Genomic DNA, 142,127 nt, shown 5'->3' with positions numbered 1-142,127 from the left:
TCCAAGGCGGTTCAAGGCTCAAGGACCGAAATTCCCTTTCATGATATTCCTACTCCGGTTCAAGGGCCGTAGGAACTCACTTAGCATGAATTAGAGCCGGTTCAAGAGTCACTAATTCACATCAAGAGGCGTAGAGATCGAGGAATTAGACTACTAAGCGACCCGCCCGCGCAATCACGCAACGGGTGTAAATCACCATGCTTATAACCCCTCGAATACGAAATTGAAGGTTTCTAGCTTAGGAATTAGAGGGGGTCAAGCCTCTAACTCCGTCCTAGGCATGCTCAAAATACACACCTTAGAGTTGACTAGGCTCCTAAACATGCATTTTAACCCAACAAAAATAGATATAAGCATCCATCATATGAAAATTGCATCATTACATTAAATTAAACATCTTTTACACAAAATTTGGGCTAGGGCACACAACCCTAACCCCCAACAAGGAAATTACTCACAACCCATAAGCATAGACATCAAGATTACAAAATTCAAATAGCAAAGAGTAGAGAAGTGTGGGAGAAAACAAGGATAATCACAAATAGCTAAAAAGTTAGCATGACTAGCCTTGAATTACAACTCCCACAAAATACCCAAATATTGAATCTTGTAGAGGTTGAGCCAATTGATAGATCCTTGAAGCTTTGTGTGAGTAGTCCTTCAAATCTCAAAATAAAATAGAAAGAAAAAGAAGAAAAATGGAGGAGAAGGAGGAGAGAGAGCAGCCCAAAGGGGCTGCCTCTGTTTTGGTGGTTTCTGGTGCGGCTCTGTTCGTCTCTAGTGTTCTCCCTAGGGTTGAGAGAATGATCATATATATATGTCGCTGTTGTCGTATAAGAGAGGAAAGGAGATGGTAATTGTGATCCGGTGCGTTTCAATGGGAGGAAGAAAGAAGCAACAAGGGCACGTGGTTGTGAGAAAGAAGAATGGGAGTTGCCACTTGTATGCATGCAATTGCAGTGGCGGATCTACATACTGACTTGGGCGGGCTCCAGCCCGTCCGAAAATTTTGGGCCTAAAAAAAAAATTAGATGTATACTTGGTTTTTTTTTTTTTTATTAGGTATGGTCCAGCTCAAGCCCGTCCCGTCCTAAACCCACTCCCAACTCCAGTCGTCCAGTTCAGTCGACCTCTCCAGTTCGTATTCGATTCCTTCTCCAGTTCGTCGCCTCCTCCAGTCCTCCTCCTCTAAAATCTGGCAGAGCTCGGCTTCTCCACTTCAAGTCTCAGAGATCAAGACATCAATTTCGTTTAATTGAATGTAAGATTTTGTTTAATTGAATCAATCCAATTTGAGGCAATTTCTAGGGTTAAGGATTGATGTGAAATTCAATTTCGTAGGTTGTATTGGATTGATGATTTCATGGATTGAAGAATGAAGGTTGTCTCTTGGTCTGGAAATCTGGTATGCAGCTCTGATTTCTCTCCGTCTTCTTGGTTCTACAATTTCTGGGTTCTGCACTTCTGCACTTCTGGGTTCTGCACTTCTGCAGTTCACTCGACTTAAATCTGGTATGCAGCTCTGATTTCTCTCCGTCTTCTTGGTTCTGCAATTTCTGGGTTCTGCACTTCTGCAGTTCACTCGACTTAAATGTGATGTGGGTTTAATTGTTTAAATGCAAATATGAGTTTCTGCTGTGCAAATGTGCAATTGTTGTGGGTTTAATTGATTATTTGATTTCAATACTTAAACAGGTCAGTGCCTCAGTGGGTTTACTTAAAATTGTGCAATTGAGTTTTTGCAGCAAATATGAGTTTCTGCAGCAAATATGGCATTCTGCTGTGTAAATGTGCAATTGAGTCTACTGCTTTCTGAGGTATTTTTTTTCTTTTCTGTTCATTGTGCATCAGTGCATATAATTTATATTGTGGTTTTTTATTTTTGTTAAATTAGTTATTATGAAAAGTAGTTAATTCAAAGTTAATTTCTTAATTTATAGGTGTTCATTGCACGTTTATTTTGTTGTTGATTTTGTTTTTTATTTTTGTATAGATATGCATTTGAGGGGTAAGGCTCACTACGTCCCCCCCTGACTAGATGTACATTTTTTTAAAATTTATAAAATTCTCTCGCACCGTCGAGATTCTCCATAATATATATATAATTTTTTTTTTTTGTTTAAGAAATCCAGCCCGTCCATGGTTCCAATCCTGGATCCGCCATTGTGCAATTGGCTCAAGGCAATTATTGTGCTGCACCACGTGATTAACTGGAGGTGAGATTGATAATTAATCATTTGATTAATCACATTTGATTAATTAATCAATGATCGATTATTCAATTAGTACCACCCCCTTTTTTTTTTTATCTTTCTGCAATTTTCTTCTTCTTTTCTTCCCCACGACATTTTCACATATTCCACTCTCTCGCTCGAGTTGATCATGGTTGACAAATGTTGACCTTTCGTTATTTTGTCGTAAACTCCATTTAGCTCCAATTTCGCACAACTTCTTCCGAAATCTACAACTCCGCTTATTTACTATAAAATAAATAAAAATAGATTAATTACATATTAATTGACATGTGGATTTGCTTATTTATAGTGTTTTAGATATAATTACACGCATATAAATGCGTATAATCAGTTGGTCCCACCGGGTGTGCCAAAATGTTTGACGCGGAAACCAGTTGGCCTGCAAACTGTCTCTTTTGCTGCTGTGATTGCGCGGGCGTGCCAGCACCGTGAGGTGCAGTCGTCGGGGTAGTCCCTTGACCTGACTTCTGAATCAAACGATGTGGACGAGGAGAGCACCAACCTCGTCACAAGGTTCTTTTCTATGCCTTCCGGAAAAGGACTTCTTGCCTTACGGATAAGGGCTTTGGTTGTGGTCTCTTGCGTTCACCGAATCGATACTTAGTGTTGTAGACTAAGCAGAGCATTCACTGGGAAGTTGGGAGAAGCACGGGTTTTGCTAAAGCGTGACTTTAGCTTCGCTGGGTTGCGAGGGCGTTACCCTTGCTTCGCTGGTAGTAACGGTCGCAGTTGCGCTAGCGGTCGGCTCCTGAGGAGACTGGGACTGGAAGTACGGTCGCCGGGTTGATCTGGTGATGCTGACAGTCGGCTCCTGGGGAGACTGGGACTGGCGCACGGTCACCGGGTTTCAACGAGGTTGAAGGTTTGCTCCGGGGAGGCTTTGTAATCGCTAGGATTGATTGATTTGAGCGACCTCTTTTATTCGTCCTTGAAACCTGGTATATATACCTAGGGTTTCGACTGTTCATTGTCATAGAAGGGATATTGATTGGAGTTTCCTATTCAATCCCCGCTACCTGACTCCAATAAGGTTTCGTTTTCCTCATGGATCACGGAATGGGTGAAGCTGTAACCCAAACCCGAGTAGGCTTATTTTTGGGCCGCAGGTATCGGCCCGCTGTGCTAAATCCACTAAAGGATCTTGCCAAAATTACTTTTGGGCTCAAACAGGGACAACTTAAGTCACCGCTGTGACAATGCTCTATTTGCTAACTTAACCATCAAGAAGCAAATCAAGTCTCATCTAGACAATTAAAGAAGAATACTCTCGGAACTCTCCTTTAAACTACATACTTATGAGTCTCCAGCAACCTTTACCGTTACCCCCATAAGCTATAATGGTAGACAGACTAGAGCTCTGACTGAAATCGTCCGGCCAAGGACGTACGTGATTACCTATTTCCTGCCTTGGTCACCATCTGCGACCTGTCACCATCTGTGACATATGATTTCAGACCCCGTCTGGTCAAAAAATCAGACATCAAGGTCACCATCTGCGACCTGTCACCATCTGTGACATATGATCTTTAGACCCCGTCTGGTCTCGAAGTCAAACGTTAAGTAAGTCACACCCGACCTAGGAACGTTACAGACATGTAGTTTCGGCTTTCCCCATCCCTGCTCACCATCTGTGACCCTTGGTACAAGGACCAATACATTTAAAATGAGTCACGCTTGACTCAAAAATGTAACATCAAACTCAATACTTTTCAAACAATAGAAAACATCTTTTTCCACAATATTGTTTCCTGAAAAGTCACCTTCAACAATAATATGAACACCATCATGCATATTATTCTATCACACATCACTCACAAGAATATATATATATATTTCACGTAAATATATATATACGTAGTCATTCGCTCAGGAATGCCTACTAATATCAACTATAGTTTGTAGTTAAACAATTAACGCCAAAACAATAATGGTAATTCCGTTCATAATGAACCTTGTGAGATTACTCACCTTGAAACTCCCGCTGTGTCTTCAATATAGAACAAAGCAGCCAATCCACAAAAGAACCGTCCAAAAATACTTCGTCAAGTACCTAATTACATACGGTTCCAACTTAGTAACAATTCACAAACGATTTGAGTCCGAAACCCCTGTTTTGAACTAAAATCCCCAAAGTGGCGCCAATCGAGGTAAAAACACATCCGAGACCTCCCAAAGTCTCTGGAATACTTCCATGATCGATATGTTCAAACCACAAGTCGATCGGAAGCTCGAATCCCCACGGATTGAATAAATCCACCGGTATGAAACGGTAAAAATCATAACAAATCCATACGAACTCCAAAATTTGCATACTATATATTGAAACGCTCGTATCAACGAGTAGAACATATATAATACCAAAAACAGTTCCCTACATGGCCGGAACGCCACCAGAACGCCGTCACAGGCGGTGGCGCACCGCCGCCAGCCAAAACTCATTATTTTCCAAAACTCCGAACATCAAAAACGTTCATCTAAGCATGCTTGTGAATTTTCATAACTAGCTCGAAGTCAGAAAACAAGCATAAAGGGTCGAAAACTACCTCACAAGCTTTGAATTTTTGCTCAATCCGAGTTGAACCGATTTCCACGTAAATCGATCCAAACAAACACCATAGATCGATCAAGAAGGCTCCCACGAAGCCAAAGAAGGAAACTTGAAGCCGTGCCGTCGCCGGAGCTACGTTTTCCGGTCGGGTCCGAATACCCCAAAGTTCGCCGCCTTCTAGCGCCGCCGTGGGTGAGAATCGCCGCTAGAGGATGCCAGAGGGACGACCAGAGCAAGGAGGCAATCTGATCAGGAGAGTTTCACCACCGGAGACCGCCGGAGTTCGCCGGAAAAGCCGGGTCGGGTCAGCCGGGTTCGGGTCGGGTCAGACGTAAAACTCAGATACTGAAGGTGCAGCCAAGAGAGAAGAGAGAGAGAAGAAATGCTTTCCGGAAAAGGAAATGAAAATTATGAAGATATTTTCTGATTTTAGTTAAAACGGAAACTTCTTCCGCTAGCCATAACTTTCACATATGAACTCCGATTGACGCGTTCCGCATGTCCACGAACTCGTATCGACGCGCTCTACAACTTTCATGAAGGAAGTTTTCCAAGAATCCCAACATATAAAAATTCAAACTTCACACGACCCCCCTAAATTGTGAAATTCGCATAATTATACGTACGAAAACCATTCCACTTCACATACAACTTATGAATAAAGCACAATAACAATTATTCGTACAACTGGTCCATTATTAATTACCAAAATTAAATAACAGAAATCCAGGTCATCACAGTCTACCCTCCTTAAAGGAAGATAAAATATGTAGGCTGCATATATGGCCGAGATTACGCGAGCCATGCAAGGTAATTATCAAGGCCCCACATATATCTCAATCAAGGTCACGAACGCGAGCAAATTGGGTTGATCAATTAAGGAAGGATACAATGATCCTTCACTGGCCTTCACCACCAATAATCAAAGGTGCCCATTCAATTAAGGAATATGACATGCACGTGCAAATATGGAAGCATGCAATCATGCTTAATTGATTGTGGTCAACAAGGGAGGTATATATATATAGCCCATGCAATTAAGTCCTACGGTGGACCAATTATGCAAGGAATCAAGGTCTCCCACATCAAGGAATTAAGGAGGACGTGGAACAATTCAAGAAACATGCAATTGCAATAAACAAGGTGTGTGTGTGTGTGTGTATATATATATATATATATATATATACCTTAAAAACCATCAATTTCGTTGAAATTTTGCTGAGATGATCTATACATTAGTACCTAAAAACTGAACGGTTGAGATGTGGATATGCAACCGAAAAGTGACCCTAAACCCTAACCTCGCTCTGGATAGCATTTGTATATATATATATACACACACACACACACACACACACACACACACACACACAGATCCTATCCAGAGCGGAGCTCCGCTTTGAAATTAACGTGTGAAGTTCGAATTTTGGGTCACTTTTTGGTCGCACATCCACATCTCGACCGTTCAGTTTTTAGGTACTAGTGTATAGATCATCTCTGCAAATTTTCAGCCAAAATGATGATCGTTAAGGCATTAATTACTGCCTTAAAGCTAGTACGGTTTAGGTTGACAGATTCAGTCCGTCCATTGGTTTAAATGAGTTAGATACCTTAACGATAATCAATTTGGCTGAAAATTTGTAAAAATGATCTATACACTAGTACCTAGAAACTGAACGGTCGAGATGTGAATATGCGATCGAAAAGTGACAAAAAAACTCTAACTTCACACGTTAATTTCAAAGCGGAGCTCCGCTCTGGATAAAATTTGTATATATATATATATATATATATATATATATATATATATATATATATATTCTTATCCTTTCTTATTGCATGCCGCTAAGCTACTGGAGTCTTCGCGAAGATATATTTGCAATTAAGACGGGCATATCCAACAGATTCGCATCCAATATATTGGTTCTCAGAGGCAATTAACCTTTGCCTATATTCTAGCCACGTACAGAGGATAATAATTACTTGTTGCCTACGATAGATGTCAAAACTATTAAGAGTTTTGATTTGATTCAAGGCCAATAACTGTGGCCTAAAATATAGTATTTCATTCCTATTAGGAAAGAGAATATGCAATAGCCTATATATGGAGGCTAAAGACGACAAACAAACAGACAACTCTTCAATCAATCAATCTCAACGATTATAAAAGCCTCTCTGGAGCAAACCTACCTTCAACCTAGTTGAAATCCAGCGAAGTAAGGGTAACTCCCTCGCAACCCAGCGAAGCTAAAGTCATGCTCTAGCAAAACCCGTTCTTTCTCCTACTTCCCGGTGATTGCTCTGCTCAATCTACAATATTGAGTATCTGTTTGAGCCCAAAAGTAATTTTGGCAAGATCCTTTAGTGGATTTAGCATAGTGGGCCGATACCTGCGGCCCAAAAATAAGCCTACTTGAGTTTGGGTTACAGCTTCATCCATTCCAAGGTCCATAAGGAAAACGAGTCCTTATTGGAGTCAAGTGATTATACGCATTTATATTCGTGTAATTATATCTAAAATACTATAAATAAGCAAATCCTCATGTCAATTAATATGTAATTAATCCATTTTTATTTACTGTGTAGAAAATAAGCGGAATTGCGGAAACGAGAGAGAATTGTGCGAAATTGGAGTTTCCGACAAAAGAACGAAATTGTCAATACGGGTCAACTGTGGTCAATGCCATCAAGGGAACAAAATCTAATTGCCTCCGATAGTATTTGCGGAAATGCAATGAGAAGGGAGAAGAAAGAAAAAAAAGAAGAAGGAAGAATGAAGAAAAGAAGAAAAGAAAAGAAAAAATAATAATAATAAGTCTTGCTGACGTCATCATGACGTCAGCATCAGCATCAAACCTCACCCCCCCCCCCCCCCCTCTCCCACGTGCACTTCCTTCTTCCTTTTTCTTTTTATTTTCTACCCTTTTTCCTCTCTTCCTATCACATTCTGCCATGTGTCCCAATTCTTCTCCCTTCTCCTTCTAGCCCTACACCACCGAGCTATCAATCATTCTACATATATATACACTCTAACTCTCTCACCCGAGGAGAACCTACAGTAGCCGCACCAAAAACAGGGCAGCCCCTTTGGGCTGCTCTCCTCTCCTCCTCCCTCTTCATTTTCTTTAGTTTCTTTAGTTTTATTTTAGGGATTTGAAGGATTTACTCACCCAAAACTTCAAAGATTCATCAAAGGCATCTCCTCTACAAGATTCAAGACTTGGGTAATTGTAGGAGTTGTAATTCAAGACTAGTCATGCTAGCTTTTTAGCTAGTTGTGATTATTCTTGTTTTCTCCTACACTTCTCTTCTCTTTTCTCTTTGAATTTTGTATCTTTGATGTTCATAATTATGGGTTGTGAGTAATTTTCTTGTTGGGGTTTAGGGTTGTGTCCCTAACCCAAATTTTGTGTAAAAGATGTTTAATTTAATGTAATGATGCAATTTTCATATGATGGATGTTTATATCTATTTTTGTTGGGTTAAAATGCATGTCTAGGAGCCTAGTCAACTCTAGGGTGTGTATTTTGAGCATGTCTAGGACGGAGTTAGAGGCTTGACCCCCTTTAATTCCTAAGCTAGAAACCTTCAATTTCGTATTCGAGGGGTTATAAACATGGTGATTTACACCCGTTGCGTGATTGCGCGGGCGGGTCGCTTAGTAGTCTAATTCCTCGATCTTTACGCCTCTTGATGTGAATTAGTGACCCTTGAACCGGCTCTAATTCATGCCAAGTGAGTTCCTACGGCCCTTGAACCGGAGTATGAATATCATGAAAGGGAATTTCGGTCCTTGAGCCTTGAACCGCCTTGGATACGACTACCGCCAAAATAGGAAATATGCATCTATATTAGATTAGCTTCCGACACATGAAATTGGGTGAAGGAACCTCCCTAACACCCGACATTCCCATTTATTTGTTTACGCTTTTATTAATTTCTTTGCATTTTTATTAGTTGCTTTACATTTGATTACATTTTGTTAATCTAAAATCAACTCCCAAATATTGAATTTCTACCTCATTGTAAATAGTCATCACTAGGCTCTTAGTTTTGATTAGGTTTGGGTGAAAACCAAAGCCGAGCATTGCTAAGGCTTGGTGCCTTAGATTAACATTTTTATTTCTTTTATTTTTCTTTTCTTTGTTTGCTAAGTGTCTTTATTTCCGATTACCCAAGGATTGTGGGTTAGCCACTAATCCCCGTGGTACGATAAACTTTGGGCATAATATTTCCCTATCTTGACAATGATACGTACGCTTGCGTAAATGTGTATCCAAGTCAATGGCGCCGTTGCCGGGGATTAGGGTTCAATAGCCTTAATCCCTTGGTGAATCGGTTCTTTAGGTCACATTAGCATATTTTTGTTTCTTTATTAAAAAAAAAAAAAAAAAAAATCGGTTGTTTATTTTGTTTGCTTATTCTCCAATTTTATATTTTTAATTTTTTTTTTGGGTTACTAATCTTTCTTTTGGGAACTCATAGGTACTTATTTTCTATTAATTTGAGCTATGGATCGATGGAGTTATGCATGGGAAGACCCAATGGGATATGAGCAACCTCCTCAAGATCGAGCTTATGCACCTTCAAAGCCATCCATCGAAGAATTGTTTGCTCAATTCAAAGCTATAAGTGAGAGTGTAGATCCAATCATGGAGCAATTCAAGGCTAGCCTACTTCAAGAGCAACCTCCCACCACTTTATATTTGCAAGAGCCTTTCTTTGATCAAGTGGAGCCTATTTCAAGAGAAGAAGTACATATCAAGCATCTTGAGCAAGAGTCGTTTATGCAAATTGATGATTATAGTGATGTTGATGTACAAGAAAGTGAGCTTGGTTATGAAAGTTCCAATGCAAGTGGGGTGAAAGACTACACTTCGGAGGAATGGGTGCAATATTGGAAATCTAAGCTTCCTAATGGAGGGGAGATATTTGAAGATGATTCCGATGAAGATGATGTCTTTTCTAGTGAGGAGGATGCGGAGTTTGAAGTGATGCACCGCAATCGCTTATTCATTGAGGCCGTATTTGAAGATGATTCTGATGAAGAGGATGTCTTGTCTAGTGAGGAGGATGCGGAATTCAAAGTCATACACCATAATCCTTTGTTCATTGAGGAGGATGCGGAGCTTGAAGTCATACATCATAATCCATTATTCATTGAGGTTGATATTTCCATGGAGGAAGAGAGTCCTTCACTACCTTGTGATGAAGAAGTTGAAGAGCCAAGGACTTTCTCTCCTCCCACATCCAAAGAGTTCCATCATGAGCTTTCCAAGGTGGAGAGTAGAACATTGAGCACTTATGTTCTTAATGAGAGGATTGGGATCAAGGTACTTTTACCACTCAATCCACCATTAAGTGGCCAATGTTTCTACAATGAGGTGATGGATTGGAAAGGAAATGGAGCACTTGCACTCACCCTTTCCCATCACTCTCAAGAGCTTCTACCACCTATTGTTTCTATGGGCATCATTTCTACACCACTTGAGAAGGAGAAGGCAAGGATAGCTCCTAGAAGAAAAATTGAGAAGAAGAGGAAGATTAAGAAGCTATACTTTTGGCCATCAAATGGAGTATTCTTATGTAGCTCTTGGTCTTGTCTCTATGATACATCAAAGAGTCCCTTAGCTCCAAACAATAGGGTGGTCGTACTTGAGAAGTATCCACCTTGACAAAAATTACAATCTATGGACCGGCAATGAAGTCCTTAAACAAAGCGCTCGCTAGGGAGGCAACCCTAGCACATCATCGGTAGTATTTCTTTCTTTAGTAGTTTAGTTTTGTGGTGAATAAAGCTTTTTGGCCATTTTTGGGAGGATGGGAGGTGTTCGGAGTTGGAAGTGTGAAGAAAGAATGAATGTGATAGTGAGCAGTTTCTGTCCAGAAATTTCAGTTCATTTTGGGCGACTAAAGTTTCAGATTTACAAGTTATTTTGAGCTGAATTTTTCTGTAGACATTTCACTATGTGTATACTGTCTTGTGCCAAAATTTCAGCCTTGTTGAGTCACTGGAACTCAAGTTACTTAATGGTCAATGCAAGGAGGTCAGAACAGAGACAGCTACTGTAGAGTGACTTTGGGAAGCTACACCTTCTATATCCCAAGCAATTTGGAGCTAAAATTTTTCAGAGACGTGTCTTCACATGTCCTCTATATACAGGAGAAACAGTTTTTGATTTGAACCTTCCTAGCTTCAGATATGGTGTTCCAAGCAACAGGGGTCAGAAACAGGGCACAGCAGAAACTGCAGAACACAACAGTGAGTTTGGAGGCCAACGATTTTTGACTCAGAATTAATTTTTCAGTGAAATTTTAATCGAAGGTAGCTTCATGAGTCTAGTTTCATATCTAGTTGGCCTCACCCTCTTTGCACCTCTGGAGCTTCAGATATTGCAGTTTTGGTGACTGAGGGTCAGCAGCAGAATTCATTACTAAAAGCAACTTTGACCAGCTATAGTTTTCATCTCAATTGGAGATAGGTGGCTTCCTTTATATGGATAGAAAGCTCTCTGAGTCTACTCTCCATTTCAAGTGGTCTCACTTCTTTATCTCTTTCTGAGTATGAGATATGGGTATTTGAAGACAGAAAGGTCATTGCTGGAAGTTTTCTGCACTCACTAGTTTTTGTTCACTCGGATTGGTTGAACTTCTTGCACTTCAATTCTTCAATGGAGGCCATTATAGGGCAGTTGTGAGGTGTGTTGGAGGTGGCCAAGCCTATGATTTTAATGGAGGATCTTTGTCCTTATTCTTTGGTGAGCCTATTGTGTGTCGCATTGCTCTTTGGACATTATATCTTTCTCAATGGAGTTGATCTTTACATGAGCACTTGAGCTAGCTTGGAGCATACGTTAAGGAAGTCAAGGCCTTGTGCCTTGAGGTTGGTGTCTCTTATTGGTCTTCTCCGAAGGTCGTGAGCAATGGAGGTTCAACAAAGGGGGTTTTTCGTATCTTTTCTCCGCATTTAGATTTTCATTTTCATAGTTAGTTTTTGTGCCTTCGCCCGGACTTCACTCTCATGCCTAAATCCGACATGGATTTTAGCTTTCGAGCTCACTTGACAACATTGAGGACAATGTTGGTTTTAAGTGTGGGGGTGAGGGTTCGAGCGCCTATAAAAAAAAAATATTTATTTTTAGATTAGCTTTTTGTAATTAGAATTTAGTGGTTAATGCCTTTTCCAACCCCAATGACGAGACATGGACTTAACTTGTTATGATTGTGGATAGATTAAGCATGATCTAGGATTTTGAATTTGTTTTGTAATTGAGTGTATATGTGATCTATGCTTGATTATATGTGTGCACATAGCCTAAGGTTAGGTTGGTTCATCATAATTAGAGAAGCATATAGGTGATTTGATTAACTTGCATGCCTTATTTGTGAGCTTTTGTGCCTATATCTATAGTGTATGCATTGTTCATTCACTTTTTCTTTCATGTGTGTACAATTTCATGACATTGCGTATCTAGAACTTGCTTGAGACCTCTCGAGGCTACTTTTAGCTTGCGACGGGATAGAAAGGATGGAGGCATTAGGCGTAATACCACCATGGCCAAAGAAGCATATGCCCAAAAATATTTACCACTAGATTGCCACTTTGAGCCTATTTATTTATTTAGCCTTTTTGTTCATTTGCACCACAAATCCCTACCTAGCCTAAACACTTTTATCCTACCCTTCCGTGGTAGTTGGTGAAGCGATTCGAGAGAATGACTTTATGTTTGAGTGCTTCCAAAGAAAAGATAAGTCAAAAGTGTGAGGCTACAAAAGAATAAGTGTGAGGGTGAGTGATTTTGTTTAGAAAAGAAAGTTCTAAAAAAAAAAAAAGAAAAAAAAAAAAGAAAGAAAGAAGAAGAAGAAGTTGTGAAAATAAAAAGAAAGCTCAAGGAAAAGAAAAGTCGAAAAAAAAAAAAAAAAAAAAAAAGGGTGTTGAAAAGAAAAAAAATAATAATAATAAATATAGCTAGTATTATTTTTGCTTATAGTATAGTGTAGTGTGGGTTGTACATTGGGAATAGAGTGAGTGAGTTAGCATTTGAAAGCAAAGTCATATATCTCTACAAGAGAGAGTTGCTTCACCGATTTCCATGGACTTTGTCTTTCCTTATCCTTCATTTCTATTAGCCACTTACCCTTAGCCACATTACAACCAAATAAAAGACCTCTTGATCTTGAAAGTTGTGGGCTACCCAGCGGAGATGAGATCGAAGAGCAAGCATATGGCGGCGCATGTTGTTAAATTGCTTTTGAGTGAAACACATATAGCCCCTAAACACTTGAGCGGTAATATTTAGTGAACCTATGTGAGTTTGGTGGGTTATGTCGGGTCTTCTATATGCCTATTTGATTGTGGTGGATTGATTTGATACTTGGTCAACACATGCATATACTTGAGCATTTCTCACATGTGCATCTTAGTTGCCTTACAAATTCAAAAATCTTATGTTGTGTTTCGTCTACTTCATGGTCATATACATAATTAGTTCTCTGAGGGTTATGGTTGGAAAGGCTAATACCGCATTTTCTTTATGTTTAAGCATAAATGTTTGTGAATTATTAGATTTTTGGATTATATTTCATTTAATTTGCTTGAGGACAAGCAAAGTTCAAGTGTAGGGGTGTGATTATACGCATTTATATTCGTGTAATTATATCTAAAATACTATAAATAAGCAAATCCTCATGTCAATTAATATGTAATTAATCCATTTTTATTTACTGTGTAGAAAATAAGCGGAATTGCGGAAACGAGAGAGAATTGTGCGAAATTGGAGCAAATTGGAGTTTCCGACAAAAGGACGAAATTGTCAATACGGGTCAACTGTGGTCAATGCCATCAAGGGAACAAAATCTAATTGCCTCCGATAGTATTTGCGGAAATGCAATGAGAAGGGAGAAGAAAGAAAAAAAAGAAGAAGGAAGAATGAAGAAAAGAAGAAAAGAAAAGAAAAAATAATAATAATAAGTCTTGCTGATGTCATCATGACGTCAGCAAGACTTATTATTATTATTTTTTCTTTTCTTTTCTTCTTTTCTTCATTCTTCCTTCTTCTTTTTTTTCTTTCTTCTCCCTTCTCATTGCATTTCCGCAAATACTATCGGAGGCAATTAGATTTTGTTCCCTTGATGGCATTGACCACAGTTGACCCGTATTGACAATTTCGTTCTTTTGTCGGAAACTCCAATTTCGCACAATTCTCTCTCGTTTCCGCAATTCCGCTTATTTTCTACACAGTAAATAAAAATGGATTAATTACATATTAATTGACATGAGGATTTGCTTATTTATAGTATTTTAGATATAATTACACGAATATAAATGCGTATAATCATCAAGTAGCGGAGATTGAATAGGAAACTTCAATCAATAATCCTTCTATGGCAAGGAACAGTCGAAACACTAGGTATAAATACCAAGTTTCAAGGACGTATCAAGGACAACTCTCTCAATCAACTAATCGCACAGATTATCAAGCCTCCCCGGAGCAAACCTTCAACCTCGTTGAAACCCGGCGACCGTACTTCTAGTCCTAGTCTCCCCAAGAGCCGACTGTTAGTGCTACTGCTACTGATACTACCAGCGAAGCAAGAGTAACGCCCTCGCAACCTAGCGAAGCTAAAGTCACGCTTTAGCAAAACCCGTGCGTTCTTAGAACTTCCCAGTGATTGCTCTGCTCAACCTACAACGTTGAGTATCGATTCGGTGACGCGAAGAGATCACAACTAAAGCCCTTATCCGTAAGGGAAGAAGTCCTTTTCCGGAAGGCAGAGAAAAGAGCCTTGTGACGAGGTTGGTGCTCTCCTCGTCCGCAACGCTTGAAGAAGAAGTTAGGTCAAGGGATTCCCCCGACGACTGCACCCCACGGTGCTGGCACGCCCGTGCAATCACAGCAGCAAAAGAGACTGTTTGTACCAGACTGGTTTTGGAGCTAAACATTTTGGCACGCCCAGTGGGACCTACGTGGTGTTTCTTCGCGACCGTAACCATTGGGAAGTCAAGCGAAAACCCATACCAAAAGGTTTACGCTAACTGCCCGAAGCACAAGACCTTCAGTTACAGGCCGCATACTCGTGCAGACTGTCGTGGTCTTTCAGAAGAACAAGTAATTCAAGAATTTTCTCTCAATCTACCGTCGCGCGCGATGTCGACAGAACAGGGAGGAAATCAACCACCCGCTACTGAGGGTGAGAAATCGGCGCAAGAGTCGACGAATGAGGTGGCCAAGGCTCCTGCAGCCACCGAAACTGTGTCTATTTGTGGAACCATTGAAGTCGACGAGTTCGAGCCACTAATTATTCCACTAGATGCTAGCCTGGACGAGAGGCTTTGCATCCTTACAGTGCATAGTGAAAATTATGGGAAGCATCTGGTAGCTTCGATCGCGAAAACAGAACAACAAATTCGCGAGTTGGACCAACTTCTGGTCTTGATTGCCGAAGAGAGTAGAACGCATGCACAAAGTTTCGCCAAAACGACTATGATGCATGCAGACAAGAGCTCTTGGGTGCTGTTAACACAACTAATACCCAGTGCAAGGAGACCGCGGCCAAAATCGCGGCCATGCGGAAAGAAGGGTCAAACCTCGCGACTGAGGTCGCCATGCAGAGGGTTGAGCTAAACCAGGCTAAAGAGGTTCTGAATAAAGCTTTAGGAGATCCTAATGCTATCCTCGGGTCGCTTGGTCAACCCTGAGGCTCTGGCAAATATATACCACCGTATGCTTGGGAAAAGGGGAACAGCAGTGCAGATACACCTTCTGCAACGGTCACTGCCGCGTCAGCTAAGAGTAAGGAAAGAGCCTTGGTGATTGGTGCTAACAAGGCCACTCCACAGGCCCTGCAAAAGAATAGGACTCAAACAACCGGCGAAGGTACTCCTGCGGATCCTGCTATGTTTACTCAGTACGACAGCGACGGGGCAGAGAATGTATACGAAGAGCTGCCAGGGAATTACTATGGCATAGATCAGGCTGGCAATCCGATCAAGATAACGGCGCTGGTAAAGGATGTGACCACGCTAACTGTGACCCTTCGACAGTCTATTATTCCCCGGACCATTCGTCTTGGGGAAGGAACGGCTGCCGCTAGCCAGGTTGTGCCTCTGCAACATGTTCGCCAAACTGCGGCGACACCTCCTCCTCCTGGTCCAGAATTTGTGCGACATGAAGAAGTTGAGGAGATGATTAGGCTAGCTAACCCTAGGGCCCAAATGGATGGAGTTTATGAGGGGTCTTTCCCACCGCATATTATGCTCGCGCCTTTTCCTAGAGGCTATAAAAATATAATATTTTCTACTTTTTCAGGAGAGGACACTGAGAACGCGGCAACTCATCTGGCCAGGTTTAGGGTACAATGCGGCCAGTACCAGAATGATGACATCCTCAAATGCAGGATCTTTGGCACTTCTCTTTCTGGAGCTGCTTTTAGATGGTTTTCTAAGCTCCGACCAGGAACCTTGGCTGATTGGCCAGCAATGGAAAAGCTCTTCCGAGAGACTTTTGGGGCTATAGAGCCTGAAGTTGACTTGGCCTCTCTCACTCAGATGGCCCAGCAACTCACCGAGTCTGCCGTTGCCTATCTTCAACGCTTCCAGATTCAGAAAGCCAAACTGAGTATGATTCTGCCCGAGAAAGAATTGGTTAAGTTGGCGATCAAAGGCCTGGAGCCGCGCCAACGCAAGAAGCAGCATGGCAGCATGATCCAGTCAATGGGAGAGCTTATCACAGAGGTGGGCAGTTTTGAACATCTTCTCAGAGAGACTGACGCAAGAAAGAATGCGTCCAAAGGGACATATGTGCCGGGGAAGCACCGCACAGTAGCGGCATTGAACTACTAGCCGACTACCTATGATCCTTACTACCATCATCAAGGGGAAGAAGTGTTCCAGGATGAAGATGAGGAAGAGGAAAATGATGTTTCTGCGTTTGAACTGACAAGAAGGAAGAGCTCAACCCTCAAGCAATTAAAAATATCCAAGGAGCCTGTCAAACTCAAGTCTGTAGCCTTCACCAAGCCTGAGTTCGCGACATATACATATGATGCCAATAAGGCACATGAGATTCTAGATGAAATGATCGCCGCGAAGATGGTGAAGACAGATTTTGGACCCTTTCCTCGACCAGATCAACTGAAAGGAAAGAAGTATTGCAAATTCCACAACTTGTGGAATCATAATACAGGTGACTGTGTGAAGCTCAAGGACCAGATTCAGGTTTGGCTTAATAACGGTAGTTTGCAGGTGGAAGCTCAGGCGACTGCAGCGGCACTAGTGGACCTAAACTCTTTTCCTGATACCGGGATCAATATGGTCAATGTGAACTGGACCAAGCAAAACCAGAGGAAACCAACCCTGGACCTTGACCACTGAAGGAAAAGGAAAAGAAAAGGGGAATGACGAGGTCCCAGAAAAGAAGAAGCTTAGACCTGTCAGCGAGGCTTCACCAGTGGTCTTATGCTCGCGATGCAAAGAAGAATGTGGCATCCAAGTGTCACATGCAGAAGTCGAACAGACATTTCGTTTCGGTTCTCTCCCGCCAGTTAAGTGGGCTTCGCCATTGCGAAATTATCAGCCTTCTAGCCCCAAAGCTAAAGACAAATTGGAGTCACCATCATCCCCAAGGGACTCCAACTTATTCAAGAAGTTGAAAGCAGCCGCGACTGAACAAAGACAAGATGAGAAGACTAAGAACGACGTCTTGACCAAACCCTACATTCCACCTTCTTCAACATCTTCTATTAAGGAAGGCAAGTGGTATACCAGAGAGAAGGGGAAGGCTGTTGAAATAAGCCCTTCCAAGAAGAGGAAGCTGCAACGCAGGTTTGGGGAAGCCAAGCGGGCACTAGAGGCTTTGGATCAGGGCCTGATCAAGCCTTCGCAACTGGTTAAATCTCCTGAACAGTATCAGAAGGAGATGGAGGCACTAGCTGCTAAGCCATTGGTGGCCCCTCGCAGCTTCCAAAAGCAAGCGCGCTCGGAGTCAGGGGCTTGTAAACCTAGTGTTTTCTGCAGGATCATGATGGAATGGACACCTCCGCCAGCTAAGACAGAAAGCTCACCAAATAGGCGACCACATGTCAAGCGCAGGTTATTTCGCGAGGAGACTGAGACCAAATCCTCGGTTTTTGAGAGACTGGGGGGCAAGGACAGCACTGCATAAGCTTTACAGTGGAGACCTAAAAAAGTCCAAAGTGTAGTGGTCGCTCCCCCAAAGGAGAATACAGCAGGGAAACCAGGGTCGGACTCACCAAAGCAAGTGAGCGCGGTGACAGAAAACAAGCAGTGTGAGGTAAAAGGCCTTACAGAAGAATCACTGGTAGACCGTTTGGCCAAGCAATTCAACACCAACATCCCAGTCAACGAACCCAAGCTTAACTTCGAGGAGGACGTGGATGAGACGGACATGATTGATACTTCCTGCAACATGGTTTACGTGATTTCTGCGAAGTATGCACTGCCAGTTGCCTCGCAAGAATGTGTTGACACTGAGGAAAATAGTGAACAACCCATGCAGATTACTTCAGCAACAACGACACCTGTCGAAGAGGCTGTATTTCTGGAAACTGAGGATGCCAACAGCGAGGAGTTCTTCATGAGCTTTACAAGGCCAACGCCAGCTATGGTCCAGCACATGAGACCTCTGTATATCATAGCAGAGATTGGTGGTACCAAGGTTAGCAAAATTATGGTTGATACTGGAGCTGCGGTCAATGTCATCACAACAAGAACCATGCATTTGCTTGGAATCAAGAAAGAAAAGATCCAGTCTACCTCCCTCACGCTCAAGAACTTTGTGGGGACTGTAACGAAGACATTGGGTTTATTATTCCTGCGTATCAAGGTAGGCCCCGCACAGGGAGTTTATGCTTTCTTCGTAACAGACTGCTACGCGGCTTATAGCGCCATTCTAGGCAGAGACTGGATCCGCCGGAGTTACTGTGTTCCGTCAACCCTCTATTAGGAACTGATTATGTGGAACAGGGTAACAGACAAAGCTGAGGTGATTAAAGCGGATCCTCGTCCATTCCCAGTTTCCGCGAATTATGTAGATGCCAGGTACTACTTGGAGTCTATTACTCCATTGCAAGTTAGTGGCATCGACGACAAAGGCCGCCCCACAAGGGTAACGGCCTCTGAATTGGCACAGTGGGGGCTCACGCTGGCAAAAGAAGGCTTGGAAAGGCCTAACCCTTAAACGATTAATGGATTACGACCTTCCAGAGGAAGGGATAGAGGCCTTCCACTCATTGTACGAAAGACTATCATCGTACTTAGTGGAAAAGGAGGCCTATGACCAAATCACGACCTTAGAAATTGTCAATGAGGAGTTCTCTGATCAGGAACAAGAAGATGAAGAAGAGATTCAGCTGGCTCCGGCAGCGCTGGATGATACACCTCCTAAGGTCAGGGACCCTACCGAGAAGGTTAATCTGGGAACAGCAGAGGAGCCTATGGAAGTGGCTATTAGCGCTTATCTGGAGCCTGGCGAGAAACAGAGACTCACTGACATATTACTAGAATTCAAAAACTGCTTTGCGGAAAAATATGAAGACATGCCCGACCTATCATCAGACTTGGTATGCCATCAACTACCCACACTCCCTGATAAGAGGCCTGTGAAGCAAGAGCCGCGAAGAATGAACTCTGAGACCCAAGTTTTGGTAAAAGAGGAGGTTGAAAAGATGCACAAGTCAGGCATCATCAGGGTAGCCAAATACAATCAGTGGCTATCCAATATAGTGCCAGTCCGCAAGAAGAATGGCAAGATGAGGGTCTGCGTGGACTACAGAGACCTTAATGTCGCTACGCCTAAAGACGTATACCCCATGCCGGTCGCGGATATGTTGGTAGATGCAGTGGCAGGACATGAACTATTGTCCTTCATGGACGGTACATCAGGGTATCACCAGATTCCGGTCGCGGAAGAAGACAGGCACAAGACCCCGTTCCGTTGCCCAGGCTTCGCGGGCGTTTTTGAATATGTAGTCATGCCTTTTGGCCTGAAGAATGCTGGGGCAACGTATCAGAGAGCCATGAACCTAATCTTCCACGACATCCTTGGGAAGATTTTAGAGGTTTACATTGATGACGTGGTTGTGAAGTCTAAGAAGAAAGGTGACCATATCATAGATCTTAGAAAGGTCTTCGAGCGCATGCGACAACACAAGCTCAAAATGAATCCCGCCAAGTGCGTTTTAGGAGTTCAGGCAGGTGACTTTCTAGGATTTATAGTCCACCAGAGAGGAATTGAGGTCCCCGAGGATAAGGCCAGCGTAGTTATCAACGCATCTGCCCCGCGAACGAAGAAGGAGCTACAGCGGTTGCTGGTAAGATCAATTTTTTGAGACGGTTCATCTCTAACTCTGCAGGTAAAATCCAGCCCTTTTCCCCACTGCTGAAGTTGCAGGGACAGAACGAGTTTGTATGGGAACCTAAACATCAAGAGGCTTTTGACACAATTAAGGCCTATTTGGCGAGCCCGCCAGTACTCGTTCCCCCTCGTCTGGATTTCCATTGAAACTGTATATTTCAGCAGCTGAGGCTTCCATTGGCAGCCTGCTTGCTCAAGATGATGTGGGAGGTGTCGAACATGCCATCTTTTACCTTAGTAGGACATTGACAGATTGCGAAACAAGGTACACTTCAATGAAAAAGCTGTGCCTTACACTATACTTCTCGACATGCAAGTTGCGGCACTACATGCTATCCTTTACTACTTGCATCATTGCTCAAACCGACTTGGTCAAATATATGCTGTCACGACCTATTCTAAGAGGTCGCATTGGCAAGTGGGTCCTGGCCTTATCCGAGTTCTCGCTACAATACGTTCCACAGAAAGCAGTAAAGGGGCATGCCATCGCAGACTTCCTGGCACATCACCCTATGTTAGAGGTCCCCACAGTGAAAGAGTTAGAGATAGCGACTGCAACCATCACTCGACCAAATTTGGCGCGCATTCCCGAATATGCTGTACGGTATCAGGCCACAGTCTCCCTTCAACCCTGGATATTGTTTTTTTGATGGCTCAAGAACAAAAACACTCGCAGGGGCAGGGATTGTTCTGGAAAACCCAGCGGGCGACCGTTTTTCATACTCTTTCCAGTTGGAGTTCAAGTGCACGAATAACCAAGCCGAGTATGAGGCCCTCATTATTGGCCTAGAAGTATTACTGGAGTTAGGTGTGAGAGACGTTCAGGTACGCGGTGACTCTTTGCTCGTTGTTAATCAGCTTTAAGAGAAATACAGGTGTGTAAGTTGCTTGCTCGTGCCATATTTGAATCGCACCATTGAGCTTCTGGATCAATTTGATGACGCGGACTTGGAATAAGCGCAATTTCGTGGCCAATGAACTCGCTTAACTGGCTACAAGCATTACATTGAAATATGGAGTTCGTGAGCGCATTCTGAAGGTTGAGTGCCGCACGTTGCCTTCGTGGCTTGTGCGCCCTGACCCGCCTGACGAACCGGTCGTCGCGGTCCTAGAGCCTATTGACGTAGATTGGCACGTCCCGTTGATTGATTACCTCAAGCAGCCAGACCCCACTGCAGACAGAAAGATCCATTTCCTTGCTTTAAATTACCTCCTTAGGGGGGCAACATTCTATGCATGCACGAAGGCCTTGATTGTGGCCATATAGTTTTGCAGGAATTTTTCAGTATTTCAGTTCTTTTGTAACTTTTCTTTCATGGTTCTTGACAATATGTGTTGGGAATATATGTAAGGGCCTATACCAGAGGCCTTATTCTTATTATATAATAAAGTGGCTTTGCGGCCAAAAGCAGTACAATGTGCTCGATAAAATTACATTTGCAGTTTACAAAGCCAAAAGTGGCTAAACAATTATAAGGATTTCAGATCTTCTAAGAGTTTCTGGATCTTGCGGCAGGAAGAGGCAGTGAGATGATCATTCTTACTCTTCCTCTCTTCACCCACATCTCTTGAGTCCGGGCTGCAGCTGCTATAGTCTGTACTGGAAGAAGAGGGAAGGAAATAATCCATCGCAACCCTTCCAGTTGTTTACCCTCCAGGATGGAGATGGAATCAGCGCGTTAGCACAGCCCAGTTGCCTCATCTACCTCCAGGGGAAAAACAGAAGTCGGCGCGTCAGACCCCGAAGTAAACCGCGGAAGAAGAACAGTCGGCCCAGAGTGGCCTTCCGCCCTTCTTCATTTTGCTCCGCCCAAGGAAATCTGAGGAGAGGGGCTCTCCAGAATATGAGATCCCGCGCTAGGAGCTCCTCGTGTTCTTCAGCCTATCCAAAACCTAGGATGTTCCATCCAGGCTTTCATAAACCAAAGACACGAGGTTGCCTGAGATTAGGCTATAAGGCCTACCCAGGCATTGAGATTAAGCCATAAAGCCTAAGATTTAGAGGCTAAGGGCGAGATCATGAGGAGAAGATTTCAGATTTAGAAGGAAAAGAAGCAGGGTTTGCAGAATTATTTCTGGGTAAATCATGTTTGCATTGGTTTTACTTCTCCAAAGTGCAACTATTTATAAGGCCAACCTCAGTGGCTTTGATCGTTCGATGGGCAGTTGAAGCAATTTCAACGCCATCAATGGGAATAGCAATAGAATTGAATGCTATGAGCTTGGAATAGGAGGGTTTCTGGGTTTTAGGAGACTAAAAGAGTTTCTGATGTGACAGGTTCGAAGTGGCTGCGGGATTTAAATAAGAGATTTTGTGAGGGAAACGATGCGACGAAAAGACGTTTTGCAAAGCGAACTGACGCAACCCTCATTAATGGCCTCGTTTCGGTCAATAGGCGTGTCGTTTTAGTCCCCTTCAATCAGTTACATTTTTCGCGGGCCTGATTTCTGGGCCTGGGGGGCAATGTTTGAGCCCAAAAGTAATTTTGGCAAGATCCTTTAGTGGATTTAGCATAGCGGGCCGATATCTGCGGCCCAAAAATAAGCCTACTTGGGTTTGGGTTACAGCTTCATCAATTCCAAGGTCCATAAGGAAAACGAGCCCTTATTGGAGTCAAGTAGCGGAGATTGAATAGGAACAGTCAAAACCCTAGGTATAAATACCAAGTTTCAAGGACGTATCAAGGACAACTCTCTCAATCAACTAATCGCACAGATTATCAAGCCTCCCCGAAGCAAACCTTCAACCTCGTTGAAACCCGGCGACCGTACTTCTAGTCCTAGTCTCCCCAGGAGCCGACTGTTAGTGCTACTAACACCGATACTACCAGCGAAGCAAGGGTAACGCCCTCGCAACCCAGCGAAGCTAAAGTCACGCTTTAGCAAAACCCGTGCTTTCTCAGAAGTTCCCAGTGATTGCTCTGCTCAACCTACAACGTTGAGCATCGATTCGGTGATGCGAAGAGATCACAACTAAAACCCTTATCCGTAAGGCAAGAAGTCCTTTTCTGGAAGGCAGAGAAAAGAGCCTTGTGACGAGGTTGGTGCTCTCCTCGTCCGCAACGCTTGAAGAAGAAGTCAGGTCAAGGGACTCCCCCGACGACTGCACCCCACGGTGCTGGCAAGCCCGCGCAATCACAGCAGCAAAAGAGACTGTTTGTACCAGACTGGTTTTGGAGCCAAACAGTATCGACTCGGTGACGCAAGAGATCACAACACAAGTCCTTACCCGTAAGGCAATTAAGAAGTCCTTTTCCGAAAGGCATAGAGAAGAACCTGGTGACGAGGTTGGTGCTCTCCTCATCCACAGCGTTTGAGAAGAAGTCAGGTCAAGGGACTCCCCGACGACTGCACCCCACGGTGCTGGCACGCTTGCGCACTTAAAAGAGACTGTTTGCAACCAGACTGGTTTTGGAGCCAAACAGAAGTCGATAACTATCAGTCTAGCATTTGTGCTCTCTCATAATATCAGTAGTTCTCAAAGTCCTTCTATAACCATGCCTTTCTTGATAACAACCTTCAAGTTATTCTTCATTTGTTTTTGTTTTTGTTTTTTTTTTTTCTAAATTTCTTTTCCTATACCTCCTTTGATATGTTGGATTTGATTATTGGGTTTTTGATTTATATTTTATGAACTGTGCTTCTCTTTTGATTTTCACATATGAAACCACAGATGATTATATATTTTCGAACAAACCTGTTGCATATAGAGAAAAGAAGAGGAAGAAGCAACACAGAGGATTCGTCTGTGTGATATAAAAGTACAGCATTTTAGCATGCGTTAGATGTGCAGTCAAGCTGCAAATTGCTACTCATGTAACTCACTCGATGATATGCCATGTCATTTTCTGTGAAAGGAAAAATCATCATTTTCATGACCAAGAAGTAACTAAGGGCAAGGAGGTTTGAATTAAAACCCTCAAACAGAATTTGATACTGTGATTAAGATAACAAGAGAACTATGAAAAGAATATTTTCATTCCAGAAATAGATCATTTTAGATTTGGTATAAAAGTTCATTTCGATGAGATATTAGAAAAAACTAAATGATCATATTTTACATTACTATGGTGTAATCAATACTTGAGTTGAGTTATAATCAACATAATCACTTCAGTTGAGTTATAATCAACATAGTCAATTTGTTCTAATACAATCTATAGTAGGAAATGGATATAATTTCCTTGTATAGCTCTACACATTTGCTTGTACGATAGATGTCGATCTCATGTACTCCTTTTTCATTATGTGAGAATAACTGCAATTCTATTAATATACTTTTGTTTAATTACTAATTAGTGAATCAAAAGTAGTTATATATATGGTTACAGAAATTAACAGGCATATTCTATAATAGGGTTCGTCTCATGCATAGGTTACCACAGATGAATTGTATGTAGAAATTTCTTAGTGTATTTGTTTTTTTTTTTTTTTGTAATTAATGTATTATTATTATTATTATTATTTTTTGGAAATGAGACCAATACGGCTGCTGTCAAGCCTTGATCATTAATGAAACCGCAGAATACATTTTTTGGTTGTGGGAGGGGAGGGGGGATTTTGCCGCTAGGAAAATTGGCCCGAGTTGGACCATTTTCTTTCATTTCTCAAGTTCAAGTCCAAGTCCGTTGATGTACTCAACTCCCTCGCCCACAAGGCATTTTTCCCGGGTGGTGTATCGTGTTTGAATTTCATTAACGGTCTTTGGGTCGACTAGTCACACCCACTAGAGTAATTCTACACACAGTGTGAGTTTTACATGGCCGCTCTGAATGAAGTGGATTTCAAAACCAATAATCTGGGACATCTGATAATTGAAGCGAATTCATGGGTCCAAAAAGAGACAAACGGCTTCATCCGTGAGATTCTTCCTCCAAGCTCGGTCAACAGCTTGACCATTCATCGTTTTGCAAATGACTGTACTTGTACTTCAAGGCATCTTGGTATGATAAGTACTTTGACGCGTCAAGAACACGAAAGGGAGAATTTCACCAACTAAATGGGGACTCGGTTGATGGAGTAGCATTTATGACCAGCGCTGGTTGCCACTCAATAGCTGCCTTTGAAGGCTTCAAGGTCTTGAAACTTCCTTACAAGAATAACTGCAATGATTTCCGAAGTTTCTATATGTGCTTGCTTCTTCCAAAGGCAGGAGCTGGGGTGCCAGCTCTGGCCGAGAGGGTTTAGTTGATCATCTCAATTGTAGTAACACGGGGGGACATTCTTGTTCCCGAAGTTCAAGATTTCTTTGCGGTTTGAAGCCTCTGATGTGGTGGAGAAACTAGGAGGGCTGCCAGCAGCTAGCTGTGGCTGGTTCCATGGCGATATTTCATCTAGCCTCGATTGAAGTCAATGAAAATGGCACAAAAGCTGCAGCTGCTACTGTTGGAATTGCATACGGTGCTGCTGTCTGCAAGGAATGGCATGGTCTTACAAAACACTATAATCAATTAATCATACAACTCAACGCTGGCGTAATGGTGTACCACCTATGCTCATGCTTCCTACTGAATCTCAAGGAAAACGAACACTGTACAGCGCTTTTGAAGAAATGATCTACAATAACATTGAATTACTAGCTAGTGCCTTCCAATAGTTTGAGGTGCTGTGCCTCTAGCCAAAGCACCAATGGTTGGTTTGGTCGGCCACATTAGATCTACTAAGCACAACACAATTAGTGTGTATATATAACTCTCGTAAATGTTTTTAAGAAAGCGGTGGCGCCCATTTATCTTCCTCCCTTGCATCTCAAGTTCCCAATACATGGGGAAGACTCCCTCCCCAAGGTTATCTTATCATCAGATCCCACATTGAATCCAAGCAGTTGTGTGGTTATCGCAGTTTTCAGTGACCTTCCAATCTTTTCTTTAAAGGAGTACAAACACCCTGGACTAGCTTGCATTGAGAATTAACATTGCTCCTTTACTGATGCTATATTCTATAAAAGCCAAGTTTATGCGGTTGGAAATTGTGGGTGGTACGTTATGTCTTTCGATGTTAATAGCGACCCAGTAAAATCAAGAGTTCTTGTCTTGGTTCCCAAGACACAATAAAGTGATAAACCACATTATCATCCCTCCACAATTAAGCAGAGCTAATAAGGGATATTTTGTGGAATCAACCAATGGAGAACTATTACACGTTCGAAGATTTTTGAAATGAAAGTTTTTAGAGAAAGCTCAGGAAGGTGAAGGTTCAGAAAGCACTGATGTAAATCAGATTCGCTTTTTTCATCAGCCAAAGAAGTTTGGGACTAGAGTTTCATGGTTTACAAGGTGGTGTTCAATGAAACAGTCAAACAGACGGATCCATTATGGAGCAGATTGAGGTAAACAGCATTGGAGATGAGGCTTTGTTTGTGGGTGACAATTATTCATTCGTTGTTTTGGCTTCAAAGATTCCTAGGTGCCAACCGAATTGCATATACTACAGTACTACACTGATGATTGGATTGAATTTGGAGGAGTGCGATTACCGGATGATGGTCCAAATGCTATAAATTGAAGATACCCACATCACTTGAAGATAACCAATAGAATGCTTTGTATTGTGTGTCTATGAAAATGTTAAGGAATTTATGTTGACGCAGGAGAAGAAAGCCGTCAAGCAAGAGGACTTGAAACAACAGCTGAAGTATACGTGGGCTCTCGTTGATGGTATCAGAACAGAGGTTATCTTTAGCTTTTGATATTTTTCACTTCTACTTAGCGTAATCTGGCATGGATATCCCATCTGCAATATATGTTCCAAAGTTACGGTGTTTTTTTCTCATAGTTTGAATATGAAATGCCTGTAGGAATATATTTTTATCCAATTTTAATTATATAAATTAGAGAAAATTAGATATAACCCCAAAAATTCAACATTCTATTAGAAAAAAACTCATACATACTTTTCCTTTAATTTACACCCAAATCACATTAATAAACCTTCTATATAGAGTGATTCATAAAAAATAAAATAAAACCTTCCATATAGACTATAATCAATATTTTTCCTTATTTTCATGTATATCTAATTTGCCCTTTTACATCATCTCAAATTATTATGTCTAATGTACCTACTAAATATGTATATGTAGGTAGGGCTTAAATAATAGAAACGTTCAAGCTTAATAGAGATCGACACGCAATGATATATACCACAATCATAGGTGTAACATTTTTCAACCTAATCAACAGATTTGGGTGTAAATTAAAAAAAAATCATGGATGGGTTTAATCTAATAGGTGTAATCAAATTTGGGTGTAAAATGAAATGCCCCTATAAATTATTTTCCGATTATAATATGATCGATGTAGATGGCAATAGTTCTTTTTTGGGTTATTATCACAAATGGTACCTGAACTATACCTCAATTTTATTGATGGTACCTGAACTTCAATTTTGATCACAACCAGTACCCGAACTTTTCGATTTCATTTTAAATGGTACCTAGAGCCACCTCCGGTCACTATTCCAACTAAAAACGGCATGGGAGGCGATCATAGTGATGATTTTTGTTGATTTCAAGGGTTGCGATCATATATAGTGATGATTTTTTGGTAATAGACTTGCCTTGAACTTGTTTTTTTGTTTTTTATTTTTTTAGATTTGGGTTTTTTGGCCGGAATAGTAACCGAAGGTGGCCTTAAGTACGATTTAAAATGAAATCGAAAAGTTCGGGTACTGGTTGTGATCAAAATTGAAGTTCAGGTACCATCGATAAAATAGAGGAAAAGTTCAGGTACCATTTGTGATAATAACCCTTCTTTTTTATTTGGAGTACTTAACCATTACCTTCAAGATGTCATGTGGTTTCTGATTAGTTTGGTCATGGTTGGAGCAGCAAACTCGGGTTAGACCACTTGGGTTATTCCGAGGACGTGGGGATCGAGCACCCGAAGGTTGTTTGATTTTCTTTTGTTTTATGTGATACACAATTACACATTCTGGAGTCGTACTTCTGCTCAAGTGTAAAACTTTTTGTTTACTTGTTCTTGCTTCTGATAATTGCTATCTATGGTTTCAGTCAGGAAAGCTTGTAAGGCTGATTTCTCCAAAAGATGTTACAATAAATACAGGAAAGGATGCCCTAATTCCAGAATGTCCAATCCCTGGTGAAAGGTTTTAACTTTTGATTTTCATCTTTTCCAACTGTAAAACAAAGTTGACTGATTTACTGTCTAAGATTTAAAGGATGGTGCTTTTTCTGATATGTCAAATTAACTAGAACATGTGATCTATGCAGCTGGAAAGAAATAAGGCATGACAATACTGTGACATGGTTAGCTTTCTACCAACACCCAATTAATCAAAAGGAATTCACATACATGCATGTTTCTAGCAGGACCTCCAGTACTTAGAACTTCTGGAATTTCCAAATTTGGGTATCTAGCACTTAGTACTTCCTTGAAGAGGCAAAGTGTACTTCCTTCAAGAGGCAAAGTGACAAGGAGAAATTTGAGAAAGCAAGGAAGTTGAAGGTGTTTTTATTGAAATATGCTTATAATATCTTTCAATGAGAAATATCTTGTTCTACTTTTGGGTAATGTGGAGGAGATTTGTGATCGAACTTGCTGTTTGAAAACTTATTACCTGTACGTAGGACTACATAGGAGCTATCAGGGCGCTGCATACACTTGGGATATTACAAGTGAGGATGGTCAACAGGGGCAGCTAGCAGTGGCTACCTATCTCATGGATAAACTTGGTCTGAGGGCTGGAACTGAGAAGGCATAACATGTGGACATTCTGTACTGAACTATAGAAATTTCTTCAGCTGCATGCATGATTTTCTGTTCCTTGATAAGGACTATGAAAAACTATATATAAAAAGAAAAGTATAGTGATCACTCTTCTGAGTGCTTAAAAGCAATTGGCATTCAATTTTAAGAGTCTTGCTGTTTTTGAACAAGGTTCTCATGGGATCTGATGTAGGCTAAATCCACTCTCTAGTATCAACAGAATGGTGTATTAGGATCTTAATTGGTAGCTAATTTTCAATTGTGGAGACTGGAGAGAGAGGGAGATTTGACTTTCGAACCATTTATGCTAAAAAAAGTTGACAGCATCAGAGTGGTTTATGCATGCTTGACTTTCCTTGCCTGCAGGTTGATGAGGATGATGATGAAGCTGATATTGTCAGTTGCCGCAGATTAAACGTAGAGAATGTAAAAGCAATATCCCCTATCTTGTTAGAGGTAAGGCCATGCTTTACAGGAATATATTAGACTGAATTTTTTATGGTACTGTGAGTTTACACTATGACTAGTAAATAACATGTCAACTGCGTTTTTGATAAAAACCAGTTTAGCTTCCTCGGTAAAGATTTAATCAGATATAAAAATGTTGTTGAAGTTGATCTTCCTGTTTATGAGGCAATTGTAATGTTTCGGGCTGGTCAGCAGATGGTTTTCTAATTTTAGGATATTTCATTTTCTGTGGTGATTAATTGAAACCTTGATGCAAATATATGAAAACTTTTTTTTTGTTTTAGGTAAGTGTAGCAGTGACGAACTGTTTGACAAGTTGGACACCCGTAAATTGAATGCACATTTAAAGGCACTGATGTCCGGCCTTACAGCGGAAGTATTGCGTGCAGCCGTGCATACAATGTGTCTATCACATTGGATAAAATAGTAAGTCAGTGACTTAGTGCTGCCATCACTGATTTTGAACCTTGTATGTTTGGCTGTGCTTAATTAATATTAGCTGTTATATGTTGGTTAATTTTTTTTGTCACATATCTTTGCTCTTCCAATATATGGTCTTAAATCGTATGTCATCATCCCCCTGTTGTAGCGATTCTTACTTTCTTGTTTCCTTTGTCCTTTTGACAGTTGAACAAGAAAACTATCGAGGGTGATATATCAGCAACCAAGGAGGTGAAAGACAGTCAATTAAGAATTTTAAATGAGCTAGTCATACACTAAACAATGGTATCTGTTACTTGATGGCATCTATAATTGTTGGTATTCTCTTTGCAGGTTGAAATGATTTGTAGTCATCAGCTTGATATCGAAGAGCCTCATAGTGCACAAATGTCTAGGATAATGGAGAAGATTGGAGAGCGCAATGGACCTATCTGCTTGACTTCCTGAGTTCTTTATGCTTGAAACATCTCGACATAGAAAACAATATATAACCTCTTTTGTATGCTATTATATGTAAGGTAGGGGATTGCTTAGCTCTGTGACTTTTAACACCTTTCTTAATTACATTTCAGGTTGATATCATCTCTAATCATAAGCGCAATATTACAGGATCCAATAGTGCACAATTTGATAGCTTAATGGAGAAGATCGGTGAACTTCAGGAATGACCTTAATTATCTGGGACTTATTGGCATCCTTAGGATCTCATGCTTAAAAATGGCAAATTAAGGTAATGGAAGAGGGAATAAAAACAGTAACCTCTTTGAATATTTTAGCATTGGCTTTAATATGGAAGATCTTAGATAGTCCATGACTTATAACACCTTTACCGGCCAATCTGATTGTCTTCTTTAGTTTCTTGTGGCCATGCCTTTCCTTGCCATCTACCTGTTTCAGTCTCCTGTTATAGTGATTCTTAATATTCCTTTTCTCTTTGATCTTATGGCAGTTGAGCAAGGGGACTATAGAGGGAGATGTTTCAGAGAAACTTGATGTTTATGCCCGTCCAAACAAGGAGGTACAATTCATGGAGAATTTGCACTGAACTAGTTGTACTGTTCTCTCAATTTTGCAGGATCGATGTATAACTGTTGCCATTTCACTTTGCAGGTGCTATCACTTGTAATCATCTGTGCAGTATCTCAAAGACTGATAGTGAGCAAACCTCTAGGTTAATGCTGAAGATTTACAAGCTCCTGGTAATGAATGAAAATTTATCTAGTGCTCATGCGTGAACTTAATAATATTGTTGACTGAAATGCATGTCCATTTCTGTTTGGGATGTAGGACATTTTGACAGAGCTGAAAGCATACTTGGACTGGGTATAAGAAGAAGAGTCCCCAGCGAGAGATTCTTATGGAAAACGAAAGAGTGATTCGGCTCAAGAAGAGTAATTTCACTCGTTTGCTTCTTTAATTTGCACCAACTTTTCATCTTGTGTGGATGCTATGGTGGCTCATTGCAATTTTTCATTATATACAGGTTAGAGCGGAAGATAGCTCAAATGACTAATTGGATTGCAAGTATCAAAAGGGTTATTATCAGTCAGAATGAGGACATCGAAATTGTGAATAAATTGTCAACAGCCACAATGATTGATCCTAGAATCACTGTTGCATGGTGCAGGAGGCATGGAGTTCCCATTGACAGTGTGAGTCACACCTTCATTGTCTTCTTAAAGCCAATAGTATTACCAATAGATATATATATGCTTCAATTGTTCGAATGAAACATGTGGTCTATACAAAAATTATTGATGGTGATTGTTATAAGACTTAGCAATCTTCTGAATGAGCTGGTGCTAGCTAGTTAACGTACTTGACCGTTTGGTATTGACACAAGTATATCCAAAGTCCCCTCTTGAGAAAGTTTGCTTGGGCAATGGATGTCGGCCCTGACTTCAGATTCTGATCTTTGGAGATGCTCTGCGCTCATATTCCAAACTCCAAAGAGAGTTGCTTTCTTTCTATGCACTTTTCAATCATTCTAGGTTTATGGAAGTGTACTTGCTTAGTTGCTTAAGAAAAATCTGTGTTGGACTGTTGGATTAAGAAAACACTTTTCAAACATTCTATTTTGGGTGGTTATATCCTCCTAAATGAGTTGAGAAAATCTTTGAGAAGGTTGTGAATTGCCAACCAAATTGATAGTGTTTTGTTTTGTAATTTTCTTGCTGTTTTATTTCATTATTCATCAAAAAAAAATTATAATTCAAGTGTTTGAAGTACCATTTTATTAAGGATTGCGAGTTCAGGTTTAGATCATGCACCCAACAAATTTGTTGAATAGTAGCTATATTATTTTATCATTCAAATATCAATATGTAGATTGTATGACTATGAGATTAGATTTGGCTATCTCACAATGATGTGGGCTCCGCGCTGGTGGCTCACACATCCTTATATGAAACAGTGAGAGATAACGACACTACGTATAATTTTCTCTTCTATTGTAATGCACAAGTTTCTGTAGATTATATTAGGGGTTTGAAAAGTGGTGGAGAGGGTTTGGAAAATGAGTTAGGACTAGATTAGATCAAGGATTCAATTCTCATCCATTGCAAAAAAGAAGAAGATAATAATAACAACAAATATAAAATAAAAAAGCAACTTTCAAGTTTGAATATCATTTATCGTGAATCTAACACGGCAACAAACCACTTGGCCAAGCATATTCTTGATGGAGAGCTTGGTATCATGGAGCTAGCTAGCTCAATCCCTAGGCTTCATCACTCCGATTCTACTGGATGGCATTCTTGTCTACTCTTATTCTATGGATATTCCAAGCTCTATATACTAATTGTTGTTTTTTCTCCTAATTATCCACATTTTGATACATTTGCGGAAGTACTGGTTTCAGTAAAATATCAAGTTACAACACCCTTCGTGAGAAATTGGACAAATGTGTGCTTTGGTGCTGCACTGTTTAGATATGGTCTCTCATGGTGAATATGACAAGACTTGCCCCTATGACAGGACCAGCCCCAGATTTCACCCTAAAATTTGAAGTGACCCTGCGGGGTTCACCTTATGGAAAATCCTACCGAAAATTTGGTGGAATCTACCCTAAAAGTGGACTACCCAAACATGTGATAAACAACTGAACACTTCCATGTGATAACCATGGGGGCAGTAGTGAAACCCTTTGATCCTCTTTGAAAAAAAAAAAAAAAAAAAACCTCCACGAGCCTATAAGCTCACCTCAACAATTCAACTTCCACAAAGTGAAATAAAATAAACTAAACTCAAATATCTAATATCAATTTATTATGGTATTCAAAGCAATCTAAATCAAAACTGAAATAAGATACAAGTAGGTTAAACGTATAACCTACAACAAGAATGAAGGTGATGGGCACTAGCTATGCCTCAATTCCTACACACGCCTGATCCCAACTAATTTGCAGACTGGGCACAAAAAACCGAAAAGCTCGGGGAAAAGCATTTGAAAACTGAGTGAGAGGACAAAAAGTAAATGAATAATTACAAGGGAAAACGGCAAGGTTGAATGCTTTCCCAATATTAATATTTTCAAATCTGGCATGCAGTACAATTTGATAAAATATTTAAATCCATCAACAAATAAAAAATCATCATTCTCAAAGTCAAATAAAGTATCGATGACTATACTTTCAAATCATTTTTTGAATTTGGAATCTCACAATATAATTGAAAAATCAACTCATAATCCGTTTCAAATCCTCTGATAAAGATATCTCGAAATATACTACAAATTATCTTATGTTAAATCACCTTTTAAGTTCCTCATTGTGCACGACTTCTGAAGCTTCTAACCCATGTTTATCTTTCAGTCTGGGCTGGCTTCCCTGAGAGAACCCGTGATGGGAACAAGTTCATTGTGGCAGAGAAACCCCTGCAAAGCAGACAAGACGAAGTTTCTGTGCTGAAACAGCAGATTCTGAAATTGAAGAGAGAAAATCTAGAAAAGAGCAGAATTCTAATGGTTTATTTGACGAGAGTGCAAATGACAATCCATCTTCTAACCACTGGATGGATTGTTTAATGACGTAAGATAACTTCAAGCGTCTTAATTATGCATGACGTGTAACTGTGTAACAGAAGAATCCCTAGTTAAATGTATCCTCAGTGCCAAGGGTTTTGTTGCAATTTACTGTTGGAATTTGGAGTTGTCTTCGTGGAGAATTAGAATTAGAAGTTTTTGCATTGGCATAACTGCATATGTAAACTATCTCAACTTTGCTTTGGTTTGTACTTCATGCAAGATGCAAGGGCAGTTGCAAGGATTATAGTATTGTTCTTGTTATCCCTTATAATCAATGAAATTGATCACAACCACACTTCATGCCTAGGTTGCTTCTGTGTTTTTAATTTATCTATTTATTTGAGGAACCATGCTTGTGTTCTTTAACATGAAGATAGATAGTAGATTTTGATTGGGGCAAATAAGAAAATCTATAGGTCTCTGCAACATAAGCACAACTTGGCTTCAATGGTCCACCATATAATACTTGTCTCCTTAAGTACTCGACACCATACAATTCATAAAAATTCAATGCATAGGACTTATTAACTTGTTACATATTCTCAGATGGATGACAATGAATTGAACCGATCAAACTTTGGCAAACTACTAAACACACGAGGAAAGCATAAATAATGGAAAGCCAAACCGATCAAAGCATGCCTTCATTCTTAGCAATTGTCAAACTAGGAGTACTCTTGTAAGTGAATCAACTTAGGATGCAATAGGATGTACGTAGTATATGGAAATTAGGAGGAGTCCTCCGAGTCTTGTGAAGAATTAGAACTTGAATAAGGGTACCCAATTCCGTGGCGTGTATTAGGGAACACAACAAAGACAGTACCAGCAATAGTGCCAATTACAGGAGGCAACGCCTGCAGCAGAACCTTCTCAGTGGACTCAAATGCAGGATAGAAGCACCTCACAGTGTTGGAATCCAAAAGTGATAGCCCTGCAAACACGATCAAGGAAAAGAAGGCATGCACAAAGTCCCCAACCCGAAGCTTGTAAGCAGACAAGTCCACAGAGCCAGAACTGGTTGAGGGCCAAAGACCCTTTGTTGTTGCAATTCCATAGTGAGTTTGTCCATCACTGCCGGTGTAACTGTCGGTGAAGGAAGCAAAGCAACAAGAGAAGGCGGAAACGGCAATGAAAATGGCGCTTAGAATCTTGTTGACGGACATGTTGCATTGGCCATTGTTGGTTAAAACGGGGTTGAGGAACTGGAACAAGAATACCGTGCCGGTAGGGAGGAGCTTGATGAGGTTGCCTACACCTGTTAATGCAATGTCTTTGACACCCATGTTTTTGGTGGACTACTTGGATTTGGATGAAGAGCTGGATGAAGCCCCCATTTGGGGAAGTAACGACGGATCGATGATGGTTGTGAATGCTAGAGACTCAAGAGGGAGTTGTAGGGTTGTTTGATAATGCTGTGTTGTATTTTGGTTCTTGCAACAAAATTTGTTCTGATTTATAGAGAAAGAGCGAGGGGAATGAGGATTGAAATTCCTAAAAGACCAAAAAGATATGATTTTACCTAGCTTGTAGCAAATATTTGTAACTAATCAACTCAAAATAGTATATGTGCCTAGCTAATTAAATTCATCCACGGTCCACCTCATTGCTGCACAACCGAAGTTACTAGCATTTATTATATTTAGCTAGGGTCGTTTACTGAAGCGTGTGGGAGACTATAATTGAAGATTTTGCCCCTAATGACTCCTTTGTTATATATAATATATGCAGTCATCAAGAACAAAAACTATATATAACTACTCAAATTAAAGCATGTGCGTTTATCCCCTTGACAAAGTCAAAAAAAAAAAAAAAAAAGCATGTGCGTTTATCTCTTCAAAAAATAAAAGCATGCATATGCGTTTATTCTAAGGCTGTTAATTCAAACTCTCCGTTATGCTAATAAATAGTCTTGTTTAAGCTTGAAATTGTTCTTTATTGCTGTTTCTAATTGGTGTATATACCTGCAGTGGTAATCATGAACTTGGATTCAGGGAGAGAATGTTGTGTCCCAAGTTTTATATTCCTCCGGATAACGGGATTAAGTTCTAGTCTGGAAACAATGCCTATTAGATTTAGCAGTTGTTGAGGGACAACTCTTTTGATTACTTGTTTTGTTCATTCATGCATGGTTATGATCTGATGCATTAAAAGTCAGTCTTAAGAAACATTGCAAAACACTGTACCAGGTACAGCTTGCAAGTTATGCTCTATATAACTGTAATCTAGGAATTTGGTCCGAAATTAGTAAGGGAATTAAACCCAGAGAGGAAATGCCTAGAGAAAAGAATGGAAATCCTATGAATATCAGGAAAAAAGGAAAATGGAAACCAAAAGGTCCTTTGAATATCCAGCAAAGAAGTCATAGCTGCGTGTTTCCTTTTACGATTAATTCGTGGTATATATAGAAGCCAATCAATTAGACATGCAAAGGAAAGAAGGAGGAGGAAGAGAGAGCTTAGGTTTCTCCATAGCATTCAAGTAGTCCGTAATTCTTGTTATTGTCCATCAATAGGTAAAGTACCAATCTATTGTAATATTTCTTTCAAGTAAGTACAAGAAAATATGACTTCTTTGCTGGATATTCAAAGCTGCGTGTTTCCTTTGATAAAGTGGTGTTAGCTCAGTGGTTAAAGCACCCACTACATATGTACGAAGTCATGGGTTCGAGTCACCACGGGGGCATGAGTGAAACCCTTTGATATTTTTTATTAAAAAAAAAAAGTACAAGAAAATATCTGTTCTTTCTTTCGAGGTAATTTTTTTTTTTTTTTTTCGTTTTGTTTTCACATTAGGGACTGTGAAGCCTTCTTTTTATCCTTTTCCTCGAACAGTCGCACAACTCGCACACCCTCACACCCAAATCCGGTTTCTGGCGGCAAATCCGTTGAATTGTTTGCAGCTCAGTTAAGATTAAAAGCCTAGTCGGAATCTTTCTAGCGGCAAGTCCGACGCTAGAAATTATTTTTGTACCGGTGAGTTTACTTTCCTTGTGATGAAACTTATATTTGTTATTGAAGACTATAGTTTGCAAGTTATGCTCTATATAACTGTAATCTAGGAATTTGGTCCGAAATTCATAAGGGAATTAAACCCAGAGAGGAAATGCCTAGAGAAAAGAATGGAAATCCTATGAATATCAGGAAAAAAGGAAAATGGAAACCAAAAGGTCCTTTGAATATCCAGCAACTCCCACAGGGTTTAGTAATGGACATTCTGCTAAGGCTTTCCATCAAGTCCCTCTGCAATTGCAGAAATGTTTGCAAAGAGTGGCTTCATATGATTTCTGACCCTCAGTTTGCTCATCTACACCGCCTAAGGTCACCCATCAGTATCTTGATCAAGCACTCGCCCCCTAAAAGAGACCAAAGGAAACTTGATTTAATCCATGTAGAAAAAAGTGCTGGGTCTCGTATGCAAATCGAGAAAATGAGATTTGCACCCCAAAAGAACTTAACTTTTTCTCTTGCTACTAGAGTGGATTTGATAAATTCATGCAATGGTTTCGTTTGTTTGTCTGATCCTAGGCGAGATGGTTCCTTGCATGTGTGCAATCCACTCTTGGCTCGATCAGTACATTATCATTCCTTCTCTTGATAAGGATAGGATTTATCGTGGCAGTTTTACTGGAATTGGTTTTAGCGCCAAGACTAAGGAATACAAGGTCTTGCAAACAAGTTGCAGCAACTACAACTGCAATGAGCCTGAGGCTAGGATATATACCATTGGTATAGGAGTTTGGAGAAGTCTTGGAAAGCCACCTAGTATAGGTGGCATTGCCGAGATACCGTTCAATTCCTTTCTGCATGGAGCTCTTCATTGGCTTCCCATCTATTTTAACCGTCCTCAATTGATACAATCTTTTGACTTTGAAACAGAAGAATTTCGACCACTACTACCCCCAGCAAGTTTGAAGGAGTTCAAATATTATGATGATTTGAGGTTAGGAGTCTTGAAAGGTTGTATCTTTTTATGTGTATTTGGTTGTAATGATAGGACATCTGACATGTGGATTTTGAAGGATTATGGTGTTCAAGAGTCTTGGACCAAAATTCTTGTCATCGAAAACTTGTATCCAAGTGGCCACAATCCCAATTATGTTCTTCAGTGATGTGGAAATCCTAATGACATACAAGAGACGGTTTGTGGTCCGCTATAATCAAGAAACAAAATGTCTCCAAAAAACTCACATTATTCAGACTCAGTCTCAGTTTCAAGCAATTGGTTACTATCACTATACCAAAAACTGCATCACACGACGGTGAAAAAATGTCGTCTGATTTGAAGACTCACCGTCGTCTATCTCGATGTTGTCTGATGAAAAATCAGACGACGGTGAATTCACCGTTGTATGATACAAAGTCAGTCGACGTATATTTCTTAACACCGTTGTCCAATAACTCGACAGATGCCGGACGCACCCATGCGCAGCACTTGTGTGCAGCAGTTCACACAACAGAATTTGCTTTTTTGCCGTTGTGGGTTGAGATTTTCATACAACGGTTTTGTAGTTTAACTGTTGTGTGATTTAAAGTAAGACAACTATGTTCTAGTATTTTCTGTTGTATGAGCTTAAAACTAGATGATGTTACTTATTAAAATCCATTGTGTGATATCTATGAATGCGTTGTGTGGATACCCAAATTCTGAATGGATATAATAGTGATCAATTGGAAGACAAATTGAATGCAAACCATCAAATGATCAATATTTGTACCAAAAGCATTGTGATACATCAATTCATCAAATATTGAATTTAAGGAACATTGTTAAAGCATTCATACATATCATAGACTAAGAAGCTTTTAAGTTTCCTAAGTTTTGCATGATGAAAGAAAGTATAGCTTGGTAGTCCATGCTTGATCTCCCAATGACCCTTGCTTGATCTTACTGTTCTTTTTTTTGGTAGCTCTGGCTCCTCGGGTCTTTCTAGCTCCGGCTCCTTGGGTCTCTCAGGAGCATTGAAAAGAGCAGCCAAAAGTGCTTTTTGTAGATCAAATCTCTCCATTACTGCAAGAAGACAAACATAGATAAGTCAGACTTATGATTGTATAAGCCAAGTACTTTAAGTACTCACCATCTCCTCCCTTCCCCTCTTCGCATAGCAAAGACGGCGATAATAATTAGTAAGTATAACAAAAGTAAGGACAGAACAATTATCTCAAATAAGATAGAGAGGTACTAGGTACTAGAATAGCAATAACTAATTTGTGCTTGACAGATTTCTACCTCTTCTCTTAGTTTGCATTTTAATAGTATGTATATTGTATGATGACGTACATAAAAGTAAAGGCTACAGAAATGAGATCCTCTTAACAAGCAGTTTATACAAATCTATGATGTCTTATATCTCCTTAAATCTGACGTTGAGAAACTGATCAGATTTTCCATGCTCAGTAGACAAAACAAAACAAAGAAAGAAAGCCACAAGAGGTGTCAAGAAACTGCCTTTGGGGTAAATTGCTGACCACCTAATCAACTATCCGCAACAAAAAGCACTAAACTCCAGAATTCTAAATGAACTAAAACATAGCTTCAGTATCGTTTCCTCTCAACTCCATTAATCATAACACAAACTCCAAAATGAAACACACATCAATTAAAACTTGACCAAAAAGGCAGACAACATTCCTTGCTGGGTGTGAGACAAGTAACCAAAAGGTCAAGTATATATGAAAACTAATATACTGCTTTTGAAGAAACAAAATGAGGCCTCAAGATGACAAGTATAGAAATTTCCTGGAAATATGAGCAAGACTATATTGCTACCAAACAAGTAACCAAAAGGTCAAGTATCATACCAAATGTAGAATGTGTAATGGTATCACATATCCACGTCATTGCCATTGCACCACAGACCAATAACATACTTGTCAGCATCACATGCTTGACCCTACAATATCCCAGAAGTACAAACATCTTCAATACAGAAAACCCCTTCTTTGCAGGAATAAAAGATATATAAGTTGAGGATCAGATATGTTGAACACAACAAAATGTAATAAGACCATGAAATAAAAATAATAAAAATTAAAAAGATGGCAATCTTTTCTCAGTAAAAAGGATGACCAGTAAACTTAATTAGCAGAAGAAAAGCTGTAAACCTGCATAATAATCAATGCTATAATTTGAGGACTGAATCCAAGCTTGAACAAGGACAATGCTAAAATGGGCTGATTTTTGCTCAAATAACAGAAACTCAACAGAAACACACTTATACGCCGCAACCTGCATAAAAGAGAAGCAAACATAACTCCTTGACAACTAAGCAATTAAGCAGCATAAGCAAACATGGGAGGTGACACACAAAACATCAAAAACGAGTAACAAAAGGCTCACCGTGAGAGTCTTTTGCATGATAAAGTCCATATCTCAAGGCAAGCAGGAGGTGATCACAATCACTTTCCTCATGATATCTCTACCTCCCCGGTGGTACAGTACTTCATCATTGATAACACTGTAAAGCTTCACATCTATGATTAATTATGAACAAACACAATTCACAATTCACAAATTCTTATCAGACAAAATAAGAAGCTATTTGAGCCAAGATAAATAAAAGAACAGACTCAAAATGAAAAGAAGGGAGCAAGTTTTATCACTCAGTTTATGCTTCTTCTTCCTTTTTTTTTTTTTTTGGTCTTCAAATTCTTTGTTCCTTCCCTGCAGCATCATAATAAGCAAAAGCTCTTTGAAAACCAAGAACCAAGAGCCGAACCCTTTATATCTGAATTAGTAAAAAAGAACAATTAGGAAGCAAAGAATTAAGGCAAATTACTACTTGCAGAATTTGAGGAAGCAAAGGAATATACAGTTTGAATTCAGTTTTTGTTTAAGTAAAATAGATTCGAGAGAGAATTGTGGAGAGAGATGTGTATTATTATTGAGAATAGGAGCCCTATATATAGGGATTACAAAGTACTAGTTCTAATGTTACAAGGAATACCAATCCGTGTAGGATTGGGAAATCTAGAACCTTCTCTCCTATTGCTACTCCTAGTTTGATAAGGCACACTAAATCGATATTCCTTCAACACTCCCCCTTGTGCCGCTTCAAACTTGGTGGTGACGCTTCATCCGTTACCTCGTTAAAAACCTTGCCAGGTAACAAAAACCCTGTGGGATAAAAATAACCCTGGTCGAAAGACAAAAAGATCACAACACGTCCTTCACTCTTCGAGATCGAACATGTAGACATCATAACTCCCCCTGATGTCGATATCTCCCCCTGATTGCTACAATCGTGGGAGTTCGGATAACTTTCTCAATCCGATGCTCTTCACATGTTTCTCGAAGGTGGATTTAGGTAACGACTTAGTGAATAAGTCCGCTATATTATCCTCTGATCGGATTTGATTCACTTCAATCTTTAGAAGTGATTGTTGTTGCTGATTATAAAAGAACTTAGGCGATATATGCTTGGTGTTGTCGCCTTTGATGAAACCTAACTTCATTTGTTCAATACAAGCTGCATTATCCTCATAAATGCATGTAGGTTCATCTGTGGTAGACTTCAAACCACAACTTCCTTGAATATGTCGAATCACAGACCTTAGCCATATACATTCACGAACGGCTTCATGTAGAGCAATAATCTATGCATGATTCGAGGAAGTAGCAACAAGGGTCTGTTTCGTAGACCTCCAAGATATCGCAGTGCTTCCCATGGTAAAGACATTACCAGTTTGGGAGTGACCTTTGTGAGGGTCAGAGAGGTACCCTGCATCAGCAAATCCCATCAAAACATCATTGTCGTTTTGATGGAGGGGAGTAGGGTGGGGCCGGCCACCATGGGCGGCGGCGGCGCTGGCGGTGACAACATGGCCGACGATCATGTTATGGACGGCGGCTCCATGCCTAATGGGGTCCGATCCCATTCTTCCGTCATTCCTCTTCTCTCTGTAGGGATAAAATAGGCCTATATCAATCGTACCTCTTAGGTATCGAAAGATGGTCTTTACACCAATCCAATGGCGGCGTGTTGGCGCAGAGCTATGTCGAGCTAACAAGTTCACTGTGAATGAGATATCCGGTCTTGTGCATTGAGCTAAGTACAATAATGCGCCTATTGCACTCAAATAGGGCACTTCGGCCTCTAATCGTTCTTCGTCCTCATCCCTTGGACGAAACGGATCTTTTCCGGGCTCAAGACTACGGCCGATCATGGGAGTACTCGCAGGCTTCGCTTTATCTTCATTAAAGCGTCTTAGAATTTTCTGAGCATATGCAGACTGATGGATCAAAATCCCATCACTACGGTGCTCGAGTTCTAAACCGAGACAAAACCGTGTTTTCCCAAGATCTTTCATCTCAAATTCGGATTTCAAATATTTAGCAGTTTCCTTCAACTCATCTATAGTTCCAATTAGGTTCATGTCATCGACATAAACTGCTACGATTGCAAATCCGGAACTTGTTCTCTTAATGAACACGTATGGGCATATTTCATTGTTAATATATCCCTTCCCAATCAAGTAGTCACTTAGACGGTTATACCACATCCGTCCGGATTGTTTTAATCCATATAGTGAGCATTTTAATCTTATTGAAAACGCGCTCCGTGGTTTAGAGCCACTTGATTTGGGTAATTGAAGTCCATCTGGAACCTTCATATATATCTCTGAATCTAGATCCCCATAGAGATATGCTGTAACCACATCCATAAGCTGCATGTCAAGTTTTTCGGAAACTACCAAACTGACAAGGTAGCGGAACGTTATAACGTCCATTACGGGAGAATATGTCTCCTCGTAGTCGATTCCAGGGCGTTGTGAGAAACCTTGCGCCACAAGGCGGGCTTTATATCTTACCACCTCATTTTTCTCATTACGCTTTCTAACAAAGACCCATTTATGGCCAACAGGCTTTACACTTGGGGGTGTCTGCGTTACAGGCCCAAATACCTGTCTCTTTGTTAGTGAATCCAATTCAACCTGGATCGCATCTTTCCATTTAGGCCAATCTGCTCTTCGTTGACATTCTTCAACAGAGCGAGGTTCGATATCATCATATTCTATAATTCCTTTTGCAATATGATATGCAAATGCATCATCAATCGCCATAGAATTTCTATCCATCATCTCATGTACACTAGTGTAATTTATGGAGATCTCTCTATTCTCTGGAGTTGGTTCTGACATTGGAGCGTCCCCCAATGATGTCTCTTGGATATAACCATAATCCGGAATATTCTCATGAGATGGATTATTCACATCGATGATTAATGGATTATTTTGTGCCAAACTCGCTTTCTTTCTTGGGCGAGAATCCATCGAACCTATGGGCCTCCCGCGCTTCCTGGCAGGAGCCGTGGGCCTAGCCATAACGTCACCATCATTGAGAGATGGGACATTGGCGCCATGCTCATGCATTCTTGAGTTGGCGTCATGTCCTCTACTTTTAGGGACATCAATCCTTGCAGGCACGTTTGCAGCAGGTATGTGTGATCTCGTCACTTTAGAGATATCAGAAAACGCATCAGGCATCGATTCTGCTACGTTCTGAAGATCGAGAATTCTCCGCACTTCAATTTCGGATTGTGCGGTTTGGGGATCAAGATGAGACAGAGTGGGGACAGACCACGACAATTCCTGTCATTCCTGTTGAACATGGATGTTCTTATCTCCCCCTAACGACGGGAAGACTGTCTCATCGAAGTGACAATCCGCAAATCTAGCGGTAAAGAGATCGCCTGTCAAGGGTTCTATGTAGCGGATAATCGTTGGAGAATCATATCCAACATAAATGCCTAACCGTCTTTGAGGACCCATTTTGGTGCGCTGTGGCGGCGCAATAGGCACATAGACTGCACACCCAAATATGCGTAAGTATGACACATTAGGCTCATACCCAGTTACCATCTGGGACGCAGAAAATGGTTGAGTGGTAGTGGGCCTCAGACGGATAAGCACAGCTGCATGCAATATTGCATAGCCCCAAGCAGAAATAGGGAGATTGGTGCGCATTACCAATGCCCGAGCGACCATTTGTAGTCGTTTAATGGCGGCTTCTGCGAGACCATTTTGGGTGTGAACATGAGGAACATGATGTTCAACATCAATCCCAATGGACATGCAATAATCATCAAAAGTATTTGATGTAAACTCTCCAGCATTGTCTAACCTTATAGACTTAATAGGATGATCAGGGTGGTGAGTCCTTAACTTAATGATTTGTGTTAGGAGTTTAGCGAATGCAGCGTTCCTTGTGGATAATAGCATGACATGTGACCAGCGTGTCGATGCATCAACCAATACCATAAAATATCGAAATGGTCCGCATGATGGTTGAATAGGTCCACAAATATCACCTTGGATTCTTTGCAAGAATGGTATATTGTCTTTGGTGTCCTTTGCATAGGATGGTCTCGATCCTAACTTTGCTAAAGAGCAGGCTTTGCAGAACGAATGATGGGCTTTAGAAACAACCAATGAGGATTTTGGTTGAGCCACGAAGTCACAAAAGACTTGAGAAGTAAAATTTTGGATGGGAAAGGGCATAGGTGGCGTCAATGCCACACTGAGGCCGCAGGGGGACGGCGGCGCCGGCCAAGGATAGCCGGTATTGGGGGTGAACGGCGCCGTGAGGCGCAGGTGCTCTTTCGGTGTCCAAAATCCGATTTTTACTTCTTTTCGTTCTGAAAAATGGATGTCCGTGTGAAGTCTTTAATATATGGATCATCATATCACGACCTGGGTGTCCCAAACGGTCATGCCAAAGCCTATATGTGTCAGAATCCCATAAATCATCTCTCATGACATGGTTGGATTCAATTATTCGAATAGTGGTTGCATACAACTCACTAGATCGACACATAAGTTTCTCTAATACGCGGTTATTTCCGTAGTCATTAGAGGTGATGCAAAGGAACTCTTGTCCATTCTCACAATGTGTTTCCACATGAAAACCATTGGCTCTTATATCTTTTAAGTAATAAAGTTCGAAAAAATATGTCCATGACATGAAAAATAAATCGATACTTTATTAATAATAGCCAATGATTACATCAAAGTTTATTGACCAAAATCTAATCCAGCATAAAAATCAAACCGTAGACAAATCGTAGTCACTCAATCCGTTCGGTAATTTCAATTTGGTTGTGACCAGGGAAGGTAAGGCGAGATTTTGGTGGAGCGTTGCTCACTTTTAAAACCGTTCTCTCAGATCAAACCTTGCCTAGACATCACAATTACTCTTTAGTACGCCTAGAGGGAAAGAGTTAATACAATAAGTCATTTTATTGATTTAAGGCATAATTGCCATTACATGATTCTTGGAAATAATAAAGACTATAAAAATCTGCGGCATTTTGTCTTCATCGCCAGATTTAAAGTCTTTGTGAACTCGATGTCTTGATCACCCTGATGCGACTACCTTCGTAGGTACATTGCAAATTCAGGTCCATTGATCAGACGTTCCATATCAGAAATAGACACCATAAAGAGGATTCTCCCTTGATTGAGGCGCATTGGTGCAATATGCATAGTCCCTAGGACTGGTGGCGTTGGAAAGTGGTGCCCATGGCCAACGTTGGCTCCATGGTTTTCAACCCTATGTCCCTCAAAATTACGCCTCCTACGGTCGTGGGATTGTCGCCTTGAGTGATTACCTTCTTGAGCATTTCGATCGTATGGATCATGACGTCGATGGCGACTTTCTCTAGCCATAGGACGATGCTCTTGATAGCTATCTTGAAGCCTATCAAATCTTCTTTTCACAAGTTCATTGCCATGTCTTTCAGTAGTGGCCATAGCTTCAATAAGCTGTTGAAAACTTGTGATCCGTCTTGCATTTACATGAGTCCGGAATAAGTCAGAGGACCTCATAGCACAGACGGGGAAGGTATTGAGGGTTTTCTCAATCAACTGGTCTTCTGTGATTGTTTTTCCACAAAGACGCATCATTGCTCTGATGCTGAGAGCTTCCGAATAAAATTGCATGACAGTGTCAAATTCAGAGAAGCGAATATCTTTCCATTCTGCTTCTGTATTCGGAAGTATGGAGTCACGAACATTGCCATATCGTTCACGAAGCGCATGCCAAAGCTTTATGGCGCTATCCTCATTTATGAACTCAAACTGTAGGTCACTATCCATGTGACGTTTCATGAAGGCAAGTGCCTTGGAATTATCTTTCTCAGTTTGAGGGTCTGGAGCTGTTTCTATAGGACAAAGCTCTTGGATTGTATGCAATAAATCACGGGCAATAAGGTGGACCTCGACATCAGTGACCCAAATTAAGTACCTTTTGCCTGCATAATCCAATGGAACAAAATCGAGTTTGTTCATGTTTGACATCCTGAAAGATGAAACAAGAACAAGTTAGTTTCGGAGTCAATGCTTCCACGAAAACTAATATAAATAAGATTTCCGAGCTATGCTACCAAGAAATCGATTTCCAAGAATAATTGGATTAGACCGAAACAATGATGTTTGAATGGTCAAAATAGATGCTCACGAACGCTCTTAGTCCATAGCATACGAACGCTCTTAGTTCGTTAAATCGATGCTTACGGACGCTCTTAGTCCGAAGTCTTACGAACGCTCTTAGTTCGTTAATTGCGTGAATCCCCACGATTCCGCTTTTCAAGAATCGAACCCACGTTATAAGAAAGGTGGGATGTAGAAGAAGGGAGGTTTTCAAGTCCCCGAGAAAAGAAGAAATATTTGAATTATAGGAACTTCAAAACTTACTCTTGAATACTTACTTGTATTTGGATCACGCGCGTGTCGATGCAGGCGTGATAGAGCGAAGCAATCCGAGTAGAGGCGTGCAGCGAATGTTTATAAGGTTAAGCTTGTTGAAATTCGGAGCAAATTCTCTTCTGAACAGTTTTCACTTTGATTGTTGTACTGGTCTCAAAATAACTCCGATAAGGCTGAAATTCGGAGGTCAGATGGAAGAGACAGAGATGAACAACTTTGATGAAGAAAAGATTTTGATCCGAGATTCCGAACTAGTTGTTTAGGAGCCTGCAAACAGACGGACGTGCACAGGAAAGGGGAAAGGTGCAGTCGGTGTGTGTTGGTGCTGCAGGGGTAGTAGGGATGCGTGCGCAGGGGCGCGTAGGTGCTGCAGGGACAGCAAATGTGCGGCAGAGCTGCAGGAGCAGCAGTGCAGCGACGAGGGGCTGCAGACGCACGGGCGCGTAGGCGGGCAGCACGGAGCGCAGGGGCGCGTAGCGCTGGGCGCGCAAGGAGCAGGCTACAGCGAAGACTTGGCTAGCTCGGGCTAGGGGCTGCTGGGGCAGTAGGCACGCATGTAGGCAGAATAGTTGGTTTCGGTTTTTGTGGCTAGAGTCGTGCTGATAACGTGTTTAAGTAAAATAGATTCGAGAGAGAATTGTGGAGAGAGATGTGTATTATTATTGAGAATAGGAGCCCTATATATAGGGATTACAAAGTACTAGTTCTAATGTTACAAGAAATACCAATCCGTGTAGGATTGGGAAATCTAGAACCTTCTCTCCTATTGCTACTCCTAGTTTGATAAGGCACACTAAATCGATATTCCTTCAACAATTTTTTTTTTTTTCTGTCGAAGGACATTGAATTTTCAATGATGCACGAATCAATAAACTGTCATGAACAACGAACCCAGATTTTGTGAACAATGGATATTGAATATTAAGGACATGAAGAGAACTCATGTTTCTCCCCTCCCACAGCTTAAAAATATAATTCAATAAGCGAAAAAAATAAAAATAAAAAGGAGACTCAAATCAGCAACACTAAGCAATTACATACACATTCATCAGATAACCTTGTTTTTTCCTTCCGCATAGTGATTGCAATGGATCCATTGCTACACATGGAATCAAAATCATTCAGTAAGCAAATCCAAATGAATTGCTAAACTAATCTCTTTCTTGCAGTGATATATATTGTCCATTCACCTGGTTTGAACCCCTTATACAAATTCCAAATCTTCAAGACCTGAAAAAAATAATAATGTTAAACCTTCAATTGCAGGACGCAATTACTTTAATCTGCAATCTGCATAAGCATGCCTTACGCCCTTACCTTTGTATTGCTCAAGTCTTCCTCTTTCTGTTTCAGTCATGACAATTGCAAGTGAATGGACCCCTGCAAATACAGACCAATGCATAGCAAATCAATTGCATACTAAACCAAAAAGTATAATGTAAAAGCTCAACCAAACAGTTTGGTAAGAAGGGCAAGACTAAGCTAAAATGGGTCAGGATTTGTTCAAATTGTTCAGGAATTGAGACCAATTGAAAAAAGAAACCACAGGTCTTTGGGAAACCAAATTTAGTTCAATGGAGAAGAACAGAGGGGTTACCTGGAACCATAATTACTCAGATCCCTGCAAGATTTAAAGAAAACCACAGGAAAACATCAATCTCCAAAATCTTTTGAAAACGAAACCTCAAAAGTTTTCCAAAGAACAAATAGCGTGCAAAAGAAATAATACCATATGTATTTAGTTTTGTATGAAAAAAAAAAAAAAAAACTATAGGTAGAGTAATGTCCAAATCAAATGACAGGGGAGTTAATTGAATATCAAAGGTAGAAGATATGATAAACATGCTAAACACAAATGAGGTTTCTGATTCTTCCCTTGCAGTTCTAAATGCAGCAAAACTTGACACACTTGTTGAAATTTAATTAATTCTTAATATTTTTGTGGAATCACCTCATAAAAAAAAATCTACATCCAAGTAATCTGCAAGCTAATGAAGAACATCTTAACTGAGGAATAGACTGAAATCTCAACCCAAAGCCTATAAGCCATATTCAACCCCAGCAGTTAATAAACTTTCAACAACAAAAACAAAGGAAGAAAACTAAGTTCTACGAAGTTCAGAAACAAAGCAAACCAAAATTTCAAAATTGAAGCAGCTAAGAAGTTAGAACCCAAGAGACTATCCATACATTGGCCAATCAATTCTTAGTTAAGATAGCCACAAAAAGGTAATACGGTATGGAGTACTCTGTGAAGAATTGAAGAAAATTAAAACAAAGATGCGAGGACAGTGATGATCGTGTATTATGTAAACAAAATGAAATTAAATCATTTAGAAAGAACAAAAATAGTGCAGGATTTAGAGGGTTACCTTGGAATTAACACAATGTAATAGAGGGTTACTGCCAAAACAAGAACAAAGAAATCGAAACTATTACTTCTTAACGACGAAGAGAAAGCCTTCAACAGCCCCGGAACGAGCTGGAGAACGAGTCGAGGTCTTCGATGCCGACTATGCCAAAACCCAAAAATGTTGCTAAAGAATGAATCTATTTCTGCATGTCGAGGTCTTCGACGGCGATGACGAAAGGCTCGAGATCCTTCGGAAGGAGCTGGAGAACGAGTCGAGTCACAGATGGCTAGACTCAACCCCCAATTCCATAGCAGAGAACACTACGCCGACGAAAACCCACTCAATCAAAACAACGAAGCATTAGGAAAAAGGGGAAAATCTAGGGTTTTGAGATGGAGAGAGAAGAGTACCTGACGGCGAGGGGGTTAACGGAGTGGCGACAACGTGCTGGGTGAGGGAGGAGAAGCGCTTGGCGAAGTGGGTGGAAGCGGCAGGGAGTAGTGATCGGTTGTTGCGGCAGAGGGGGTGGCCGGATGGTCGGAGAATTGGACGGTGGTGATGGGTTCCGAGAGCAAAAGAAGAAAAGCGAGAGAATCGGAAGATGAAGAAGAGACGAGTGGTGGAGGAAAGAGAGGAGCGAAGGAGAGGGATTTAGAGGGTTGAAATTAAGTGTGGAATTGGAAACTAGGGAGAGAGGGCCGAGAGAGGTTTCACGAGACAGAGAGCTTTCGCGGAGGACTGAGAGATTCACGAGAGAGAAAGAGAGGCGTTTCGGGGAGGCTATTCGAGAGAGAGGGTTGAGAGTCTTTGTATGTCGTGCTAGGTTTTGTTTTCCTTCTCTCTTTGTTTTCTTTGCACCACAATGTGGCATGGCAATTAAACCTAGAAAAAAATTGTCAAAGTTACTCACACAACAAAAACCTCACCCAACTGTCGTTTGAGAGTCGCACTAAAAATCAAAATGTGAAATCATGGAGGGAAACATGGCGCCTACAACATTTTAGCTCAAAATGTTGCCGCCCAGTTCCAAGTTCACACAACAGAAAATCTTAATTCTGTTGTATAATTTCCACAGCTTGCACTAGCTAGGCCTATCTTAGGGAAGACATTCAAGCAAGCTTCCTCAAACTTTGGTGCTCAGTTTTTCAATCATACAACGGAAATAGTGAAATCCGTTGTACTTAGTACCCCAAATTTTAATGTTTCAAGAGGCAACCAAGACTCCAAAGTGGAGGGAAATCTGCCGCTAAATTTTTTAAGACTCAGACAACAAACAATACTTAATTCCGTTGTGCAATGTAGTTCTGATAAAAAAATTATCACTTTATTGACATTCACACAACAGAACATCACTAATACCGTTGTACAATCGAGTTTACTTAAACACACAACGGATGATTTCTGTTACGTTGTGTGATTAGTGTTGTGTGATGCAGTTTTTGGTGTAGTGTATCCTTGCTTTGTTTCACTCCGTGATGTTTCAAATGGAGAGGAGGTGAAAGGGTATGTATTCTGAATTACTGACACTTGAGAGATAGACATGGATAATATAGCTATATGTTTCTGCTGTAACTTTTACCATTAATTTTTCTGTGGAAGTGCTTACTAAGCAAATTTGACTTGTACTTTAGTTTTCAAACATTCAGAAATGTCTCTTATACTAGTCAATCTCCACTTACATGTGTATGAAAATCTTGAATTGTGGTATATATTCTAGGCTTGACGAGGTGGTAGTGTTTGTGAAAGAACCTCATCTTAAACTGGAACAGATTTTCAGTTAAATGTGACTTCAGCTTATCAGAAGGCTGTGTGTGCATCAGTGTTTTGCTGAATTGCAGAGTATTATTCCTTGATGTTCAAAGCTTATGCTCAGTGGCTCAGCCAGCCCCTCCAATTGTTTGAATTTTCTATTTGTTGTCTATATCTGTATGAATATTAAGAGGAAGTATTGTTAATTGTCTTTAGTTAATGCTCCTCCTAGGCTCCTACAATAACATTGCAAACAGAGATAAGCAAGTGAATTTGACATTTCCTTGTGTATGATTGGCTGTCTCTCTTTGGTTTAGAACAGCACATTTTTATCATTTTCTAGCGTTATTTAATTAGCCCAATTTCATTACATTTGCTTGTCTCTCTTTGTTTCCAAGTCTTTTTAGTGTTGCATTTCTTGCCTTCCCCCCCCCCCCCCCCCACAGCCTCAAAAAAAAAAATTATAGCCTCGCCCCTGCCTATGCTCAAAAGAATATGCTAGAAACATTTGAAAATTATATGGTTTCTTATATTCTAAAAATGTTCAAGCCGTTTTAGCATGCAGGCTTACTTTATGATATATGTGCAGGATAAGAGACAATAACAAATTTGATAACCTGCTTGGGAAGCAGCGTGCCACCTGATTACAAGTCCAGAAAGCTTAATTGAGGCTGTGGCTGCACTGCTTTGGAACAGAGTCTTCCTAAAGCCACAAGTTTGGCTGTTTGTGTGAGTTGTCTTAGTCGTTGAAGTCATATATATTTTCTTATGCCTTTTTAATCTTTTCCCCTGTTTTCTTTTGCTGATTTTCTCTTATTTCTTGCTCATTGTATTTCAGGGGTTAGGAGTTTACTGATATGTAAGCAGTAGTTAGACGCAGGTGCCTCTCGGGTCTTGAAGATACTTCAATTTGTATAAAGTCTTTCATAGTGCCAGACTGCCAGAGGATCTGCCTTACCAATGACAGAAAAAGGACTTCATCGATCTGGTTCTGTAGACCTTGCCAGCGTACCAGTTTCACAGTTCCTAATTTGTATGGAATAATGGAATATATGCAACTTTGTCAAAGTATAAAAACCATTTTGCTTGGTGAGTGTTGAATGGTTACTAATTCAAGTGCCGGTTGTTTTTATCTCAACAAAGTGTACTCTACATTATTTAATTTACTTGTTTCATTCTTGCATGGTTTTGATCTGATGCATAACAATAGACTATAACATGCGATTATTCTAAACAGGATTCAAGAAATGTCAATGGATTATTTCATTCAATGTTATTTACTCTCCAAGATCACTCTAAGTAATCTTCGCAAATGCTTGTCCTCCTTTTGCTGTGAGCATTTCGGCTTAATGGCTTATATGTGAGGATTGGAACGCATCTTGGTTATGAATATGTAGCATCTCTAGTATCTTGTATTAGTTTACCACTGTATATGCCATATGTTTTTTTTTTTTTTTTTAAACTGTATTTACCATGCAGTAAGCAATTCGCGATGTACATACATGTGAACAAGTGATATTCAATTGAAAATAACTGTGAGACCGGTAATAGAGTTAACAATCAGAAATGACATTTTTCACCAAAACCACTAACCTACATTGGTGGTTCTTGTTGAGAATATATACATCCAACATGGGAAAAATAGGACTTTGCCTATGAGTTTATAAGGATTTGGGCCACTCCATCCATTGCCAATTGGTTTTGGATGTGAATCTCAGATTACTTTATCATGGTATCAGAGTTGTCCACGTGTATGGCTTGAAAATTCGTCATACGTGTGGGGCGTGTTGAGGATATATACATCCCACATGGGAAAAATGGGGCATTGCCTATGAGTTTATAAGGATTTGGGCCACTCCATCCATTGTCAATTGGTTTTGGATGTGAACCTTAGATTACTTTATCAGCTCAGCTCCTAATTTGTTGGGAATTAATAGATGCAATTTGCCTGTAAAACCAATAATACTATGTTTGTATCTCTTCAAAGTTGAGCTGTTTTCTTGTACTCATCTCATTCTGTCATGGTTCCATTCTGATGCATAACTACCTGCAGTTACTAGCAACATGAGTTCTTTTAAAAGTGATTTAAGCAATGCCATTAGATTGCTTCAGTCAATGTTTTATATTCCCAAAAGCGTTCGAAACAGGCTGCCCTCCTTTTGCTGTGAGAGCCTTTATATGTGAGTATTGGAATGAAACTAGTTTATGAATATGAGGTATCTCTAGTCAGCTAGTCTTGTATACGTTTGCTTGAATGCCAATTTTCCATGTGGCCAGTAGGAGGTTAGTTTTAGGGTGCGTTTGGGGGGGGCTTTTTAGCTCCCCTGCTTCTAAGCATTAAAGGGGTTGATTTGGTTGTAAGTTGTAACTAGTAAGAAAAGTAAGTTAACGTACTACAGTAGCAAGGCATGTCATTGAGGAGTCCAATCAAGTCGCATCATTTGTTTTTTGGTTTGGTCAAGTCCACTCAAGTCACACCCAAGTCAGATTTCACGAGGCAATGTTTCCCTCCAAAACCCTTTTCTAGCTATTCCTCTACCAAAACAGAAAAAGCATCCCAACGAGCACAGATCAGAAATCACAGGCTCTTTTTAACTTTCAAACTTAGGAAATCCAAAAACAGCAAAGAAAATAGGAAACCTCCATGAATCCACAGGAAATAGTACCGGCCAGAAGCAAAGAACAAGGAGAAGAATGGGAGCCCAAAGCTCCTTCCAACTTCAGGAAACTCCCACATGCTTTAGTCATGGACATTCTCTCAAGGCTCACAGTCATCACGCTCTTCAGTTGCAGGTGCGTTTGCAAATCATGGCTCTCTCTTATTTCCGACCCCAAAGTTACTCATCTTCACCGTTCGAGATCATCCTTTGGCATCTTGATGCAAAACATACCGTTTTTTGAGAAATCAAAGGAAGCTTATTTCGCCCAGATACTAGAATGTGGAGGTTCTGATGCTTTCGTTGAGGAAATAATATTTACCCCACAAAATAGCATACCTGTCTCTGAATTTGGCTTGGTAAACTCATGCAATGGTTTGCTTCTTTTGTCTGGAGCTAAAAGTGATGACCCTTTGTATGTATGCAATCCAATTTTGGGTGAATACATCACCATTCCACCTACTAAGGGTAGGCGTTGGGGTAGTTTCATAGGACTTGGTTTTAGCGTCACGACCGATGAGTACAAGGTGTTGCAAACATTTTGTCCAGTGAACGAGTTGTGCACTTGCTCACATAATTACTACGAAGCTAAGATCTACACCATTGGTACAGGAGTTTGGAGAAGCATTGGAAATGTTCCTAGAGAACTTGTTGTGTTGCCCTTTAATAGTTTTCTCCATGGAGCTCTTCATTGGGTGCCATTTGAGGGTTATAGTTCTGAGTTTATATATTCATTCAACTTTGAAAGAGAAAAGTTTCAACCACTACCCCCACCTAGCTACTTTGGACCATTTGAGAAGGAATATTCACATTGTTTGAAGTTGGGAGTGTTAGAAGGTTCTCTTGTTTTGAGTGCCTTTGGTGCTGATACTAGCAAATTCGACTTGTGGATTATGAAGGATTATGGGGTCCAAGAGTCTTGGACTAAAATTCTTGTCATTGAAAATTTAAATCTGCATCTTAGCAACTCTGGCTGTGAATTGCTGGAGCCACTTATGTTTCTGCGTAATGGGGACATCCTAATGACGGTAGATGATCGTTATGTAGCCTTTTATGATCAAAAGAGAAAGAGGTTCTGCGAAGCTATAATGTCTCAAACAGAGGGGAAATTTCATTCAGTTGCTTACAGTCCATGCTTTGTCTCGCTTTATGATGTTTCAAAAGGAGAGCAGGTGAAAAGGTACTACAATTTTTTTTTAGAGATATGCATGCATAAGGTTGTTATTTTTCTCTCTTACAGGCAGCTTTTTGTTTGTGGAACTTGTTATTTTGTAGGAAGATTTGCAAATGGAAGTTTTGAATTATGGATTTGAGTCTTTGGTTATATTAGAAATGAGTTTTGTTTCTCAGTGATCAAATCGTAACAGATTTTATTTTATTTGGTTAAAGGACTAAGCTTATTTGTGTTGGTGAGTATTGCTGACCTGAAGAGCTTACAGAGCCTTTGAGTTTCATTCATCATATGTTCTAGTAGTGAACACTCTCTTTCAACAACTTGAGGGATTCAAGAATAATAGGATAGCGTCACTAGCTACATTGCTCCTCCATTTGAGCTTGTGCAATGCCTAACATGTTTATTGCATTTAAGTTACCGACAAGGATTTTCAGTGAATATGATTTACTTGAACCTCTCTGTCTGCTATTAACACATTGTGATTCATTTTGAGTTTTATCAGGCTTTTGGTCAACTAATCTGTCCAAGATGTTTAAGAAGCAGATAAAACTTTGTTCACTTTACGTCAATTTGATTTTGGCATCCTTACGATATGTATGATGATATGCAGAGTAAGAGGAGGTAAGAGATCTGAGAAGCTGTTTGGCGAAGGGAGCAGTGGTTGTGCTGGTTCTAGATCATCTCCAGTCGCAACCACAAGTCAGCAAAACATAACTCTGGCTATGGATGACTTGTGTCTGAAGATGGTCGACTAAAACTCCTGTAATAGTTCGTTTATCCTCATGATATATGTGCCGATTATGTTCTTGAATCAATCTGATGGTTGCTCTTTCTTGTCTCCTTTTGCTGAACAACATTTCTTTTCTATTCAGCTGGATTTTACTTGGTGGATTTGGACTGCCTTGATGTGGGGGTTTCAGTGAAGGTTTCTCCAAAGAGTTGATTCTATTTCTTCTGAAAGTTTGTTGTAATGCCTAAGAAGTTCTATCACTAAGCTTTTTGTCATTAGCCATCAGACTCACTCTGCTTCGACTGACCAAAATGCATGTCATGACCAATCTAGGAACATTTTGATTGATGTTTAAGGAAAAGAGATTTTGAGAGAGATTGTAGAGAGAATTGTCAAACATATTATTGAGAATAGGAGCCCTATATATAGGGATTACAAAGTACATATTCTAATGTTACAAGGAATACTAATCTATCTATGATTAGGAATTCTAGAACCTTCTCTCCTATTACTACTCCTAGTTTGATAAGGCACACTAAGTCGATTTTCCTTCAACACTCCCCCTTGTGCCGCTTCAAACTTGGTGGTGACGCTTCATTCGTTGCCTCGTTAAAAACCTTGTCAGGTAACAAAAACCCTGTGGGACAAAAATAACCATGGTCGAAGGACAAAAAGAGCACAACACGTCCTTCACTCTTCGAGATCGAACATGTAGACATCATAACTCCCCCTGATGTCGATATCTCCCCCTGATTGCTACAATCGTGGGAGTTCGGATAACTTTATCAATCCGATGCTCTTCACATGTTTCTCGAATGTGGATTTAGGTAACGACTTAGTGAATAAGTCTGCTACAGTATCCTCTGATCGGATTTGATTCACTTCAATCTTTAGAAGTGTTTGTTGTTGCTGATTATAAAAGAACTTAGGCGATATGTGCTTGGTGTTGTCGCCCTTGATGAAACCTAACTTCATTTGCTCAATACAAGCTGCATTATCTTCATAAATATATGTAGGTTCATCCGTGGTAGACTTCAAACCACAACTTCCTTGAATATGTCTTATTATAGACCTTAGCCATATACATTCTCGTACGGCTTCATGTAGAGCAATAATCTCTGCATGATTTGAGGAAGTAGCAACAAAGGTCTGCTTTGTAGACCTCCAAGATATCGCAGTGCTTCCCATGGTAAAGACATAACCCGTTTGGGAGCGACCTTTGTGAGGGTCAGAGAGGTACCCTGCATCAGCAAAACCCATCAAAACATCATTGTCGTTTTGATGGAGGGGGATAGGGTGAGGCCGGCCACCCTTGATGGTGGTGGCGGCGTTGGCGGCAACATGGCCGGCCACTATGTTATGGTGGACGGCGGCTCCATGCCTAATGGGGTTCGATCCCATTCTTCCGTCATTCCTCTTCTCTCTGTAGGGATAAAATAGGCCCATATAAATCGTACCTCTTAGGTATCGAAAGATTGTCTTTACACCAATCCAATGGCGGCGTATTGGCGCAGAGCTATGTCGAGCTAACAAGTTCACTGCGAATGAGATGTCTGGTCTTTGTGCATTGAGCTAAGTACAAGAATGCGCCTATTGCACTTAAATAGGGCACTTCGGCCTCTAATGGTTCTTCGTCCTCATCCTTTGGACAAAACGGATCTTTTCCGGGCTCAAGACGACGACCGATCATGGGAGTACTCACAGGCTTTGCTTTATCTTCATTAAAGCGCCTTAGGATTTTCTGAGTATATGCAGACTGATGGATCAAAATCTCATCACTACGGTGCTCGAGTTCTAAACCGAGACAAAACCGTGTTTTCCCAAGATCTTTCATCTCAAATTCGGATTTCAATTATTTAGCAGTTTCTTTCAACTCATCTAGAGTTCCAATTAGGTTCATGTCATCGACATAAACTGCTACGATTGCAAATCCGGAACTTGTTCTTTTAATGAACACGCATGGGCATATTTCATTGTTAATATATCCCTTCCCAATCAAGTAGTCACTTAGACGGTTATACCACATCCGTCCGGATTGTTTTAATCCATATAGTGAGCGTTTTAATCTTATTGAAAACGCGCTCCGTGGTTTAGAGCCACTTGATTTGGGTAATTGAAGTCCATCTGGAACCTTCATATATATCTCTGAATCTAGATCCCCATAGAGATATGCTGTAACCACATCCATAAGCTGCATGTCAAGTTTTTCGGAAACTACCAAACTGACAAGGTAGCGGAACGTTATAACCTCCATTACGGGAGAGTATGTCTCCTCGTAGTCGATTCCAGGGCGTTGTGAGAAACCTTGCGCCACAAGGCGGGCTTTATATCTTACCACCTCATTTTTCTCATTACGCTTTCTAACAAAGACCCATTTATGACCAACAGGTTTTACATCTGGGGGTGTCTGCGTTATAGGCCCAAATACCTGTCTCTTTGTTAGTGAATCCAATTCAACCTGGATCGCATCTTTCCATTTAGGCCAATCCGCTCTTCGTTGACATTCTTCAACAGAGCGAGGTTCGATATCATCATATTCTATGATTCCTTTTGCAACATGATATGCAAACGCATCATCAATTGCCATAGAATTTCTATCCATCATCTCATGTACACTAGTGTAATTTATGGAGATCTCTCTATTCTCTGGAGTTGGTTCTGACATTGGAGCGTCCCCCAATGATGTCTCTCGGACATAACCATAATCCGGAATATTCTCATGAGATGGATTATTCACATCGATGATTAATGGATTATTTTGTGCCAAACTCGCTTTCTTTCTTGGGCGAGAATCCATCGAACCTATAGGCCTCCCGCGCTTCCTGGCAGGAGCCATGGGCCTAGCCACAACGTCACCATCACTGTGAGAGGGAACGTTGGCGCCATACTCAATTGCCCTTGAGATGGCGTCATGTCCTCTGATTTTAGGGACATCAATCCTTGCAGGCACGTTTGCAGCAGGTATGTGTGATCTCGTCACTTTTGCGATATCAGAAAACGCATCAGGCATCGATTCTGCTACGTTCTGAAGATCGAGAATTCTCCGCACTTCAATTTCGGACTGTGCGGTTCGGGGATCAAGATGAGACAGAGTGGGGACAGACCACGAAAATTCCTGTCGTTCCTGTTGAACATTGATGTTCTTATCTCCCCCTAACGACGGGAAGACTGTCTCATCGAAGTGATAATCCGCAAATCAGTTGGAGAGTCATATCCAACATAAACGCCTAATCGTCGTTGAGGACCCATTTTGGTGCGTTGTGGCGGCGCAATTGGCACATAAACTGCACACCCAAATATGTGTAAGTGTGAGACATTAGGCTCATACCCAGTCACCATCTGGGACGCAGAAAAGGGTTGAGTGGCAGTAGGCCTCAGACGAATAAGCACAGCTGCATGCAATATTGCATAGCCCCAAGCAGAAATAGGGAGATTGGTGCGCATTACCAATGCCCTAGCGACCATTTATAGTCGTTTAATGGCGGCTTCTGCGAGACCATTTTGGGTGTGAACATGAGGAACTGGATGTTCAACTTCAATCCCAATGGACATGCAATAATCATCAAAAGTATTTGATGTAAACTCCCCAGCATTGTCTAACCTTATAGACTTAATAGGATGATCAGGGTGGTGAGCCCTTAACTTAATAATCTGTGCTAGGAGTTTAGCAAATGCAGCGTTCCTAGTGGACAATAGCATGACATGTGACCAGCGTGTCGATGCATCAACCAACACCATAAAATATCGAAATGGTCCGCATGGTGGTTGAATAGGTCCACAAATATCACCTTGAATTCTTTGCAAGAATGGTATATTTTCTTTAGTGTCCTTTGCATAGGATGGTATCGATCCTAATTTTTCTAAAGAGCAGGCTTTGCAGAACGAATGATGGGCTTTAGAGACAACCAATGAGGATTTTGGTTTAGCCATGAAGTCACAATTGACTTTAGAAGTAGAAGGAGGAGTCAAACAATGATCCATGGCGTCAATGCCATGTTGTTGCCGTAGGGGGTAGACGGCGCCGGCCCTAAGTGGCCGGTCTTGCACAGTCTTGGCGCCGTGAGGCGCAGGTGCATCTCCTCGAACCAATTTTTGGTTTTTACTTTTCTTCGTTCTGAAGAATGGATGTCCGTGTGAAGTCTTTAATATACGGATCATCATATCAGGACCTGGGTGTCCCAGACGGTCATGCCAAAGCCTATATGTGTCAGAATCCCATAAATCATATAACATGATTGGATTCAATTACTCGAATAGTGGTTGCATACAACCCACTAGATCGACACATAAGTCTCTCTCATACTCGTTTATGTCCATAGTCATTAGAGGTGATGCAAAGGAACTCTTGTCCATTCTCACAATGTGTTTCCACATGAAAACCATTGGCTCTTATATCGTTGAAGTAATAAAGTTCGAAAAATATGTCCATGACATGAGATAAAATAAATCGATACTTTATTAATAATAGCCAATGATTACATCAAAGTTTCGTGACCATAATCTAATCCAAAGTAAAATCAAACATTAGATAAATTGTAGTCACTCAATTCGTTCGGTAATTCCAATTAAATATGACCAGGGAAGTAGAGAGAGATGTCGGTAGAGCAAAGCTCTCTTAAGTACCACTAATCTCAATTACTTTCCTAGACATCATACTTAATTGAGTACGCCTAGAGGAAAAGAGATAATCCAATAAGTCATTTTATTGATTAAGGCATAATTGCCATTACATAATTCTTGGAAATTAAAAGACTATTCTAAATAAAAATCTGCGGCATTCTATCTTCATCGCCAGATTTAAAGTCTTTTATAGCTCGATATATTACCATTGATCAGGTACTCTATAAAATACCATGAAGAGGATGCTCTCTTGATTGAGGTGTATTGACACAATACATATGGTCCCTAGAACCAATGGCGTTGGAATAGTGCAATCATGGCCAAAAATGGCGCCATGGTGTCCAACCCTATACCCTCAACGTCATGACTCCTATGGTCATGTTAGGGTTTTCTCAATCAATTTGTTATTTTGTGTTTTTCCACAAGCATGCATAAATAATATGATGCAAAGAGCATCCGAACAATATTTCATAACTCTTTCAAAGTTATAGTGAAGCAGATATTATTCCATTGTGCTTCTATGTTCGGAAAGTTGTGAATGTTACTAAAACGTTCACTAGGCGCAACCCAAAGGTTGTTAGCGTTATCCTCATTCATGTACTCAAACTGGAGGGCCATCTTCATGTGGCGCTTCATCAGGGTAAATGCCCTGGAATTTTCTATCTCAGTTTGTGAGTCTTGAGCGGTTCCTTTAGAACAGGGCTCTTGGATTGTAGGCAAATAAATATCCCGTGCCCGTAGAATCCAATGGAGTAAAATCGAGCTCGTTCAAGTCTTACAACCTGAAAGGAAAGCAAGAACGTATTAGTTTCGGAGTCAATGCTTCCACGAAAACTAATATAAGATTTCTGAGCCTTAATGCTACCAAGAAATCGATTTCCAAGAATATTTGGATTAGACCGAAACAATGATTTTTAAATGGTCAAAATCTATGCTCACGAACGCTCTTAGTTCGTTAAATCGATGCTTACGGACGCTCTTAGTCCGAAGTCTTACGAACGCTCTTAGTTCGTTAATTGCGTGAATCCCCACGATTCCGCTTTCTCAAGAATCGAACCCACGTTATAAGAAAGGTGGGATGTAGAAGAAGGGAGGTTGCAAGTCCCCGAAGAAAAAGAAGGAGGAAATTAAATTTCAAAAGCGGCAACTTTAACTTAAAACTTACTTGATGAAATTCGGAACAGATTCTCTTCTAAACAGCTTGCACTTCGATTGGTGTACCGGTCTCAAAACAACTCCTATAAGGCTGAAATTCGGAGGTCAGATGGAAGAGACAGAGATGAACAACTTTGATGAAGAAAGGATTTTGATCTGAGGTTCCGAACTAGACGTTTCGGGGCTTGCAAGCAGACGGACGTGCACAGGAAAGGAGAAGGATGCAGTTGGTGTGCGTTGGTGATGCAGGGGTAGCAGACGTGCAGTGGTGCTGCAGGGGCATCAGGGATACGTGCGCAGTGGCGCGTAGGTGCTGCAGGGGCAGGCGCGCAGGTGAGGCTAGCGTGGGCTAGGAGGTGCGGTGATGAAGAAGATTTTTGGGTTTTGTGGTTTTTGGTTTGTGGTTAAAGCTCGTGCTGATAACGTGTTTAAGGAAAAGAGATTGTAGAGAGAATTGTCAAACATATTATTGAGAATAGGAGCCCTATATATAGGGATTACAAAGTACATATTCTAATGTTACAAGGAATACTAATCCATCTATGATTAGGAATTCTAGAACCTTCTCTCCTATTACTACTCCTAGTTTGATAAGGCACACTAAGTCGATTTTCCTTCAACAATTGAAACTTTTGTTGTTGAAAATTTGAAGTTTTCTTGACCGATCTAGGGTTCTTAGTGGTGTATGTTTAATATTTTGTATTGTTTTGCTTGCACATCAGTTAACATGTGTGACTGAGAGTGATTACGTTCACATTAATGCAGGTAAGAGATATCAAAAGTTAAAAAAGATGAACAAGTACCAAAAATAAATAAATTGTTGAAGGAAAATCAACTTAGTGTGACTTATCAAATTAGGAGTAGTAATAGAAAAGAAGGTTCTAGATTTCATAATCCTAGTCGGATTAGTATTCCTTGTAACATCAGAATATATACTTTGTAATCCCTCTATATAGGGCTCCTATTCTCAATAATATAACACAATTCTCTCATCAATCTCTCTTGAATCTATTATCCTTAAACACGTTATCAGCACGAGCCCTAACATTGAGATCAAAAATCCAAAACCAAAAAATTCTTCAACATCACCTTTTCACCGTTGCACCTAGCCCATGCTAGACTAGCCGCAGCTGCCCACCTGCACGCTGCCCCTGCAGCCCTTACGCACCCGTGTGCGTCCTACTGCCCCTGCAGCATCGCCGCACACCTGCTGCCCCTGCAGCACAGCAGGACGCTCGTTCCTGTGCAGATCAGCCTGCTTGCAATCCCCGAAACGTCTTGATAGAGACCTCAGATCAAAATTCTTCCTTCATCAAAGTTGTTCGTCTCTGTCGCTTCTATCTGCCCTCCAAATTTCAGCCTTATCGGATTTGTTTTGAGACCTGTACATCAATTGAAGTGAAAGCTGTTCAGAGACAGATCTGGTCCGAATTTCAACAACAAAAAAATCCTTGAAAACCGCTGCTACCACCTTCTAGCATCACTGCAGCAGCTCCTAGCCCACGCTAGCCTCATATGCGTGCCTGCCCCTGCAGTGCCTATTCGCCCCTGCGCACGCATCTGTCGGCCAGCTCCTCGGCTTACCTCGGCCAGACCTGTATCGGCCACACAGCAGGGATTGAAAGATAGTTTGCAATCCCCGACCCAGGATCGATAGCACGCCTGCAATCCTACACGCCTGCATCAACACACGCGTGTATTGAGAATTTCAAATTCTGAAATTCATGAGTAAGTTTTCACTAGTAAGTTGTTCCCATTTTTTGAAATTTAAATTTATTTTTATTTTTTCGGGGACTTACAAAATCTTTTCTTCTACATCCCACATTTCTGTAACGTGGGTTCGATTTGCTAAAAGCGGAATTGTGGGGATTCACGCTATATACGAACTAAGAGTGTTCTTGATCTTCGGACTAAGAGCGTCCGTGAGCATCGATTTTTACGAACTAAGAGCGTTCGTAAGCATAAAATTTGACCATATAAACGTCATTGGTTTCAATCCAAATCCAAAAATTTGGAAACTATCAACATAGACAGTGGTTATAACTCTTTCTCACTAGGCGTACTCAAGAGTAATTGTGATGTCTAGGAAGGTTGAACTGAGAGAACGGTTTAAAAGTGAGCAACGCTCCACCAAAATCTCGCCTTACCTTACATGGTCACAACCAAATTGGAATTACCAAACGGATTGAGTAACTACTACTTGTCTATGCTTGATTATCCTTTTTGGATTAAATTTAGAAACTTTGACGTAATCATTGACTTTCATTGAAATAAAGTGTCGATTTTGATTCGAACTTTATTCATTCAAGTATGTTTCCCGGAGATCTAGAATGCCTCGTGGATAGTGCTACTACGCACACCATACTTCGAAATAGGCAGTTATTTCTTGAGATGACGCCTACTCGATCTTCAGTGACTACGATGGCAGGGTCATCTAAATTGATTCATGGTCGAGGACCAGCTCAATTCTTGTTGTCACATGGCACAATCATTAATGTCACTGAAGCTCTCTACGCTCCTAGGGCTGAAAGAACCCTTTTGAGCTTCAAAGATATAAGAGCCAATAGTTTTCATGTGGAACAACATTGTGAGAATGGACAAGAGTTCCTTTGCATCACCTCTAATGACTACGGACATAAACGAGTATTAGAGAAACTTATGTGTCGATCTAGTGGGTTGTATGCAACCACTATTCGAATCATTGAATCCAATCATGTTATGACAGATGATTTATGGGATTCCGACACATATAGGCTTTGGCATGACCGTTTGGGACACCCAGGTTATGATATGATGATCCGTATATTAAAAACTTCACACGGACATCCATTTTTCAGAACGAAAAGAAGTAAAAACCGGTTTTTGGACACCGAAAGAGCCCCTGCGCCTCACGGTGCCGTTCACCCCCAAAACCGACCATCCTTGGCCGGCACCGCCGTCCCCCTGCGGCCTCAGGGTGGCATTGACGCCACCAATGCTCTTTCTACTCCAAATTTTGCTTCTAAAGTCAATTGTGACTTCGTGGCTCAACCAAAATCCTCATTGGTTGTTTCTAAAGCCCATCATTCGTTCTGCAAAGCCTGCTCTTTAGCAAATTAGGATCGAGACCATCCTATGAAAAGGACACTAAAGAAAATATATCATTCTTACAAAGAATCCAAGGTGATATTTGTGGACCTATTCAACCAACTTGCGGACCGTATAGACATGTTATGGTGTTGGTTGATATGCAAACACGCTGGTCACGTGTTGTGCCATTGTCCACTCGTAATGCTGGAGCATTTACATCAAAAATTTCCGATGACTATTGCATGTCATTGGGTATTGGTATCAAGTATCATATTCCCATGTACACACCCAATTGGTCTCGCGGAAAAAACCACCATTAAAAGACTACGATGGTAGCCCGGATTTTGTTAATGCGCACCAATATTTCCTCTTAGGTTATGCAATATCGCATGCAGCTATGCTAATTCGTCTACGACTCATAGCAGCCACTCAACGTTTATTTGCGTTACAGCTAGTGACTGGGTTCGAGTCTAATATCTCGTACTTATGCATATTTGAGTATGCGGTTTATGTGCCAATTGCGCCGTCATAGCGCATCAACATGAGTCATTGCAACGAATGCATATATATTTGTGTTGGACATAAGTCTCCAACCATAAAGTCCGCCATGTAAAACCCTTGACAGGCGATCTCTTTTTCGCTGGATTTGCGAATTGTCACTTTGATGAGACAGTCTTCCCGTCGTTAGGGGGAGATTAGAACGTCTATGTTCAACAGGAACGACAGGAATTGTCATGGTCTGTCCCCACTATGTCTCATCTTGATCCCCTAAAAGTGACGAGATCACATATACCTGCTGCAAACATGCCTGCAAGGATAGATGTCCACTCAAGAGGACATGGCGCCACCCAGAAGAGATGGGCACGGCACCACCACCATAGATGGTGGTATAGTGATGCCACAATTTGGCATAGTGGCGTCATAGGCCATGGGTTCCGCTAAAGAGCATAGGAGACCCATAGGTTCGATGGATTCTCGCCCTAGGAAGAGAGCGAGTTCGGCACAACTTGATCCATTGATCATTGATACTCAAAATCCGTCTCATGAGAATATTCTTGATTGTGGTTATGTTCAAGAGACATCGTTGGGGGACGCCTCAATGTTAGAACCAACTCCTGAGAATATAGAGATCTCTACAAACTACACTAGTGTACATGAGGACGTGGAATTATTGAGACCAATGACATCGAACCGTACTCCGTTGAAAGGAATGCCAACGTAGAGCAGATTGGCCTAAATGAAAAGATGCGATCCATGTTGAATTTGATTCACTAACGAAGAGGAAGGTTTTCGGGCTTGAGATGACAACACCTCCTAACATAAAACTTGTTGACATTAATAGGTCTTCGTTAGATAACGTGATGAGAAAAAGAGATGATAATCTCACCTTATGGCGCAAGGTTTCTCACAAAACGCCCTGGAATCGACTACGAGAAGACATATTCTCTCGTAATGGATGTCATTGCACTCTACTACCTTGTCAGTTTGGTAGTTTCTGAATAACTAAACATGCAGCTTACGAATGTGGTCACTACGTATACTATGGGGATCTAGATACGGAATATAATGAAGGTTCTTGTGAACTTCATTTTCCCAAGTCAAGTGGCTCTAGACCACGGAGCACGTTTGCAACGAGGTTGAAACGCTCACTAAAGTGACTACTTGATTGAAAAGGGATATGTAGCGGACTTATTCACTAAGTCGTTACCTAAATCCACCTTCGAGAAACATGTGAAGAGCATCGGATTGAAAAAGTTATATGAACTCCCATGATTGTAGCAATCAGGGGGAGATATCGACATCAGGGGGAGCTATGATGTCTACCTGTTCAATCTCAAAGAGTGAAGGACGTGTTGTGCTCTTTTTGTCCTTCGACCAGGATTATTTTTGTCCCACAGGGTTTTTTGTTACCTGGCAAGGTTTTTAACGACGCAACGGATGAAGCGTCACCACCAAGTTTGAGTGGCACAAGGGGGAGTGTTGAAGGAAAATCAACTTAGTGTGCCTTATCAAACTAGGAGTAGTAATAGGAGAGAATGTTCTAGATTTCCTAATCCTAGTCGGATTAGTATTCCTTGTAACATCAGAATATGTACTTTGTAATCCCTATATATAGGGCTCCTATTCTCAATAATATAACACAATTCTCTCATCAATCTCTCTCGAATCTATTATCCTTAAACATAAATAAATTTGTCCTTGCACATAAAAGACTTAATTACTAATATGTCCCATGAAGCAAGTCATAATTGTTGATTAGCATCATGAACTTGCAATTACGAAAGTTACCGCTCTATTTTTTTTTTTTTTTTAATAAAGGGTTGGTGCAGCTGGCTTCAAGTCTTAATTAATGAAATTGCCGAGGGGGCACATTAATTGTGCCTAAACTCCTGATTACAGTAAGCATCTAGAGAATGTCCTGAAATGATAGTCTCTACCAAATAAATGTATTCAACCAGGCATCAACTAGCCAACAGTGCTCTACTAGCTACTCCATTTGCTTTGAGATAGCTAGCGGTGATATAAGGAAAAGATAGTTCGATTACAACAAAGCATAATTACCACTCTTTACATGTTGCAAATTGTCAATTTACACTTCTTCGTCAAAGTAAGAATTTTGCACACATTGTCAATTTACACTTCTTCGTCAAAGTAAGAATTTTGCACACATAATTGACAATTTGTGTCAAATAAGAAGTGTTAATTTTCTCAATTGCAAGTTCGTTGTGACCAAATTCAAGCAATATCTTAGTCCTTAGTATTTCAGTCCACTCTTTTGTGTTGTAAATATTGTATATATGTGGCTGTCCACGTAAATACTTATTAGGGTTAATTACAGTTTACCCCCCTGAGGTTTGGGGGTGTCATCATTTCACCCCCAAACTCTCAATTTCACTTTTTTACCCCATGAACTTTCCAATTTTTGTCTTCCGTGCCCAATTTCTCATTTTCCGTCCAAATTGGATGTTAAGTCTGACTATTTGACCCACTTTGAGGCTAAAATGGTCATTTCAAGGAAAAAAAACAAAAACCCAAAACAAAAAATAAAAAAAAAACCTTTCTCCTTCACTCTCTCTCTCTCAAATCTGTCGAAATCTATCTCTCCTTCACTCTCTCTCTCTCTCTCATATCTGCCCAAATCAGTTTAGGGTTTCCGCCTTCCTCTCCTGCTTCTCCATCTCCAAGTCCTCCGGCCACCATCTCATCACGCTGCCACCTCCAATCGATCCAGCATCCAAATCCGACCCAAGCTCAAGCCTTATCGTCGACATGCATCTCCCACAACCACCGTACACGACCACCACAGTCGCAACACCACTGCCCCTCTTCGTTCATCGATTTCCGACCATCACCTCGCCACATTGACACCACCTTCAGACTCAGCAAGCCCTAGAGAGCAAATCCCGAACCATAGCCTCAAGCTTCGATGCCGGAAAACGCTGAACGCACATCGCCGGAACCCGAGACTCTGCATGTCGTCATTTTTCAATTCCTAGCCATGTCTGAGTTACACGACCACCATGGATGAAGTCAGCACCTCAAATAGCATAACCCTCTAACTCCGACCTCAAATTTCGGCAAGACCCGCCGTACGCGCCGCCGCCGTGCATAGCCGCCGAACTCCCAGACCTTCTTAACTAGGTAATTTCGTCCTCTCCCTTTGGATAACGCCTTGAGTCATTGTGAATCGAAAACCCTAATTCACTACTCTCTGATTGGAATTTGACGTTTGTGGAATCTGGAAAATTGAAGCTTTGGAGAAGAAATGAGCTACTGGGTCAGTTTCGATTGAAATCGAATAAGGTAAGAATCTCAACCTGTGTTTGGATGAAATATTGGATGAGGGTGACGTTTTTCATTGATTGTGTATTGTTTGCTAGGAATTCAGATGGTTAATGGTTGTGGATTTCTGCGTTTTTGGAGTGTTGGAAAAGAGAGAAACTGTTGTTTCAACCCAAATGATTTTGGAAATTGGTAAGGGTATTCTGTAGTTTCTGTTTTAGATACAAAAACATTGGTGATGGGTTGATTGTTGAGCTTATACTGTCTGCTAGGGATTTGAAAGATTGGTGAGGATGGGGCACAACTATGTGGGATCGAGTTACGGTTTGGAAAAGCAGGAGAGGGAGAGTTGGGAGTTGACGGAGGACTTGGAGATGGAGAAGCAGGAGAGGAAGGCGGAGGTGGACTCAAAGGAAGGGGAGGGGTCGGAGGAGTTGGCGGCGGCGAGGTGCGTGAGGGAGGTATCGAGAGAGAGATAGATTTGGAGATGCAGATCTGAGAGAGAGAGAGAGAGATAGATTTGGGCAGATATGAGAGAGAGAGTGTGAAGGAGAAAGGTTTTTTTTTATTTTTTGTTTTGGGTTTTTGTTTTTTTTTCCTTGAAATGACAATTTTAGCCTCAAAGTGGGTCAAATAGTCAGACTTAACGTCCAATTTGGACGGAAAATGAGAAATTGGGCACGGAAGACAAAAATTGGAAAGTTCAGGGGGTAAAAAAGTGAAATTGAGAGTTTGGGAGGTGAAATGATGACACCCCCAAACCTCAGGAGATAAACTGTAATTAACCATGCATACTTATTAATTATATTCTTATGATGTAAACTATAATTCCTATATAAAGAGGTATAATGAGAATGAACCACAGACTTCTACATCCTCATTCTCTATTCTCTCTCTATCTTATTCTCTAGTTTATAACTTTTTTTTGTTTTGTTTTCATGATTATTATTCTCTGCTAGTAGTTTTTTCTATAAATTATATTTTCTTGTTTTTTCCAATTGAAATTCTTACTCGGAATTTTCTGTCTATAAGTTAACAGATGGGATTGAGAGACTATGATTAGAGCAACCTAGTAGCTATACCGCTATACCCTAGGAATTTGGTGCCAAGTTTAAACCCAAGGAGGAAAAATGCCAAGAGAAACAATGAATCCAAGGAAAAGAGCAGCTAGGAGTAGCAGCCAAGGGCAAAGAGGAAACTGGAAACCCAAAGGTGCTTTCAATATCCAGGAACTTCCACAAGCTTTAGTAATAGACATTCTATCAAGGCTTTCCATCAAGGCCCTCTACAGTTGCAGATGCCTTTGCAAAGACTGGCTTCATATAATTCATGACCCTCAATTTGCTCGGCTACACCTTCTAAGATCACCCATCAGTATCTTGATCAAGACCTCGCCCCGTGCAAGAGAACAAAGGAAATTTGATTTAATCCATATAGCTGGGTCTCCTATGCGAGTCGAGAGAATGAGGTTTGCTACCAAGAATGTTCTACCAGTTTGCCCTGTTTCTGTAGTTAAGTTGATGAACTCATGCAATGGTTTACTTTGTGTATGTGAGTGGATGAGATATGATTGGGTGTATGTGTGCAACCCAATTTTAGGAGAGTACATTAGCATTCCTTTTCCTGATAGGAATAGGCATTACTCGATTGATTTTGTTGCACTTGGTTTTAACACCAGGACCAATGAATACAAGATCGTGCAAACAAATTACTATTCCAACTACGCCCATGAGCCTGAGGCTATGATATACACCATTGGTACAGGAGTTTGGAGAAGTATTGGAAAGCCTCCTAGTGGCTGTAGAGGTGGCCCAATACCATTCAATTCCTTTCTGCATGGAGCTCTTCATTGGATTCCCGTTTATTACTGTCCTTCTCCATCTATACAATCTTTCGACTTTGAAAGAGAAGAATTTCGACCACTACTACTTCCCCCACAAGTCAACAAATATAATGATTTGAGGTTGGGAGTCTTGAAAGGTTGTCTCTTTCTATGTGTGTTTGGTGGTGATGGTAGGAAATCTGACATGTGGCTTATGAAGAATTATGGTGTTCAAGAGTCTTGGACGAAAGTTCTTGTCATCGAACACTTGTATCCAAGGATATACAGTGCCCTGAGTAATGTGTATGAACCAATTCTGTTCTTGAGTGATGTGGAAATCCTAATGGCGTATGACAGGTTTGTGGTCCGTTATAATCTAGAAACAAAGTGTCTAGAAAAAACTCGCATTGTTCAGACTCGGTCTCAGTTTCAGGCATTTGGTTACTATCCTGGTTTTGTTTCACTCCATGATGTTGCAAATGGAGAGGAGGTGAAAAGGTACATACTAAAATAATACTCAAGAGATTGACATGCTTAAATTCAGCTCCATGTTTCTGTTATAATTTTTCTCTTCATTTTCCTATGGAAGTGTTTTCTAAGCAAATTCAACTAATAGTTTTATTTTTTTATTGTACAGAAGTATTTCTTATATTAAGGTCTGTCAATCGCCACTAATACTGCATATGAAAATCTTGAAATCCTGAACCGTGGTATATAATCTTGACTGCGGGATGGTGTGTGTGAAAAAACCTAATCTTAAGCTGGAACTTTTGTTTAAAATGTGGACTTGTTCGTTTTCCTTTGGTTACATTAATTAGATACGAGTTCCTTTTTTTTGAAAATCAAGTCACAGCTAACAGATTTTCTTTAGTTAAATGTAAATGCAGCTTATCGAAATGGTGTGTGTTTTTTTGTTGTGCTCAACTTCAGAGTAATACAGAGTCTCTTGACGTTAATTTGATTGCGGTTGCTTGTTACTTGCTAATGCTACTATCATTAATTGGCAACTTAATTACATGGTTGCTGATGTTGAACCCATTTTACCATGCTTATTATATGATATATGTGCAGGATTAGAGACAGTAACAAATTCAAAAGCCTGCTTTCTGAAGCCTGAAGGGAGTAATTATTGCCCTGGTTCCACCGCGCCACCTGATCATAAGTCCCAAAAGCGTAGCTATATATGGCTGTGCTAGACTGCTTTTGAAGAGCTAGGGTTGTCCTAAATCCACAATTTCCTCTGATTTTCCTGTTTTCTTTTGCTGAACTTATTTTGAATTTTATTTTGTTCAGGGTAGTTCAGAGGTAAAGAGTTTCCCAATCTGTTAGCAATGGTTAGGTGCGGGTGCCTATTGACGAAGGTTGTCGTAATTCCAAAGCATCTGCATTAGCAAAGATGGAAAAACTCTGGTTCTATAGACATTGCAAGTATCCCAGTTTCTCAGCTCCTAATTTGTAGGGATCAAATAGACGCAACTTTGCCTATAAATGCCATTTTGCTCGAGTGTTGAGTGGTTACAATTTTAAGTGCAATAGAACTAGTTTTGATCTTTTGAAAGTTTAGGTATTTGTACTTTCTTTCTTGTTTCATTCTAGCTTGCATGGTTTCAATCTGATGCACAACTATCAGTCCCAAGGGCCAATACAATGGGGTTGTTTTAAACAGTGAGTATGCTTATGAATATGCGTAGATTGCTTATGTAAATAACATTGTTTTTTTTGCTTATGAGCATGCTTATGAATATGGGAATCTCTACTCTCAACATCGCTCTAAGCAATCTATGCAAAAGCTTGTCCTCCCTTTGTTGTGATGGTTGGAATGGATCTCTCTTATGAATATATAGTGTTTCTAGTCTTCCGTTGGTTTACTAGTGTATATGTGGTTTGAAGTAGGGGATTTTACACCGAAGTTATTGAAAGTAGGTCATATGAGATACATTTGTCTATTTTAGTTTGAAATACGACGGACTCTCCAAAGTGATTAACGGTGCAATAAATCTTCTTTCAACGAGTGTGATTGGAAAAATTTGGACCATATACTATTGATGAATTATTGGTGAATTTTATTGCCATGTTCATCCTTGAGTCTGAACAAGTTGGTAAATAACTTTTAACATAGTTTCTCTCTGAAGTGTGGGTTCAAAATTATCAAATCGGTACATACTTAAAAGGAAATTGATGGAGAATTACCATATATTATCTAATCCTTATATATGCCTAATGTTTGCATTGCTTCCAATTGCCATTTCTTAGTTGCATGACTTTTGAGATCAATCTCAGATTGATTCACACTATGATTAACCATGTTCATTGCTAACTGAACATGATTTCTTCTCGTCTAAACTTTTTTTTTTTGTATCATCGTATTTGGTGTTGTCATCGCATCTGTATGAGGATCATGTAATACATGAGAAAGAGATGACAGATTTGACATGTTTATTGAATGAAAATAATATCAAACTGTATATGATGAAGTACTGCTTCCACAAGTTTGTTAAACAAGTAAAGAATTGATGAAACTACAATATCTTACCGGCAGTAAATGCAACTAAGGTAATGGAAGAAACTAAAAGAATTGCTATGCAATAGATGGGTTTCTCCCCAATTTCCCATACCTCAATACTCGAGTGTCGATGGAATAGTTAGGTGTTTACAACATTGAATAAAATGGCTCTAAAAGCCTTGACAGGAATGACATTGGATCAAAATTGGTCGTTTATCTAGGGAATGACCTATATTTGCTGAAGCATCAACTGCAAAATTAGCTTCTCTAAAAATATGGTTAAATGAGATACACTCCAAATGTCTTGCAAGCTATTGAATGTCACGAATGATCTTCATAATTCTCCATGGTGGTGAGAAGACACCTTTGACAGCATCAATTATAAGTTTTGAGTCACCTTTAGCTTGAATACATCTATAGCCATTATGATAGGCAATGTTAAGGCTATCACGCAGGGCAGTAGCTTACGTAACATGAAGAATATAGTCAGGTGATTATGGTTGAAAGATAGATGAATAACAGAGAGAAGACTCGGAAAAACTCACACCCCGAGGATCCATTGTATTGCCGTATTTATATTACATCATACACAAGCTATAAGGTAAGTATTAAACATAAAGACTTACAAAGAACTAAACGTAGGCAGCAAGTAGACTTTGCCTCCAAGCTTAGAATCAACTAGAAGATTTGGACTTGATCTGCAAGGAACGAAGACTCTGTCCATCAATGGTTTCAATTTGTATTGCTTCTTTGGTTAAAATCTTTATTGTAGAAATATAATAATATATTGATATCTGTGTATTATGTGAATTGTACATGAGCTGGCATTGAAAACAGAAGAGCATGAAATATGATTCAAATTTTCTAGAATCATTTGAATCAAGTTATGGAGATGAAATGATTCAAATTGTTCTTTCTCTAATCTGCTTCACTCCCTTCCTATATCAGTAACTAAAATGAGGAGAGTTCTATTGTTGTTCTGCATTGCTTATTGCTTATTTTTCATCAGTTATATGTTGGTAATGTGCAAATTGAATTTCTCAATGTAGGAAGAGAAAAGTGATTGCAGAGTTGGGATGTTTGCTGCCTTACTGAGTGAGGATGCTTGCTGCAATAATGAAGAATTGATGATGCTTCTGTTTTCTTTTTTTCTTTTACTGATCTGCTGCTTTATATTTTCATTGTGTTTGGAACATTTGTTATATTTGGACATTTTCATTTGGATCAAGACATTTGTTAAATTTGGAACTATACTTCTAATTTGGAATTCAACTTTGTAACTTCTGTCTTCTGATTTGTCACTTGTTATTTGTTAAATTTGGTTGCAATGTATATGAAGTGATGTATGAAGTTGTTACTTCTAGAAACTGAAGTGATATTATAAAGTATATAGGAAATGGGCAGAAGAAAGTGATGTAAAATTGTAAACTGAGCAGAAGAAATCAAGCAATGTTCTGTTTTAGGAATTCTGGAAAATTTCCAGCTATACAAAATGGGCCCGAAAAGCCTAACGGATCAGCCCGTCTTCTTTTTGATCAGAGCTGTCCCGGTCCTTAAACGTTGAAACCCTCTCTCTGAGCTCGACCCGAATCTTTCAGGCTCGGGCCGGTCTATGAAAAATTTAAAACAGGCCCGGCCCGTGCCCAATATATGATCTCTTCTTTGTGATTTGTTACGGTTCCTTTGGTGCAACTTGTTTGCTAGCTAATTACGAGCGATTTTTGAAATTTCAATCACTCACTCATTCTTATTTTGTTAATTTAGGCAAATTAAGATGATGACTGAGAGACTAAACATCATTAAGAAGCTTACACCGGGAGATGATTAAATTCTTTGGTTTGGCGATGGAGCAGTATTCTAAACCGACCTCATGACTAATAAGACTGAAATCACAATGGAGAAAGCTTGTGACCATGTCACAAAAGATTACAATACAAAGGTGGTCAAAATCAAAGAATAGTTGCAATTTTTTAGGTTTGGTACACATCACTAGTCCGGTTGATCAGGAAATTGTATTACTTGAGCTGAAAATTATAGAGTCCTTGACCCAAAGCACCAAAATAAGTTAAAATTATCTCACTCATCCCACCAACATAATTTTATTCCCACTTACCTGATTTAAAGTAAAATGACAACTTGGCCCTCGACCTAATTAATGAACTACATTCATGCCATCAATCTCTCTTTCTCTCTCTGATCTCCACCCTTTTCGGCGGGGCAATGGTGTCCACAACTGAAGACGACATCGCCAAGACGGCGATGTCACCCCCGCCGAGTTTCGACGAGTCGCGGCTCAGGCGGTTTCTAGCGTTGTTTCCTGAAGCAAAGTACCGGTGCTTGTCGACAGCTCCAACTCGTTCATCCACGCGCTCGTAGTCGATCGGTTCGAGCAGGATTGTGATGTATTTAACTGCGAGTCGGTAACGGTAATGGTCTCGTTGGAGCTGAGTTACGAGTGCTGCTTTCTCTGGGTCGACGTGTCGTTGCCGGTGTTGATGGCATACTTGTTGCAGTGAGTGGAGGAAATGCTCGACTCGGAGATGTTTCAAGAGCTAGCCGAGTTCTACGAGGAAAACTCGTGAGTCGAATCGGTTTGAGAAATGCGATTAGAGTGGCGGAGTTCGGTTGGTATTTTAAAGAGTACCCGCCGCCGGTGGCGGGAGAGGATGATGATCCGGTGCCCAGGCATTTTCTGGGTGCCTAAATCCTATTTTTTTTTTTTGTAAAATGGGGGCAAAAGGCCTAGAAGGAAAGAAAAAAGAGAAAAAAAGTTTTATTGGGAGCAATAAAGATCTATTAAAGGTTTATTGGGGGGCAATAAAGGTCTATTAGGGGGCAATAAATGTTTTGAATTGATGTAATTTCCTCTTTTTTTTTTCTTAATCAAAGTTTTATTTGTCTAATTTTAGGGAGATCAGTTCTCATTCCGGCGACCGAAATGTTTATTGGGGGGCAATAAAGGTCTATTAGGGGGCAATAAACCTCTTCGACCCCCTATGAGATCTCCGACGACCTCTTTGGGGACCTCCAGCGAGGTTTCAAAAACTTTTATTGCCCCCAATAAAGGTCTATTGGGGGGGGGGGGGGGGGGGCCATAAACCTCTTCGGTGACCTATAAGATCACCGACGACCTCCGGCTACGTTTTTAGAGAAGTCTGGTGGGCAGCCGATGACCGGATTCCGGCGACCACCTATCAGAGTCCGGCGGCCGGTGACGGGACTCCGACAAAGTCTCCTATAGCTTCTCTCTCTCTCTCTCTCTCTCTCTCTCTCTCTCTCTCTCTCTCTCTCTCTCTCTCTCTCTATGTAACAAAGGGGTGAGGGAAAAATACTCTAAAAAAAGAAAACTTAATTGGGTATTAGGGAAGACCTTATTAGAGTCTTTATGGGTGGAAAAAAAAAAACTAAGTGGTGTAAGGGAGAAAAAAAAATCCCTAAAATTAGGGTAAATGGTCAAAATCCCAAAATTATAATAGGGCTGGTTTCGGCTCAAAAACCGAGTGTTTTTCCCTTAACCGAAACCGAGCCGGAATTCTCGGCTTGCCTAAATCTCCAACCGTAGCCGGACCGAGCTTTCCGGTAACCGAAACTTCGGTTTACCGAGATAAACGGTTCGAATCGGTTGGTACCGGAGAATTCCGACTGCCGGAAGTTGGAGGCAATAATTGTGGAGCACAAAGATCCGGCGAAGTTAAATTCCAGATCTGGATATATAGAGGGTTAAGCCTTAGATCTATAGATCGTGAGGTTTATAAGCCTCATATGTATGAAAAAAATGAAGAAGATGAGTCATGCAGAATGATTAGGAGGAGAAGGATTGAAGGAGAAACGAAGAAGAAGTGAGAGAGAAACGAAGAAGAAGGAGACACAGTAGAGAGAACTTCTTCCTCCAGTTTAATGTTATTAAGTCTGATGGAGAAAGTCATTGACTTCTTTTTAACTTCTATTGCATAGAAGACAATAAATTTAACTTTTGTGTATAATATAACAAGGAGAGCTTGTGGCCTAGTGGTTTGAGGTCTGACTCTCCACCTAGAGGTGAGAGCTTCGAGTCTCGCCTCTTGCACGACTTAAATCATTTTGCATAATGGTTTAGTGGGATATGTACGTATATCGGTTGGTATATGTATATTTCGGTCGGTACGGTATACCGACGGTATGCAAAAGTGTGTACCGTAGCCGAGCCGAAATACCAGCTCGGTACGGCTCAGCCGAGCCGAAATTCGGTAGGCCGAGATTTTCGGCCCAAATCGGTTCGGGTCGGTTCGAATTTCGGTTGGTTCGGTTGCTTCGGCCCAAATTGCCAGCCCTAAATTATAATACTCACAGCCAAACATGCTATCTTAACTTTATGCGATTTAGTCAGTGAGCCGTGGCCTGTCGGTTAGCTAGCCTAACTAACACCATGGAGGCCACAGATTCAAATATCGATGACATCAGGAGCGGGCTGGGGAGTCACACTGTCGTCCAAAATCTATAAAAAAAAAAAACTTTATGCAATTTAGTAGGGGGACCAATATTAATTTCAAAACTTCCCGACTAAGAAGAGAATAATGAATTATGATTCCATGTAATTTTGAGCTACAAGAGCATTTTTATGGTTTCTCTATTCGATTTACCTTTAAGCTTTTATTTTTTAATATAGTTAAGAGAAAGATAAGAAATCTTTAAGCCATCTTAATCTTATTGTTGTCATTAGTTAACTGCAAAGATTTTGTGATTACTACACTATCAACTACCAAATCATCAGTCAATAATTTTATTTTCAGTCATTCTGACTCATTTATTATGTGGTTCATGACTACCACGTAATAATATCAAGTTGTGGTTTTAGGTAATAAATTGACACTCGGGTTTGTTCATTCCACATGGCAAAACTGGTGAACATATGAGCGATTGTGATGGAGGGCGTTGGTGTGAATTCGACGATGATGAAGATAGAAGACTTATGCTAGATAATAGGATTTAACTATCGAATCCGGGTTGGCTACCGAATCCAAAGGGGATATTTGGCTCAAATATTCATACCAAGGGCAAGTTCACCCGTTGGGTCACCAGGTCACCCACTATTCACTACTTTTTAGTGTTAATTTCATGCCCTGGGTCACGATCACAGTGTATTTCGTGCCCTGGGTCACCCTGTACAGTGTTCTGGGTCACCATGGTGACCTGCACAGTGTATTTCGTGCCCTGGGTCACGAGCACAGTGTATTTCGTGACCCAGAGAATGAAAATATATACTAAAAAGCAGTGAATAGTAGGTGACCCGGTGACCCAACGGGTGAACTTGCTCCAAGACACCTAGTTTTTTGTTTTTTTTTTTAGAATAAAAACCAACTTAAAAGGGCGGCAATATCATTCATCTCAAGCCAGAATGACAATTATATACCCTTTCACTACCATTTTTAGACAGACAAGAAATTGTGTTAGAACCCATAATGGTACATAGAATCCACTCATTAGACATCAAAACCATCAAAAAGCGGGTCTATTCCTTTGGAGCTACTCTAAAAGATTCGCTAAAAGCACATAAAGTGCAGAGCTTCCTAAAACATAGAGAATTATTGAAAGTAGACAAAGCTATTAACATAGAGTTCCCTAAAACAATAGAATTTATTTCTAACTAATATAGGCCCAAAGCCCATGGCACTGCCAAGCCTAGGTCCAACAACAAGGCCCAGCCATATCCACTCTCCATAGCCTGCGTCTGCACGTTCCAAGCACGTCCGAAAAACATTGCCACCATGACTCACCAACGCCACCGCACCGATTCGCCACAAACTGCCGTTCTTTCTTCAAGAAAGACCACCATCGCGCCACCATTTGAAGGACAAAGGATGCTCTGAAACATAGACCGACCCGAATCCAAAATAAATAAGGATCGCTGCATCAAAGCCGCCAAAATGCAATCAATGGTGATCGCATAGTAGTCGTCGTCTGGAATTGAATCCATTCCGCCGCTGCCTCGCTTTCCTGGAACCAGTGCGCACAAAACCTCCACCCACAGAGCTATCTCTATCTGAATAAGCCCAACCACAGGCCCAGCCTTGGTGCTGGGCTGCCTTAGCGACAGCCCAGGGCCACGAAAGAAATGAGACACCAATTATAAAAACCCAATGTACATATTAGTGTGTATATATTTGGTTGCTATGAGGTCATTTTTGGAATGATAAAGGGAAAAAAAAAACTGATCTGAAAAAAAAAACAAAAAAAAATCAAGAAAGTTGTATTTAATAAGAATTAAAGTTGGGATCCCTCTCTCAGGCAATTTTTCTCTTTTTCTACAACATGACCAACATCTTTCTCTCTTCTTCCCTAAAACAAGAAGACAATTTCTCTTTTTTCAACTTTCCCTCCACATCTCTCTCAATCCATCTTCTCTCACACGCTCATCGAGTCATTGCCGCATATTTCTTCCCTATGGTTCTCTTCTGTGTTTTTTTTTCTTTTCTTTTTTGTTTCATCTCTAGAAATTAGGGTTTTTTAAATAATAAAAAAAATGTATGTCTTCTACTTTTCTAGACTCCAATAGAGAATGAGAAAGAGATTATGCATTTTTTTTTTATGAGTTTGGTTAACCCTCAATACTAATGCACGTTTTGTTTATGATTTTACTGAGTTTTGCAATAGGGATTTTTATTGGTTGTTGGAATTTTATAGAAGAGTTTGACATTTTCATTGAAAGATATTTTTTTTAAAATTTTTTAATTTCATTTCAGTTAAGAAAGAAGTGTCATTTCTTTTGTGTAGTTGTGTTGATCTTCAAAAAATTCTTAAATTAGAATTTATATAGATTATGTTGCACTGTTGACAACTTTTCAAGAAAAAAAAGTGACTTATATTCAAGTTTATTAATATACAAATACCTCAAGCAAAGCCCAGGGCCTTGAAAGACTCAGGACCGGCCCTGCCCAACCATTATTGTTATACCTCAAGCAAAGCAATTCTGGAGGTTTAGACCACTTATCACCCGTCTGATAGCAACCTAACGGCGTCGAGGCAACGTCGGAATACCACCAGACGAGAGCTAGGATGCCGCGCTACCGCAACCTTAGTTTTTCTTGAGAGAGAGAATTTTAGGGTTTTGGAGAACTTTCTTCCTTGTTGCTACAAAATTTACCTAGACATCGAGTTGACCATATTGTAATAGACTATTATTATTATTTCCTCAAAAAAAAAAAAAATTCCATTTTAGAGTGAAAGTGGAAAGCCCGAAAAGCGAAAACAAAAGCCCCGGATGCTCCGCCCATTTCACTCTCTCGTTGTTTCGCGCGGCAAAATTACCCGCCAAAGTCCTTATGCTCATTGCCCAAATCAGGGTTTTCCTTATAAAGCACACAACTTTGGCCCCTCTCTCATCCTCTCCGCATTACCCAAATCCAGTTCCTTAAAATCTATCTAACTTCTAGAGAAAACTAAGGAGACCCTCAATGAGACGAAGGAAAAGAGTAGCGAACATTTCACCTATCAACACAGAAGAACAAGAAGAATGGCAACCCAAAGGTCCCTGCAGATTCCAACAGCTTCCACAGGCTTTAGTCATAGACATTCTCTCAAGGCTCTTGGTCAAGACCCTCTTCAACTGCAGGTGCGTATGCAAATCCTGGCTTTCCATTATTTCCGACCCTCATTTTTCCCACATGCGCCTTTCGAAGTTACCCATTGGGATACTGATCAAGACCAGACCCGAAAAAAGGAAATCAAGGGTGATTGATTTTACCCAAATTGAAGAATGTGCTGGTTCTCACTTCCAGCTTGAGAAAATGAGATTTAGTACTAAAAATAACTTACCACCCCTCTCTGAATTTGAGTTGATCAACTCATGCAATGGTTTGCTTCTTTTGTCCGGCGCTGGTCCAATAAGAGATGGTCCATTGTATGTGTGCAATCCAATTTTAGGTGAATTCATCACTCTTCCACCTACTGATGGGAGGAGGCTATGCTATAGCTTTTTCGGACTTGGTTATAGTGTCGCAACCAAGGAATACAAGGTGCTGCAAACATGCAGCGGCAACGACCGCACCGATGAGAATGAGGCTCAGATATACACAATTGGTTCGGGAGTTTGGAAAAGCATTGGGAAAACTCCTCAGGACTCTGCCCAGTTAGCACCATTCAATGCTGTTCTGCATGGAGCTCTTCATTGGCTTTCCTTTGGTGGAAGAACATTTGAGTTCATACATACATTTAACTTTGGAACAGAACAGTTCCGTACACTACCCCCACCTGGTTACTTTGAACCATTTGAGAAGCTGTTTAAAGAGTGTCTGAAATTGGGAGTGTTAGATGGTTATCTGTTTTTATGTGTGTGTGGTGATGATCCTAGAAAATTTGACATGTGGGTTATGAAGGATTATGGAGTCCAAGAGTCTTGGACGAAAACTCTGGTTGTTGAAGGCTTGTATCTACCAACGGAACTTGCCAATGATGTTTATGAACCACTGGTGTTTTTGAGAAATGGGGACATCCTGTTGTGCTACAATGACTGGATTGTGGTTTGTTATAACCAAGGAACAAAGAGTCTCAAGGAAACTAGAGTTGCTCGGACTCGGTCACATTTTCGTGCAATCGGTTACAACCCATGCTTTTTTTCTCTCCATGATGTTGCAAAAGGAGAGGAGGTGAAAAGGTACTAAGATTATATTTGATACATATAATCAGATAGAAGCGTAAATGTAGTTGCACTTCTCTGCTACAATTTTGTTCTGCTTTTTATTTGTGGGAGGCTGATGCTTCTGTAGGCAAATGCATTGCACTTTTTTACACCTAGAGAAATAAGTTGTATCATAAGGTCTACAAAAATAGGTTGTATCACAAGCATATGAATGCCGAGTCATGATATATGGTGTCTGTCTAACTGAAGAAGCAGTGGTGTCTCATACACTCTTGCTTATCATTATGGAAAATGCAGGTCTTGCTTATGTTATGTAGATTTGTTAAATTTGCTTTTTGTTACAATTACTTTTCAGTAAATTCAGGTGGTAAAAGATTTTCCTTTTGCCAAGTATAATCTAGCTTATCAGTATAGTATTTCTTGTCTGTGAGTCTTGCTGAATGGCAGAGCATTACACGGTGATTGAGTTTCGACAAACATTGATGCTATAGACATACTGAAAACACTTCTTACTTATATTCCAAGGATATAATGAAACAGTCAATTAGCATGTAATCCCAAAGGAAGAGTTACCAGGCTCGTTCATCTGAGATACACAACAGATGACAACTTCAGTGCATAAGTTTTATGGATAAAAGTGTGAAAGTATTCTGAGAATATGTTTGGCACTTGCTAATTCTTGACCTTGGCTAGAGCTCCTTGCTCAAACTATTGTTCAACAAATACATGGATGTTTTGAAAATGGGATTAGATATTGATCCTGGCTTATGTCTCTGATATGCAGGGTAAGAGACAAAAAGAACTCCAAGAAGCCCTTTGGCGTAGGGAGTAGTGGTTGTGCCAATTCTGGCATCCCCCAGAAGTCCAAAAAACTTAACTCAGGCTCTGGATTGCCTGCTTAAGAGGGTCTTCCTAGATCCACAAATTCCTGTGAGTTATCATAGTTCAGATCAGATGATTTTCTTGTGCCATCTGTTGGTTGCTGTTTCAGTTATTGCTTTCTTTACTCTATCTCATGGTTGTAGTTAAGGTTTTCTATTTAACTCGCAGAATTGAAATTGCATCAGCTATATGCAGTGGGCACTTGGGTTTTTTCTCACCAATGTCTCAACATTGTTTTGTGTAAATGGTTTCTGTAATGCCAAAGCAACTCTGCATCAGTTTCTCAGTGAAGACCGAACAAAGCTTCGTTTTGTTATTTGGCCCTATGCTTCTATAGACTAAATGCAGGGCTTACTAGTTTTGATCTTTTTCCAAGACCTTTTTATCAATATCTAAGTACCTTTTTATCAATATCTAAGTGCGTATTTATCCAAGTATTTGACCAGGGGCTTTTCTGCTCATCTCTTTAACATGCAATTGTTCCGACCTTCCAGAATGTCTTTATGCATATGAACATGATTAGTGCTCTATGTAGGATTGCTATTACTTACATTCTGAATGATTACAAGTCAGTTACAATGGATGATGTCTAGCAAATGCCTAGCAAAAGTTAGCGAAAAGCCAAATCAAAGCAACTTCTTCTCCAAAATCTAAAACCTTTTGCTCCTTTCGAGATTATCAGTGGAATGACTTATATTCACACGAATATAGTTAGCAATCTATGGTCACAAGAAATTATTGAAGCTGAATCAGAACACTGGAAATGCAGAGATATTTCAGAGTCGTTAACAATTTCATTTATAGATCCATTTAAACAACAAAATCCGAAAATGGTACGTAATAGGGAATTTGATGTCAGCAACTCATCTTTGCTATGATCTCACTTTTCTTTGTCATTCTTCTTCTTCCTCTCATTGCATTGCTTCAAGGCTTGAACTTCTGAAGAAAAACATTAGTTCCCAGTAAACAAGAAACATCATCAAAGCAGGATCAAAACCCAGAAAATTGAAAGAAGGAAGAAGTGAGAGAACAGAATGCACACCCAATTGACAAGATTTCCAATTCCTATCATTCTTGATAAGGCAATCCTGCAAGCCACAAACAAAGGGGTTTTCACATGATTTCAGGGTTTAGGGTTTTAGGATTTTAGAATGTAAATTCAAGGTGAGAAACATTACCTGTAAGGAAAGATAGAGAGCAGAACACTCCTTGAGCTGCTTCACGTTCTCATCGTCGTCTTCTACCTCCGAATGGAGAGGCGGTGGTGGCGGCTGCGACTGGTCACTGGGTTTTGGTTCTGCCTGGGTTTCGGGTCGGGTCATCTTGCTGAGTTTCTCTCCCATTTTTGGGTTCGTTGTAGTTGTTCTTTATTTTTGTTTGGTCAAATAGTTCATTCATTAACAAAACAAACTACAAATGTAGAAGTAGATTACATAGGAAGCAAAAGTCCTAGACCCAAAAGCCCAATACATTATGACCCGTAAAGGTTGCATTCGTACTCATGTTTCACACTAACCTTTTCTCATATTTTTTTTTTCTGTTTTTCGAAAAAAGGGGTCGTTTGTATTGTATCAATTCATTAATAATAAATGTAGATTTCATCACATGATGACTCATTATATGTGAGGTATGTCGATATTGAGTCATACTTAAAGTAATTTAGATGAACTTTTCAAAAAAATAAAAAAATTTAGATGAAATTATTATGAGTAATGCTAGGTGAGCCACCTTTTGAGAAACCACCTAGAGCCCACCTTAGGTGGCATATCCATATCATCAAACCATAATTTCTTATTTTTATATTTTTATTTTTTCTAAATAACGAAAATTCCTTCTTTTTTTTCCTTATCTTTTAAACCCTATTTTTTTTTTAGGCAAACACCAATAATTACAATAGTTACTGAGTTTTTACTATGCGCAAGATCTAAAACGTTTAGCCCATGCGGTCTTTTAAAACTAACGGGTCGTCAACCACTATAAGGCCTAGTTACAGAAAGGGCAATATAGTTTTCAACAAATTACGTCAAATGTCATCGACACTTATTCGACCCATTTCATTTCAGTTCACTGCCTCATTTCAATTTCAATCAGAAGGAAGCTAGGGTTTGGTCATGGCAGCAAAGCAATAGAGCGAGGCACCGTCGGCGAAGCAACAGAGAGAAAATCCGACGGCTAAGCAACAGAGAGAGACTGCAGCGGTGAAAGTACTAGGGTTGGGTTGGGTACGGTACCGGACCTTCAAGTCCAATACCACCTACCGTACCAGAACTTATTGGTACACAAAATGTAGTACCACTACCGGCCACAAAAGTCGGTATACCGACTTCTCGGTACCGGTTGGTATCGGTTGGTTGGGCCTCCAACCGAGTTTAAGATTGGGCCAGCTTTTAGCTTTGGCCCAAATGGAAATTTTAAATCCCTAACCTGTCAACAAGTGAAAAACTGAAAGCACATAAAAAACAATCAATTAACTTCTATGAATTTAAACTTATAACTCTCATACACAAATGTAAATCAATCAAAAAACTTATAACTCTCAGTCTCTCATTCTCTCACATCTACTTCAGTTCATCACTTACACTCATCAGTTCATCACTTCATAATTCATATCATCACTTACAGTTCATCTCATCATCACCTCATATCATCATTTACAGTTCACACAAATGAATAAATCATACAATAACAAAGCGGACAATAGTTTAAAACAAAGTATTCAAAGACTCAAATTTCATCTCATCGTCACTTCATATTTGCTTGTTGTGCTCCCTGCCTCACTCAAAGACTCAAACTTTCTGCAAATCAATTTTAGTTGAAAAGAATTAGAATGCTGGCAATTCTGCAAATTCAATCAATGAAGAAGAATTTAGGAAGTTTTTGCAATTTCTAACGTTGAACAAGAAAGCTCACGATGTTGGCTGCTGCCTGCTATGCATCAGCTTGTGTAGAGCTGAGACTGGTAAAGATGTGCAAAGTGATAACAATTCATCTATGATAACTTGATAAGCGAATCATCTCTAGTCAAAACCCAGAAAACATATAATCACAACAACCCAGTAAAGATTTTTTACATATCAGATTATAAGAAAACATGTCAAGAACATTGCAAAAAAAGATACACCATATATTCAAATTGATAATATATGACAAACTGGGTAGATCGAAGTCTCGAACCTCAACAATCCTAAACAATTGAAGCACCGAGCTCCTACTCACCAGCAGTACTGCAACAATTGATCGACTGATGTGAATCGAATCGCTTTGATGTGAAATGAAATCGAATGGGTCGAGGGATTCGATTCTTCGAACTGAGGCTCGAGTTTGAGAGAGAGAGAGAGAGAGACTGAGGGAATGGTCGAGAGATGGACTGAGTCACTGAGGGATTAGGGATCGGATTAGGAGTTTGGATTTGGATTTGGACCAAGAGTTTGAGAGGCAGAGGCTCAGGTCCATTTTCGATCGGGTTCGAGAGAGAGAGAGAGTGAGAGACGAGGTGAGTCTCCAGACTGGAGAGAGGCGGAGACTGAGAGAGTCAGAGAGTGAGAGAGGGATCGATGTATTTGGGATTAGGGTTTTCCAAGTCTAATCTAACGGTTGTTGGAATAAAACAGAAAAAAATCAACGGCTATGATTGATTGTAGAATAAATATTTAAATTAATTAAATATTATATTAAATATACGGTACGGTACGGTATACCGTGGTTTATTAAAATTCAATACCGATACCGTACCAAGTATAGTATATCGGTACGGTTGTACCGTACCACAATGTCGGTAACCGAATCCCTTGGTTCGGGACGGACACGGTTGGCTGGTTTGGATCGGTTGGATTTGCCAGCCCTAGGTGAAACAACAGAGCGAGACTGCGGCGGTGAAGAAGAAAAGCAAGGCTCCAGCGGCAAGGCTCCTTTAAAGCTAGGGCTTGAAGGTCAGTAGAGAAATTTCTAGTTACTGAGGGTCAGTAGCTATAGTCTGATTTTTGTGCTTTTTTTGTTCAATTTTGTATAGGTGAGTATAGCAGCACAAAGTAGGGCCTCGATCATGATTATCGGTTCTCCGCCTCCGTCAAAATCAATGGCTTTGCATTCAACACTTTCGAATCCTTCAGATCCTCCAATTTCCTTCAGCCTCGTCTTGTCACAATCTCTCCCTCAGGTAAAGGGTTTTGGTTGAGAAATTTGATTATGCTCAGTTTGGTTGTGAATTCTATTATTGTTTTTCTTAGTGTGAATTCTCTGTTTGATTCCTATTTGGAAATCCTTTGTTTGATTCTTGTCTACTTAATTTGATGGTGAAATTGAGAATTCTGCAAATTTTTGCTTGAAAAATTCTACAAATCCTTTCTGTATCATTTGATTTTAGGGGCATTTCATTTTACACCCAAATTTGATTACACCTATTAGATTAAACCCATCCATGATTTTTTTTAATATACACCCAAATCTGTTGATTAGGTTGAATACATAAATAAATTCTCATTAACTGACATAGCAAATAAAACATGTTTTTGTCAAAAAAATGTCTTAATATGCCACAAGCTCTAAACAAATACACTTGATGAACTAGACCCTTGATTGAAGCTCTCGTAATCAATACCTACATCGAGGTTTATATCTGATTTCTCTATTTCGTGGTCTGTTTTTCTATATAAAAGGTATTTTATATTTTTCATATAAACACTTGAATGGAAAGCAAACATAGGTTAATAACATATTATACAGTTGTTCTATTTGTAAGGTATGTACTAAAAAGGTACCTGATCATTAGAATACATTTTTTTTCTAGATAATTTGTATTAGAATTTATTATTATTTTTTGTATCATACATGTTTGTTAGATTTTCTATTATATTATACCTATGTGTATAAACAAAAATGTTACACCTATGATTGTGGTGTAGATCATTGCGTGTCGATCTCTATTAAGCTTGAACATTTCTATTATTTAAGCCCTACCTACATATACATATTTAGTAGGTACATTAGACATGAATTATTTGAGGCAAATTAGATATACATGAAATTAAATAAGAAAAAATATTTTGATTATAGGCATATAGTCTATATGGAAGGTTTTCTTTTTATTTATTTTTTTATGAATCACTCTATATAGAAGGTTTATTAATGTGATTTGGGTGTAAATTAAAAGAAAAGTTTGTATGGGTGTTTTTTAATAGAAGGTTGAATTTTTGGGTTTATATGTAATTTTCTTTATTTGCCTCTGTAAGTAGGGTATATATTGAGGGTCAGTAGCCTTAACCATGGGCTTTTGAGTGAATGTCGTAAATATGAAGAAACCTGTTTTTGTTGCTTGCTGCTCTTTATGAATGCTATGGTCTGTCTGTTACTGAACGGCTTTTTCTTTACGTAGTGAACCACTTTTTGTTGGATATGCTTCTTCACAGACAGTAATTACTTTCCTCCATGTTACCCCTTGCCATTATATTGTTATCCAGTTCTCTTTTGCTATATTAAATGTGCTATATTAAATGTGATTCTAATTCTATGCTTTCTTGTTCTTTTTAGTTGCTTGCACGGCTTTTGGGTGCTCTAGTTTCTTAGTTTTGACTTCTCAATCGTTGCATCTTTAGTTAGGTGAAGAGCTTGTACTCTTTTGCAATATGATTGGCAAAAAATGATATTCAGCCTGATAGTCACAAAACTAGTGGTTGGTAATGGAATTAGCCAATTAGGTGAAAAATATCAATTCTCTTTAAGCTACCACTTTCCAGTATAGAAGTCATTCTTATAAGCTATAATGGTTAATTAATCCCATAGAATGTTAGTAAACTATTGAAGATCAGTATCCTATTCAGGGTCACTAACCTATTAAGGGTCAATAAACAATTGAGGGTCAGTATGTTATTGAGGGTCAGTAACCTTACGTGTATTGCAACCTCATGATTACATGAGGTATTCAACTTAAATCTATTATCGGTTCAGTTGAGCTTGCATATTTAGACAGATTTCTTAGCTTTACTTTATGGGAGGGTCATTGCAATTATGTCTACCTATAGGCTCTGTGGATATTTGATCTTATTACTGCTGTTAGTCTTTATTTTCTGCTTGAAATTCTGGTCATTGATCTGCTGCAACTGTGAGGATATTTTGATTAGGTCTTTTGCATTCTTATAAGCTATAATGGTTTCTTAATCAAATTGAGGGTCAGTAAACTATTGAGGGTCAGTACACTATTGAGGGTTAATAAACTACTGGCGGTCAGTACTCATATATTTGCATTTATCATAAACACAGATTAATCACAGTGGCAAAGAGGGAGGCTGCTGCATTAGGCAAAGATGATGTACTGATTGGAACAAAGAAGATAAGAGCATAGAGACCAGATTACATACAGTATAAATGTAATCTGCATGCATTCTGGGCTACTATCAACACCAATCGAACAATGATTGGAAAAGAGGCTTGGGGGAAGCTAAAGAAGACGCCGTTTTGGGGGTTCATTAAGAATTTTTATGAAGAGGAGATCAAGAAGGACTAGGTCTGCAAATCAGATGACCTAACAAAATGTTTGCTGCAGTTTTATGATGCCAAAAATATGGTTTTCCGATTTGGGACAGTGAGTTTAAAATCCACCAATAACTAATAAGGGCATGTTGTTTGGCATACTTGGACTTGATGAAGCCTTGAACAAACTAGTCCCATAGCGACTTGACGACAACTATTAATTGATCAGAGACAAGAGAAATGGTATTTGCATAGAAACCCCTTGTAAAGTAGAACAATATGTACACCATTTTCGAGATACCTGCTTTTTCATACATGCCTTTGATTGTTTCCCAGTCTTACAGGACATGTAATGTGTGTTGCACTTGTATCATAACATCTCTCTTCAATGAAATCCAATTATTTCATACCTTTTCCAATTCTTGTTGAAACAACTATCCAAAATTGCAAGAATCTCGAAAATTCAAACTTCTAAGCAATATAGCAAACTGGTTTCACAATTCAATTTACAAGAACAGAGTATTGTAGTCTACAATCCACTCGAAAACCCTAACAAGACCTTAATTGGTGAAACTACATTCAGTCTCACAGAGTTGAGCCACATTATGGGAAGAATTTGAACTCAGACTCCACCCTTCTATCACAAAAATTACACTGCAGCAGCTCCTACGCCATAGAATCAGCCTTGGGTGGCGAGAGAGAATACTTCTGAGGAAAGAAGAGCTTGCAGTTGTTACAGTGCACCAGAGGCTCTTTCCCGGGCCACTGCCACATGGGGACGAAGAAAAGCTTCAGCACCTTCTCGTAGTCCACCAAATCCGTCGGCGACCTTCACACTATGCACCTGCCCGCACCAGATTCGTCAAAGAATAAAGCTATGAACAACTAAATCAAAACTTGAAAAAAAAAAATCAAATACACAATAAACAAATCAAACTGATCAGATTGAAGGAAACTCCTCGAATTGAAAACATATACAAGTAATTGAAGCAAATGCAAAACAAGAATCGAAGAAGAAGGAAGAATCAACAAGATAGAAAATCACAATTTAGCTAGAACCTGAGCTATTGTTTGCTTTCGAATTCTCCATGAAGAAAAGCCTTTCGATTACATTCAGACGCACAAAGCACTCAGACCTCCATTGAAATCAGAGATCCGATGTGCTCCGGCGGCTTCAATAACGCAGTGCTTCAACCTGAGCTCTGAAAATCACGATAATTGTCAGTAGCTATAGTCGTATTTGTCTAGAAGTCTGCAAAAGGTTATTTTGGTAATTTACTCAATAACAGAATCAATTAAAAGATGGAAGGAAAATGGCCGCACATGCTTAGGCCTTGCGGATGGATCAGCTACAGTACCACAAGGGATTTAAAGAAAAACAGGCTTGTTGTTGGTAATATAAGGGCTGGGATTGTAGCTATTGTTAATTTGCTGATTTTTTTTCTTTCTGATTTGGTATGCGAGACGTCTACATTAGACGTTGTTATCTTCTCATCTCCTCTCACCTCTCCTTAACCCTCTCACCTCCTCTTCAATTGATCAACACCTTCTCAATCTGATTTTGGTTTTCGTGCCCTGGGTCGCCTTGTGTCACCCTGGTGACCTGCAAGCTGACTTGGTGACCCAGGTCTTATTGGAAACTGTGCCTGTGACCCAGAGAGTGGAAATAAACACTAAAAAGCAGTGAATAGTAGGTGACCTGGTGACCCAACGGGTGAACTTGCTTTAACAGTTAGCTTCCACAGTTTAACATCTTCCAGCTTGGATTTGTTTCAAGCTTCAACCGAACGATTATCCTTACGCTTCTTTAAATGAGACATTATCAAAGAGTTTGCCTTTTGTGGCAATACCAATGCGGGTTCAAAGTCCAAAGACACCGGCACTGTCACAGCTGATGAGTGTTCCACTACCGATATAAAACTCTTGTTGTAAGTTACCAGCGCCATGGAGGCAATTCGCTTTACACCAGGAATAGCCGGTGCCTCCACTATGGTGCTTCCAGGTGGAAGAGCTATCATTACCGGTGGCGGGGAACAAAACTTTTCGAGCTGCGTAACCAATTCTTGAGCCGATACTTCAGTGATTTCTGATCATTCATATGCAAATTGTGAACAGGACAATCAGAGTTTGCTCAACATCACTGAGCCTGTGGAACTTAGCCAATGCAAAGATGAATTTTCCATAAAACCACGGCCCACCTTGGACAATCTACTGCCATTTTGACTCCTTCACAAACTTGAGCACATAATAGGCTCCTTGTCCCTAGATCGAAAGTCTATTCTTGAGGCCCCATACGAAAGCCATGGTCCTCATGAAGGCCTTCGAGATCAAGCTTCTTCTTAATTGACAACAACCTCTTAACTGCATATGAATGATCTGAAATCGCCGCCTTGCCAACGACCCTAAACAAGACTTTCATGTTGTCAGAACTAGCAAGCGATGCTGCGAGACGAGCGAAGACTTGGTCAACCATCTTCAAAATGACAGCGATGGTGCTGAGAATAGGGGAAGAGAAACCTAGTTTTACATCGACTTTCTCTCTAAGTATGATTTACATACCTTATTAGGTTGTTTTTTTTTTTTTTTTTATCATAAATGCTAGTAATATTTTCTCTCAATTCGCTAATTGTGAAAAGGAAGAATCTTAATAAACCTTACGTTATAAGATCTAATAATTAATTCACTCACAACATGTTAACTGACCTTACTTATCAAGAAGCGCGCGAAAATTTACTTGCCAAACACGTTTTCAAGCAATATTCCTTTTCATTAATGTTGCTTGCCAAACACGATTCGAGAACTATTGCACACTGGTAATATTTTTCCAGTAATTCTCTATTTAGATGTTATTGAACTGATTGATTGCATCTATATTTTCGAGCATTGTGATAAAATATCGATTTTGCAACTAATAATACTCCTAGAATTTGTTTTTGTTGGATCCCAAATTGCTTAGAACAAGTTGTTCCAAGTTCTAAACCCAAAGTTATATATACCTATTTTCTTGTTATGTTGGAGAAAAATCCATCTATATGAGTAGGTGGCTATGAGCCTATGACCAAAACAAAAAATATGGGTTAGGTGGCAAATTTTTGTTAACCACAGAAAGGCATATTCAGCTAACCATGGTTACTTGGTCTGGTTATTACAAAACCACAAACAAAAAGTAAAATAAAATAAAATGAAAAATAAAAATGGCCCACACATGAGGAGCTTTAAGAGAGCAAGACGTTCTCTCTGTTTCTCTTATAATTAAGAAAATAAGAAAAAGTATAAATTCTGTTTCTCATTCTCTGATCTTCTGAGACTGGTCATACCCCTCTGATTGCTCGAACAATAGCTCAATTCGGGTGCGTCTCGATTATCTGTATTCGATTATCAAACCTTAGATTCTTGTATCTGTATTGGGGATCTCTGATTATGTCTACAGCTACTTGCAAGATTCTGGGATTGTTTTCTTTCTTTGCTTTCATTCAATTGTGATCTAATGGACTCGTTTGTTTATTAGATTCATATTGAGTTTCATATAGGTAGCTCATAATTCGATTATATGTAATCAAACTGGGGTTTGTTCAGCATGGATTGGTTCTTGAGCTTTTGCTTCTGGGCAGTGTTTGTATCTCTCTGATTGATATGGCTTGATTGATTAACGTTTTATATTGTTGGTTACCATTGATTTGAATAGTGAGATTCGGAGGTGTGTGGTACAGTCGTTGTCGAATGCAATACTTTAATCTGGTTTATATTGGTTTTTGTTAGATTGGCTAGTAGATGATGATGAGCTGGATTATGAATTGTATTGTCAATGTTGATTTTAGTAGTTTGATACAGTTTTGTGTGATTGACAAATTGGTAATTTTGTAGGGCTATATGGAAGGTTAGATAAGACTTGTGCATATGAATTAACGAATTGAAAGATATTGTTTTTGTGTAGAAAATGGCGTCAATGGTTGCCAAGGGGAGTAGTTGTACCACTCAAGTGTCTCCCTCTATAACTGTTCAAGAAAAGGGTAGTAGAAATAAGAGGAAGTTCCGGGCTGATCCACCTTTAGGGGACCAGAATAAGATTTTGCCTTTACCTCAAACTGAATGTGCGAGTTACGAATTTTCAGCGGAAAAATTTGAAATCAGTCACCAGAATCATGGACAAACCAGTGTCTGTGACCTGTGTTTTGTTAATCAAGACCATTCTGATGGGTTGAAACTTGACCTTGGATTGTCTAGTGCTGTTGGTTCATCTGAGGTTGGCCCAAGCCGGCCTAGAAGGGAATCAGAGGCAGAAGAGTTTCAAGATGCTGATTGGAGTGATCTCACAGAAACCCAGCTTGAAGAACTTGTTATGAGCAATTTGGACACAATTTTCAAGAGTGCAATTAAAAAGATTGTTGCTTGTGGTCACACCGAAGGCGTTGCTACAAAAGCTGTTTTGCGGTCTGGTCTTTGTTATGGGTCCAAAGATACTGTGTCTAATATAGTGGATAATACTTTAGTTTTTCTTAGGAGTGGCCAAGAAATTGATCCTTCAAGGGAGCACTGTTTTGAAGATTTACAGCAGCTAGAGAAGTACATATTGGCGGAACTGGTGTGTGTTCTTCGCGAGATTAGGCCTTTCTTCAGCACTGGCGATGCAATGTGGTGCTTATTGATCTGTGACATGAATGTCTCTCATGCTTGTGCAATGGATGGTGACCCCATAAGCAGTTTCCTCAGTGATGGCGTGTCAAATGGAAGTTCACCCATTTCAAATCAACCTCAGCCCAAAACAGAAGCCAAGAGTTTAGAATTGGGTCTTCTGAATGCTGGTAAGCCGATCTCATCAGTGCCTGGTTCTCCTAGTTCACAGTCTGAGACATCTAAACCAAAAAATTCGGTTAACAATGGATTACTCTTAGAAAAAGAGGGCACAACCGGAACATCTCCATCTCCTGCTGTAGAGGAAAAGCTTGTGGGCACTAGAAAGGTCCATTCTATTAGTACTAAAAGAGAATACATGCTTCGACAAAAGTCACTTCATTTGGAGAAAAATTACCGTACATATGGATGTAAAGGGTCTTCAAGAGCAGGGAAGCTGAGTGGTTTGGGCAGTTTAATTTTGGATAAGAAGTTAAAATCTGTGTCAGACTCTACCGCTCTTAATTTAAAGAATGCATCTTTGAAAATAAGCAAGGCGATGGGAGTTGATTTGCCTAAAGACAATGGGAACCACATTCTTTCTACCAATGCTGGACCTTCTTCCCCCGGAGTTTTTAACGTGGATGCTGAGAATGCTGCTTCAGTTTTGCCTATGAACAGTGTCTCATCCATGTTACCTTCTGCGAATAATTCAACAACATTACCGGCCCCCATTACTGCAAAAACATTGCCAGCAGCCACTACTCCACCTGCATTATCAGCTGCTGATACTGAGCTTTCCCTTTCACTGCCTACAAAAAGCAACACTACCCCAGTGCCTGTTAGCTTTAATTCTGATAACTCAAATTCTATTTTTGCTGGGATACCTTTTGATAAGTCCTTGGGGCAGTGGGTACCCAGGGACAAAAAAGATGAGATGATTTTGAAGTTGGGCCCTAGGGTGCGGGACCTGCAAAATCAGCTGCAAGAGTGGACAGAGTGGGCTAACCAGAAGGTTATGCAGGCTGCCCGTAGGCTAGGTAAGGACAAGGCTGAACTTAAGTCATTAAGGCAAGAGAAAGAAGAAGTTGAACGGCTGAAGAAAGAGAAACTAACGTTGGAGGAGAACACCATGAAGAAACTCGCTGAGATGGATAATGCTTTGTCCAAGGCTAGCGGTCAGGTGGAAAAAGCAAATTCTGCCGTCCGGAGGCTTGAGGTGGAGAATGCTGCACTAAGGCAGGAGATGGAGGCTGCCAAGTTACGTGCGGCAGAGTCAGCTGCAAGCTGTCAAGAGGTATCAAAGAGGGAGAAGAAGACACTCATGAAATTTCAGTCGTGGGAAAAGCAGAAAGCCTTGTTCAGCGAAGAACTGGTGACAGAAAAACGCAAGTTAAAACAGCTGCTTCAGGAAATAGAGCAAGCCAGAGATCTCAAGGAACAATTAGAGGTATGTTCTAAATAATTTATTTCCAAGATATCCAAATAGACAATGGATGTATAGGATTAAATATACCTATAATAGACTTGTTTTTTTCACATGGATGGGATCAGTAAAGGGACATGTTAACCAATATATGATGCAGGACCAAGAGAGTTCTCATTTCCAAGGCATAGACCTGATTGATATATTAGCATAATCACTATTATCCATTACCTCTTAGATCTCAAAGCAGGACATTGTACTGGTCCTGAAATGGATTTCATAGATGGGGTTATTAATTTCATAAATCAGGAGGTTGCATAGGATCCTAACATTGGATCCATCTGTTTGAACCCAGGCTCTGTTTCAGTTAGTGTGCCCTTTACCCATCTTGTAGGTATGACATGCTACTTTAAGATGGCAGATTACTCAGCCATTGCAAATTTATTTGGTACCGGTGCATATGATGTGATAAGAATATACAGTACTGTCAAACTGATGCTATTGAGACTTGAACTATTGGAGCTTGTCATTATCTTTTACTAGCTCCCATGTGGGCAGACATGCAAACACACAATTTTGTTACTTAGAATCGTCAATCACACGGTTCTAAGAAGTACGAAAGTTATAACTAAACTAAGGGATTGAGTGATGCATTGTTGATAGTTCTTCTGTACAACTCATTTTGATAGAATCATTGATGTTGTTGATGAGTTTACAATTGTTTCCTTCTTAGTTACTGTCATAGGTTTTACTTCTGAGCTTCTTCTCACTGAAAGGGGAAAAAATATCGCAGGCTAGATGGCAACAAGAGGAGAAATCAAAGGAAGAACTACTTGAGCAGGCAAGTTCAATAAGAAAAGAAAGGGAACAACTTGAGGCTTCAGCAAAATCCAAGGAGGATCAGATCAAACTGAAAGCAGAAAACAATCTGCAGAAATACAAAGATGATATTCAGAATCTTGATAAAGAAATCTCCCAGTTGAGACTCAAGAGTGATTCTTCGAAGATTGCAGCCCTTCGGAGGGGTGTAGATGGAAGTTATGCCAGCAAGGTATCAGACGTTGAAAATAGTCTGGATCAGAAGGGCTCCCAGATGCCATTTATCTCAGACGTAGTGAAGGATTTGCACGACTACTCTGAGACAGGAGGGGTGAAACGCGAAAGGGAGTGTGTGATGTGCCTCTCCGAGGAAATGTCTGTGGTTTTCCTCCCATGTGCCCATCAAGTGGTCTGCAGAACTTGCAATGAGCTCCATGAAAAACAGGGTATGAAGGACTGTCCGTCGTGCAGGAGCCCCATACAATGGCGTATTTCTGTACGTTATGCTCGATCTTAACTATCTTATGGGATCGAGTGAGTGTTCTGAATAAAGATTGTGGGACTCCTATGAACTCAATAAATGCGTTTGGATCACCTCCTTTTAAGTTTTGACAGATAAGTTTGCCTTGTATTCCAATGTTGATGCTGTTGGTTTGATGATTTTCTCACCATTTGCTCAACAATGTACTAGTTTGAAATCTATACCGGCTATATGTTGTTAGCCTTAAATTTTGATCTCTTATCCAGAAATATCGTTGGCTAGTCTAGAGTTCTATACACATATTTGAGTTTACACACAACCAATGTCGTATTCGGTCGCAGTATGTAACTATTTTTCACCCATACCCTGTTTCGTAAAAGAAATACCTGATGGTACTTATATTCGATGTAACAAATGAATCACCTTTGATTGTAGTCATAGAAATGAAATAAAAAAACCCAATAATTCAACCAAAATTTGGTGACTGCCATAGTGCTATATATGTGTGGATAATAAAATAGAAAGCAGGATTTCAGGGTGACAACGTATCCCCTAGCGAGCCACGTGGCATGAAATGCTTGGACTCAAATACTTATATTTAATTATTGTGGCGAAGGAGGGGTGACGACCCCACCATAAGCCATTTTTGCCAAGTCATCATCTGACAGCAGCAGCGTTAACTGTAATAACAGATTTTTCCCTCCTGTTTTGACTTGAAATACCTGAAGTATCCTCATATTCATTTCTCCTTAAAGATACTATTTTTGTTGTGGGAATATTTCTACTAAAAGATATGGTCATTGAGATGTGTGCCATATTTACCGTCGTTTATGATAAAAGTAGTCAACACTTCTTTTTAATTTTATAAAATTTACTACAACCTTCCTATGAACTTTTATTTAATAAGAACAATAAACTCCCCCTTTTCCAAAAAAGAACAATAAACTCCAATTTCTTTTTCTTTACAAGTTATAAGCATTTATTTAAATAAAGTTAAACTAAACAAATCTGATAAATCTGTTTGTAAAGAGGGTATTTGTAAGTTTGTTCAAGAGTTTGAGCCATTTATGTTTGGATCAAGACCAAAATTGATATAAGGGCTTTCTGGCCTGGATAAGGACTAATGAAATTATCTACTTTTCTACAAAAAAAAAAATAAAAAACAAAAAAATCTGATAGATCTTTTCCAATAAAAAAATGATAAATCTTAACCGCCAATTTTATTACAGTACATTTGGATGAAAAATTTATGAATTTGATAAAACTTTCCTTTTCTTTTGATCTGGGGTGATGTAACAATCTACCTCGGTTACGTTAACTATTTTTTGTTTTGTTTTTGAAATAAAGGTTAGCTACTTCTTGTGCTCACGAACCCGAAGGTCTCTCAAAGCTACTAACTACGAAGTAGTGAGAGTTGAGATTCGAACACTAGATATAGGGGTTCCATGTTAGGTCATTTGATCACCCTTATCATATTAGCTAGTTTGATGAAATTTTTCTAAAGAATTTAATTTATAACTCCATCAATTAAATATCGAGATAATAATCCTCACTTTCTAATTAAATTTTTATTTATTTGTCCTATTTCCAAACAAATGGGGTACTAGTCAGTTGTATTGGATAAATTTTAGTTATACACGTTATTGGTAAATGAAATTATATCCTTGATTTATCTGACATGTCAGAAGCATTGTGCCACGTGTCACCTTGCACCTTCCTCCAGAATTTTTAATTGTGAAGCAGAATGGTCAAACGCCCAGTTCAAAAGTTTAAGTAAGAGGCAAGACATACCGCTATAACTTTCGTCCACTCATGTCACATATCAAACCAACCCAAACCGCCATTTTTCGTAGTCTGAAGAAGCTCTGCAACTCAAAACACCCAGGTAAATAATTCCCTCTACCAATTCTCACACACCCTTTAATTTTCTTTGCAATAAAAGTCCTTCACTCTATGAAATTATGTAATATACAAAATAAATGATCATCATAAACAATTTTTGGACCCAAATAATTTTTCACTGTCGGCAAGCTTTTAGTGTTTTTTCCTAACAGAATCAGTCCAATTCTATATGCAAAGCGGGGAGCTAGGAATATTTGTTAGGGAGGGGACTAAGCTTTGGCTCTGATCATAATTCAACTAAATATCAGCTTTGTTAGCTTTTGTTTTGCCAAGTATTCCTTGAATTTCTCCGCCTGATCTAACCACTTTCAGTGATCCAACTAGTGTTGACTGATTAGTTTGACTGAAGTTCAGTGAGGAAGCCTATAAATAGGGACACAAAGACAGTGAAAATGTCATCCACAGTGAAAGGTTTACTCTTGAGGACTTCACCGGAGGTAGCTTATAGACACAGAATGTTCAACGATCGTTCTTTCCTCAACGGCGTGAACGGTGGCTCCACCCAAGTCGGCCAGACCCGTCATCAGCCTCACGTTGCTACCATAACAAATGGGATCACCAACCCCGGTCCTAAGAAAAATGAGCTCCAGAGCCAGATCGGAGCTCAGCCTATGATATCACCAGTTTTGGACCCGAGTACTCCAACAACGCACAAGGTAACTCCTGTACTGAAGTCTAAACTTCGCGCTTATTGTCAATTGATTTCGTGTTGGATGCTCTATGTCTAGTTTAGTGCAAGCATTTTGTAAGCCCATTTTAAATTTGGACTGTTAGTGTAACCATTTTGTTTATGGTGATTTTGGTGTTGCTGACCTAAAGGCTTCTTTTTTGTTTATGCAGAGGGTTTTTACTTTTGGGAAGGGAAGGAGTGAAGGAAACAAGGGCATGAAGTCACTGGTAAGCTTTTACTATACTTTCCATTTGAGAAAATCATGAGGTTCAGTCAAAGTTATCAAGAGTAGTCCACATGTTAGTAAGTTTTAGTGTTATATTTGATCACAATGCCTGTGCATTGTAGTTGGGAGGGAAGGGTGCAAACCTGGCTGAAATGGCTAGCATTGGGCTATCCGTGCCACCTGGGCTTACTATCTCAACAGAAGCATGCCAAGAGTATCAGGAGAATGGTAAAGAATTACCGGAAGGTTTGTGGGAGGAGATACTAGAAGGCTTGGATTATGTGCAGAAGACTATGGGAGCTACTCTTGGTGACCCTTCCAAGCCCCTCCTTGTCTCTGTTCGCTCTGGTGCAGCGGTATGAATCCTTCCAATTTCAATTTTTCTGGGTTTTTTTTTTTTTTTTTCAATTTATAATATTCCGTACTGATGTTTAATCTCCCTCATGATGCTGGAAATTTTGAACCAATGGAATATATATTTTTAGTGGCATATACAACCTCACTTTGTACACCAACTGATTTGTATGCTATGTATGTGCCTAGATTTCTATGCCTGGCATGATGGACACTGTCCTCAACCTTGGACTGAATGATGAGGTGGTTGCTGGTTTAGCTGTAAAAAGTGGGGAGCGCTTTGCATATGACTCATACAGACGTTTCCTAGACATGTTTGGAGATGTTGTAAGTGCTTTTCTTTATGCATTTCATGATGTCGGTATTTGACACAAACCTTCAACATGCACTCTGAACTCATTGGTAATCATTTTCCCTTTCCCTTTGAAGGTTATGGAAATTCCACACTCATCATTTGGGGAGAAGTTGGAAAACTATAAACACCAAAAAGGAGTTGAACTTGATACAGAGTTAACAGCTTCTGATCTCAAAGAGCTGGTAGAACAATACAAAAGTGTCTATCTTGAAGCTACGGGTCAAAAATTCCCTTCAGGTACCAAGTAAAACGCTAACAAAGTCTTCCTATTTTTTCCACCTTTAGTTTTCCTAGTAAAAATTCTGTATGTAAACTTGTGCTTGTCGGCTTTTCTCATGTGTATCTGCAGATCCAAAACAACAGCTAGTGTTGGCTATTAAAGCAGTTTTTAATTCTTGGGACAGCCTGAGGGCCAACAAATACCGGAGCATCAATCAGATAACTGGTTTAAAGGGAACTGCAGTTAACATTCAAAGCATGGCTTTTGGGAACATGGGAAGCACTTCAGGGACAGGTGTTCTATTCACTAGAAATCCAAGCACTGGTGAAAAGAAGCTCTATGGGGAGTTTCTAGTCAATGCTCAGGTTTTTTTACACCTCTATCATCTCTTTCTAAACCGATAGAAGTATAGACTATTTACTCTATAGTTTTATGAGATCAGTAGCTCAAGAATGGCATTTGAACAGGGAGAAGATGTAGTTGCCGGTATTAGGACACCAGAACCTCTGGATACCATGAAAAATTGCATGCCAGAAGCTTACAAGGAGCTTGTGGAGAACTGTGAAATTCTAGAAAGACATTACAAAGATATGATGGTAAAAGTTCTCGTTTATCAGTATACATCTAGTCTTTTTTTTTTATATTATTATTAAACTTTTCTTTCCTGATAATTCTGGTGAAAAGGACATTGAGTTCACTGTCCAAGAAAATAGATTATGGATGTTGCAATGTCGTACTGGAAAGCGTACTGGTAAAGGAGCGGTCAAGATAGCTGTAGAGATGGTTAATGAAGGGCTTGTTGAAAAGCGCTCCGCAATCAAGATGGTGGAACCACAACATCTTGACCAACTTCTACACCCACAGGTATTCATGCTCATTTCTAACACAGAAAACAGAGAAAGTTTAGATTGCTTAGAAATAGTGAATATATCTGCCTATAGGTTTAATATATCTGCTATATATTAGTATAGGCCATATTCTGACTTCCTAAGTATAATTTTTTTTCTGATCAGTTTGAGGATCCGACCGCATACAAAGACAAAGTGCTTGCCACTGGCTTGCCTGCATCACCAGGAGCAGCAGTAGGGCAAATCGTGTTCAGTGCAGAGGACGCTGAAGCATGGCATGCACAAGGAAAGAAGACCATTTTGGTAAACAAATATCTTTTTCATCTAATCCATTTCTTCGCTTTTCCACACATAGATCGAAGAAACACAAAAACGGATTTCTTACTTTTTTTGAAAATTGATAGTTCCCAAAGACCTCTATATATCCTAATAGGGGAGTTCAGTTGAAAAAGATATTGATATCTAGTTAGGATATGACTGCCTGTACTCTTGAAGTAACTAAAGACTTATAGTGGTCACATTCTGGTTTCATAACAATTCACTATGGTTGTTGTATACCTTTAGGTAAGGACGGAAACCAGCCCGGAAGATATTGGGGGAATGCATGCATCTGCTGGGATCTTGACTGCTAGAGGTGGCATGACATCTCACGCAGCTGTTGTCGCTCGTGGATGGGGTAAATGTTGTGTTTCTGGATGCTCTGATATCCGAGTAAATGATGATGAGAAGGTGATTATTCTAGTTTCCCTTTCACAACTACTTTTAGTAAAGTATGAAGGGAAATGTATTAATTGGGTGTCTTGATGAGATATGCAGGTTGTTGTGATTGGGGACACTTTGTTTAGAGAAGGAGAATGGCTCTCCCTCAATGGAAACACCGGTGAAGTCATATCAGGAAAACAGCCACTTTCTCCTCCAGCTTTAAGCGGTGATTTGGAAACCTTTATGTCTTGGGCTGATAGCTTTAGGCGTCTCAAGGTGCCATAGCTTTCTTGCTCTATGGTTTTGATTTGTTCCACCACCTATTGGGTTTCTCTAAAATGGGGTAAATGATCAACAGGTTATGGCAAATGCCGACACACCTGAAGATGCACTAACAGCAAGAAACAATGGTGCACAAGGGATTGGACTTTGCAGGACAGAGCACATGGTAAGCATTTCTCCTGTGACAAAATATATTTGTAGTTTTGCTTGCTATATTAAGTTTTGAAATAATGTTGGAGTAGTTAGAGTTATGAAACTCTATCAACATTTCTCATGTTTCTTTCTTTTTCCTTCTTTCCAATGTTTCAGTTCTTTGCTTCAGAGGATAGAATTAAGTCAGTAAGAAAGATGATCATGGCAAATACACTTGAGCAGAGAAAGGCAGCATTGGATCTCTTACTACCATATCAGAGATCTGACTTTGAAGGAATTTTCCGTGCAATGGATGGTATTCTTAATTTTTCTACTACTTCATATAAATCTTTGAAGTTTATTACTTAAAAAAATCATGCATGGACCAATTATGTGACAAAAGTACATAGGACTGGCCACTTTTGTTATAATCTTGTAGTTGTAAGTTGTAACTTATCTAATTATAAATTCGTGGCATTCCAGGTCTTCCGGTAACCATCCGATTGTTAGACCCTCCACTTCATGAGTTTCTTCCAGAAGGTGACCTAGAACAGATTGTTAAAGAAGTAGCTGCAGAGACTGACATGACTGAGGATGATGTTTACTCGAGAGTTGATAAATTAACAGAAGTAAACCCAATGCTTGGTTTCCGGGGCTGCAGGTGTGATGACTCTTAAATCTAACATTAGCTCTCTAATATAATAACTCAAATTTTTGTTCTCAAAACGTCTCTTTGATGAACTTTAATCACCTTAATAGTTTCACAATCATCGTTTCTTGTCTTCTCCAACATTTGAAAGTTAACACTCCTTGTCTAGAAATATGTCACAAGTTTAAAAACCTTGTTCTCTTAGATGAAAGTAATTCATGTATATTAGTTTACAAATCTAAAGTGAAGATTTTGATCATATGCAAAAGACCTATTATCTCTTGATGTTGATGAAAGGCCTTTGCTGGTGTGTGTCAACAGGCTAGGGATTTCGTACCCAGAACTCACAGAAATGCAAGCACGTGCAGTCTTTCAGGCTGCAGTCTTGACGAGCAACCAGGGTGTTAAAGTTTTCCCTGAGATAATGGTTCCTCTTGTTGGATCACCTCAGGTATGATCCCGCATTCTTGTTCATCCGTTTCTCTTTTCTCCTCATTTATTCGCAATGCTAATTTGCGAGAATATGGTTCTCCTTTGCTACTTGTACAAAAGTTTATAGTGATGAAACTTCTATGACTATAAATAAAGCACCAAAAGTTACCCTTTCCTGTAACATCCATTTTTTTTTTCTTTCGTTTCTTAGGAACTGGGACACCAAGTGACTTTAATCCGGAGTGTTGCAAAGAAAGTGTTCTCTGAGATGGGTACTACCTTGAGTTTCAAGGTTGGAACCATGATTGAGATTCCCAGAGCTGCTCTGATTGCAGATGAGGTAGGTTAAGTTGATACGTATCTCTTTGTGCTGGTAAGGTTGTCTTTTGATATTCAACGTATAAGGAAGAATACATTATTCATATTATAATGCTGATTAATATCATAACAATGATGACAGATTGCAAAAGAAGCAGAGTTCTTCTCTTTTGGAACCAATGATCTCACCCAGATGACCTTTGGGTACAGTAGAGATGATGTGGGCAAGTTCCTACCTATTTATTTGTCCAAAGGCATTCTTCAAAATGATCCATTTGAGGTTAGTGATAATATATAGATTTAAAGACTAACAAATTCATCATGAAAAGTAACTTAAAACTGATTTCTTGACACTAACAGTCCAAATGCACTGCTTTTAGGTACTGGATCAAAGAGGAGTTGGGCAGCTCATCAAGATGGCCACAGAAAAGGGTCGTGCAGCTAAGCCAAGCTTAAAGGTAAATGACAGCATGGCCATATAGCACCAAAGGGTTTCCCGTTTCATCCATCTTTTTCCTTAACATGATGATGATTTTGAACAAACAGGTTGGAATATGCGGTGAGCATGGTGGGGAGCCTTCTTCTGTTGCATTTTTCGCAGAGGCTGGACTAGACTATGTTTCATGTTCTCCATTCAGGTTCTCTTTTTCTCTCTTTTTTCTTCTGGGGTAACTTATTTGAAAATGCTCTGTTTTATACCGTCACACCAACACCCTATCAAACATAGAGTAAAAATCGACTATATAGTATGTAGACTATCCAATATTCAAATAAAAGTCCGCTTTATAACTAATCAAATTCGTAATTGTAAATGCTTTGACAGGGTACCTATTGCAAGGCTAGCAGCAGCTCAAGTTGCCGTCTGACACAGATTGAATAATTTGCGACTTTTCATTTGTAAATAATTTCTTATTCCAGTCGGAAAAATGCCATAATCTACTATGGAGACCGAAATAAAGAGAGAATCTTTTTTTTTTCCATAGTACTTCAAAAAGAACTAGTCCATGTGAATAATTCTTGGGTTCAATCTTTGAAATAAATTATTTCTTAGTTTACACAAGTTAGACTTGTTACGAGTTACATAATCATAGTTGCATTGATCATATATAGCATGTATGTTTTAGGAAAATTTTATCATATTGTTTAACATTCATATTAAATTCGGGCTTTCCCTTTAGGTTTGTGGTTAAGGCTTTAGCCTGCCCACAAGTTTGAAGGGTTCAAAAGCTGGTATGGTGATGGTGATGGTGCTGGTGGGTGTTGGTAACAACAACATGTTGAAGAACTTTTGGTCTCGTGAATTGGCCAATCCACGATCATGGCTGTGGTTCTACATCTACACGACACAAGTGGAATAACTTTTACAAGTACAAAGTGTTCCATTCTTGTTTTTACAAGTATGGAGCGTTCCATTTTTGTTCGGAGAATTGAAATTCTAAAATTCGGAGGTGTTGAAATTATCTCAATGAAAAGACACAACCCATATAATTTACGATTTAATAATTGGGGTTTTTTCCGTTTACCTAAAAAGCTCTCGTATTTTTCCCAACTGCCCAACATTTATGTATTTCACTATTAGTTTTGGGGAAAGACTAAAAGGTATAGGTCTTTATCTAAATGTCATTTGTATCCTATAATAACCCGTGGTTTTGCTAATAGTATTTGACCAAAAAAATTTATTTTAAACGACAAAAACAAAACAAACCTAGCCTTCAACATGCCCAAGTTTTTCTCCTAACGGCCACTTGCCTAACGGATACTTTAACAGGCGGAATCACTGCTGTTTTGTCTTAATTTTTGGTTTTAAAACTGGTTTTTCTAGGTAAATCATATAAACATGACTTTGCGTTTCCATAAGACACAGACATCTAGGATAATGACATACATATGAAAAAACATGAAGGAACATGATGACAACGATAGTAAGGAAATAATGACAACAAAATAACTGATAACAACATTTGAAGAAGTGGGTGAGCAACCACACGAATCTATTTATTCAAATAATATACATGTTAAACATTCAGAGCCTCATTCTCAGGTAAACAGCAAAAGCTGTTTAGCTATCCATAAGAATGAGAACAAGTACTTACTTGTACCGGAGCACACTACTTCACTTCTAGATAGGAATGGAAGCACACTACTATGGCTCTTTTCGAATATCGGATGATGTTTCCGTTTTTCGAATGCCTTACAAATGAAACTAAAGCTCTTTATATAGAGAGCGGAACTCAAACTGAATTCAAAATACAAAAATGTACAGCATAACTCCGTGATCTTCTGCTTTTCTGAGTGCTCCTGATGATGGAGGTCGGACAGGGAAAAGCAAAAGCATCTGGGTGAAATGTTTCTCACCTTCTTCTTTTCTGAAAAGCAAAAGTATCTTTTTGAAAAGGAAACAGTTGCTTTTTTGTTTTTAGTGCCTTTTTCTTTCACCAGTTGCTACATGTTGTCATCAGTCTCTGAGTGGTGGCCAAAGACAAACGAGTGGTTGTCTGTTTGGGCCCTTCTAACTGTTGTAGCATTGTCTTCTACGTCTGTGTCGACATACATCTTGTAGTGGTTGTCGTTTTCAAGTTTGTCCATCCACTGCATGCATGCCATTGTTGAGTCTATCTCTTTTCGGGTGAGAGATAGGAATAGGTCACTGCTGACAACGTCAGGATGATCGTAAGCAGTGATAATAATCTTCTCTCCTGCTGCCAGGAAGGTATTGCTGAGGTATTCAGAGATGATCTTCTTTATGTATTCCAAAGTCATGGCTTTCATCCATGGGATGCTAGAGTTTGGTTGGCCATTATACCCGACACAGGCAGGTTGCAGATATTGTCTTGGAATAATTCTCACATAATGATATGGAGCAATATATTCAACCTCACCATTTGCTTGCTGGATCCATTCTGGAGGGGTGGATCTAAACTTCAGACGAAGCGTACAATCTGTTTTTCTAATATTCTTGACTGTATTGACGATGATGGGCGGCAAACCTTTTAGATCATCATTAGTTTTGGTCCACAGATTATGGACAAAACCATTTTCAACAAGCCAAAGCTTGTGTTCTTGTGGATGTTCACTCTGAACATTTACCAGGTATCTTCCAACATATGGTCCCGCGATGATGAAGAGGGTTGGAGGAACTAGGTCTTCTGAATTGTGCCTTCCTATTAGATTGTGGAATTTATGCCAGTCTGCTTCAGTGAGTGCCATGATAGGGACCCTAGCACTTTCTGGACTTTCAAGGAAGTTAATTTTTTCTTTCTTGACAGCACTCTGCTGTAGCTCTTCGAACTGTGGTCTAGCATTCTCGTATAGTTCTTCAGCTAAAGCAAATAGAGCTGGAAACATTAGACCACTGCTTCTTTCCTGAAAGGCAAATAGAAGATTATCCAGAATTGCCTTCTGGTGGTAAGCTAATCTCCTGCCAGTTCTGAACACAGGAGTATCGAAAGTTCGAAGTTCATAATTGAAAACATTTATTACTCCAGTTGGAGTAGGTTTGCTTTTTGGCAAAGCAACAGCCGTCAACGGTCTTGATGAGCCTTTACCGTCTGCCGTTTGAGACGGGCTAGTCAATCCTTTACCCTGGGATTGATCAGTTGTGGCTAAGTCTTTTGTGCTTAGCAAGAATCTTTTGAGGATCTTTTCTTTGGGATCTTCAGAGGTTTCATGTTCTTTCCCAGCTCTTCTGCTTCTGGGATTGCGACCTTCGTCGTCTTCTCTTCTATTGAACATAGCTAACTCTCTTGTCAAAGCGTCTGGAAGATAGTTCTTGTTTCCTGCAATTAATTCAACAATATAATCATATTGGTTAAGGAATAATTGCCAGTTAGCTAGTCTTCCTCTATCAGCAACTTTATCAAGTTTGAAATTTTTGAAATTCTTTACTCTGGCACAATCGGTGCGGACAGTAAAGGGTTTTCCAAGGAAAGCTGGAGAATTTAAAATTGTTTTCTTGACAGCTAAAATTTCTTTTTCCCCTGTGGGATAATTCAGTTCTGCAGGGCTGAACTTGCCACTACAAAATTTACAGATTTTTTCAATGTTAGTTCCAGGCGCTTTTGCCAGAACTACACCGGACCAGTAATTATCACTTGCATCTGTTTGGAGGATAATCTCATCATTCTCTTCTGGTTGTTGAAGAGGAGGGAGGTTTTTGCAGAGATTTTTTATCTGCTTCACAGTTTTTTCATCATCTTTTGTGAAGTTCCATTTTCTTTTGGAGCTCGTTTTAGGAGATAACATTGCTGTTAACCCTGAAATATTGGGGATGAAATCTCTCCCATAATTTATGACACCAAGGAATCTCTCTAGACTTTTGGCATCAGGAATTCTATCTGGGAACTTCCAGATTTTCTCAAGGATATGAGGTTGGAGTTTTATCACTCCATTCTTGATATTTATTCCTAGGAAATCAACTTCATCGAGGATAAAGAAGATTTTCTTTTCACCTAGGATAATTCCATGCTGAACTATCAGCTTTACAACCTCATGGAGGTGTTTCATGTGTTCTTCTCTGTTTTTAGAGAAGACCAGAATGTCATCTATGTAGACGACGCAGAACTCCGCAACATGTTTGAAGATATTATCCATTTTTCTCTGGAATATGGAGGGAGCTTGCTTTAGACCAAAATGCATTACTAACCATTCGTAATGTCCTTGAGGTGTTCCAAATGCAGTGAGATGTACACTCTCAGGATGCATCTTGACCTGCCAAAAACCCGACTTTGCATTGAATTTTGAAAAGACTTTAGCTCCTCTGAGCTGGTTGATCAGTACTCTTACTTGAGCAATTTGATAACCGTCTTTGACAGTCTTTTTGTTGACGTCTCTGTAGTCAATCACCATTCTAGCTTTTCCTCTTAGCGTTTCTGTATGGTTTCTCACGTAGAATGCTGGAGCATGATGAGGGCTAGTGGAAGGTTGAATTAATCTCTTGTTCAGGAGATCTTCAATATCTTTTCTGAATTCTTTTTGGTCTTCCTCTTTGTATTGAGGAATGGCTTTGACATGACAGATGGCATTCATGTCATGCAATCTTAATTCACAGACCACTGGGTCTTTTTCCCAAAACTTTTGAAGATCTACATCGATGTTCTGCTCCAGTAGCTTCTTGATTTTTTCAAGAGTGGGAATTTTCTGAGACTCAAGCTTATTCTGAAAGTGCTTGAGGTTATGCTCATGGATGAAACTAGCTTCTTCTTCTTCACTAGTTTCTGCTTCTTCTTCTTCTTCAGAAGATTCTTCAACAAGTAATTCTTCTTGTTGTTTGATTTGGAGTATGGGTTCAAATTTGGGTTTGTAGGGGGTAAGATCACCACTATTCTGTTGCGATCTCTGATATTGGGTAGTAAAGTTTGGACCTACAATACTTTTGGCTTGAAGAAGCCTATCAGCCCAGAACACCCGTTCTCCTTTTCTGAAGCCTATTGCTTCTTCATCCTGAATAAATCTCTGTTGGAGAATGAAATCATTACCCAACAAGAAATCTGCGCCTTGACCTTCAGATTGCCAGACGTTATGGATGGTGAATGTTCCTCCACCAATGGTGATGTGAACATTTTTTGCTACTTTATTCATGGTGAGATGGCTTCCGTCAAAAGTAACACCAGTAGCTGTTTTCTTTTCTTCTTTCCAAAGTTTTTCTGGAATTGCAAATCTCTTTGCAACTGTAAATCCTGATCCATTATCTACAAAGGCATGTAGATGATATTTTTTATGATCAGGGAATTTTAGTCCAATCTCTATGTAGTTGCTGTATCTACTCGTAGAGACGACTTTTGATTGCTGAAGCTCATTTTCTTGAGCTTGTTCCTTTGGAATGAATGGTTTACATTCTTCTGGAACAATTTCTGGTGGTTTAACCAGTTCAAAAGTTTCATCGGTTTTTTCTTCTTCGATGATTTCTTCCTTTATTTTTGAGGAAGATGGTTCCGTAATTTTTTGGAACATAGTTTCTATTTCTTTCTCTTTTTGTTCAGAGAAATATTCTTCATATTCTTGTTCAACCAGTTGGCTGACAAGACCATTCTTGGTTTTTCTTCTTGCTTCAGCTATGAAGCATTCTTTGTGATAAGTCTTTTTTGACTCTTCACAAAACATAGGGAGACCATTCTTTTCGTGACATAAGCAGTAGTCACAAACGAATGTACCAGGGTTCACCTGATAAGAAGACATTAACGATTCTGTCTTACTTTCTTCCCAGTTTTTGATTTTCAAAACATTCATTTGTCTGGATTCGAAGTACTCTACTTCAGAATCTGTCTCAGACTCAGATGAATCTTCTTCTTCGGACCAGGCAAAGTAAACTGTCCTGTCGTCTTCTTCATCATCAGAATAGGCTATTTCGTAGCCTTTCAGGTTGGCAGTTTCTACTATATGCTCATATTCTTCAAAGAGAGCTTTAGTAGATCTTTTACCCTTTTCCGGGCATTCATTGGCATAGTGCCCTTCAGCTTTACATAACCAACATCTGCAAGCTTTCTTGCTTGGTTGTTTATGTTGATGAGTATTCTTCTTTTTCTTGAAGAATTTCTTTTTTGGATCTTCATCCTGTTGTTTCTTGTAATTGGAACTTTTCTTGAATTTCCAATTCTTTCTTTGATTACTCTTTTTGAACTTTTTAGAGTAATATTTTCCTTTCTTCTTTCTGTGGAACTGGGCTTCATGGCATCCCCAGTTGGTTGGCATATCCAGTATTCCGTAACAGAAATTTTCAACTCCTTTGAGTTGTTTCTTGGCCATCTTAGCTCTAAGATTGGCTTTGCATTGTTCTTTCAATAGTTGCCGGATTCTGTCGGCAATTCCTCCAACTGAAAATCTTTCAATTGGTTTTTCTGCTATGCTTTCTCGCACAGCTGTTCTCCATGGTTCAGGGAGTTTCCTGTGCAACAGGTTGACTAGATCAGTATTTTCTAGTTCACCAATTGTACAGTAATATTCTTGAAATTCATTCAAGTATTCTTCAAAATATCTCATGTCACAAATTTTGAGAGCATAGATATTTGATTTGGCCGTTTCTCTAGCCTTTTCACTCATATTTGCAAGATCTCCACAGAACTGATCATACAGTGGTGCTGCAAAATCATACGGAGATTTTGAAGTTTTGATTTCTTCCAGCCATTCTTTTCCTCTGGCTGTTTCTTTGAAAGAATAGTAATACTTCTTAGCTACTCCAGTGAGAGTAGTTTCAAAGTACATCTGAAGATCAGGAGCTTCAAATTTTCCAAGGGTTAGAGCAGATGCCATCATCAGGCTGTCTACCCATTGGTCAAGAGTTTTTCTCTTGTCTAGAGCTTTATCTAAATCGAGCCAGATACCATAGTTGGAAATAGGTACTCTGGGTATCTTGTCCTCTGGGACAAATCTTTGAGAATTTCTTTCTCCATTTCTGCCCGTAGGGGCCTTCTGTATAGGGAGTTTCACTTTTCCCTTTTCTCTAGTGATGAAAGTTTTGGAGCTATCTCCGTCTTCCATTTCAACATCTTGGTAGGGAAGGAGTTTTCTTTCCTTTCCTGGATTGAAGTTTTTCATTTATTCGATTAGTTTTTCTAATCTTTCAGGATTTTGGCAAAATTCTGCTTCTTCATAGAGATCATAGAGCTTTTGTGCTCTAAACATATTAGCTGGTCTGCTTAGATCAGCTTCCAATTCTTCTTCAGTGATGGAGATGAACTCTGATGGTTCTTCAGAGCTTCTTGTGCCACTGACACTAGCTTCTCTAGTGCTGTAACTTCTTCTGAGAAGATTTTTGTTTATCCTGAAATTTTCAGGACAGACATCACTTTTTCTGTGATTGTCAAAATTTAGACTGATTTCTCCAGTCTTTCTACTTTCATAAATTTTTGCTTTTGCACTTTCTGCTGGTAGCTTCGGACCAGATAATTTCCATTCAATAGGAAACGTTACTTCATTCCAAGTAACTTTGTGGATCTATTGTGAATGGTTCTTCTGACTGGTGAGGAATCCAGTAGTAAGACCAGGGATGTTTGATATCCTTGTCTTTGGCTCTACTGTAGTACTCATTAGTTTATAGTATATCCTGTATACTATTGCCAATTCTTGCATATCATTTTTCATAGATATGCCATCTGTCTTGACTCTCAGTCGGAGACAGTGAGCTGCATCTTTCAAGCTTGTTGAAAAGTTGGGGAAGCAGTTGAAATATGCTACTTGGTTGCACAGAGATGCTTCAAGGGTTCCCAAAAGACTAGCTTGAAAATCTGTTAGTCTATTGTCTTGTAGGACACATAGAACTGAACAGTTTATGCCTTCTCGAGCAAGAAGTTTTATGCCTACTTGGACTGCTCCAATGTGCATAAATTGATAATTTTTTGCTTTTGCTCTGGCAACTTCAGCAGGAGTGATCAGTAGTAGATCTGTTTCTCCTGTTGTAGAGGGGGTTGTAAATTCAAGTAATTTGAAATGATGGCTGTCCATCAGATCAAACGTTCCCCTTTTGTAAATTTGTTTGAAATCTAGCTTTGGAATTGAGGCGTTTTTTACCTCATGCTCGATTTCATTGTATTCAAATTCTTCAGCATTTAGGAGTTGAACTCCTTTCTTTTTCCCGAAGATGCTCATCATATTGACATCTCGAGTTTCTTTCGGCTTTTCATACCGAATACTAGTAGAACTAGTTAAGGGATCCAGAAAAATCATGTTTGGAACAGGATTCTTTTCTGGTCTTTCTAATGGTTTGAATCCATTAGCCTTCTTTGGTTTTACTGTAGGCACTTTCTTGTCCTTCAGTATATTTTTCATAGAATCCAGCGTTTTTTGCTGTTCATTGATTTTTCTGCTAACACTTGTTAGCTTTTCTTCTTCCGTTTTTGGAAGATCTTTGATATAATCCAGTTTGTTTTCCAATTTTTCCAATTGGTGGATTATAACAGGAATTTTTTCTAGATGTTCTTGATATCTAGAAATCTCTTTCTGCAGGATCTGATATTTTTCATCAGAAGATTTTAATAGAGAATTCAGTCTCTCTATTATTAAATCAGACATTGTCCCCATAGGGGATTCCCCTGCTGAGCTATTTTACAAGCTCTGATACCAGTGATTTGCAGATCTAACCAATGCTCAAATAATCAAGAGGTTTTTGTTCCTCTTCTAGAACATATAAAAGATTATCAATATCTTGTTCTAGTTTATAAATTCTAGTTTGAAGTCTATAGAGGATATCCCAATAATTGGGAGTTTTCCTAGGAAGACGTTCTCTATAGTCTTTCAATTTTCTCAATTTTTCTCTTTCTTGATTCAATTCCTTGCTAGTGTTTTTGCAGATAGCATTTAACTCAAGTCTGTCAACTATCGAAATTCTGGATAATAAAGTGCACTGTTTACCTTTGAAATAGAGGATGATTGCAACATCTGTATATATTTAAACAAATATAATTCTTATGGGCCCACCACGTTTCAACAGAACAATAAACAACAGATATGTAAAGGAAAACCAACTGACAGGGACTTCAAAGAAGGGTATTACAGGTAAGAAAGTTGATAAGATGGGTTGGTTGGAATGGAAAAGAGAAAGAGTTGTGTAGAGAGGAATAAAAATAAGACATTGGGGTGTATGAGAAGTATTCTCAGGGATCTGGGGTGTATGAGCATTAACCCTTAATAATTTTTAGTTCTCAAACGCAGAAACACATTTTTTTTTTTAATAATTCTTTATTTTTTCTTATATGATGTATTTTATAAGCAGATTAATGACTCTTAACTCCACTCTAGCTAGCTCCTCATCTTTGACCAAAACTCCAAAAAGTGACCCAAGAATCAAAGACCCTAATATCTCTCAAACACCCAGACTTGCAGTAAAACTACTAAAACCGGCACCTGTGACCAACCCACCTCACCTGAACCGCGAGTTCTGAAACTCCTCTAAACTTGCTCTTGAAAAGAAACTCATCATTGTCCCAACTCTACTTTACTTCTCTTCATTCTCCGATCATCTGAAACATGGTTGAAGCAGTTCCATTTGGCACTGCAGCTGACATACTCATCAAGCTCGGGTCTTCCACTTTCCGGGAGCTCGGGCTCGTCTACGGCGTCAACAAGGAAATGAAGAAGCTTGAGAACACTCTCTCCACCATCAAAGCTGTTCTCTTAGACGCAGAGGAGAAGCAAGAGAAGAGCCATCTGGTGCAGGACTGGATCAGGAAGCTCAGCGAGGTTGTGTACGAGGCCGATGATTTGTTGGATGCATTCGAAACCAAAGCTAGGCAGCATGAGAATCATCAGGTGCGTGAGTTCTTTTCAAAGACACTTGCTTTTAGATACAAGATGGGTCGAAAACTGAGAGAAACTAGAGAGAGATTGGATGAGATTGCAGGGGATATTTCAAAGTTCAACTTCAGGGATAGGTCGTTGACAATCTCAGATATTGGGATTGAGATGAATAATATGAGAGAAGAGACGCATTCTTTTATGGTGGAGTCAGCTGTAATTGGAAGAAAGAGAGAGAAGGAGGAGATGGTGGAGTTTTTGATATTCCCACCAAGTGAAGGAGAAAATGTCTCTATTACTGCCGTTGTTGGTATTGGGGGGCTTGGGAAGACCACCCTTGCTAAAATGTTGTATAATGATGATAGGGTAGTGAAGTATTTTGAGATTAAGATGTGGGTGTGGGCGTATGGAAGTTTTGATTTATATTCAGTTACGGAGAAAATCTTGAGATCTAGTGCTACGAATGAACTAGAAGATTCGGAGTTTTATTACCAGCATATTTTGCTGCAGAAGAAAATGTTGATGGAGGAGTTGCAGATTCTGCTTCGGAAGAATTTGGATGGGAAGCGCTACCTCCTTGTTCTGGATGATGTGTGGAATGTGAAGCGCGAAAGTTGGCTTCAGCTGAATGATTTGTTGAAAGGTGGTGCCAAGGGGAGTAAGATTGTTGTGACAACTCGTAGCACAAAAGTTACCGCGCTTATGGATGTTGATTTCCCTTTTGTGTTGCAAGATCTATCGGAGGAAGAGAGTTGGACATTGTTTAAGCAACTGGCTTTTAAAGATGGAAGGGAGGAGGAGCATCCAGAGTTGGTGCCAATAGGAAGAAGAATTGTGAAGAAATGCAGAGGTGTTCCTCTTGCAATAAGGACTCTAGGAAGCATGATGAGATACAAAGCTAATGAAAGAGAGTGGATTTCGATTCAGAATACAGAGATCTGGGAGTTACCAAAAGAGGAGAATGATGTTTTGAAGATACTGAAGTTAAGCTATGATCACATGCCAATTTATTTGAAACAATGCTTCTCCTACTGCGCATTGTTCCCCAAGGGATATGAAATTGAGAAAAAAATGTTGGTCGAACTTTGGATAGCTCAGGGTTACATTCACCTTCCTGGTAAAGAGAGGAACTTGGAAGAAATTGGTGACCTGTATTTCAAGGAATTGATAGAGAGATCATTATTTCAAGAGGTCAAGGAAGATGCCAATGGAAATTTAATTAGTTGTCATATGCATGATCTTATACACGATCTTTCACGGGCAGTTGCAGGATCTGAATGCTCAATTTGCAGTGTTGATGTTGGAGATATATCTGAAAGAGTTCATCATGTTTCATTTAGTTGTTATCTGCCTTCTTCATGGGAAGTTCCGATAGCGTTGCTCAAAGCTAAGAAGACTAGGACATTTATACTACCACTTCAGGATCAAGCATATAGAACTTCCAGTCACAATACAATCATTTCAAACTTGAGGTGCTTACGTGTGTTAGATCTACATAACCTAAGAATCGATGAGCTTTCAAATTCCGTAGGCAAGTTGATCCATCTTAGGTACCTTGACCTCTCTGGTAATGTTAGTATGACAGCACTCCCTGCTTCTATCAGCAATCTGCAGAACCTACAGACCCTTAAACTCAACAGGTGCTACAGACTTGAACACCTACCTAGAGATATCGGAAAGATGATCAGCCTTAGACATCTTGAGATCACTGGGTGCCGCAAATTGAATCACATGCCACCTGGGCTGGGAAAGTTGGTATCTCTTCAGACATTACCGTTATTCATCTTGGGCAGGAAAGCTCTCTTTTCCGGTGTGAGTGGTGGAATAGATGAGTTGAGTGGCTTGAACTGTCTTAAAGGGGTGCTTCATGTTGCCCATCTTGAACATGTTGACAATGTCACAATAGATTCAAGGAGTTCAAATTTGAGCAGCAAGCAATATCTTGAATCCTTAAAACTAATTTGGTCCAGAGATGACGACAGTGAAAGTAATGAAGATCACATGGTGTTGGAAGGCCTTCAGCCCCATCAAAATTTGAAAGTACTGCATATAGCTGGGTATTGCGACGTTCAATTCCCCAACTGGCTGATGAACAACGCTGCATCGTCTCTTCCAAGTCTAGTTGAGCTCACAATTGAGGGCTGTCTCAGATGCCAGCATCTTCCACCACTGGATCAACTGCCTTCTCTTAAGTTTCTCAAACTATATTCTCTAGGTTGCCTCGAGCACATTAACAGCAGTTACTCGTCTCCCTCTTGTGGTTTGGTTGGGGGAGGAAGAGAGCCTTTGTTTTTTCCATCATTGAAAGAGCTCACACTTTATGACTTGCCACTCTTGAAGGAGTGGCAAACCTGCAGTGATCAAGATGGGACAACAACAATGCCAAAGCAGCAGCAGCTTTCATTTCCTTCCCTCACCAAATTGACTATCGTGGACGCCCCTAACTTAATGTCCATGCCGATGCTTCCATTAGTTGAAGAATTGCTTATGGACACCGTCTCTGAGAAGTTGTTGCAGTCCATGTTGATGACAGCAGCCTCAGAAAGCCAAACAAGCTCTTCCTCCCTTGCTAGATTGAAATTTCTGATCATCAAATCATGCAATGATCTGGTCTCTTTCCCTGAAGATAGGATAAATAACCTCACTTCTCTTAAGCTTCTAAAGATTATAGATTGTGGAAACTTGACATCTCTACCACATAATCTGCACTGTGAATACGTACTTAGTAATTAGAGTATTATTATTTTGCTTGTATTACATGCACCTCTCTCTGGCCCAGTTTTTATTTATTTATTTATTTATTTTCCTGATACAAGAAAAGAAAAACTAAGCGAAAAGCCACGAACACAACCCCGCCAGTTAATCCTAAATGGAATGCTGGGAACATAGAAACGGGGAGACAAGAAAACTACACTGGAGGGTTAGATCCATCATCCATGTGTTTATTATTATTAATATTAATCAATTTGGTTCTTTGCTGTTGAGTTATGTGCATGGAGAGTCCATATATTTTACCCTTTTAGCCAATTTTGTGTTTGGGGTGTACCTCATGACCCTAAGTTTACCTTTATAGCAGATTTTGTTCTATATGTGTTTCATTTCATATGTATTGGTTTAACACCAAATCGACGGAAATAACTAAATAACTCTTTCTTTACGGAAACTACAGTCAGCAAATCTTGTCACCTAATCATAGAGGCCGAAATGAAGTTGTTCTTGAGAATTTCGAGTAAGAGAGAAAATAGAACTAATGTGAAACCAATCAACTAGTTTTCCGAACATTCTTGTATACACGGCGGTGTAAGTTCACAAACAACAAATATGCAATCTCAGCCGTCCATATGTGAGTTCAGTTATTTAGCACTCAAAATCGTCCAATCTCAGTGGTACGTGAAGATACACGGCGTGTACCGAATACCTTCAGCTATTTTTTCAACTTAAACCCTAAGGTGTCACATTTGACAAAATATAACGTAGACTAATGTCTACAAAAACGGCATCGTAGGGGTGTTATATGAGTTTACAATAGACTCTAGGCGGCGGGTGAAATCCCGGTGAAGTGAAAAATGGTGGTGGAGAGCTATGTGGTGGTTCACAACATAGCCAAGAGGCACAACGTGGGCACACTCGCCCGGAGCGCCACCGCCTTCGGCGTCTCCGAGCTCATTCTCGTCGGCCGCAGAGAATTCAACGCCTTCGGCAGTCACGGCTCCACCTCCCACGTTCGCTTCCGCCACTTTCACTCTCTCCAAGACGCCCGCCAATTCCTCAAGGTCCCTTCTCTCTCTTTGGTCTTCTTCGTCTCTCCTTCTTTGTTTTTGGGTATGTGGCTGATTGAGTTTTAGTGTTTATGAATGGGTTTTAGGACAGAGATTGTGATATTTGCGGCGTTGAGATCACTGATAATGCTATGCCGGTCAATCACCACCCTTTCACCAAAAGCACTGCTTTTCTTCTTGGCAATGAGGTAAACTATCGATTTCACAAGTACCCATTTGTGTTTTTGTTGGAAATTTTGATCCTTTAATCTTCTATTGGCATCAAGCTCAGTACAGTAATGTGCTTTTGTTCTTGGGTATTATTTGCTTGATGGGGTTTGTTTGATATGTTTTGTTAGTTTGAGAAGGGTGCAAGTTAGCTTTTGGTGTTCTATGTTTGAATTGTTTGAGTTCAACTTCATTTGGCAAGCATTTGCAATTGAAGCTTACATTGGGTTAAATCTTTTGTCTCCTTTTTGTTTGTAGGGAACAGGCCTTTCTGCTAAGGAGTGTGAGATATGTGATTTCTTTGTGTATATCCCACAGTATGGGGACGGCACTGCTTCCTTGAATGTAACTGTTGCAGCTTCTATTGTCCTGCATCAGTTTGGAGGTAACCTATCAATAATGATATGAATTGGTTCTGTTTATGCCATTTGGTGTGCATATTATGATCGAAGATGTTAATAACACCGTACTAATTTATTCTTCTTTACTCTTGGTCGTAAATACTAATGATCTGGTTGTTCGTGTGTTTTTCCTTGTTGTCTTCCTAGTCCCTACTACCATCACCGTATGATCTGAACTTCGTACGCACCTCTCACTCAGTTCTCACTACCCCTTAAAGGAAGAGGTGATGTTAGGAGTTAGGTTCCTCCTTTAGTTGTAACTTCTAAGTCTTAACTAAGCAATTGGAACAAGCTTCACTCAAGATGATTACTCAAATTCCTTAATTACCAAAATTGATCTACTAGCATGCCAGTCTATGAATGCCAGCATATTCCTTTCCTTTTAAATTTGATTATTGCACTCTGAGTTTAAGTTCCCAGCGGACACACAAACAATATTGGGCAGTTTCTTTTGGACTATGCCCACTGCTTGTAATTTTTCAAACAATTAAGGTTTTTAGTACCTTTAGTGAGGGACTCGATTCTCTGTTTTCAAGTTCCTGATTGTGCACGACTTCTGAAGCTTCTAACGCATGTTTTATCTTTCAGTCTGGGCTGGCTTCCCTGAGAGAACCCGTGATGGGAACAAGTTCATTGTGGCAGAGAAACCTGCAAAGCAGACAAGACGAAGTTTCTGTGCAGAAACAGCAGATTCTGTAATTGAAGAGCGAAAATCTAGAAAAGAGCAGAATTCTAATGGTTTCTTTGACGAGATTGTAAATGACAATCCATCTTCTAACCTTCTGGATGGGTTGTTCAGTGATGTAAGATAACTTCAAGCGAGTGGGAATGGTTTGGATGGTTAGCATAAGTTTGTGACCTTACGGATGACCTGTAACAGAAGAATCTCTAGTAAAATGTATCTTAGTGAGAAGGGTTTTGTTGCAATTTACTTTTGGAATTTGGAGCAGTTTTCGTGGAGAATTAGAGTTGGGAGTTTTTGCATTGGCATAACTGCAGATGTAAACTATCTCGACTTTGCTTTGGTTTGTATTTCATGCAAGATGCAAGGGCGCCGTTGCAAGGATTGTATCCATTTTTTATTTCTTTTTTTTGGTGAATGAATGAATATATAGAAGAAGCCAGGCAAACAACAAGAAACAGAAGCTAACAAAGCTATCAAGCTAACAAAGCAACAACCTCAGCAAAGAGGGAACATTTCATGCTTGTGTTGCTTCTGTGTTATTCTGAAGCGATAATTTCAACCTGATCAATAATTTCATTGTATTATTGTTCTTGTTCTTGTCCTTTATAATCAATGAAATTATTGATCAGAAATTCAGAATAACACTTCATGCTTGTGTTGCTGCTGTGTTATTTATTTATTTATCTGAGGAACCATGCTTGTTTTCATTAAAATGTAGATCTTGTTAAATTCCATATTATGGACTTTTACTGGGGCAAATAAGAAAATCTAAAGGTCTCTGCAACATAAGCAGAACTTGGCTTCAATCAATAGGCTTCAATGGTCCACCTAGGGTTGTCAATGGGTCATGTCGGGTCAATGTATTTGTCGTGTGACTCGTGTCGCAAGATACAAACCCAAACTCAACCCATTTAATAATCGTGTCAAAAATCTAAACCCAAACTCAACCTATTTATTAAACGTGGACCCGCTTCCAACCCGCTTAACCCATTTAACAAATAGGTCGTGTCGTGTTAGACAAAATGATCCATTTAAGGGTTAACAATGCGACCCATTTAACTAAAAAAATACATAAATTGATTAAATTCACTAAAAACTCCACAAGACGAAGAATATAAATAATTATATATATTCATAAATAATTATATATATTCATAAATAATTAAATCCAATAATTATAAAGCAAAATATTTCAAATTGTCTAATCCTATGATCAAATACTCTCAATGTCCAAAATTTCAAGAAGAAGTATAACATAATTGGGTTATACGGGTTCACTTCGTGTTGGCGGGTTGACCCGTGACCGAACCATTTATTAAATGGGTCATGGCGGGTTAACCCACAGCTGACCCGCTTTTTAATCGTGCGGGTTCAACCCGCTTTATTTCGTGCGGGTTTCGAGTCGTGTTATCGGGTCATGTCGAAATTGACAGCTCCACCATATAAGACTTATCTCCGTAAGTACTCGACATCAACTTATAATTCATAAAAATTTAATCAGTGCATAGGATAACTTGTTACATACTCTCAATTGGATGAAAATGAAGGGAACCAATCAAACTTTCAACTACTAAACACAATCAAATTAAGCATAAACAAGGGAAAGCCAAACCGATCAAAGCATGCATTCATTCTTAGCAATTGTCAAACTAGGAGTATCTTGTACGTAAGTGAATCAACTTGGGATGCAACAGGTTGTATGTAGTATATGGAAGACTAGGAGTCCTCAGAGTCTTTTGAAGAATCTGAACTTGAAGAAGGGTACCCAATTCCGTGGCGTGTATTAGGGAACAGAACAAAGACAGCACCAGCAATAGTGCCAATTACAGGAGGCAACGCCTGGAGCAGAACCTTCTCAGTGGACTCAAATGCAGGATAGAAGCACCTCACAGTGTTGGAATCCAAAAGTGATAGCCCTGCAAACACGATCAAGGAAAAGAAGGCATGCACAAAGTCCCCAACCCGAAGCTTGTAAGCAGACAAGTCCACAGAGCCAGAACTGGTTGAGGGCCAAAGACCCTTTGTTGTTGCAATTCCATAGTGAATTTGTCCATCACTGCCGGTGTAACTGTCGGTGAAGGAAGCAAAGCAGCAAGAGAAGGCGGAAACGACAATGAGAATGGCGCTTAGAATCTTGTTGACGGACATGTTGCATTCGCCATTGTTGGTTAAAACGGGGTTGAGGAACTGGAACAAGAATACCGTGCCGGTAGGGAGGAGCCTGAGGAGGTTGCCTATTCCTGTTAATGCAGTGTCTTTGACACCCGTGTTTTTGGTGGATTTCGATGAAGAGCTGGATGAGGCCCCCATTTGGGAAAGGAACGGATGATACTTGGGAATGCTAGAGACTTAAGAGGGAGTTGGAGCTAGGGTTGTTTAATAATGCTGTGTGTATTGGTTCTTGCAACAAAATTTGTTCTGATTTATAGAGAAGGAAGGAGTTGACGGTTTCTGTTTTTGGATAGAAGATTGCTTTCACGTTAAATGATAAACGGTGTACGTGTTTGTCGTGTTGAGTTGGAAGGCTTGCTTTTACTTTTAGAAAGGGAGGGCTTCGTTCCTAATCCAAGCTTAGAGAGGAATGAGCTTGGAGCAAATTTATGACTAATCAACTCAAAAACAGTATATGTGCCTAATCTCTATTAATAAAGCGAGCAGCCGTTTACTGTTTATCTTGGGGAAACTTTCGAACTTCTGATTTTGCCCGCCCCCCCCCTCTGTGTGCCCATGATTTACAGAGAGACTGACCGGTGGAGATTTGCCCCTGTTTATTCTCAGCCAGACAGAGAGTGAGGGAGAGAAGAAAAAGTTCAGGAGAAAGAAGAGAAGCAACCAGAATCCAAAACCGCAAGCACCATACACCAAACTCCAATTTTGATTGATGGTAACATATTTAATAATCAATCTTCGTGTTTGTGTGATAATAGTAATTACTGTTGTATTTGTAAAATAATTTTTACGTCAGTTTTACAATCTTTGTGTGTATCTTTGATTTTTTCTCTACAACTGTTGAAGTTTCGTTTAAATTGTAAAACACATAAATAATTTCATGACATTACATAAACCAATGTAGAAATATAAACCAATCATGATAAATAAAATAAAAACTAATTGCACGCACGAGCACCTAGTTAAAGATAATGTGACTAATCAACTCAAAATAGTATATGTGACTAATCAATTACCAGATATGATATGCTGCTCATGCAGCACAAGTTACTTGAACATCGAACTTGATTTGAAGATAATCTTGGACTGAGGATCGGAGCTAAGACTGACTATAGAAATTGAGCCAAATGGCAAAGACATGGAACACAAAGTTACTTGAACAACGAACTTGATTTGAAGATAATCTTCGACTGATCGAGGAGCTAAGACTGTATAGAAATTGAACCAAATGGCAAAGACATGGACCAAGTCAATTCCCTAGTTAACATTTTAGACTTCAATTTTTTCAAACTTTGATCTTAGCATGTATTTACATTTAGCGTCGTTCACTGAAGCGTGTGGAAGACGATAATTGAAGATTTAACTCCTAATGACTCATCGTTATATATAATATATGCAGTCATCAAGAACAAAACTATATATAACTCCTCAAATTAAAGCATATGCGTTTATACTAAGGCTGTTGTCTAGTGACCTTACATAATTAGTATATTGGAGAAATAGTCGAGATCGATCTACTACTAATACTAGATACTCGTGGATACACATAGAATTTGAAAATGACCTCAGACGAAGACAAGCATAACTAAACAAAATAACGACTCCTAGCAATATAACTCATTTGGGGAACTAATTCCTGATTCATCTTGTCCCCGTTCCTGATTCATCTTGTCTTCATTCCAATTAGGTAAACAGATCATCAAGGTATATTGTCTTGCATTTCTTTCGTAAGATTCAAAGTATCAGCACTCAAATTTCGGTCTAAACTTCGCTATCATTATCTATTATGTTCTTAATATATATTTTGTCTCACACCTGAAAATCTAGTTTCTAGACCTGATTATTATAAATCTACGTACATATGCTAGCTACCATGCAAAGAATCAAACACTTAGGCGCAAGTATTTACTATTTTTATATATATATATATATATATATATATATAGGATTTTTCTCAGGTAAGAATGTCCTTAGTTTTTCTTATGGAACGGATTTACTGTTTTCACCCACTTTTCGATCACATTTTCACATCTTAACCGTTCAGTTTTTAGGTCCTAATGTATGGATCACCTCTGCAAAATTTCAGCCAATTTGGTGATCGTTAAGGCGTCCAAATCTGCAATTTACACGAACGAACCGAATCTGTCGAACCGGAACCGTTCGTTTACATTGTTGTAATTTTCAGTTTTGGATGCCTTAATGATCACCAATTTGGCTGAAATTTTGCAGAGGTAATCTATACATTATGACCTAAAAACTGAACGGTTAAGATGTGAAAATTTGATCGGAAAGTGGGTGAAAACCGGAAATCCGTACCTAAGAAAAACTAAGGACGTCCTTAGTGTAGCCGGACTGTATATATATATATATATATATATATATATATATATATCCAGAGCGGAGCTCCGCTTTGAAAATTAACGTGTAAAGTTCGAGTTTTCGATCACTTTTCGGTCGCATATCCACATCTCGACCGTTCAGTTTTTAGGTACTAGTGTATAGATCGTCTCTGTAAATTTTCAGTTAAAATGATGATCGTTAAGACATTGATAAGTACCTTAAAGCTAGTACGGTTCAGGTTGACAGATTCAGTCCGTCCATTGGTTTAAACGAGTTAGATGCCTTAATGATCATCAATTTGGCTGAAAATTTGTAGAGATGATCTATACAGTAGTACCTAAAAACGGAACGGTCGAGATGTGGATATGCGACCGAAAAGTGACCGAAAACTCGAACTTCACACGTTAATTTCAAAGCGGAGCTCCGCTCTGGATTGGATCTGTATATATATATATATATATTTTTTTTTTTTTTTTTTTTTTTTAAAAAAATCGTCCCTATACACTACTAGCATAAGCCTCATAGGACACTGTTATTTTTCTGTATCTTTTGCTCTAAATGATATGAATAACTGTATTTAAAACTCATTGGATACGGTGCAACCACGGAATAAAAAAGAGTATTCTCTATTGCACACTCCACTAACCAAAAGCCACCCTTATGACTTTGGTGTGTACACTTTTTCTTTTTTTAAAATTGCATTAGTTTTCTTTTCTTTTCCTTTTTTCTATTACAATTTTTTTTTCCTTTTTTTTTCTTTTTTCCTTTTTTATTTCTTGTCTCCAGATTTTGTTTTTAGGTCTTAATATATTTCATATTTACCAAATATTATTCACCGTATTTTTGTGTATTTTGCATACCCGGATAGAAAATACACAAAATCCGTATATACTATTATACTGCATAGAGCTTTCAATCGCCAATTCCAGAAAATCACATCATCTCCTTCCCGGCCTTTTCTCCTTTCTTCTATATCGAGGCCTGATCGAGCAACCAAAACTGATAGCAACGAACGAGAGATCAAAAGCTGAAACACAAAGTGTTTCAATTTTTTCCCCGTACATAAAACCTCTCAATCCCAATCTTAAGATATTTAATCAAGGATCATTGTCGATGCTTGTCTTGCACTTCGATATTAACATCGCTGATGTTTCTGCATATCAAACACAGATCAGTCCTATTTGAAGCGAATAACCGGCTCAATATCAGTTATAGTTTCTAAAGATGGTTAACTGAGTTTGAGTTTGTTTCAATACCTGTTGATGAAGGAGATTCCATAATTCCTTTTGAGTAAAACAAGAGAAGTCAGGCTTGCTCTTCTGCAAAACAAAAACAAAAAGAACTTCAGTAAGTAAAAACATAATAGATTAAAAGAAGAAGAAAGAAGAAAGAACTCAAACTGGAAATGAAGCTCTTAAGTCAAGGAGGTAAAGGAAGAGATGATCAGTGGTTATCCCTGTATTTTGAATAAATCTGATGCATAATTGGATATAAAGACTGAATATCGTAAGAGAAAAATTTGGGATTTGATTAGTAATTGCTGTCCATATTCAACTAAAACACTTTCTCTCTCTACAACTTATCGACTAGAAAAAGCTATTAATATCAAAGTGTTGTAGAGAAACTGAAATTGAGAGAAATTCGCTGTGTGTTCTCATTGATAACAGGGGCCTCTTTATATAGAGGATTACAATGCATAGAGTCTCAATCATACAAGGAAAGATAATCTCTAGATTCTTCTAATTAAACCCTATTACCACTAGGTCAAGTAACCTAGAGTTTGGGCCAAACACAAATTAGGGTTTACTTGAACACTCCCCCTTGTGTTGCCCAAACGCGGTGCTTCTCTCGTTGCCTCGTTAAAAACCTTGCCGAGTAACAAAAACCCAGTGAGACAAAAATAACCTCGGTCGAAGGGGAAAAAGAGCACAACACACCCTTCACATTTCGAGACGAACATGTAGATATCTCCCCTTGATGTATGCGCCTCCCTGATGACTACGATCATGGGAGTTCAGATAATTTGCGCAAGCCAATTCTTGCCACATGTTTCTCGAACGTGGATTTGGGCAATGACTTAGTAAACAAGTCTGCCACATTGTCCTCAGATCGAACCTGGTTCACTTTGATCTTGAGGAGCTTCTGTTGTTGCTGATTGTAGAAGAATTTGGGCGATATATGCTTGGTGTTGTTGCCTTTGATGTAGCCTTGCTTCAATTGTTCAATGCAAGTAGCATTATCCTCATAAATGCTTGTTGGCTCATCTGTGGTAGACTTCAAACCACAATTGCTTCGAACATGCGTAACTATGGATCGAAGCCATATACATTCACGAACTGCTTCGTGAAGAGCAATAATCTCTGCATGATTCGAAGAAGTAGCGACTAAGGTCTGTTTTGTAGACCTCCAAGATATCGCGGTTTTTCCCATGGTGAAAACATAACCAGTTTGGGAGCGACCTTTGTGTGGGTCAGAGAGGTACCCAGCATCAGCAAAACCTTCCAAAACACTTATATCGTTTTGGGACGGGGAGAGGGAACGCAGTCCACCATGTGTGGCGTCCCTGGTACTTGATGGGTCCGAATCCATCTTCTCTCTGTAGGGATAGAACAAGCCCATATCGATCGTACCACTTAGGTATCAAAGATATCTTTAACACCAGTCCAATAGCGTCGTGTAGGCGCAGAGCTATATCTAACTAGCAAGTTCACAGCGAATGAGATATCTGGTCTTGTGCATTGTGCTAAGTACAATAATGCGCCTATTGCACTTAGGTAGGGCACTTCTGCCTCTAGCACTTCTTCATCGTCATCTTTTGGACGAAATTGATCCTTCCTTGGATCAAGACTACGGACGACCATTGGGGTGCTTGAAGGCTTAATATTGTCAGTGTTGAAAGGCCTAAGCATCTTTTGGGTATAAGCTGATTGATGAATCAGGATACCATCTCTACGGTGCTCAAGTTCTAAACCGAGGCAAAACCGTGTTTTCCCAAGATCTTTCATCTCAAACTCGAATTTCAAGTGTTCAACGGTTTCCCTTAACTCTTTAAGGGTGCCAATTATGTTCATGTCATCGACATAAACCGCTACTATTGCAAATCCGGAACTTGTCCTTTTTATGAACACACATTGGCATAGTTCATTGTTGACATATCCCTTTCCAATCAAGTAGTCACTTAGACGGTTATACCACATCCGTCCGGATTGTTTCAATCCATATAGTGAGCGTTTTAATCTAATCGCAAACGCGCTCCGTGGTTTAGAGCCACTTGATTTGGGTAACTGAATTCCGTCTGGAATCTTCATGTATATCTCTGTATCTAGATCCCCATATAGATACGCAGTAACCACATCTATAAGCTGCATGTTCAGTTTTTCGGAAACTACCAAACTGACAAGGTAGCGGAACGTTATGACGTCCATTACGGGAGAATAGGTCTCCTCGTAGTCGATTCCAGGGCGTTGTGAGAAACCTTGCGCCACAAGGTGAGCTTTGTATCTTACAATCTCGTTTTTCTCATTACGCTTTCTAACGAATACCCATTTGTGACCAACTGGTTTGGTGTTGGGCGGTATTGGCACAACTGGTCCGAATACCTTTCTTTTCGCTAGAGAATCAAGTTCTGTCTGGATCGCATCTTTCCACTTTGGCCAATCAGCTCTACGTTGGCATTCATCAACGGAGCGTGGTTCGATGTCATCGGTCTCAATAATCTCACGCGCCACTGAATACGCGAATACATCATCAATGATGCTGGAGTTTCTTTCCCACGTCCCATGTACACTAGTGTAATTAACAGAGATTTCTATGTTCTCAGGGATAGGTTCTAACATTGAGGCGTCCCCCAATGATGTCTCTTGGACATAACCATAATCCGGAACATTCTCATGGGACGGATTTTGAGTATCGATGATCAAAGGATCTGTTTGTGCCTCATTCGCTCTCTTTCTAGGGCGAGTATCCTTCGAACCAATCAGTCTACCGCGCTTTCTTGCGGGACCTGCGGCCATAGATGCCACATCATTGCCATGTTGGGCAATGGCGCCATCTCCTGGTGTCACAGGAGAGGCGTGATGTCCAATATTTGGGACATCGATCCTTGCAGGCACGTTTGCTCAGGTATGTGTGATCTCGTCACTTTGGCAACATCAGAAAACGCATCAGGCAGAGTGTCTGCTACGTTCTGGAGCTCGATTATTCTTCGCACTTCAAGTTCGGACTGTGCGGTACGGGGATTGAGATGAGACATAATGGGGACAGACCACGACAATTCATGTCGTTCCTGTTGAACATATGTGTTCTTATCTCCCCCTAACGATGGGAAGACTGTCTCATCAAAGTGACAATCCGCAAATCTAGCGGTAAAGAGATCGCCTGTCAATGGTTCAAGGTAGCGGACGATCGTTGGAGATTCATATCCAACATAAATGTCCATTCGTCGTTGTGGACCCATCTTAGTACGCTGTGGTGGCGTAATAGGCACATAAATGGCACACCCAAAAAAGCGTAAGTGCTAGTTATCAGGCTTGTACCCAGTCACTAGCTGTAACGCAGAGTAAGATTGGGTTGCAGTGGGTCGTAGACGAATTAGCATCGCTGCATGCAATATTGCATATCCTCAAGCAGAAACAGGGAGATTGGTGCGCATAACCAATGTCAGTGCTATCATCTGTAGTCGTTTGATAGCGGCTTATGCGAGACCATTTTGGGTATGAACATGGGGAACTGGATGCTCTACATCAATCCCCAGTGACATGCAATAGTCATCGAATGTTTTCGATGTACACTCCCCAGCATTATCAAGTCGAATTGACTTAATAGGATGGTCATGGTAGTGAGCCCGTAGACGGATAATCTGGGCGAGGAGTTTAGCATAAGCAGCATTTTGAGTGGACAATAGCGCGACATGTGACCAGCGTGTCGACGCATCAACCAATACCATAAAGTATTTAAAAGGACCGCATGATGGTTGAATTGGTCCACAGATATCCCCTTGGATTCTCTGTAACAACGGAATGAGTATTTTGGGATCCTTTGCGTAGGACGGTCTCGGTCCTAATTTCCCGAATGAACAGGCTTTGCAGAAAGAGAGAGGGGCCTTAGAAGTAACGAATGAGGATTTTGGTTGGGCCTGAGCGTCTGTAGCGCTATTAGAAGCAAAATGTGTGACTACATCTCCCATCATGGCGTTGGAGCCATGAGAATTGTTGTTTATGGCGTCATGGCCATTGGGAGGAACAACCATGGCGTCATGCTCATGATTGGCACCATTGATGGCATCATCACATGGGACTTGGACTGCCCTATGGCGCCCCAAGACGGCTGCAGCGCCAAATGCTGCAATTGTTGCGGTCTTGCTAAGTCCTGGAATCAATTTTCGATTCTTGCTTCTTCTCACTCTGAAGAATGGATGTCCGTGTGAAGTCTTTAGTATACGAAGCATCATATCACGACCAGGATGTCCTAGTCGGTCATGCCAAAGCCAATATGTGTCTGAATCCAAGAGATCTTCTCTGATGACATTATTGGATTCAATAGGTCGAATTGTAGTGACATAAAGTCCACTAGATTGACACATAAGCTTCTCTAAGATGCGCTTTCTTCCGCAATCATTAGAGGTAATGCAAAGGAATTCTATTCCGTTCTCACTATGCGTTTCCGCATGGAATCCGTTGGCTCTAATATCTTTAAAGCTCAATAAGGTTCGGTTTGCCTTAGGAGCGTAGAGAGCTTCAGTGACTTTAATCAAGGTGCCATTAGGCAAAAGGAATTGGGCCATTCCATGTCCTTGAACTAAACCTGATGGCCCAACCATCGTAGTCACAGATGAATATGTAGGCAACATCTCCAAGAATAATTGCCTATGTCGTAGAATGGTGTTCGTAGTCGCACTATCCGCAAGACATTGAAGTTCATCCATTCCTAAAAGAAAAGCTCGTAATTAAAAAGGAGTCATAAAGAAAAGAACTCAACTTTTATTAATAAGCCAAACGGAATTACATCATCGTTTCTTTAACCAAAGGAAACCTAAGCCAATAAACTAGTTAATGCAAAACAATGGTAGTCGTCTAACTCGTTTCGGTAATTCCAATGTAAATGTGACCAGGTGAGTAGAGAGATGTCGGTGGAGCGAGGCTCACTTAAGTACCACTTATCTCAAAACCTTCCTAGACATCACACTCACATTGAGTACGCCTACTTTGAAGAAAGACTAATAGCATTGGCATCTACTACAAAAATAATATGGCAATTGCCTACATCTCTTGGAAATAAAAAGACTTAATCAAAATCGCCAGTTGCTGGGTCTTGATCCTTGTAGTCTTCCACCCTTAGATCGAGATCTCCATCTTGATCTTCTTGTTCCATGTAATTTGCCTCCCTTGCTTCACGATACATCTTGTATGCGTTTGCAACGTTCTGTGATGCAGTACACTTCTTTGCCCAATGTCCACTTGATCCACATCTGAGACAAGCATCATTATGGTCAGGTTCCCTTGATCGAGGCGCTCTGGGAGCATTTTGAAGACGGTTTTGGTGGCGTTACCACCATAACCGGAGGCTTGGCCTCTCTCTCACTTCACACTTTTACCTCCACGGTTCCGTGCACGCCTATCTTGGCGATTTCCTTCCTCTTTAGGGCGAGAATATGGACCAGAAGGTCCAGAATTATCCCTACTCTTAGGGTTTCGCTCCTTGTGTCCTCCCTTGGAGGCGCGACTATAATTAGACTCCGGATTTGACTTGGTTCCCACGGGTCTGGAGTTATAATTCTTCACAAGTATGTTGTCGTGCTTTTCAGCTACGTTCAAGGCACCAATTAGCTCATGAAATCTTGTGATGCGTCTAGCATTGACATCAATCCGATAGTTTTTGGCTATCATCAATGCAGAGACGGGGAAGGTGGAGAAAGTCTTCTCGATCAACATTGTATCAGTGATGTTTTGTCTACAGAATTCCATCATAGACTTGATACGAAGTGCTTCTGAATTGTAGTCAAGTACAGACTTGAAATCATAGAAGCGGAGGCTATGTCATCTCACTTCTAAGTCTGGAAGCAGGGAATCACGGACGTTGCCAAAACGCTGCTCGAGTTCTACCCATAGTCTTCTTGGGTCTTTCTCATTGAGGTACTCATTTTGGAGCGCGTCATTCATCTGCCTTGTCATGAGAATGATGGCTTTAGCTTCATTCGCCTCTCTCGTAGCTCTATTTGCTTCAAAAGCAGCAGCTTGTTGAGGAGTACGCACGTCCTGACTTGGCTCTTGGATTGTACTCAGGATCCCATCAGCCTTAAGATACTGGCGCACATCATGGACCCACTTGTGGTATCCAGCGCCTGTTGTCTCTAGTGGAGCGAAGCTCAACTTGTTCAGGTTACTCATCCTGAAAAACAACAAGAAAATAGGGTTAGTTTCGGAGCGAAGAAGGCTACCACGAAAAGCTATAAAATTTCTGAGCGTAGTCGCTTTCAAGAAATTAGGGATTTTCTTAGTGTAGTCGCTTCCAAGAAAATCCAATTCCAAGAGGGGTTTTGGATTAGGTCGAAACGACGATGTATGTGGTCGATCGTTTTCTTCTCAACAAACTCTAAGTTTGGAGGACTCTACAAGCTCCAAGCTTGGAGTGAGCACGAACCCCCACAGTTCGGCTTTTGGTCTCCCCTATGAAGAAGAAAAGGGGGTAGAAGAAGGGATGTTGGAAGTCCCCGAGGAAAAGAAGAAGAAATTGAAAAACTTCAAAAACAGGAACTTTTAGAAAAGTTTACCTTGAAAAGTTGTCGGAAATCTTGACCGGAAAAATGGCCGGAAAAAAGTGGCCGGAAAAAGGTTTACCGGCGTTGACCGGTCATTGACCGGAGGGTTGACTGACGTTGACCGGAGGTGCTGACGTGGCGCTCTGACTAGACGCTGACTGGATGCTGACGTGGCTGGGGTCTGACGTCAGTGGGCTTTGGGCCGAGGTCAGCTTCTTTGCTTCTGGGCCTAGGGCTGCTGACTGGGCCTGTGGTTGACGGCTGGGCTTGGTTGACTGAAGCAGGGGCAGAGAATGCAGGCGGCGGTTCGGTGATGCAGTCACTTCAGGCGGCCGGTTCGGGCGGTTTCAGGCCGGTTCTGGTGGTGATTTTTCGGCTCCGGTGATCTGGGGTCAGGCTACAGCTTCTGGTGGAGTATGGAAGCAGTAGGCTGTGAGGAAGGCTTCGAACCGGGCAGAGAGGTTTTCGGTATTTCCGGGGGCCGGTCCGGGTATTTTCTGACCGGTTCTGGGGGCAGCGCTGCCAGTTCTGGGCTTCTGGAGGTAAGATCTTCAAGGTGGGCGGCGGAGGTTTCTGGGATTTGAAGGCTACAAATATTAGGTTTCAGGGTTAGGGCTTCGTGCTGATAACGTGTTGTAGAGAAACTGAAATTGAGAGAAATTTGTTGTGTGTTCTCATTGATAACAGGGGCCTCTTTATATAGAGGATTACAATGCATAGAGTCTCAATCATACAAGGAAAGATAATCTCTAGATTCTTCTAATTAAACCCTATTACCACTAGGTCAAGTAACCTAGAGTTTGGGCCAAACACAAATTAGGGTTTACTTGAACACAAAGATATTAATTCGATGGATATATAGGATAGTTAATTTGCAACTAATCATTTAACTATTAATACAAAAAGCTCTAATAATATTTTAAATAAAAAATTAAATTTTTTTTCCAATACAATTGCAAGGAAGGAATGATTGATTTGTAAATTTAAATATATTAAATGTGAAATAAGTAGTTAGATAATGTTACTTCACACCCTTAACCGTATGTATATATAAGATGCTTATCTGATATTTAATATAATACATTAATTTAGTCTTTTATTTAGCAATGAATACAGATTTTTGTCTTTAATAAGTGTATTAAATTATTTTGTTGATTATATTTTTTGTTTTGTCACGGTTATCAGTACCTATAGAGCAAAAGATACTAAAAATATAAAAGGGTGTTATTTGCTCTACTCAAATAGCACGGTTAGTAAAGTGTATCCAAAGGAGGGTGGCTATTAGCCAATTTTCTAGTAGTGATAATACCTGACGTTTCATCTATTATAAATTTTCGTACTTCAAGTTTGAAAAATATTAGATTAATACATGAGGTTCTGACCCTGACCGAATATTCATACCTGGAGCCGTTAGCTCTGTTCTCTAGCTTGCATAATTTGAAGGGTATTTTCATCCCTTCATGTCTTAATTTTTTTTTCTCTAAACATCTTGTTCCTTTCTCCTTCTCTAAACATCTTGTTCCTTTCTCCTAATAAAGTAAAATTTTTGTCTTCCTCTTCTTCCTTTAGGAACTTCACCAAAACCAGAAAAAATAGCTTTAACTCTCGAAGCATCTTTGCTTGCCGGCAGTAGCAGAGCCACATTGGGGATTAATTGGTGGGTCCCATAACCCAATAAGAATGATCGAGTACAAATATAACTTTGTTTATACATATCACTAGTTGCCAATTGTGCGTAGTGGTCTAGTGACCTTATTGTGAACACCATGTCTCGGGTTCGAATTGGCTGGCTTACAACTATACGTATATTTCCTTAACTTTATTTATACATATCACTAGTGGCCAATTGTGCATAATGGACTAGTTGCGAATTGTGCATAGTGGTCTAGTGACTTTGTTGTGAACACCATGTCCCGCGTTCGAATTGGCTGGCTTACAGCTATACGTATATTTCCTTAACTTTGTTTATACATATCACTAGTTGCCAATTGTGCATAGTGGTCTAGTGACTTTGTTGTGAACACCATGTCCCGCGTTCGAATTGGCTAACTTACAGCTATACGTATATTTCCTTAATATTTCAAAGGACATACTATAGGCTTCTTCTACCTCTCTTTTCTATCTTTTTCATGTGGTATAAAATATGAAATTTTAATAATGATTTTGGATTTTTTTTTTTTTTTTTTTTGAATCAAAGGAGGTCAGTCAAATTTATAATTCAGCAAGCATTACCAGAAACGACACACCCTAGAGGAGCCGACAGTAAGAGCCGTCCTTTAGGACATACAAAGGACCTATTCTAGAAAAACAGAACCTCGCACTCCAGGGTACACCCACCTTTTAAGGACATTTAAGCACCTTTATTCTAACAAAACCTAGCAACTCAGAAGCGAAATAAATAAAGGTAAGAACCGAGCAACTAGATCCTGCGACCCAAGTAACATTTAAACAATAAAGAAAGAAGCCCTAAGGGCCTTTTAGGCCCAAACCAGCCCTATCCAAACCCAAGCCCAATATCCAAGATGGAGCCCAACAATCCAAGGTAGCAGAAACCCTAGCAATCGATTGCTCCACCTCGCAGCCACCACTAACGACTCTACTGACCATGCCAGGCTCGTCATATTTGTCATCCTTGCCAAGCCCATCGCCGTCACCTGCACTCCAATCAGCTAACGAGCCAAGTGGCTCCTCCAACGAGAAGTGTATGGTCTTCACCACCAACAGAGGATCTGAAACCGACAGAGCCAAAGCCACCCTAAGCTCCGACCTCCCTGATGCAAAGCCACTGTCGCCGCAAGCCCGACAAAGAGGCCATATAGCGCCTCCAGCATCACAGATCGGATCACCTACCGTCGATGATCCTCCTGACCCAGCCACTATACCACATCCCGCCCTCACACCTTGAGGACTTCGAAGAAGAAAACCTCGACCACCGTCCACATAGGCCGTGATAACAGCAAGAAGAAATAGGCCGCAACCTATCGATACAGATAGTTGCCGATCAAGCCTACAACCACCATAGTTTAGACGAGAGAGGAGTGAGAAAGCACCCTTCACCGTCACAAGTACAGGACCGCCACCAGTCAGGACCAGCCACCGTCGAGAGAACTCTCGCGTGAGAGACAGAGAGAAAAGCATTGTTCTCTTATTCAATAACAACAGCTAAACTTATAAATTGTTATTTATGTTTTAGAAAAACTGAAATTGGGAGAGAATAGAGTCGTATGATTTTGGATCTTAAATTAACCTTACATTAAATTATTATTTTTAATAAAATTTTGGTATTATACTAAATTTCATTTTTTTTTCAATTTTTAAATATCACACCTATGAAACTCGTCGTGGACAATCACCATTGTAATATATAGAGATTACATATATATATATATATATATATATATATATATATATATATATATATATATATATATATATATATATAATATTTTTATATTATCAATATTTTTTTGTGTCCTAGTAAACTAAAATTTCTGGCTCCGCCATTGCTTGCCTGTCTTGCAGATGAGATCACCGGTGAACCTCTAGTCTTCAGACTAAAAAAGATGGAGGACTGAACCAATGAATATAAGATGTTGTGATATGTTTGTCTTCACTTGTTGGTATCTTTGGCCATGGAGAAACGGAAGAATTTTTAATAACAATTTTCAACAACCTTTTCATCCATCTGTGGTAAATCACGAACTGAAGCAACTACAGAATGGTCTTCTGCTCAATCTAATACTCATGTGAACAAGAGCTCATGTCAACACATGTACATGTTTGCTAGCTGAAACCTATTTTGTCTTAAAACGATGGGAAATCGACGGAAGGGTACGACTGGCAGAGGAGGCGGTGGAGGAAGAGGAGAAGAAGAAGAAGATCTTCATACGGCGGTGAGGTCTGGCGACCTGAGTGAAGCTTAGGTGATTGTTAGCTCCGACCCTTTGAAGGTTGATGGCAGAGCTAAGCACTCCAGAACTCCACTATATTTAGCTGCATGGGCTGGGCAAACAGAAGTGGTGAATTTTCTATGTAAGAATAAGGCTGATGTTGGTGCTGTTGCTATGGATGACATGAAAGCAATACACTTTGCTGTGCAAAAGAGACATTTAGAGGAGACCAGTATAGTAGAATCACCTTTAATCAAGCAGCTAACTGCTATAGTCATAGAATTGTCTAGCTCTTTGAGTCTTTGTACTACGACTTAGGATTTCATCGATCAATGACTGTTTGAAAAGTAAATGAATTCTGTTTTTTTCATACTAAAATAAAACACATTTGCTTGGATTAAGCCTAATGAGAATTCTGTGAAACTTAACAATGAGGGAATCAGAAATAGTACGTACTCTTAGTGGAAAAATTGGTGCTAGTGGTGTTCTTACAAATCACTTTCGAACTTGGATTCATGGGTTTCAAGAACAGCATTGACAATGAATGTGGTATTGTTAATTAAAAGTTCCTAGTGGCCATTTTGCCTTGGTTGCTCCTAGGTGCGGATAAGGAATCAAGGGTAAACAAGTCATTTTTTTTCCCTGCTTCTAAACCCACTTGGCCACTTCACTCGCTACTTATCCCCTCCTTCTCCAAGCCTCGAAGTTTCCCAACTCCATGGCTGCTTCTTTAGTCTCACTCTCCTATTTTTCTCTCCACCCTCATCCTTTCTCCCCTAACAAGAGCTCCACCGCCCAAGACCGGAACATTAAAGCCGCCCACTGTGCCTACGCAACACCAGCTAAGAGCACTAGGTCTGCTAAGTCTTCTTCTTCGTCTTCTCAGAAGGAAGCGGCACCTGAAGCAAGATGTTTTTTTTTTATTGAGAGTGAGGTAGCAAGTCACCTCGGTTACGTTAATAAGTTAGTAACACACTCACCCAGTCAGTATAAGAACCAAGATCCATGAGGATATCCCAACAAAGCTAGACTAATCCCCCGCCACAGGCAAAAGAACCTAAAGGCCCCTTAAACTTGCTAGCCACAAACTGGTGGGAATTGGGATTCAACTCTACACATGGGGGTTCCATGCTAAGAAGCAAGATGTTTAGAGAGGAAAAATATGTTTAGAGAGAAAAAAATGGATTAAGACATGAAAGGACAAAAATATCTTTCAAATTATGCCACTTACCTTCGTAACAGAGCTAACAGATCCAAGTACGAATATTCGGTCGGGGTTAGAATCTCAAATACCATTCTGATATTTTTCAAACTTGAGGTATGGAAGTTTTTTTTTTTTTTTTGAAAGGGGGCTGGTGCGGCTGCCCTCAAGCCTTGATTAATGAAATTGCAGAATACAGGGGGGGGACGTAGAGCCTGAACCCCAAATTACAATAAGCATAAAGAGAACATCCTGAAATAATACCAGGATTCTCCACAAAACCTATGTATTCTAACAAGCACCAATTAGCAAAGAGTGCACGAATGGCTACTCCATTTGCTTTGACATAGCGGTGACATACCGGAAAGATAACTCTATCACGAAGAAGCATCATTACAAATAGCACAGCTTTCCGACTATGTACGTTGCCGCATGGAAATAAATCCGGCGTCGACACTCAATTTCATCCTGCCACTAGGAGGTTGCGTCCATTTGATCAAGCAAATAGCTCGCCGCCTCGCTAGGCCAGACAAGGCACACAGAGTGTGCATACCGGGACACAGCCCACATCGCCCTACCAAAAGATGATAGGGATTTATTGCTGGCATAGAGCCACTTGTTTAGAATGACTGAAACGTTATGTACTCTATGGATGATTTTTTTTTTCCCGATACAGCAAGTGTTTATTAGTTTGTGCAAGGAATTATATCTTTAACTAAACAGTCACCCTTTTATAGAGGTCTAACTAGCTATTTTCTTGTTTTGGCCTGTCGTGTTTGATATGGAGACTTGATGAAACATACCTTATGATATCAACACTCGCTAGCTTTACTCATTTCAGTTGCGATATCATTGCTTATCTTTTTCAATTTTTCCTTGTATTGACAATGCATGATGTAGTGCTTGCGACCATTTTAGTTGGACATTAGGCCTTTATCTCTATTAATAAAGCGAGCAGCCGTTTACTGTTCATCTTGAGGAAACTTTCGAACTTCCGAAATTGACCTTGGTTTGGCAAACGTGAAAGACAGCAAGGGGGGTTAGCAAAGTAAATGCAGAAAAAAGGAGACGGGAGGAAAGAAGATGTAGAGGAGGGAAAGGAAAAGAAGATGAAGAGGAAGAGTCTGGATTTGGATTCGCTTTGATCGAAATTACCCGACACAAGGTTGGGTTGAATAATTCTGGGTTTTGGGTATTGGAGATTGATGATTAAGGTTTTTGATGGGAGAGATTAGGTGAAAGAGTGATTGAGGAGTAAAAAAAAACCGAAAATCTTTCAAGGATTCGCTTAAGGAGCTTGAAGCTAATATTCAGTTCGCCAATACTTTGTAAGACTCTTTTTAGTCTTTTCTTTTGCTCAATCTTCATCCATAGTTCATTTTTCTCAGTTACATGGATTGATTCTGGGTGATACCCAAGTTTGTTTGTTTGTCAAGATTTTGATGGAATTTGGTCATCTTGGGAATTTGATCTGTCTAATTTTGCTTTCGAAATTTAAGTTTTCTGTCCCATTTCATGTGCTATGCAAGATTAGCTTTATAGTTTGTACATGTTGAACGTCTGGATAGTTGTGTAAATGAAAAAATATAAAGGAGTGAAACGTTGATTTGTGCTGATAGAACAGAGTATTAGAATGGTTTGAGGAATTAAGTTTACTTCAGCCACAAACAAACATGCTATGATTTTGTATTAGAATTCATATCAAATTACAGTCTCAATAAAAGTATCCTATTTCAATTACAATTTGAAACAGAAATCCACTCTTTTAGCATTGTAAAACCCATTCAGAAGCCAAAATCAGAACAGTCATCTAGAGTCGATGTGTGGTAATTTTTCTTTTAGTTCTTGCCAATTGTTTTTTCCCAAGTGCTGTGTAAGTGAACTACGACTAAAGTGATCCATGGAATTTGAACCGTTAATCACTTATTTTTTGTTGGGGTTATAGGATGTCCATTTGTTGTATATATGTTGATTCATGACTTAATAATTACTCAAGTATGATAACTGGGGTAAGGTGAACATATATATAATCAGGAAGCTAGCTACTAATTATATTTTGGTATTTTATGTTTGTTAGATTTGAGAGGTTTAGACTTCAACCATGCTCCATTTTCACCAGTTTGGGATCTGAAACCATGAGTCCTCACCTGTTTGTTCATGTTTATGCTTTCAAATGTAGTGATTTGAAACCATGAGTCCTCACCTGTTGAGTCACACAAAACTTCCCTTTTGAGTGATCACTTGATATGCAACTACAATGTTTTGACCTGAATGAGTAGTAGGGGGGAGTCGGGAAACAAGATATGATTTTCTGTTTTCATATTTATAGCATATGCATGTTCTGTTGGATTTTGCATTGATTGTTTATTTTGCATCTAATATATGGTAAAAGCATTGAAAATAGAACTACATCATTCTCAGGCTATAATTAAAGAGTTGGTACATGAAAAGCAATGGGATAGGCGAGAAATGGATGATTGATGAAGCAAGTTTCAGACCAGAGTCGAATCAAAGCTGCTGTCCAGTTGGCTTGGGATGACCTAGAAGGTGAAAGGAAGTTGAGAAAGCATTCAGCCGCACTTCCGCACGCGCGATAGCGCGTGCAGGAAGGCTAGTAGATATAAAGTTCGGTGTAATTGAGAAGGAAGAAATTGGTTACCAAATTGCTATGAACTACAGGCCGCCCCACAATAATTATCATGGACAATATAATCATTAATTCATTATGGTCCTTAAATTGAATGCTTCAGGGAAGTGAGCAGGGACGAACTGTTTGACAAGTTGGACACCCGTAAATTGAATGCACATTTAAAGGCACTGATGCCCGGCCTTAGAGCTGAAGTATTGCGTGCATACAATGTGTCTGACACATTGGATAAAATAGTAAGTGACTTAGTGCTGCCATCACTGATTTTGAACCTTGTACTTTTGGCTATGCTAAATTGTACATGTTGGGAAAAAAAATTTGTCACATATCTTTGCCTTATATAGTCTTAAACTTATGTCATCATCCCCTTGTTGTAGCGATTCCTACTTTCTTGTTTCCTTTGTCCTTCTGACACCAAGGAGGTGAAAGACAGTCAATTAAGAAATAAATGAGCTAGTCATACACTAAATATCGGTATTGTTGTAGGAGAATTGTAATTATGTTTATTATTGATAATAGGAGCCCTTTAAATAGGGAGTTACAAGGTATACAAAAGGTAATAGAATCCGAATACAATTGAATACCTAGAGCACTTTCCTATTACAACTCTAAACCCTAGTTTGTAGAGGCACACATTATGTCGACATCCTTCAACACTCCCCCTTGTGCCGCTCAAACTTGGCAATGACGCTTTGATTGTTGCCTCGTTAAAAACCTTGCTAGGTAACAAAAACCCTGTGGGAAAAAAATAACCCTGGTCGAAGGACAAAAAGAGCACAACACGTCATTCACTCTTCGAGATCTAACATGTAGACATCATACCTCCCCCTGATGTCCATATCTCCCCCTGATTGCTACAATCATGGGAGTTCGGATAACTTCCTTAATCCGATGCTCTTCACATGTTTCTCGAAGGTGGATTTTGGTAACGACTTAGTAAATAAGTCCGCTACATTATCCTCAGATCGGATTTGGTTCACTTCAATATTTAGAAGTGCCTGTTGTTGCTGATTGTAAAAGAACTTAGGCGATATATGCTTGGTGTTGTCACCCTTGATGAAGCCTAACTTCATTTGCTCAATACAAACTGCATTATCTTCATAAATGCATGTAGGTTCATCTGTGGTAGACTTCAAACCACAAGTTCCTCGAATGTGTCTAACTATAGACCTTAGCCATATGCATTCTCGCACAGGTTCATGTAGAGCAATAATCTCTGCATGATTTGAGGAAGTAGCAACAAGGGTATGCTTTGTAGACCTCCAAGATATCGCAGTGCTTCCCATGGTAAAGACATAACCTGTTTGGGAGCGACCTTTGTGAGGGTCAGAGAGATACCCTGCATCAGCAAAACCCATCAAGACATCGTTGTCATTTTGATGGAGGGGAGGAGGGGCACGGACAGTGGCGTTTTGCCTTGTGGAGTCTGATCCCACACTTCCGTTATTTCTTTTCTCTCTGTAGGGATAAAACAAGTCCATATCTATCATACATTTTAAGTAACGAAAGATTGTCTTTATATATCCAGTCCAATGGCGTTGCGTTGGCGCAGGGCTACATCTAGCCAACAAGTTCATAACAAATGAGGTGTCCGGTCTTGTATTGTGTTAAGTACATTAATGCACCTATTGCACTTAGGTAAGACACTTCTGCCAATTAACACGTCTTCGTCATCATCCCTCGGACGAAACGTATCCCTCTTAGGGTCAAGACTACAGACGACCATGGGAGTGCATCTTTGACTTTATCAAAATGCAAAGCATTTATTGACACGGTATTCAGATTCTAAATCTAGACAAAATCGTGTTCTCCCAAGGTCCTTCATCTCAAACTCGGATTTCAGGTGTTCAGCGGTTTCCCTTAACTCTCAAGGGTTCCAATTATGTTTATCAACATAAACTGTGACAATTGCAAATCCAGAACTTGTCATGAAAACGCAGGGGCATAGTTCATCATATCCCTTCCCAATCAAGTAGTCACTTTAGTGAACGTTTCACCCTCATTGCAAACGCGCTCCGTGGTCAAGAGCCACTTGATTTGGGTAAATAAAGTCCACAAGAACCTTCATTATATTCCGTATCTAGATCCCCATAGAGATACGTAGTAACCACGTTCGTAAGCTGCATGTTCAGTTATTTGGAAACTACCAAACTGACAAGGTAGTGGAGTGTAATGACATCCATTACGAGAGAATATGTCTTCTCGTAGTCGATTCCAGGGCGTTTTGTGAGAAGCCTTGTGCCATATGGCGAGATTATCACCTCTTTTTCTCATCACGCTATCTAACGAAGACATATTATGTTTCAGGTTGATATCATCTCTAGTCATAAGCACAATATCACAGAATCTTATAGTGCACAATTTGATAGCTTAATGGAGAAGATCGGTGAGCTTCAGGTATGACCTTAATTATCTGGGACTTATTGGCATCCTTAGGATCTCATGCTTAAAAATGGTAATTAAGGTAATGGAAGACGAAATAAAAACAGTAACCTCTTTGAATATTTTAGTATTGACGTACATTAATATGGGAGATCTTAGATAGTCCATGACTTATAACACCTTTACCAATCTGATTGTCTTCTTTAGTTTCTTGTGGCCATGCCCTTCCTTGCCATCTACCTGTTTTCAGTCTCATGTTATAGTGATTCTTAATATTCCTTTTCTCTTTGTTCTTATGGCAGTTGAGCAAGGGGACTTTAGAGGGAGATGTTTCAGAGAAACTTGATGTTTATGCCCGTGCAAACAAGGAGGTAAGAATCCCTGGAGAATTTGCACTGACCAGCTGGTTCTACTGGTCTCTCAATTTTGCGGGATAGATGCTTAACTGTTGCCATTTCACTTTGCAGGTTGCTGTCACTTGTAATCATCTGCGCAGTATCTCAAAGACTGATAGTGAACAAACCCCTAGGTTAATGCTGAAGATTTAGGAGCTTCTGGTAATGCATGAAAATTTATCTGGTGCTCATGCGTGAAAACCTAATAATATTGTTGATTGAAATGCATGTCCATTTCTGTTTGGGATGTAGGACATTTTGACAGAGCTGAAAGCATAATTGGACGGGGTAGAAGAAGAAGAGTCCCCAGCGACAGATCTTATGGAAAACGAAAGAGAGACTCGGCCCGGGAAGAGTAATTTCATTTGTTTGCTTCTCTAATTTGCACCAACTTTCCATCTTGTGTGGATGCTATGGTGGCTCATTGCAATTTTTCATTTTAATACAGGTTAGAGCGGAAGATAGCACAAATGACTAATCGGATTGCAAGTATCAAAAGGATTATTATCAGTCAGAATGAGGACATTGAAATAGTGAATAAATTGCCAACAGCCACATTGATTGATCCTAGAATCACTATTGCATGGTGTAGGATGTAAGAATTATTTTGTGGACTCATTCTTATTTATATAAGTAATTACAATAACAAGTTAATGACTTAAGAATGAAGTGACTGAGATTGCTTAGAGATTCTAATCCTGTTACAATATAGATATTGTGTCTGCATCTAAATTGATTAGGGAATTAATATACTTGAATATCGAGTAATGTATATTGATACATAATATAGAGGAGTAATTGTTTTAGTATTAGGATTACTTTTATGGGAAGAATCCTAATATCAACCTCTATATAAGTCGAGGTCCCTGCACTCTCTAAACAATGAGTTCTACAGTCACTCGCCCCATTGAGAGTAATTCAGACTTAGAGACTTGCAGAAGACTAAGACTTGCACTAATGACGTTCGACTTGATTATTCTCCACTTCAGGTATGTGCCTTGTTCTTATGTTAACATATAGTATGTTTAGCATGCCTTCAGTTCTTGTGTTTATATACTTGTGATTGTGTAACATAGATGATCATTCAGTACTAGATGACATGTGGTATCAGAGCCACTTTCACAAGTTTGTAAACCACTTTGAAAATTATGCATGCTAGAATTTTTATACAAATTGAAAACGTTGTCATAACCTAAACAAAAGAAGAACTTGAGCTTGCCTTTAGTTTCTGACCCGATTTGCAAACACTCGGAGCCTAAGGCATATATCTATTCGTTTCACTAAAGCTGTGAAACTCAAATTTAACCGTTGCTCACACAACGGTTAATTCTCGTTCACTTGTATGAGTTTTAGGGTTCGTGATTAGTTTTTTTTTTTATCCTGGGGACCTATTGATCAAATTGGTTTGCGAATTAGGATCAAATTATTTCGATATGATGGTTGTATGTATGTTTTTGGCTTCCGCTAAAATTCATTCTCAGAAAGATCGGACTTGAGCTATTCTACTGAT

At 39.8% G+C, this 142,127-nt stretch overlaps 12 protein-coding genes, 4 long non-coding RNA genes and 1 pseudogene across 22 annotated transcripts; 12 read left to right on the top strand and 5 right to left on the bottom strand.

Annotated features, from left to right (window-relative positions):
* The first annotated feature begins 1,079 nt into the window (after positions 1–1,079).
* On the top strand, positions 1,080–1,870 carry LOC133708406 (uncharacterized). Of its 2 annotated transcripts, none has more exons than XR_009845829.1 (3): positions 1,080–1,261; positions 1,342–1,405; positions 1,696–1,870. It is a non-coding gene; the product is annotated as an uncharacterized LOC133708406 (long non-coding RNA). The 2 variants fall into 2 exon arrangements; XR_009845830.1 differs by having other exon boundaries at positions 1,342–1,512.
* Positions 1,871–26,490: 24,620 nt separating this feature from the next.
* Positions 26,491–30,857, top strand: LOC133711314 (DNA topoisomerase 1 beta-like; annotated as a pseudogene).
* Positions 30,858–30,923: 66 nt separating this feature from the next.
* LOC133713051 (uncharacterized) lies at positions 30,924–31,635 on the top strand. The gene is made up of 3 exons (XR_009847734.1): positions 30,924–31,011; positions 31,100–31,203; positions 31,296–31,635. It is a non-coding gene; the product is annotated as an uncharacterized LOC133713051 (long non-coding RNA).
* Positions 31,636–34,284: 2,649 nt separating this feature from the next.
* Positions 34,285–35,334, bottom strand: LOC133712432 (protein DMP2-like). The gene has a single exon (XM_062138533.1). The coding sequence runs from the start codon at positions 35,117–35,119 to the stop codon at positions 34,565–34,567; it is 555 nt and encodes a 184-aa protein (XP_061994517.1). The 5' UTR covers positions 35,120–35,334; the 3' UTR covers positions 34,285–34,564.
* A 2,031-nt stretch (positions 35,335–37,365) lies between these two features.
* On the top strand, positions 37,366–37,944 carry LOC133711313 (F-box protein At3g07870-like). Its single transcript, XM_062137453.1, has one exon. The coding sequence runs from the start codon at positions 37,366–37,368 to the stop codon at positions 37,942–37,944; it is 579 nt and encodes a 192-aa protein (XP_061993437.1).
* A 533-nt stretch (positions 37,945–38,477) lies between these two features.
* LOC133712509 (uncharacterized) lies at positions 38,478–40,639 on the bottom strand. The gene is made up of 4 exons (XR_009847443.1): positions 40,173–40,639; positions 39,938–40,061; positions 39,635–39,726; positions 38,478–38,843 (listed from the first exon to the last, which is right to left on the bottom strand). It is a non-coding gene; the product is annotated as an uncharacterized LOC133712509 (long non-coding RNA).
* A 6,720-nt stretch (positions 40,640–47,359) lies between these two features.
* Positions 47,360–49,644, bottom strand: LOC133712758 (uncharacterized). Of its 2 annotated transcripts, XR_009847591.1 has the most exons (5): positions 49,302–49,644; positions 48,135–49,211; positions 47,855–47,917; positions 47,728–47,767; positions 47,360–47,636 (listed from the first exon to the last, which is right to left on the bottom strand). It is a non-coding gene; the product is annotated as an uncharacterized LOC133712758 (long non-coding RNA). The 2 variants fall into 2 exon arrangements; XR_009847590.1 differs by lacking the exon at positions 47,360–47,636 and having other exon boundaries at positions 47,689–47,767.
* Positions 49,645–53,211: 3,567 nt separating this feature from the next.
* LOC133713034 (F-box protein At3g07870-like) lies at positions 53,212–55,612 on the top strand. Its single transcript, XM_062139159.1, has 3 exons — positions 53,212–54,477; positions 55,082–55,233; positions 55,344–55,612. The coding sequence occupies exons 1-2, from the start codon at positions 53,285–53,287 to the stop codon at positions 55,224–55,226; spliced, it is 1,338 nt and encodes a 445-aa protein (XP_061995143.1). The 5' UTR covers positions 53,212–53,284; the 3' UTR covers positions 55,227–55,233; positions 55,344–55,612.
* Positions 55,613–68,973: 13,361 nt separating this feature from the next.
* Positions 68,974–70,164, top strand: LOC133711312 (F-box protein At3g07870-like). The gene has a single exon (XM_062137452.1). It carries the CDS (start codon positions 68,974–68,976, stop codon positions 70,162–70,164), a length of 1,191 nt encoding a protein of 396 aa, XP_061993436.1.
* A 9,347-nt stretch (positions 70,165–79,511) lies between these two features.
* Positions 79,512–82,040, top strand: LOC133713076 (F-box protein At3g07870-like). Its single transcript, XM_062139201.1, has 2 exons — positions 79,512–80,782; positions 81,552–82,040. The coding sequence occupies exons 1-2, from the start codon at positions 79,584–79,586 to the stop codon at positions 81,667–81,669; spliced, it is 1,317 nt and encodes a 438-aa protein (XP_061995185.1). The 5' UTR covers positions 79,512–79,583; the 3' UTR covers positions 81,670–82,040.
* Positions 82,041–82,398: 358 nt separating this feature from the next.
* On the bottom strand, positions 82,399–83,030 carry LOC133712979 (uncharacterized). Its single transcript, XM_062139090.1, has 3 exons — positions 82,828–83,030; positions 82,692–82,737; positions 82,399–82,588 (listed from the first exon to the last, which is right to left on the bottom strand). The coding sequence occupies exons 1-3, from the start codon at positions 82,990–82,992 to the stop codon at positions 82,530–82,532; spliced, it is 270 nt and encodes an 89-aa protein (XP_061995074.1). The 5' UTR covers positions 82,993–83,030; the 3' UTR covers positions 82,399–82,529.
* An 8,298-nt stretch (positions 83,031–91,328) lies between these two features.
* On the top strand, positions 91,329–95,712 carry LOC133708674 (putative E3 ubiquitin-protein ligase RF298). 2 transcript variants are annotated; one of them, XM_062134151.1, is made up of 3 exons: positions 91,329–91,464; positions 92,049–94,175; positions 94,945–95,712. In XM_062134151.1, exons 2-3 carry the CDS (start codon positions 92,052–92,054, stop codon positions 95,485–95,487), a joined length of 2,667 nt encoding a protein of 888 aa, XP_061990135.1. In that variant the 5' UTR covers positions 91,329–91,464; positions 92,049–92,051; the 3' UTR covers positions 95,488–95,712. The 2 variants fall into 2 exon arrangements, with proteins under 2 accessions (XP_061990135.1, XP_061990136.1); XM_062134152.1 differs by having other exon boundaries at positions 94,885–95,023.
* A 1,498-nt stretch (positions 95,713–97,210) lies between these two features.
* LOC133712395 (pyruvate, phosphate dikinase 2) lies at positions 97,211–103,601 on the top strand. Of its 4 annotated transcripts, none has more exons than XM_062138499.1 (21): positions 97,211–97,336; positions 97,708–98,009; positions 98,194–98,250; positions 98,372–98,605; positions 98,793–98,930; positions 99,033–99,195; positions 99,308–99,543; positions 99,646–99,774; positions 99,863–100,042; positions 100,192–100,329; positions 100,591–100,755; positions 100,843–101,004; positions 101,087–101,176; positions 101,320–101,458; positions 101,626–101,803; positions 102,113–102,242; positions 102,435–102,563; positions 102,684–102,821; positions 102,922–102,999; positions 103,088–103,179; positions 103,365–103,601. In XM_062138499.1, exons 1-21 carry the CDS (start codon positions 97,264–97,266, stop codon positions 103,405–103,407), a joined length of 2,994 nt encoding a protein of 997 aa, XP_061994483.1. In that variant the 5' UTR covers positions 97,211–97,263; the 3' UTR covers positions 103,408–103,601. The 4 variants fall into 4 exon arrangements, with proteins under 4 accessions (XP_061994483.1, XP_061994485.1, XP_061994486.1 ...); XM_062138501.1 differs by having other exon boundaries at positions 97,225–97,336; positions 97,703–98,009; XM_062138502.1 differs by having other exon boundaries at positions 97,233–97,336; positions 97,692–98,009.
* Positions 103,602–112,498: 8,897 nt separating this feature from the next.
* LOC133711310 (putative disease resistance protein RGA3) lies at positions 112,499–115,498 on the top strand. The gene has a single exon (XM_062137451.1). The coding sequence runs from the start codon at positions 112,499–112,501 to the stop codon at positions 115,496–115,498; it is 3,000 nt and encodes a 999-aa protein (XP_061993435.1).
* Positions 115,499–116,259: 761 nt separating this feature from the next.
* On the top strand, positions 116,260–118,225 carry LOC133710018 (uncharacterized). The gene is made up of 4 exons (XM_062135988.1): positions 116,260–116,538; positions 116,631–116,732; positions 117,010–117,136; positions 117,741–118,225. The coding sequence occupies exons 1-4, from the start codon at positions 116,332–116,334 to the stop codon at positions 117,962–117,964; spliced, it is 660 nt and encodes a 219-aa protein (XP_061991972.1). The 5' UTR covers positions 116,260–116,331; the 3' UTR covers positions 117,965–118,225.
* A 1,088-nt stretch (positions 118,226–119,313) lies between these two features.
* LOC133712308 (protein DMP2-like) lies at positions 119,314–120,239 on the bottom strand. The gene has a single exon (XM_062138417.1). It carries the CDS (start codon positions 120,145–120,147, stop codon positions 119,554–119,556), a length of 594 nt encoding a protein of 197 aa, XP_061994401.1. The 5' UTR covers positions 120,148–120,239; the 3' UTR covers positions 119,314–119,553.
* Positions 120,240–138,013: 17,774 nt separating this feature from the next.
* On the top strand, positions 138,014–141,216 carry LOC133711309 (DNA topoisomerase 1-like). The gene is made up of 5 exons (XM_062137450.1): positions 138,014–138,076; positions 140,148–140,237; positions 140,525–140,593; positions 140,690–140,751; positions 141,066–141,216. Exons 1-5 carry the CDS (start codon positions 138,014–138,016, stop codon positions 141,214–141,216), a joined length of 435 nt encoding a protein of 144 aa, XP_061993434.1.
* The last annotated feature ends 911 nt before the right edge of the window (positions 141,217–142,127 follow it).

The sequence above is a fragment of the Rosa rugosa genome, chromosome 5, assembly GCF_958449725.1.
Source record: "Rosa rugosa chromosome 5, drRosRugo1.1, whole genome shotgun sequence".
NCBI lineage: Eukaryota > Viridiplantae > Streptophyta > Magnoliopsida > Rosales > Rosaceae > Rosa > Rosa rugosa.
This window is presented reverse-complemented; position numbering and strand designations above follow the sequence as displayed.

Bases quoted from the DNA above. Each gene is read 5' to 3' on its own strand.
- LOC133712432 (XM_062138533.1), bottom strand. From the start codon at position 35,119: ATGGGTGTCAAAGACATTGCATTAACAGGTGTAGGCAACCTCATCAAG.
- LOC133711313 (XM_062137453.1), top strand. From the start codon at position 37,366: ATGGTTCCTTGCATGTGTGCAATCCACTCTTGGCTCGATCAGTACATT.
- LOC133713034 (XM_062139159.1), top strand. From the start codon at position 53,285: ATGAATCCACAGGAAATAGTACCGGCCAGAAGCAAAGAACAAGGAGAA. The intron at 54,478-55,081 runs GTACTACAATTT...GATGATATGCAG, and splicing joins AAAGGAGAGCAGGTGAAAAG to AGTAAGAGGAGGTAAGAGAT.
- LOC133711312 (XM_062137452.1), top strand. From the start codon at position 68,974: ATGAATCCAAGGAAAAGAGCAGCTAGGAGTAGCAGCCAAGGGCAAAGA.
- LOC133713076 (XM_062139201.1), top strand. From the start codon at position 79,584: ATGAGACGAAGGAAAAGAGTAGCGAACATTTCACCTATCAACACAGAA. The intron at 80,783-81,551 runs GTACTAAGATTA...TCTGATATGCAG, and splicing joins AAAGGAGAGGAGGTGAAAAG to GGTAAGAGACAAAAAGAACT.
- LOC133712979 (XM_062139090.1), bottom strand. From the start codon at position 82,992: ATGGGAGAGAAACTCAGCAAGATGACCCGACCCGAAACCCAGGCAGAA. The intron at 82,738-82,827 runs GTAATGTTTCTC...TGTGGCTTGCAG, and splicing joins CTCTCTATCTTTCCTTACAG to GATTGCCTTATCAAGAATGA. The intron at 82,589-82,691 runs GTGTGCATTCTG...GTTTTTCTTCAG, and splicing joins TTGGAAATCTTGTCAATTGG to AAGTTCAAGCCTTGAAGCAA.
- LOC133708674 (XM_062134151.1), top strand. From the start codon at position 92,052: ATGGCGTCAATGGTTGCCAAGGGGAGTAGTTGTACCACTCAAGTGTCT. The intron at 94,176-94,944 runs GTATGTTCTAAA...AAAATATCGCAG, and splicing joins ATCTCAAGGAACAATTAGAG to GCTAGATGGCAACAAGAGGA.
- LOC133712395 (XM_062138499.1), top strand. From the start codon at position 97,264: ATGTCACATATCAAACCAACCCAAACCGCCATTTTTCGTAGTCTGAAG. The intron at 101,177-101,319 runs GTAAGCATTTCT...CCAATGTTTCAG, and splicing joins TTTGCAGGACAGAGCACATG to TTCTTTGCTTCAGAGGATAG. The intron at 102,822-102,921 runs GTTAGTGATAAT...CACTGCTTTTAG, and splicing joins TTCAAAATGATCCATTTGAG to GTACTGGATCAAAGAGGAGT.
- LOC133711310 (XM_062137451.1), top strand. From the start codon at position 112,499: ATGGTTGAAGCAGTTCCATTTGGCACTGCAGCTGACATACTCATCAAG.
- LOC133710018 (XM_062135988.1), top strand. From the start codon at position 116,332: ATGGTGGTGGAGAGCTATGTGGTGGTTCACAACATAGCCAAGAGGCAC. The intron at 116,539-116,630 runs GTCCCTTCTCTC...AATGGGTTTTAG, and splicing joins ACGCCCGCCAATTCCTCAAG to GACAGAGATTGTGATATTTG. The intron at 117,137-117,740 runs GTAACCTATCAA...TTTATCTTTCAG, and splicing joins TGTCCTGCATCAGTTTGGAG to TCTGGGCTGGCTTCCCTGAG.
- LOC133712308 (XM_062138417.1), bottom strand. From the start codon at position 120,147: ATGGGGGCCTCATCCAGCTCTTCATCGAAATCCACCAAAAACACGGGT.
- LOC133711309 (XM_062137450.1), top strand. From the start codon at position 138,014: ATGCCCGGCCTTAGAGCTGAAGTATTGCGTGCATACAATGTGTCTGAC. The intron at 138,077-140,147 runs GTAAGTGACTTA...ATTATGTTTCAG, and splicing joins CTGACACATTGGATAAAATA to GTTGATATCATCTCTAGTCA. The intron at 140,238-140,524 runs GTATGACCTTAA...TTCTTATGGCAG, and splicing joins AGAAGATCGGTGAGCTTCAG to TTGAGCAAGGGGACTTTAGA.